Source organism: Siniperca chuatsi, linkage group LG7, assembly GCF_020085105.1.
Source record: "Siniperca chuatsi isolate FFG_IHB_CAS linkage group LG7, ASM2008510v1, whole genome shotgun sequence".
Taxonomy (NCBI): domain Eukaryota; kingdom Metazoa; phylum Chordata; class Actinopteri; order Centrarchiformes; family Sinipercidae; genus Siniperca; species Siniperca chuatsi.
Window position 1 is genome coordinate 25,087,787 of NC_058048.1, and position 144,179 is coordinate 25,231,965.

Consider the following 144,179-nt stretch of genomic DNA (forward strand, 5'->3'; position numbering starts at 1 on the left):
GATCTGGTTGGAAGGAATCTGTCCATCCCAGGCTGGATGGAGCTTAGTCATGACTGGTGTGGCTTCCTTTTTGTATGCTGAGCAGTCTGTAAGGATCCCTTTGCATTGATAATTCCAAATCCTATACAGATTTTGGGCCTGTATATCAAGAATCAGGCAGAAGTAAGAGGATCACAACATGGTACCGCTCTGCAGCCACAGCAGGAAACTCAGAGAGTGGAGCGTAACAGCTTTGTTTCCCCACTGAGACTTATGCAGCTTCACAAGCGATCCATAATCATCCAGTGTTGATGTGACGGTTTGAATGCAACGATTAAAGGACGGAGGACCAGCAGGGAAAGATGTCAACATATGCACACTGATATAGAGCCAAATTTAAATTAAGTGTATGCTGCTGTTTCTGATCACCCTCCAGGTTGCCTCAAATACATCCGTTGGAGGAGCTGGAGGGGCATGTGCTTGTAACGAGCGCCATCTGGCGGTTTCAGGTGGTCTTTGCAGAAAGATTCAGAATCTGATATTTCTTTACTAATCGGGTGGAGCCAGATACATCTGGGCAGTCTTCTCGCTGTACGTGTCCGTTCTCTTCATACATCCACGGCGTGGGCTGGCCTGACCTCCGTACGTCTCTGTGTTTATGCTTCCCAATAAGCCATCTGTCAGAAGTTTGAGGCTGATGAAAGCGTTGCGCGCGACTTTTGTCAGGAGTTACGCATTGCTGAAAGAGGCAGCAGCTTTTTGTGATTGGCGTCTTCTTAAAGAAGGTAAGACGTTTAAAGTTCAATAATTCAATGACTTTTTCTTTGAAATGAAAGTTGTTGTTTTTTTTTCTTTTTTGGGTGCGCCCCCCCAAGTTTGTTGGAGGGGGTGGGGGCAACAGAGTGGTTGCTTCTCAGCTAAGTGTATAAAGAAACAGTGCACATGGTCTGAAAGGAGGAAGGACTTATCCGGCTGATGCAATATAACCTGAGGGCATCTGGGAGCAGCTACTGTACTTTTCTCTTTATACCAGCAGACTTTAAAGCAGCCGAGTGCGGCGCAAAGATTGTCACTAATGATACAGTGTTTAGAAGTGAATTAAAAGTCATTTTGTGTGGATGTTTACAGCTGTGAGCACGAGGAGAAACATTGCCTTTTGTAGCGCCACATAATTCCAGTGCATTTCCACCACTGCTGTGAGTGAACTCATAACCCACGCTGTAATTAAATGTAATCATTTAATTCTCTTACATTTCCCATCACTGCTATTAAGTTTTCTGTGGCTTTTAAATTATGGAAAAATGATCAAAATGTTAATGTGGGTAGAAGACTTTGATTATGGTAAACGTCCCTCTTAAGCCCATGTACCATATAAGCCCACTTGCAACTTCTGAGTCAAAAAACAAACAAACAAACAAACTACATGTAGTTTGTTTGTTTGTTTGTTTGTTTTTCTTCCAGTGCAGCTGCTTGTTGCATACATCACACTTTTATTGTAAGCCAATCAGATTTGTCGATATTGAGTTATCGAAGCACATGTGCCTGCTGATCCCAGAAGAAGTTGAAAAAAACTTTTTGGAACTCAGCAGAGGCCTACGTTTAGCCTAGGAGAAAGTAGAAATTGCAGAAATGTTGATATCTTGTTTATTTTGCTTAAGTGACAGGCTGATGATACATGAGCCTCAAGATGTTGTGACTGATGTCTCCTCACAATGAACTGCATGGTTTAATGTTACTCCACAATAAACTGAATGGTTTTGAAATGTGTACAATGTTTTCAAATTACTAGCCTAAATGTGATTAACATTTGAAAATCAATTCAAGTTATTGTTTAGTTGTAAATCCTGAAATTGACTAAAGAGGAAGTATTTAAGAGTAATTTCCACTATAGTTTTGATTTAGTTCATAAATATTTTTTTTGGCTACATTCCAAAGAAGACCTGTTTGTAAGTTTAGCTTTTTCTGTTGACAACACAGCACAAAGGCTGGTCACGCCTATTTCCAATGCTATTTACAGGCAACAGGACAGGAGTGGCGACAAAATGAAATAGCTATTGAGAGCTAACACAGAACACAGATTTGAATATAACAAGTTTGTATTGCTAAGATTTATATATATATATATATATATATATATATATATATATATATATATATATATATATATATATATATCAGCTAGTGGTCAGATGCTTATCTCTATCTTATAGGCCTTAACTATTAACACACTCATATTCACATGTGTGAAGATAAAATCTGTGAAACATCAGTCAGACATGTTTTGGGGATGAACATTATGGTGTAGATGCTGTATTTGGTGTCACTGTGACATTAATGATTTTGCTTAAAGTCACAGAGTACAAACAGAATACAGAATAGGTACAGAATGTAAACACTGAGTCGGTGAGAAGCCTGCAAGGTCATGTCAGCTGAGCTCTAACGGAGACTGTTTGCGACACTGCACCTGGCTTTAAACTTAGGGTGTCAACATCTCACAATCTACATCATGGATGAAACTATTATTGGCTGTACTGTGTGTGTGTGTGTGTGTGTGTGTGTCATGTTCTTATATCCTGGTGGGGACTTTAACCTGAATGCACACGGGTAGAGACTGCTTTGTGAGGGTTAAGACTTGGCTTTAGGGTACAGGTCACGATTAGGTTATGGTAAGGGTTAAGGTTAGGCATTTAGTTGGGATGGTTAAGGTTAGGGTAAGGGGCTAAGGAAGGCATTATGTCAGTGACAGTTATAAGGACTGAAGTAGACCTTTTGTGCTAATATTTATTATGTGACCAATGGGCAGGACATAGGCTTCTCCTAGTCAGCCGCTGTAGTATCGATCAATTATGTAATATATACAGTTATGTATGTGATGATACACAGTTACAGTATCAGTCAAATCTTGAGACACAAAGGTACAAAACACATGTAATGTCTCAAAATGTGTTCATCATACACTCTTCTTCATATGTAATAGTTCAAAAACTCAAACATGTTCTCACAGAGTTTTACATTCAGGCTTTAAACTGCTAAGAAATTGAGATATTCAGGCCTCAGTGACATTTATCTGCCTGCGTCATGAAAATGATCCTTTCCATTTGAAGTCTGAGTGGATTTGGGTCATTCATTTCAATTTTTTCTGTTTTCTTCTACAAGGGCAAGAAACATTACATGTGTGGTCAAAACCCACTTTGTGGCCTCCGTCTGTAAAGGTACCAACATCTCAGCAAAACTGAAAAAATAATAGAAAAAGATGTTGTTCCTTTTTCTAATGTTCTGTTCTGTTCTTCGTAGCTTTAATGGTACAAGGTCAATGTGGCCCTAGAGGTGTCACTAAGGTCTAAATCCCTGGAAAGGAAAGTTTGTTTGGCTTGTGTAAGCTGTCTGTTTTATGATCGCCCTCACATGGCACTTTGTTTGCTCCATCCCGAGTTACACCACAAGGGCAGGTGGGCTTTTTGTAGTGCTGCTAATTATGCTTCACATGCCAAGTGGGAGCTCAGTGGTCCCTGAATTGGCTAACTGCTGTCGTCTTCTTTTTAAATTCATGCAGGGAAAAATGTCAAGTTGCATACTTGAATCATTAGATAATGCGGTTTTCCCAGACACAGGTGGTTCTGCAGGTGTCCGTCAGTTGTATGTAATAGCTGTAACATTTGCAGCATAATTTGAATTCAGCCTACACAGATATGCAGGTCCAGTATTAATGCTTGACTGAGTGAGTTTATATATTTTAAGGATGTTATCTTTAACATTAACATGGAAAGAATCAATGAAAATGTCTACAGAAACTTTTACAATACTACATGTCTAAAATACCAGGTCTATGCCAGCTCCACCGATATCTGAGCCCATTTGCTTGTGGTTTGAGGTTATAGTCATTTATTAGTCATATATTAAAGTTTTGTTTGATGACCTATTGTGACTAAACAATGTCACAGCTAACATAAAAGACATTTGAAGGAGCAAAAGTATTTCCCTCAGGCCAAATAATGAAAAGCATGTGACTTATTGCCATTCCAAATTCACCCACATGCCCCCTGTGTGTCACGAGCAGTTCGATGATTGGCTGAGAAGAGGGCAGGGACCTGTCCTGCCCACCCTCCTTTTTTAGCTCAGCCTCTGCATGTCACATCTCGTGCATGCTACAGTATGCCTCTGCGGTGAGGTCTGAACCACTGGCTGTTCTCGCCCTTTTTGCCTGAGCTGCGATTTAACAAATGTTCTCGCTTGCGCAACATTTAAGGATGTATTTTTTCATAATAATAATAATAATAATTATAATAATACTGATTAGATATTTCATTTGTGGGCGCCTTTCAAGGCACCCAAGGTCGCCTTACAATGCATAAAAAGAACCAGACTCACACAGATCAAAACAGCGAAGCATAGCAAAACACCAACATAGACAAGCGAAACAGGCGACATAAAGTGGGCAGACACGTGTAGGTGGGGGGATGATAATGTTTTTTCATTCCATACCCTCACATGTTCACATTTTTGACTGATTGTGAGAAGTACACATTTACAGATGCAGTTTTTCCTTTCTAGTTTTAGCTTTATGTACATTCAGCAGGGTTTTTTTGGCTTCTGCATGTTGGTCTAATCAAACTCTTGGCCCAATGAAATGTCTGGCTTTCTGTCCAGAATCATCTTTACCTAGATAGACAACACAAAACTGTTCAACTACAGTTTTTGGCTCATTTAGTCCATGCATCTTGTCTTCTTTCTGGAATAATCTTTTACACCTAACTTCCTGATATGTAGTGGAAATACCCCTCTGTGCGTCTGCATATTCACAAAGCACGTGATTGATATTGTCTTATTTGATTATAATTCCTAATACAGGCCAAATTTATAATCAGCCTATTTCAGTCTTTGTATTTATTTTATGTAAAATTACTATATTTCTGCTGTAAGAAGGTAAAAGAGTGCAATCAAGTCATATTTTTCTAGCTGTCTTGTATTCATGACTTAACTATAATGAGTAGAGCCTGTCGGAGTCAGTCGGTCTTGCATGTGGGGAATATGGCTGTCGTCACAGCTGCACTGAGCGTCTTGAGCTCGGAGGCCATGTGATGTCTCACTGTTCTATTTGTGAGCCGGACACCTGAATGGTTTGTACACTAAGAGGCGTCTGCGTCACGTGTCAAACCAGGGCTTTGTAAACGTCTCTCTCAGCTCTCTTCATCTGAAACTGACTGGAAATGAGTCTACAGCAACACTCTGGAGAAAGTGGTCGAGTGGATTTATAAACTGAAAGAAGAGTAACTGTGTATGCCAGTGAAAACAGAAGATCCTGTTTTGTATTGTGTTGTGAAAGTGAGTACTTGTCTGCATTGTTGGGCGAATCTATACCTGTCTCTGTTGTGCTGTTTTAGATAAGGCTTTGAAATTTGATCTTGGATTGCCAGGATTATGCCCTGCACATTACAAAATATAGTGTTATTGTTTGGCATCATTTGGTTTACCTTTGGTCTGTTTTGCCATTAAATAATCAAAAGTGAGATATAAAATGTGACAAGTCCATTACTACTGATATTGTATTATTTCACATTACAATATCTGAAGAAGAAATTGTTTGTGTGACTTCAATTGGCATAGTAGGCTCATCCTTATTGGGAATCAGCAGAAGGGGAGTGTTACGGCTGCCTGCACTCTAACCTGTAACAATATACCTTGAAATCAGATAATAGTAATTGAATAAGAGAACAGAGTATCTTTTGGAAGAAGTAATATCTCTGTAGCTTTTGCAGTTCTTTGAACATAATAGGTGCCCAAATAGTTAGTTCATCCTACATACTTAAAGTATGATCCACATATTGAAGGATCATGTACAATGCAGAATATAATGCGTACTATGGTATGTCCAACCAGAAGCTGTGACCTCTTCAGACTAAATGCAAATGCATTACTATTAATATTTAACTATATGCAATGTTAGTATGCAAATTCAGCACCATTAAGTATGAAACTGATGGTCCTTACTTGATCATAACTTTGAGCCTTGCTGTTTCCATAAAAACAGTCTGGTCAGAGCCGTTTTCAAAACAATATGAGAGTGGGCAGCACTTGGGATCCTCAAATTTAAATGTACAGGACAGTTTGTTAAACAAAAACGTGTAAATGTACAGCTTGAAGTACTAATATTGCATTCTAGTCATTGCTAATAGTATGTATAGAATGTATTCACTGCATGCTTTACATTACATTACATTAGCTTTTATGTCAGTGTAAATACGTGTTAAAAACATATTTGAACTTGTTTCTGAATCATATCATTCAGAAAATGTCTCCTTTTTTATTGGAATGACAAGGCACAAAGGATTATGGGACAATTTTGATTTGTGTACAGACCAATAGGTCCGTACTTTTTCTCAATTTTCTCCTGAGGTGAATGTGTTCTATTCATACCCACACTTTTAAAATGGTACATTTGCACATTTGGTATGAAGAACTCAAACTCATCTGTAAGGTCATTTCCTTTGTGTCCTGATGGAGGGTTTTAAAGCAGCTTGTTGTGTAATCTGTGACTTATTTTGATGTCTAAAGGCAGCCAGTATGAAATTCAACACCAGACTCTACCTCAATGAATTAAGATTTTGCATCATTGACATGAACAAAGTGAATGAAGTCACATTTTCGCTGCAAGGACCAGTAAGCTTGTTTATTACATTGGGTTGCCCATTATGATGCAAAATGCATCAATAGTACTGTTCTCATTTTCATTTTTGTCTTGCGACAACGTCCAAATGCTCACAGCAATGTCCTCCACCACTGAACAGAAAATGGAGTGTCTTTACTGTGAATGCCAATGGGCAGAAGCTTTTGTTGCCCCCCCCCAAAAAAGAACATGACAAAATATCACATTGGTATGTTAGCACTTTGTCATCATTAGTTTATTGGTATTAATCCACTAAGCTATTATTTCTTAGAATATCAAATCAAAGTTAGAAGCACAAGGAACAAAGAGTTACTTGATATGGGACTGGAACAGCACCATAGTTTATTGTTATTTTCCTTTGTCTGTTATATTGTATTGAAATACATAGTAACCTAAGCATCATTCCTGTCATGTTTTGTCAACAGGTAAATTATCATCTGTAGAGCTTTTGGTGCAGAGTGCCAGCCAGGATGATTCTGGCGAAATTAAAGGGCTTTGGGAAGCAGCTCCTGCGGGTGAAGGTTGTGGACTGTAACACAGAAGACTCCCGCTTGTCTCGATGCCTGAACACATTTGACCTGGTGGCCCTGGGCGTCGGCAGCACGCTGGGTGCTGGAGTCTACGTGCTTGCTGGCGCTGTAGCCCGGGACAGCTCTGGACCTGCCATCGTCCTCTCCTTCCTCATCGCCGCCCTCGCCTCAGTCCTCGCTGGTCTGTGCTACGCCGAGTTCGGAGCCCGTGTCCCCAAAACTGGCTCGGCTTACCTCTATAGCTATGTGACAGTTGGAGAACTGTGGGCTTTTATCACAGGCTGGAACCTCATCCTCTCTTATGTCATTGGTGAGACACTTTAAATAAGGAAGGAAATGAGTTGGTTGCTACACCAGATATTGTTCAGTTTACATGAATACTTTCCACAGGAACTTCAAGTGTGGCCAGAGCATGGAGCGCAACCTTTGATGAGCTGATTGGAAAGCACATTGAGGAATTCTGCAGACGATACATGAGCATGAACGCCCCGGGTTTCCTGGCAGAGTATCCAGACATATTTGCTGTCTTCATCATAATCATTCTAACAGGTGAGGAGCAGCTCGGATATATCTCTCTCATGTTTTATCTTGTTTGTTTTCCTTTTTTTTTGTACATCATTGTACATCATTGTATATCATTGGCTGATCTTTTCACTGCTTGCAGGACTGCTTGCATTTGGAGTAAAGGAGTCAGCCTTGGTAAATAAAATATTTACCTGCATCAATGTACTGGTGCTGATGTTTGTGGTCATCTCTGGCTTGGTCAAAGGAAACATTAAAAACTGGAACGTGAACCCTGAAGAAATCCTCAATGCCACCAGCAACTCTAGCCTTAAGTAGGTGAAATGAAGAGCTTATTCCCAAAATGTATAATGTGCCTAATGATACGCCAGTGTTGTGTTTTGAATAAGCAAATGTTTTCTTCCCTTTACTTCCAGTATGTCTGACATCTTACCATCAGAAAAAAGTCTTGGTAAAGGCGGCTTCATGCCTTTTGGATGGACTGGAGTCCTCTCTGGTGCCGCCACCTGTTTTTATGCCTTCGTAGGGTTTGACTGCATTGCCACTACAGGTGAGAGGGAATACATTCAATTGATAATCAACGCACATGACCCCTATCCTCTGACCTCTCCAGTTACGTTTCCTCCCCAGGAGAAGAAGTGAAGAATCCTCAGAGGGCCATTCCTACTGGAATTGTGGCCTCTCTCCTTATCTGTTTTGTGGCATACTTCAGTGTGTCCGCGGCCCTCACTGTGATGATGCCTTACTACTTGCTGGACAAGAACAGCCCGCTGCCAGTGGCCTTTATGTATGTGGGCTGGGAGGGCGCTACTTATGCAGTGGCTATTGGCTCTTTATGTGCCTTGTCGACCAGGTAAGAGGCTCTCCTACTGCCAGCATGCAAAGTTGTAAAAGCTTTTTCAGGAATGAATAATTCATTAACAGTACACTGAATATATAATTTTATTATATTCTCTTTTGTTTAATTCAGTACTTGAGGTGACCTAGTTGTAGTATTAATAATACGGCACTTGCTTATGTGCCAGATGACAGATTCTGGAGCTGATCTATTGAGAGTGAATTTTGTGATTATTTCTTTAAAGGCGATTGTTATGAATGCTGAAAAAACCCTGTGGACCTGCATTGTTTACATTCATGTTTACATGCTTGCAGTCTTCCCTGCCTTTTGTTGGTGCGTTACCGCCACCTGTAGATCAATGAAATGAAGTGTGAACCCATTGGCAGGAATACAAATCGTGTCACCTGCTTGTTGACTAGTGGTCAAAAACTCCACAGAGTATCTTTAATTCAGCTTCACATACTTTTTGAGACTAATTTTATTTAGATGCGGACATAGAATTATGTATTGTGGGTATTTTTTGCATGTGTGTGTTATTGTTTTATAGCAGATTAACAGAGAGAATATTTACTGAATATTATATAGCCTAAGCTAAGTTTTGATACTCGTCCTTAGATGGTCTTTTGGCCTTGAGTATGTGAACACCCCCGTACAATTTTTTATATACTTTTGGTCTGAGGCTGATGTCATGGATTGTGCCCCTTAGTTCCAGTTAAGGGAAATCTTAATGCTAAAGCAAACAATATATTATTAGACTGTAATGTGTCCCGTTATATTTTCTAACTGCGTGCATTCACTTGCACGGCATGCTTTTTTCTCTTTCTTCCGTACTAGTTTACTAGGCTCCATGTTCCCAATGCCCAGAGTGATTTGGGCCATGGCAGAAGACGGTCTGCTCTTCAAATGTTTGGCTAAAATCAGCCCACGAACCAAAACCCCTCTAACAGCTACAGTAACATCAGGTGTTGTGGCAGGTGAGCTCATGACCTAAACCTACTAACTGGTTGGGGTTCCTATCAGAACCCTACAAGACACTCTTGGTACACATGGCCTCACCACAAGCACTCAACCAAAAAACATAGATAGTCCTGCAAATTTAATATTTCATCTTTCTTCAAGCTGACACAGCAACATCCTGAGTAAAGGCAAACGAATCCTGCGTTGTTTATCAGGATGTCGGGCTGAGAATGGCTGCAAGTGAGGCCTTGTGTGAAACCAGAGCTCACTAACTTTTCTGAAAGTTAAAAATCTCTGCCTCCTCCTCCTCCTTCCTCCATCCTTGGCTTAGTCTCCTTGGCTCCATGTTTCCGCTTCCACGCATTATCTTTGCTATGGCTCGCGATGGTCTGCTCTTCTCGTTTCTGGCACGTGTCAGCGAGAGGAAGATGCCCACCATCTCCACCTTGGTGTCAGGGCTTATCTCTGGTAGGTTTGGAGGCCAAAGCTAACAGTGCCCTCTTGTGGAAGGAGGATGGTAGAAAAATCACCTACAATTGTAAATAAATGGAGCTGTACAGTAATAGTTTGAAAATTATTGATTTTAAAACTATGAATTATCTAAAAATAATCTGCATTATATTGTGGTGAATGTGCTTTTTGCATTTTTAAACCTTTTGGATTAGTTTGAAGAAGTCTATCATCTTGCTAATGTGTATTTTTCTCCTGTGTGTCCTGCAGCTGTGATGGCTTTCCTGTTTGACTTGAAGGATCTGGTTGACCTGATGTCCATTGGCACTTTGCTGGCCTATACTCTGGTGGCTGCCTGTGTGCTGGTCCTCAGGTACTCATCATCTCTCAGCTTATATATCCAGTCTAAGGTTGACAGGACACTAGAGGATTACCAGGCTGAATAACACCGTATTAGAACATCCTCTCACTGGGAAGGAAATCCCCAGTCAGACACTAGTCAGACCACTCAGTCCAAATGTGTGTGCAAGTATTTAAGACACTCACAGTTTCCATTTCTGTTTGATACTAGACGACTGATCTGAGCTGCCTCGATGATATCAAACACGCAGTCTTCAAATACAGGATCGTGGAGTCTTTGAGGATGAAAATAGCCATTGAGAGTTTATCAAAGATAAATATAATTTTAATGCTTCAGAGATAATAATTTGGAATCTTCTCCCTTCCTAAACCTACTGACTTCCAGCCTTACTTAAAGGTGTCAGCCCAAAATATAGGCCCTTTTTTGGATTTTATGCATTTCATGAATTTAATGCATGTTAGCCTGAATCATCCTAATCATTTGTAGCATATTCACTAGAGAGAAACATCTGTAAAACCCCTCATAGTGAATGTGACGTAGTGTGTTTTTAAACTTGGTTAGGATTTAAAACATCTTCTTGTGTGTCCTCAGCCTTAGTGAACAGCATTTTTGGGAGTCCCGCAGTTTCTACATCTGGTTTTAACTGTCTGCTTTGCCATCTGAAGGTACCAGCCTGAACAGCCCAGCGTGGCCTATGAGATGGCCAACACTCAGGATGAACCTGAGTCTTTTATCGAGGGGAACATTGACATTTTACCACAACCAGATGATCGCTTCACCATCAAGAATCTACTTTGCCCTTCAAACACGGAGCCGTCCCCTCTGTCCGGGTTTGCCGTCAGCATTTGCACCAGTGTAATTGGTGAGACACATACAAAGCCCAGAGAAAACTGGATGAAAGTGCCTGAATAATTCACCTGGTTACTTATTCAGCATATCATCTGATGACCTCTCTTTACTGTCTTATTTTTCCCTCCAGGTGTTTTGGTGTGTGTCTTCAGTGTTGTAGCTGTTCATGGAGGGCTGGCACCCTGGTCAATGTGTGTCCTCATTATTATCATGGTGGTCTGTCTGATTCTTACCTTCATTGTGTGGAGACAGCCGCAAAGCAAGGCCAAGCTTGCCTTCAAGGTAGAGTGTGTTCTTTCACTCAGGAGTTTTCTCACACTATTTCACAGTCACACGTACAATTTGCATGATGTGTAATTTTCTCTGCAAATCTCAATAACCCCTTCTGTACACTTGACGGTTTCATAAATAGCCCTTTAAAAGCAAACCGTTTTATTGTAGTTTAACTGCTGTAAAAGTGAACCGAGCAAACATCAACACGCAAACAGTGGAGAGGGGGGAGGATTTGCTCTTCAGAGTTTATTTGTCCTAACCTGCTAAACAACTACACATCTTTTAGCCCAACAACTACATTTTGTGTGTACTTAACATTATTGCTGACTATTTACTGTACAAAGTACAAGTTCCATTCGTTTTAGTTCATTATTAAAATCAACTTGCAGAGTCATGAAACTTCCTTGAATTTTGATATGCCATGATCATAGTGAACATTTCATCACTTTTATTTCATTGTATGGTAATGCAGTCAGACAACTGCATTAAAACATTTTCATGCTGTAATGAAATGAATGGAACCCTATGGATGCCTGAAAAATGCGAAATAACCCTAAATGTATGGCATGCTTCTGAATTTAGTTTGGTACAAATGTAAAGTGTATTGTTCAAGCCCATCCACTTCACCAAATAAACCAGGCTGATTTGTGGAGAAATGTGCTCTATATAAAACAATACAAACAAAGGAAACATAAAAAAAATAAGTTTTTAGGAGGTTAATGGACTAAAACATCCAAAACCACTGGCAATGTCATTTGAGTTCAATGAAACAAAATTCATAAATCAGAATCAGAAATACTTTATTGATCCCCGAGGGGAAACTCTTTACGAGTTACTCAAGTTTGGAAGAAAAAGGAAAGCTAGAAGTTGGAAAAAGTAAGACGACAAGACAGAGCTACGGCAACAGGCAGCATGCACGTTGGCGCATGCGCACTTGTATGTAAAGAATTGTTAATATATTGTATTTCCCCCATATTCACAGCACTATGACAGCATCATGATAATACAAACAGTTTATCTGGCATGTCAAAGATTATTTAAAAAACATCCTTGATCGCACTCTCAGAAAAGATAAATACACGCACTCACTCCTCACAGGTTCCCCTGCTGCCCTTTGTCCCGGTCAGTAGTTTGTTCATCAACGTCTATCTGATGATGCAGCTCGACAGAGGAACCTGGATACGCTTTGTCATCTGGATGGTCTTCGGTACTTTGGATTTTTGGCCAACAATGTCAAATATTATCTCTACTGTACTTCTGAAAAGGAATTAATGTCTTTGCCACAATGTTTCTACACCATTTGTAGGTTTCTTTATCTACTTCAGCTATGGTATTCGCAACAGTGCAGAGGCAGAGTTGACCAGGTCTGACACCTATACGCCAGCCTGCACAATAAAGGGAGAACCCATGGCCACAGACAAGGAAGCCTTCCTACACAACACACAAAACGCCCCCGGAGACGACGATGAAGATTCCTGAAGAAACAGGAGGTTCACTAATCCACTCTGCATATCATCACATTGACATGCTACATTCTCCAAAATAGCTGCAAATCCAGGAGACATAGAGACTTTTATGCACTTCTCCAAATCAGAGCATTAAGTTGTTTCCTAATTCCGGCCAAAAATGTCCAATTTGGCTGTTGGATAGAAGTTAAAAGGTTAATTAGATGTAAAGGCTGAGTAAAAACGTTTTAAAAAGATGAGATAAATCTCCATACATCTGAAAACCAAGAATTTATTTCAGAAAGCTTTTATATTTTCTAGCTAAAAAGTAATTTTTGTATGTTTTGCACTATGATCAGTTTCACTAAACACAACTAATTCTGTGGACAGCAACCAAAGGCAAAGCACAAGTAGTTTTAACAAAGTAAACTTTATTTTGGTTCCTTAATCCACAGTATATCAGAATGATGCAATAACATATCTGAACTTAATTTTTAAGAGTTCAGCATTTGTTACTGCTCTCCCAGCTTGAAAATGCTCAACATTTTCACAAGCTGACTATGTACAGAAAAGACATTGTGAATTACAGAAGCATTTTAAGAAATGTTTGTATTTTTTGGGTGAATTTGCATCCGTTTGTCAGATGTCCTGGTAAATGTTTGTTACTCGTCTTGCTGCATTAGGAGGCGCATGGGTGGGCTACAGTGTCTAAATGATATGGGAGATTGTTTTTTTTTTAAAATCCACATGCCTTTATTTCACACCTTTTAATTAATTGCATTAATTAAGAATCAGCAAATAATAATTCTCAAATCCAGCTGAGAATTTCACTGTAACTTCAAAAAGCACAACTCTGTGCCTGTTTTTTACATTACATAGTATAACTCAGAGAAAAGCAGCATGGTGCTCTGAATAATCTGGTACAGTTCTTTGTAATCAGTATATCTGTATGAGGGAGTTGATGTTACATGGTATGGTAATATTTGTATTCTAGTTAATTGATGGTTTCCTCACGGCGCACATTTACCAGAATCAAATACACCAGTGTTGTCTCCATCGGGGAACTGCACTATTTTAACTAGCCAAAAAAAACAATATTTTAGAGGATTCATTTTAAGTGCATATGTCCCAAATGAATGTTACACCTTTAGAGGTATGATATTGCTCTATCACCAGCTAGAATTGATATATATATATATATATATATATATATATATTAGTCTGTATATAATGCACACTGTGGATTTTGAAAAGCCTATATTTATAATCTATCAGAGAAATATCGCCTTAGTGGACCATTTTCTCTTTTTAGTTGACATCTGAATGGGATGAAGTACAATCCGTTGGTGATATTGAACACCAGACATTATTTAATCATGGAAATGAAAGCTGATTGTGAGTGTGTGCAGATTCCCAGGGCAGCTAATATCTATAATATAATGCGACATATCGAGGTATGTATGTTCACTAAAGACTGAAAATGCAACAAGGCGAAAAATCTCTTTATGGGAGTCCATTTTTCAATGAACTTTATGATGAAATATTTTCTTTTTTGCTATTTATGCTCCATTTAAAGAAACTATTGATGTAACCTGAAGCCAAATTCTGTTCTAGTACTATTATTACTTAAAAAACTACTTTACTTAACTAATACTTTGTAAATAAACTCAGTGTATGTAACTGCATTTTAAGACATCGAAGCAGCATTGTCAAATATGATGAGGCTGCAGAAAGTTACTGTTTTCCATCCACTAACTTGTTTTGTAAATACCGTGCATTAAAGCAACAAGCCTTTATTTAAACCGGGAGATGTTTGATACCATGGGACATTATCACATATAAGTTTTGTTCTTTATTACAAAATCACATGCATCATTACCTGTTTTATAGATGCCAATTTCCAAAATTTGACATCTGTTTTTTCTTGTAAATACAGTTTTGATTTTGCTTGAAAGTTACTGCCTATATTACAACTTTCACTTGTCTGTGACCCTATCATCCAACAGCTTTCATCTATAAAATATTTTGTAGTAAACAGTATTTACAAACAGTAAATAACACTAATACAAACTGTGCCAACAGTATTGTAGCTGTTAACAGTAAATAGATGTAATATATTTGTTTGAAAGATCCAAGTCATTCATTAGGTGAATAGGATCTCTCTTTTCTGTAGTTACATTAAAACTCATGTGAGGCTTCATCCATTCTAATATAACCACAAATAGTTTGAATGTTTGTCCTTGACACTGTCTGCTTTATGTAAACAGTTGCATACTGCACTTAAGTATTTCAAAACCTTATGAAGCTTGAAAAAAAGAGTTCGATTTTATAGCACTGCTAAGTTATAAACATGTTTACAGTGTTTCAGAACGGTGAAGGTCAGCTGTTGAGCATGTGTTGGTTTGTATAGTGTCTGCTATAAATAAATAATGCTGAAAGTTAAAGCCACAGACTTTGTCTTTGATTTTTGGAGAAATGAGGTGCACACATCCCACCAGCATGTTATATAAATGGTTTCCATGACGTAGCTAACTGTTTTGTGTGTATTCCTGTTTTTCCACTATTTTCAGTATGTGTTCAGAAGTGTTTTTATTTATAGATCATGAAAATCTGTTTTTTTATGACAAAACATTTTGGATTGGAAAAAAAAGTAGAGTGTATAAATGACATGATTTTTTTCCAGATACAACTACTAATACTACTACTTCCACTATTATTACTATTACTACTCCTACTACTAAATAATAATGGAATTATATTTATGTTTACATTTTTACCTTGTACAAAATACAATAACCTACACCTTTTGTATAATGATACAAACATAGCTCTTATCTATCTAGAAGAAAAGTTTGGATACACGGAACACCTGGATTAACTTTATTCATGTTTTTGTTTATTGTGTAGCCAGTCTGATGCTACTGCATGTTACTGTATGTAGCTCTAAATAATGAAGGGGAAATAAACTGATGATTTCACCTGCAGGGGGCGCCCTGAGCCCGTGTTGACATGGGCGTTGAGGCTCCTCTCCTCCCTGTTTTCCAGCGATGCTGCAGAGACTCTCCTCTTCATCACGGCTCGGGCTGGATGTGTCCCTCGTGTTTCTCTTCGCTGTCGAGCTCTTCTCCTGCGGATTACCTGACTGAACGGTAAGGGCTGCCATTTCACACCGGGGACGACGGGTGTTTTCTGTCTCTCTCCCTCTCGCTCTCAGATGAGAGGCAGTCATAATTGGATTTATTGACACTGCTGCATCTGCTGGAGAGACTGCGGATGATCCTGTTGTTGGTGGTGTTTGTGTTATCCTTGTTATTTTTCAGTCACTGGCTAATTGTTTCCAGGAGTGCAAATTCCAATGTAGCTGTTGCATACAGTCAAGCTGAAAACAACCTAACATCGCTGTATGTGGGCTCACCTCAGAGTGTGTGTTTGTGTGTGTGTGTGTGTAGTGAGGTCAGACCCTGGATTATGTGTTCTTTCACCTCTATCTCATGTTTGTGTTTCAATGTCTGTCCTTAAAGCAACAAAGCCTCCTCTTTTCTTCCTGTTTGGGGATCATGTGTGCACTTTATACTTAGAAACTGTAAAATGAGGAACAAGGCAGCATGAGCTGAATGAATGAGCATCAGTTATAGTGGAGTGACAGATTTCTGCTGGTGAGGTTTCAGTGACCACAGTCATCCAAAAGGCCTGATTTTTGTTACATTATGTAAGATGTGACAGTGAAGTAGGGAGGACCACTGAGGCCTCAATTATCTTATCGTGAAAGCTTGGTGATTATACAGGTTTAACATGATACATATACATAGGAAAGATTTGCCTTCGCATGTCACATTAAGGTTTTTCCGGCATGTATGTTGCTTCTGCACCTAGTGTGCCTTCACTTGCAGGACTTAAAGGCACACACGTTTGCTGCTGCTCCAATTTGCTTAAGTCACAACAACCGAAAATCTTCTGTGAGCTTTGGTTGGTTACACAAAGAAGTCAGGGCCACTGAAGCATTAAAATGGGAGGGAGACCGATGCCTCCATTTTCATCCATCCTCAATATTTTATGAGGATTCCAGTTTAAGCATCAAGTGAAGCTTGGTGGCCAAATGAAGGCCTTGATCTGTGCTCTGCTTCAGATATATGACTGCTAAAACTGAAGGAGCTTCTGTTTCACTGAGAAAACACTCATACACACTCACACAGTCACACAAGCACAAGGATGCACAGATTTTATAAGAGGCCCCGATGAAGGTCTTGCCATCATGCTGCATATCAGGAGGCAGGTGGCGGGGTGAGTTGCTGTACAATGGGGGGATGGGGAAACATGCTCATGGAAGCATGTTGTTGGGGCGAGCATAAATTTCCTCAATCTTCCTTGAGCAGTGATGGTGTCGCTGCAGGAGCATTATCAGCTGTTGCAGGATAAACATGACAGGAATCGGGGACGGTAAATTAAAAAGAAAAAAACAAAGGGATGGAAGTGACAGGGCCAGTGCAGGAATGAGCCTGGCACACTGACAGCTTGTGTGTACAGTAGAACAGTATGTGCCGTGTCGGTGGAAATGGCAAATGGGGTGGTAAAGGAAGTGAAGAATATCACTCCAGTAACTCTCACTGGTACTTGCACTGCACTTTTTCAGTCAGTAGGACAAGCAGTATCCTGCTCTTTCTTGCCTTGACTGTGACGCTCAGCTCTCCAGAGATCTGTGAAGAGAAAGAGGTTGAAATAAATTAAAAAGGTTAATTATCTCTGTAATGCTTTTATTTCATCCAGCATGGGAGACGGTGAAGCAGAACATTATCAAATCCGCAGTAAGAACAATGTGAAATTAACTCAGTAAAGTAGGGCAGGTTGAGGAAAAAAGATATTGGTGTAATTTATTTTAGCAAGCAAGGGGGCATTTTGGGCTTCTAAGAGATCTGGTGCCAGATATACGGACTATCTGTCCCCCAGTTGTTTATTGTATCCTTGATATTTTTGTCTTCCATACTCTTGAAAGTCCAGTTTTAAACTTCCAAACTAGTGAGCCATATCCATTGTCATATGATGTACAGTACTGTTGTGTCTGTACTCTGGTCTGCACTGCATTGATTTGGAGTTGGAAATCAATGTAAGGGATGGAGAAGCAATCATGGCTGCAGCAGAAGCAATCCCGTTACCAGATTGCAGCTTCTCTCTTGAAACAAAACTTAATTTATCCAATGTGTCATCCCGTGTCATGCTCATGCTACATGTAAGAATCTTTATCAGAGCTTCATCGGTTGTTTGGTTACCCAGAGGGAGTTTGTGGCTTTATGTGGTTGAACGGTGGTGCAGTAACCATACAGTGCTGTGAGATACCTGATAGGGAGGCGGGGGAGAGGCAGGTGTAAGGGAATCTGATTCATTGGTGTCTGTTCTGCAGTGCAGGTGCTGAGACAGCATTTAGTGTAGTGTGTTCGCCTGTACTTCAAACAGACGCTTCTGTCTTTGCACCCTCTTTGCATTTCTTGTGTAGAAAGTGTACTTTCATAAATATAAAAGTAAGAAAACATAGTATATATGTTTTGTAGCCAATAGTATTTCCTCTTCTTCTAAACATGCAGCAAACTCTATCATCAAACAACAGCACAGTTTTATTTTCATAAGAAGGGAAATGTGTAAGTGAATTAATTAGGACATCAACGGGGAGCGAAGAGATGAGGTGGCGCAGTATTCAGTCAGGTTTCATGCTAAGCAACTGATGAGTCTAACAGGGACAAACTGAGAATTCACCAGTTTAACCCTGCTTTCGCCCAAAGTCGGTAGGTACAAAAACTATCAAGGCCATTTTTTAACAGTTAGGTACAAAAACTATCAAGGCCATTTTTAACAGTTATGACTACTTGGAAATTTAAACTACTCTGAGTTACATAAGCCCTGCCCTCAGGAAGGAATCTGCCTGAAGTAAATAGCTAGTTTCACCTGAAACTGAATAAAATAGGCGTGACCAAGTGGGTTCAAAGAGGGTTCTTTTCTCTCTACTAAGAATAATGTGGAGGTTAATTTATGGTCCTTAGCTGAACTTGACAACCAGAGCTGAATGATGGCAAAGATGGCGAGGTGGGAACTTAATGTGCAGGTGCTTTTGTGAGAAAGAGTTGCTGCCTGAGATCAGAGGGTCTGTTTAAGCTCTCTACTGTACAAGAGTCCACTCGGGAAATAGGTCAATTGCAGACATTCTTTATTATGTGCTGAAGAGATGAAGGGGAACAGCAGAGATGGAGCACCACTGGTTTCTTTGAATTTATAGACCTAACCAGAGACCCTAAATAGCTCAGAACAGGTGAACAAACCTGCTGGCTGCTAATAATCACTGGGTTGCTATAGCAATTATTTAATACAGCTCTTATGATCAGTAAGCAGCCAGACTGCGGTACCATGTGCACAAAAACCTTAAATTCATTTGACACTCTTAAGCTTGATAAGTTCCCCTATAATAATCTCAGCGGAGCACGTCAGTCCCACATGGCACTGACATATTCTTTCCACCCTTAAGAGTTACACATCAGTATAGTTTTGTCTTTAACAAGTTCCTCATGACTTCTGGTGTGCAGAGATCACTTGATTTGGGGCTAGTACTTTATTCTGTTTGCAGAGGTTCCTGTCACATTAAACAGCCTTTTAAATTATTATATAAACATTATATCAAATGCAGATACAGGCAGTAAAATGAGATTACCACCATCTTTATCGGCTGTAGACTATATGTTCTGGGATCTGTAACATTTCAGGAGTATTTCAGGAGTGAATCTATTCTATTCTATCTATGAATGGAACAGTAAGCAATGACTGATGCAGTGGGAAAATGCTAGGGATTACAGAAAATTGAAGGTTAAACAAGCATAAAACTTCACAAAACAAGCTTCCCAACAAGGCATAAATTAACATCTTCAATGTCACATTGGTTCGCTCGCTAGTCACAGACACAGGTAGAGACAGTAGTATCCACATACAAATGACAATATTATCCACTTATATTTTCTAGCAAGAGTGAAATTTTGTTGGCTATAAAACAGACTTTTCTAGGAGAGTTAATTCAAATGCTCGTGCTCATCCATCTCTGCAAATATTTTTTGCCTAAAGAAATCAGTTCAGTGTTGCATTCCCTGGTTTATGTTCAACTTAATAACATGTAGTTAAAATCAATGCAGTTTAAATGGAAATGTTAGAATTGAAGTAGAATTTCCCTTTGACCTCAGAGGTTAACGGTCTCTTGTTTGCAGTCTTTTCTCCTCTCTGGTCCTCTTGATAAATGGTGTCGTTGTTAAAAGCCCACGTTTATGGTATTCTCTTGTTATGGTTGGACAGCTTTCTGTCAGTGAAGAAAATAATTTTGGCAAATAACAAACCACTAGTAAGGTTTGTCCTAGTTTTAGGTTTTGTTTGCTGTCATACATTCATGGATGACTTCTGAAACTGGATTAGACAGATTCACATTCTGTCACACAGATCTGAGAACATGTTACATTGTTCCCAGTGATCTGATATACTCCATAGAGTATATTGTTTTACTAGTTAAGTATAAAATTCAGTTACATTGCGTAAAATTCACTTTTCAGATTAGTAATAATGCATTGAGATTTAATTGCCTAATGGAATTTCCTTTTTTTAAATCAACTTAAGAAGCTTCTCTTTTGAAAAAGTATGGCACGAGAGAGAAGATAATGTTCTGTGCTTTTTGCAGGGGTGCTGCTAAAAATTCGAGGCCCCCTGAGAATAGTTCATTCAGGGCTCCGAAACAATAAATAAATCAAATCATTGCATGTTTCATGCCTGAAAAATAAATGACTTCATCAATTCATAGTGATATACTGAAGCAGGCTGAAATACTCAAGTGTTTACTTAATTTTGCTGGCTTTTATAAGAGCTAACAACTGTTAAATACTTTCTTGTAAAGTCATCTGTCATTTTGTTGATCTTTTTATTTGTTATCTTTTGTTTTTTATAGGATAATGACCCTAGATGTCATGAAGATCCATCTTCCAAATTAGACGTGATATTCAACATTCTGATTACTGGCATACTGGAACGAAATGTGAAAATCAATTCCAGGCTCCTGTTGTGCCACTAAGACTCTTTGTTGGGTAGACAGGATGATTGATTTTTAAAGTGCTTTTGAGGGCGCTGTAAACTCAGACTCTTTCCAAAATGTGTGAGCGAGGAGAGCACTTCGGTGAGGGGGAGCTAAGGAATAACAACCAGCAGGGTGGCATGCTGGCTGATGGTGATGCCAACGCCAATGAAATCCAGACAGAGGATGGTGGGAGGACAGGTGATACCGGCACTCTGTCGGGGCTGATGACTGAAACAGCAGAGCAGGACAAAGTCATCATCTGGGGTACGGACTCCCAGTGTGACGACCCTGAGCTGGCTGAGTTCGAGATGCTGGAGTGCCAGGAGCTGGAGGCCTACCTGGTTGGGGAGGGAGAGGACTTTGTTGGGCTTGCAGACCGGAAGGAGCTTCAAAAACGGCCTTCATCATGCAGCAAAGCCTCAGTAGAACAGGCAACAGATAATAAAAGCAGGGAAGAGAGAAAGTCTATTCTTCATGGTGCCATTGAGCAGGAATCCAGTGCCTCTCATGTTTCGGAGAGCAGAGAGGCGTCCAGGACTGAGTTAAGCTCAGAAACTGATGTCTTTGTGTCCTGTCTGTCCACCATTTCAAGCATGGACACTGCTATGGGCACTGCTGGCAGGACCCAGACGACAGACTCTTGGCACATTGCCTCTGGTCCTTACTCAACCATCTCAGAAGACCTGACTCTGGTTTCCCAGACTTGCAACACCATCACTGAGAGAGGCAAGGCCTCTCAAAGAGCTGATCGTCCCTCCCTCTCCTCTGGAAAAAGCACAATACACCGGAAAGATGTGGACATGAATTTGAATTCAACAGTTCACTTAGAGGATGTGGTATCACAGGCACAAGTAAGCAATGGAGTTGTTCCATGTAAGGATGTCATTGATGAGCACAGGAAGAACGATAACCTGAGACATAAAGCAGGGAATACCATTTCAGAGCGAGATTGTGATCAAGGGAGAAATACTGAGCACAAGGGAGTACCCACTGCAAAAAAATCACATGAAGAAAGCAACACTAAAATGGATAAAAGCACACAAGCTGATGAGGCCCCTGATGTGAACTACAGCTCACACAAAACAGGTACAAAGGGGACTCAGTCATCAATTGAATCCAAAGCCATAAAGAAACAAGGATCATGTGATAGCACATTGAAAAAACAAAACTCTTTTGACAAGAGTTTTAAAAAGCAGCCATCGTTTGAGAATACTTTAAAGAAGCAGCTCTCTTTTGATAACAGCTTAAAAAAGCAGGGCTCTTTCGAGAACCCGGTCACCTCCAGTTCTCTAAGTCTGGAGAGGAGGAAACCGTGGGGAAGCCCTAGTCGACCAGCAACTCCTACTTCCCCTAAAACAACTTCCTGTTCCCCCAAGAGACGACCGCCTGGTTCGCCAGCCAAGGTCCAGGGCATCAGGGCACTGAGCTTGGAGCGCAGCAACTCCCCTCAGAGAGGTCTAAGTCAAACAGTCAAACCACCAGGTAAGACTAGTTTGAGCAGTGGCATCCCCAAACCACTCATGCCTCAGCAGAAAGAGCCTGAACCCAGGAGGTCTTCTCCTCCCCAGAAGCCTAAAAATGTCAGACCAAAAATCATCACCTATGTTCGAAAGAATCCTCAAGCAAAACCACAAGTGGCCGATGCTCCACTCGAAGCCTCCGCACTCCAACTAAGACTATCTTCTTACTCCAGCCCGCCAGCTCATAAAGATCCAAAGGTTGGTCCTCAACCTAAATCCACACCGGTGCTATGTTCCTCCAACCTGCTGTTTGACAAATATCGACAGGAGATGCAGAAGGTGGGGTACTATCCTCCAGGAATGGCTGTGACTGGGGTGAAACCTCCAAGCACCACCATCCCTCAAAGACTGAGTGGGAAGTCGGACAGTTTTCATGAGGATATACCTGAGAAATATCTCCAAGAGGTGAGAAATGGACTTTTGATTTGATATACTCACATGACACAACTCCATGTCATTAGTGGTTGAGGCTTAAGAAGTGCAGTAACATGCTTGTGGCTCAAAATAGCAGCAATTGACAAAATATATGAGTAATGCAAAAGTTTTAACCGCTTAGTGCAAGGAGGAAAAATGTTCAATTTCACCTATGTGTTTCAAACGTTTCAAACACTAACATGGTTATATATTTATACATTTTGCAAATGTTTTGAGTGCATGTGCCGTTCCGCAGATTTAAAAAAAACAACAGGATCAATCACGGCCCCAAACAGCAGCAGAATGAAGAAAGTTGTTTTATGTTAAGTAAAGATGCGTTGCTGTTGCAACCTCACTTACTGACTTAGGATCACAAAATGGGTATGGCATTACATGAAATCCCAATGCTTAATGTAGTTACAAGTGAAATAATTTAGTTTACCATTGCACTCCATAACAAAACTATATTATATCATCTTATCGCCCATCAATTTATATATTTATTGTGATGACAGTGATTGACTATATTGGTAATGTCCCTCACCAGCATGTTTCCCAAGAAGGAGGCAGTGTCTACCGCTCACCCAGAGCTCTGAGGCCTCAGCTGGGGTTAGGGGCGGTCACCAGGCAGCCTGCAGCCAAGACAAGAGTTCAGCAGCCAGGTCATAGGTCAGCCCCGGCCCCAAGCCATGCTGCTCAGTCAGCCGGAGTGTCCACCCAAGGCTACCAGGACCCTGCAGGTGAGATGGTGATCTGCTGGCATAATTTGTTCAAAGTGAAATTTTACTGAAATTTTAGTCAAAGTAAAAATGTACACGTGGTGTCAGGACATGCTGTTGAATTCATAAGAAGAGGAAAATATGTTTTCGAATAAGAGATCATAAGAGCATATTTGTTATGCACTTTGACCTGCATACTTATGTGCTTACGTTGTAAACCATTTAGACCATTGTGGGAAAATAATTTTATAAGAGCCTTCTCATCTGCATACTGTGCACATTCCATCCCCTTGTCGTCGAGCTGCAGAGAAGGTATCTTCTTCGGCTTGCTGAATGATTTACCAAATGATTACCTAATTTTTTCCTGTCATGCTTATGGATGAGGCTTGGCTTTTGGCACCTAAACTCTTTGAAGTGCAAAGCATTTCATAGCAATGTAATTCACGCATCCTACCAACTTGCACTGTATATTCTACCTGCTCACATTATAAGTCATAATGTAGTCAGCTTCCACATATGGTGCACTCTTATTTATGGGCAATTTCATCAATGAATGAAGGTTGTCATATGTTTTCATCTATGTGTGTCATCATTTCAGCTGCATGAGATTAGTAAAAGTGACATGAATCCTCTTCTTTTACTCTTCAGAGCAGACATGACGTTTTTTCCTGCAGAGTTATTATTATTAGTAGGAGTTATTATTAGTGTAATTAATAGTGTTATTATTAGTGTAATTAGTAGTGTATTTCCTACATATTCCCTCCCAATAAATCTTGTACCAGCATTTATATCAGAGTAAATCATAATTTTAGGTTTTTCTCATTACAATGAGCAGGAGTTGCTCACTCAGCCTGCAGCTATGAATAAAATCATGATCCTAAAGAATAAAACAGAATTGTTTTTGCATAAATTGCAATTCTTTCTTACTCTTACCTCTACATTCTTTATTTGTAATTTTGGCATGAGAATGTAACATTGTATCTGAAAGTGTGGCCCTTATCTCAATAGGTCTTGGAGAGCAAAAGAGATCAGGAGAAAGAGTTCCAGAAACCACCCCCAAGCTCAAACCAGGCCAGTCTGGTCTCCGTCCTCCGGGCTTCTCTGCCCTGCCAGCTGCCCGTCTGGCCTCCTTCGGCTTCGTCCGGAGCTCCAGTGTCTCATCTGTGTCCAGCAACCAGTCTAACGACAGCAGTCACAGTGATCCCTGCCGACCTTATCAGCGTGAGTCGCGCATTTCATATGAATTATGGGTTATGCAGTTTTTTACTAGTCCCAGACATCAGACAGACTGAGACTGCTCTGTCTGATTAAAATGATATTCCACATTTATGTTTTATTGCACCTACATCTCCTTATTAGTTCACCAGTAGTTGTGGCTGCCCCTGCTATCCTCAGTTACTATAGTAACCGCTACCCACTTTCTTTCATTTTTCATTCATTTATCACAAGTAGGTGCTGAAAGCTGCTGCACCACAGGGGTTTTGATGAAGAAATCTTTAAGTCACTCTCCTCCCTGTGCTGCCTCTCCTCAGCCTGCGTACTGCAGCGTTTTATCTGGATCAGATTGTGATGCTCAGTCCGATGCCACCTCTCATAGGCTTCCTGCAGCCTTCATTTAGACAAATCTATACTTGTACAATTCACTTGACAAACTGATTATCTCTGTGTGTAATAGAGGTATTAAGAAATGTGAACAAGCTGAGAAGTTGTCAGTTGAGACTTATTTTTTATTTATTACAGAGAAAGCATTTACTGTACATAAACAAAATACGTGTTTTGTTCCAACACTTTGAGTCTTTTGTTCATAGTGCTGACTCAAACCAACCACTAAAAAATGCTTAGACATACTGTAAAAAAATAAATCCTGTTTTTTCCTCCCGCCCTTTTACACTCACAAAGTAACTCAGTCAAACTGAATCAATCTTTAATTCTTTGAAATCAATTATCTAATGGTGTACACTTTACCATTTTGTATTTCTTTAAGATTGGTCTGTTTGAACTGACAAAAGTATCCCTGTGGCATCTGTACTGACTCTGTACTGCGCTCAAGTGTCACCACATTTGCTCCAGTCTTAGACAGCTGACTGCTGCCTTTCCCCGCTCACCATTTTTACTGCCTTATTCTGACCTGCAGGATTCAGATGCTTCCTTAAGCTGCTGGTGCAGGCAGGGTCCTCAGACTGGAAAAAAAGAAAACAGCTGTTGTCTTATGCTGGGTGCACCCCCCAGCCTCAACCGCAGTAACTGCTTCACATGTCAGCAGCAGTCTCTTCTCCCCTATTTATAATCACTGAAATGAAAAAGGGGTGCGGGTGGCTGCAGTGTGTGTCGAAAAGAGAGAGTCAGGGTGTGGTATGACAGGATAATCTGTGAAGCAGTTTTTTCCCCAACATCTCTGACCAGCCTCTTTCTTGCCTGTGGATCTCCTCCTCAAACTTTCACTACAATCAAGCTAGATAATGGTCTTTCTTTCCGCTTCATTGTCCCTCCTAAAAGGCTCAAATGTACACATTACTGGGTTATTTTGTACCATTTTTAACACTGATTCTTCAGAAAACAACCACAGCTCAAAATGATAATCTGCAGTCATGTAAGTGTGGCCTACTCTGTCTTTTATTACCATTGTTGTTCGCTAGCTTCTCTGTGGAGCTGTTGTTAAATGTGTAAGCCAATTGCAAATTTGCTGTGTTCCTTTCAGCAAAAGAAAAAAAAACTGTAATTCTGTTTGTGCTGTAGTGAATAGATGGGTGTCTACCAGATAGTAAAATGCTTGGGACTAGCTTAGACAGCATATATATGACTGGCAGCTTGCATGGTAGTGTTTCCCTTCAGGCTGTTGGCTCAGACAGCGCGGCTCTATCAGTATGCCACCGTCTGCCTCAAATGCAGCCACACTCACCGAGGATGCACTCCAGTAAAACGTTGTGACTGGGAGTGAGTACATCCTCTCAGAGTAGAGGATTCCTTAATGATCATCAGGAAGCTGGTGACATATCGAATTCATCTGTCCAGTTAGCTCAGTGTTATGAGTACACAGTATGCCCATGTGTTTGTTGTACTGCGTGCTACTTGGATAGCAAGATACAAGAGTTACGTTCTGTGTGTTTGGAGCTACAGTGTGTTTGTCAGTTGTACTCAGAGTGGCTATATGTTTAAATGACCCTGAAGGCCTTTTGAAAGACTATTTATTAGTGTTAAAACAATTATAATCCGGTAGTTGATTTACAGAAAATTCATCATTTAAATTGTTTATCAAGCTAATATGCTCAAATTTGAGAGATTTGCTGCTTTTCCCTGTTTTCTAAGGGAATATCTTTGGATTTTAGACTGTTGGTCAGACAAAACAAGCAATTTGAATGTTGCCTTGATCCCTATTCTCTGACATTTTATAGACATGGTATAGCTACTCGAACTTTATGCTTTGCGTACCAGTTCCAAGCAGTTGAAGCAGCACAAATCTCAGTAGCATGTTATGAATATTAAGCCTCTTTTCCTGTGGATCAATCCCATCCCTGCCATGTCCTGCAGGACCACCAGACACAATTTTCTTCATAGCTTATATGACCCTCTGGTGACCGAAAGCGCCATTTTTTTTACAATTTTTTTTTAGGGCATCTTCTGAAGAGGAGATCTGATTAAAAACTATGAGGTGTAACAGTGCAGACAAATTTCAGTTACACTGTACAGTATTCTGCCTTTTCACAAAGCTTAAAAACTTGCTGCATGTTTTTCTTTCCTGTCCAGTTAAACACTTATTTGTTGCCTAAAATTGATCTTGAGGGATTTCCCTAAATGTACACCATAACAGAGTTCACATTGGTGTTCTACTGCAGTCTTATCTTACGCCGCATGTTTATTTCTGTCTCTTCCAATTGGATAATAAAAAAAAGAAAAAATGACAAATAACCCATGTTATTCCTACAATATCTGTCTGAATTTGTGTATTTCCATTATTTGCATCTCACAGGCCAGACAGCGTAATTGAGAAAAGCCAATACTAATTTAGATAAAGAGGAATTATTGATAGATATGAGAATTGTACATTCACTAGCTATAAAGCAAAATGCTTGTATTTAATATTTTTAACCTGTCCGTTCTCACTTCTTGTGAATTAGTCACCAGCAGATCAGATGATCAGAGGATGCTTACAGCAGGGGATGGATTTATACTGTACATGCAGTCTAGAAACAAGCATTTAGCAGTGTGAGTCGGCCTCCAGCCGTCTCCTTCAGCCAATCCGCTTCTTGGCTCAGCCTCCATTTCAGTAAGACGCCTTTGGGGAAAAAAAGCATCTGCTGACTCTCCCAGGTGAATTCAGACTCTGTTGCAGTGAGGAGAGTTACTGTGAGCCCACTGGAGGTTTCACGCAGGCCCTGGGCATTTTGACGTCAAAAGTGATTTCATGTTCTCTTTCTAATCTGAATTTGTTATGCTATCTACTGTAATGTTGTATATTTTACTACAACATCTTGTTGTTTCAGCTGTGATTTCAGGCTCCTTGAGCCACCCTCTGACTTTTTCATTCTCGGATGAGAATAACGATATTTTAATTCAAGGGCACAAACCTGTCCAGCATGTGTCAGCACTGTTATTGATTGAGGAATATTTCATGATAAGTAATTCGAGCAATCTTCACTTGCACTGAAAAAGTAAAACATAAATGCTGAATTATCTATATAGTTCTGGAATCCAGAGGCAGTTACGAGTTTATCCTGGGGATATTTTATAAAGCAAAACAACAGTGACAACATATAACAACGGTGAGGATCTTCCTGCTTGTATGGAGGGATGTTTGTTCTTGGTGGTGTTTTTCTATTGGACTACTCCTTGCTACAGCCTGTTGTCTAGAAATCAAAGCCTTTCATATCCACAGAAAGCTAGAGGCGTAATAACAGCTGTTATGAATAATTAAGATGTTTGTAGCATTCTGCTTTTTTGCAAGTGAATTTTTGCTGGGAGTGAATTTCTGCAGTTTAGAAAAACTACTCTCCAAGGAAAGATAGTGAACTGCTGGCAACAAATACAACATGGTAAATCTCACTGAGAGGTGATTCATAGCACTGTCACTGGCATGGGTACTCTGGACAAAATATATTTTTTTTTAATGTAAAAGGTGCGTTTTTACACTGCACTGATGGCACTGTAAATGTACAAAAAATGGTAATACATTGACTAATTAAGCTATAATGCCCCCTCCCACAGGGTTTCATTTCCCCCTCACTTTTACCTAACCAAATTAGAGCTTTGATCATAAAGCTCTAGATCAAACAAGACCCATTGTGAAAAATGCAATAGCATAATATAACATCCAAGTTGCATACTGTTTTTTGTGGTGAATTGTCAGGTATTGTTTAGAAAGATCAAGTGTCTTTGGAGTTTGTGCAGCCCAGTATTGCCCAATACGTCTCAGTACACAGTAATGCACTGAGCTGTAGGCTGGTGCTGAACATTTCTCCCCCCTTATTCTCACACAACAAATTCCAGTGTTGTGTCCATTCATCCGTCCATAGTCATTCCTGTTCAGGGTCACAGTGGCTTGGAGTGTGTCCCACTATGCATTGGGCAAAATGTTGGGAGACACTCTAGACAGGTCACAAGTCCATCACAGGACTAACACATACAGTTAACAGACACTTAGATCTACACCTACAAAAAAACTTACGGTTTCTTTATTACATAGCCTGTACTGTATTTCTTTGGACTGGGTGAGGAAACCCCCATGAACATGCAGTGAACATTCAAACTTTGCACAGACAGGTCCAAGTTAGGTTCAAACCCAGGACCTTATTACTGTGAGGTAACTGTACTAACCACAGAACCACTGTGTTTGTAAGAAAAAAAAAAAGCCTTGATGTGCAACATTTCATATTACTTTAGTTTGATTGTAAAAGTATGTAGATACTGTAGGCCATGCTTAAAAATGTCTGTTTGTGTAACATCTATTAAAATCAGTATCAAAACTTGTACACTGTATGTCAGCCTTACACCGGCTGGCTATACTATATCAGGTTCAGATGGTGAGAAAATTAGCGTGGAATTATTTAAACTCGTTCATACAAATAGTAACCGTTGAAAATTTTGACACAATCACTGACTATGTTTTTCTGTTCTCTGACATCCTTCCTGCTCTGCAGATCCCGGCAGTGGCAGCGATGACACACTTCTCCACAAAGCCACAGCGCCCCCCAGTGAAGCCTCCCATGCTCAGAGCTGGACTCAGCCTCCCAACGCCCCCAGCCTCCAGCGCCGCAGTCTGCCACCACAGCGCTCCTCCCCGCTTGGTATGTCCCCCGCAACATTCAGTCAGTGGAAACAAGCGTCGGGTACTCAATTTTTCTGTGCATGTGTATGTGGTGTTGGAGCTATCTGCAGAGATAACATTCTTGTCCCAGTTCAAGCACATGACCCTTGAGATTGAATGTGTGAGTGTGTGCTAGCAGGGGTGTTAGAGGGAGGTGGCAGCTCAGCATTGGAATGTACATGGAAATTGCTGTCAGCACTGAAACAGCTCATGACAACTGATAAACTGTAGCCCTCAATTTGACATGTTGGTATTCATTCTTTAGTAAGTGGAAACGCCCAGCCCTGTAATGACATCACCGTTTTACCTTCAGCATGTAATTCACAGAAATGACTGTTTTCAGTGTGTTATTTTTCTGTTAAGGTTACTGAAGTTGTCAGTGAGATGCATAATGGAGCTGGTGTACTGCATGTAACTGGACCTGCATTCTGTATGAGGCTTTCTAGAAATTTAATTGTACTACTTGTTCCAAAATTAAACTGACCATAACACTGTTGGCCAGACAGAAATGGGGGAATTTATGGTTTTTAGTGCCTAACCTGCTTCAGGCAATTCATATACATATGAGACACTCAGGCTTGTATGAATTTTCTGTGTCTTGTGGCTTGTAATGACATCTCACCTTTCTCCCCTGGGTGTAAAATGCAAATTGTATTAAAAAACATGGAAAATAGGCCCCTTAAAACCTGTATGTAATTTCATCTAAATATACAATTGTGAGATTCTGGCCACAAGACAAACATAAATACTTTTGGTCCCATTGCAAAAAGTACTGAGATTCCAACTTTTCAACTACAAGGTCTTTGTCAGGGCATTTTCCCATTTTTATTTGTGTTTGAGATGCAAAATTATGACCACCAATGTTACACTCAGTTGCCTCTTTGAGGTACCTTCTGACAGAATCAATAGCACGTTTGTCCCTTGTCCCTTCTCTAAGTTAATAATAATAATAAGTTAATTTATTTATGTAGTCCTTCAGCACAAGACATTCTCAAATGACTTTACAGACAAAAATAGGAACCATCTACCGAATAAATTGTATTTAAAATAAAGGCTCTAAAACTGAGCTAGATGAATGTGAAGCTGAGCTGGGAACTATTTTATGTTCTTCTTTCAGTAGATACAGAGTCTTTTATCATCTTTTATTGATGTAAAGAAAGTTCTGCACAAAGCATCTTTACAGTGATGAAGATTCTATAGTACTACGATTGAGTGTGCCCTTAACGTCCACTGTTTATTTCACTTTCCCTGTGGGGGATCTGATTTAAGATTTGAAGAAAAAGGAATACAGAATGCAAAATAATTCACCTGTCCTGCTGTAATGCATCTTAACTGTTGCTTAGCATTGCATCACAGCAGTGATACAGTACCATGTATATACTCCCTCTCTGCTGTAGGTGTCTTTGTTGTTAGTTGGTGCACCTTGTGGTCCGTGTTGGCATCTTTGCAGTGAATGTAGAGTATCAACACCATCCAGTGGTCACAGAGTGTATTTCTGTGTGAGCCAGGAGCAGCCTCAGCTTCCTGCAACAGAACCTGTGTGAACAAGTGGAGCAGCAGCTCCAGCTAGTGGTCACTATACCACACTGTACCTCACTTAAATGTTTTCTCAACCTTTTTGATCGTGAACTTTTCAACCAAAGATTGATTTTTCCTTCTCAGATTGTTTCATTGGAATAATTTTTGAAGGTTTGAAGAATTTCCCAAGAATATTAGTAAAAGAAAAGTAAAGAAAGTAAAAATGAATGATAAGAAAAAAGTCTAAACAATACATTACATCATCCATTACAAGCAAATGTCCTCCATTCAAAATTATACTTAAATAAAAGTAGAGAAGTATAATCAGCAAAATGTACCTAAATTATCAAAAGTAAAAGTACTCATTATACAGAAAAGTCAGTGTTATTTTATGTATTACTGGATTATTATTACTGATGCATTAATGTGTAAGCAGCATTTTAATGCCGTAGCAGTTTAAGGTGAACCTCATTTTATCTACTTTGCATACATATAATAGTTTAATCCATAGAAATAGATCATAATTTATAAACCCATATGTTTTGTATGTTAAATCTCAGTCTGCCAAGTAACTTGTTACCTTAACTGTCAAATATATTAAAGTGAAAGTCCTCTAAAAGGCAGTAGACAACAACAAAAATGCTTCTGAAATACATTACCTACCCTAGCTCTAAGTGAGGTACAAGTACTTGAAATGTCACTGTCCTCCACTGATTATGTACTAACATGTAATGTATTTATGAAAACAATATATATGGGATGTTACACTCAGTTGTCTCTTTGAGGTACCTTCTAACAGAATCAATAGCAGATTTGTCCCTTGTCCCTTCTCTGCAGATATTTTTCTACATAATACGTTAATTTACTTATGTAGTCCTTCAGCACAAGAAATTCTCAAATGACTTTAAAGACAAAAATAGGAACCATCCACCAAACAAGTTTCCCTGTATTTAGCAAGAGACAGCTACATAGATTTTGAGAGTATCCAACCTAAAAAAAATCTCACCCCCTCCCTTCAGGCCTCCCTCCAAAGCCATTCCCCCCATTACCCTACCCTAATACATTACCTACCCTAGCTTTAAGTGAGGTACAAGTACTTCAAATGTTACTCTCCACCACTGATTATGTACTAACATGTAATGTATTTATGAAAACAATATATATGGGAGAAGACCAAAAGTGTATTTCTTGTGTTTCAAATGTGTGCATTATAAAACTTATTAACATTTTTCTTCACTACACAGCCTCTAGGAGAGAGATGCAGAAGGACATAGAGGCTGCAATGCCACCAAAGTCCTCTCCTAAAAGATTTGCAGTGGTTTCACCAAAGCCACAGTCCCCTGGTGAGTCTTACATATCACCTTGCAGCCTGTGTGTGTGTGCATGTAAACACATACTGTATGCACACACAGTATATATCTGATATTGTTTGTTTGGTTTGTTCCAAACACAGTGATACAAAGGGAGAAAGCAGCAGTCAATAGTGCAAAACCTTCAGCTTCTACTGTATCTTTAAAATTCACAGTCTCTCTCTCTCTCTCTCTCTCTCTCTCTCTCTCTCCACATATTATTACAAGACCCATGGCAGCCTGCTGTTGTCACAGCAACAGGCTACTGTAGCTGTAATGCTAGGATGGCTCCTTTGGTAGCAATCCTGCTGGGTCAGATTTCCACAACAAGTCAGCATTTTGTCCTTTTCTCAGAGACCAGACAGACAGAATAACAGCTGGGTAGAGTTCCAGTACAGGTGATAAAAGCTTCGATACTGCACACATAAGGGTTTAGAGGTGAGAGAGGAAGTTGCTGCTGATTGGTCTGAGCAGAGAGAAGACTTGAGTAACAGTAAGTTGGAAAGATCATTTGTCCAAGCGGGAGGATATAAACCACTGAGGTTCCGACCAATCAGCAGTTAATTAGTTTGTGTGTAAGCTGAGAGAGTAAACCAATTGCTAATATTATCTGCAGTGTAACTCAGCTTTTTGGTATTGCTATTAGGGGTGCAGCTAATGACTAATTGTTATAATTGATTAAGCTGTCAGTTATTTTTCTATTAATTATTTAATATTCATCAAAAAAAATAATGAAGAGGAGTAAAATAGTTTTAAAATAATATGTTTCCGGAACCCCAAGAACATTTTCAAATCGTTGTTAATCTAAAATATACAAAGATTGAATTTACAGTAATTAGGCCTGTCACGATAACTACTTTTGTTGGATGATAATATTGTCCCAGAAAAACTGCAATAAACAATATTATTGTCATTTAAGACCATTTTATGCCACTGATATAATGATAATATAATAGCATAATAATGCAAGTACACCCTTTCAAAGAGCAATGAACTTTTAAGCTGCCTGAGTCCCGCCCATGGCGAAACTCAGACACAGAGACACAGACAGCGAGGGGACAGAAGCAGCGCGACCAGAAATGACAGCAAAACGTGTGTCAGACTCAGCATAGGTTTTTTTCGTTACATTCGGCTTAGGTGCTATGAAAAAAATGCATAGGTGTTTTGCCCTAGTCTGATAATGTAGGGAAAACCCTGCTGTTTATTCTGGCATCTTTTTGGTTAAAATGTCGGTGACATTCTTATTCAAATAAACTCGCATTTAAACACAACGGGCAATTTCACACAATATATGGACATGTCGATAAAGTAATTATCGTGACAGGCCTAGCAGTGATATAAAACAGAGAAACACATCAAATCCTCAGACTTGAGAAGCTGAAAGCAGCTAATAATCAGCTTTTTCCTTGATAATTGACATAATTGATTTTCTGTTGATCGATCATCAATGTTGTTGTCACAATAGTCTTCCTGTTGGTAATGTTTGGGTTCTCTACTTATTTACACGTTGTAAAGTCTTCACAATCTTTGGCTGGTGCAAATATGTCAGTGATTACAGAGGAAATGGTTAATTACTGCTTATACATATGATCTCTGTCAAATTTTTCACTTAAAAAATTCCAAGTGAGCCGACTGGGGAGTGAAAATATGTCTGTTAATGTTGTTCATCCTTCTGCTTTCTGTTTCTATAGTTCGTGGGCGGACAACAGCAGTTCATGGTGCTGTTCGGACTGAAAGGGCTCAGGAGTTGGACCGGGCACTGATCCAGCAGCTGCGGGAACGCTGTGAGCAGCAGGCCCTGCAGCTGCAGAGCCTTCAGGCACAGTTAAAGAAGGCCTCCCTGTGCCTGGACGTTTTCAGCATCACTACCCAGCACTTCTGTCACAAGGTAGGCTACAGCAGAGCTCTGGGACGTCAACAGGGTTGACAAGCATCTTGTCTCCACTTTGAGAGTGGAGGAAAAGTTGGATGTTCAGCAGGTATGATTTTTGAAAACAGCCCTTGCTTGCAGCTGCATTGTAACAGTAACATAACTTGAATTGAAGTGAATTTAACAGTCAGCATGATGGGTGGATTGCCCATCTCAAGCAAGTTTCAAATCTCAGTTGGTTTTCATGCCACACTGAAATGAACAGAAAGAGTGGTTCACTAAAGTTGGCAAATAAATATCAAAACATAACAGAATGCTTTGAAAAGTAATTTTTCTGCTAATACATGCAATACTAGCAGTCACCAACTGTCATGCAAATAGAATCCTGTAATGGAAATTGCATCTTTTCCCTAAATCAAAAGCTTGCATCGTGGTTAATCTTGCTATTCGTTCATTTAGCAGCCATCTTCCAGGCTAATAAACACAGGCCTGCTTTTCAAAACTACAAAGCGGTAGCTGTTGCGGGCTTCAGAATGCAACTACAAAGTGCGATGAGTCTGCTAGCACAAATGACACCTGCAGCATCTAGCTTTTGTTGTCAGCATTACTTTGTTCACAAAGCCAGTCACTGGCTTTAAAACCAGATTGCTGTTGCTTTTTGAATATGTTGGGAATAACCATCAAGCAGCAGGTTTTGTCAGTAAAAATGTTTGTGTAAATACTGAAGATTTCCAAAGGTTTTTCCAGTAGTTTAAACAAAAGGAAATGGTATGTGGTACATTATGGCTTTTTATATATTATACAGTACTGTATATACTGGGTGCACGGTGGCAGAGCGGCTAATGCTCCTGCCTCCCAATAAGGAGATCGTGGGTTCGATTCCCGGACCAGACCAACATCACACAATCTCTCTGGGTGGAGTCTGCATGTCCTCCCCGTGTTACCGTGGGTTCTCTCCGGGTTCTCCGGCTTCCTCCCACCGTCCAAAGACATGCATGTGTAGGTTAATTGATAACTCTAAATTGCCCGTATTGAATGAATGTGAGAGTGAATGGTTGTCTGTCCTTGTCTGTGTCTGTGTTAGCCCTGCGACGAGTTGGCCACTGTCCAGGGTGTACCCTGCCTAAGGCCCAAAGTCACTGGGATAGGCTCCAGTCACCCGCGACCCCTAATGGGACCAAGCGGTAGAAAATGGATGGATGTATATACTGTATGTGCATACATTTGATAGGGCTGTTTGGCATTTCATGTTAGGTCTGTCCCACGACTGCTGGATGGTTGACTCAATGGGATCTAAACACATTTAATATTTATTTCATATAGCTGGGTTGATGCATCTCATGAGTATTTTCCTGTTGTGCAAGATAATTACTTCCAGTGGTGTCAAAATCACCATCACACAGCTTCTGATGGTACAGTCAACTTGCACACTGTGAGTGTGTGTTCTGCTTCTTAAACCTGGATTAAGCGCTTGTTTCTTGCCCTATCCTGATCCTCTGCCTGCATTTCATCCATTTCCCAGCCCCACCCACGGGTTCTGATCTACAGTGGGAGATGATTAATGAGATTAGAGCTGCCTGCCTGGGCCGCGCTGTGCTTTTAGTGAGACTGATTGTCAGACACTGGCAGAATACTCACTAAGGTCTGACAGGGGAAAGACTTTGAAATATGCGTAACTGAGATATATCTGCAAACTTTGGAGGGAATAGGACTCCCTTTTAAAAATGTTCCTTAAATTTGGTTTTCAATCTCTAATTTTGACAAAATGGCAGTGTAAGTGATTTTCAGATGTAGACTACAGGTGGACTTGATAGCCAGACTCAGATACTTGTTCACTTAGTTCCTGTCCATTTTGTAATTTTCTGATATTGGTCAAGATATTGTATTTCTGCTTTGATATGCTCTGATAGCTAGGCTCAGATCTTCCGTCCATTAAGTCCTCCCTCTACCTTGTAATCTAACACCACTGCTCTGTTCATTACTGCTCATACATGTTTCCATTCTGGATTTTAACATGTGTACAAGGGATGACAACATATGCTGATGAGGTTTAATGTATGTATGAGACAGATTGAAGAAATAGAGAACATGAACGTCATCAGATTTAAAGTGCTTTATACTGTATATTAATTGAGCTATTTTGTGCAGTTAGATTTTTTACATCCAAAGCTGCAATTTGGACACCATTGCTTCAGTCAGAGCTATCAAGAATAAATAATTTTTTTTATTAAGCATGTGTGCGTTCTGTATGTACTGAAATGCCTGCATGTAGCTATTTTCCCTGAGCAGATAATTGGCCACTTATTGATCATCTCCCTCCCCCATCTTCTTCTGCTCCACTCTTTTTGTTTTTTTCTCAAAGATGCACAAGACTGCATGTGTGTGTGTTGCTCCCTGCCATGTGTGTGAATGTGATACGGGGCGTGTTTGGGGGGGGGGGTTTAAGGGGAGGGCAGGCAGAGGGCTGGGGCTGGCAGTCTTTGTTCCAGCAGGGGTAAATGCCGGTCGCAAAGCAGGAAACGAGGTGAGGCTTGCCTCTTCCCATCTCTCCTCCCCTCTCCTTCCTTCGCCTGGTTCCCTCCCCCTCTGTCTCTCTTTCTGCATCTTTCTGCCGCTCGCATCTGTCACTGCTGCCTCCCCAGTCGGCTCAGGGATGCTGCTGTCTGCTAGCCTAGTATGGGCCATTGCTGCTGTAGGCTCCATTTCTTCCCTCTGCGCTGCCTGGACCAAACGGTAAAGTCAGTATCTTCTGCAGGCAGCAGGCTTGTTTCAGCACCGAGGATACCTTTATATATGTGGTTGTGCGCATGTGTGTGTTTAGTGGGGGGTGGGGGCTAGCTGGTGGAGAGAGTGTAAAGCTGTGCATGATTATGCTGAGTCAAAGCAGGCTTGTCTGTCGCACTGTCCTTCTTTCTTTTCTCTTAGAGTTTGCAGGGACATTACATAACCTGCTATGGCTGCTGTGCTATATTCTTACACTTGTCTTTCTGTTTTACTGTGTACATTTTGTCCTTACTGTATGTATGCTGTAATTCTGAGTGATTACATACCATTTACTGTATAGGAGAACTTTAACTTAGGATGCATTATTCTCTTGTTTACCTGAATTTCTCATCTACAAGAAATCTTATGTTTGGTTTTCCTTATAAAATGCAAGTTGTAGTTACAGCTTCATGTGTGTTTATTGGAGTCTGAATCTCTTCTAAACAAAAAAGAAGCTGCACATTTGAAGATTTTTATTGTCCCACTGAAACTGGACTGATTACATGGGTGCAGACTTTGGAGAAGTTAATTAACTCATTATGGTATCTCCTCAAGAATGAGCACCCTTACTATAAAAAGCCATGTTTATTCCTTTCCAGAAGGTAAAATGTACGGGGCTGAATTGATTAGTCGATTGACAGAAAGAGAAAGACATCCATTTTGGATAATCCATTAATTTTTTGTGATGTATCACGGAAAAATGCCAAACATTAGCTGGTTCCAGCTTCTCAAATTTGAGGATTTGGTTCTTTTCTCTGTTTTATATCATTGTCAGTAGAATATATTTAAGTTGTGAACTGTTGGGCAGACAAATCAAACCCTGGACTCTGGTTAATTGTGATGAGCAGACCTAACAATTGATCAAAGAATCACAAAAGTAATCAACAGTGTCGATAATGAAAACAATCATTAGTTGCAGCCTTAAAAATGGATTATGTTGCCTTTGTGAGGGCTGAATATCAGATGGGAAAATTAGAATGCATGTCACATAAAAGACATGCATTCTAATTTGGAGATCTAAGTAGGAGGACGTTTGAGCAGGATGGGGGAAATGATGGGTAGGAGCAGAGGTGGAGCTGAAGAGGAAGAAATGGAAAAAAAGCTGCTGACCATCCTTCAACCCTCATGAGGTCACAGCAGTCTCCCCCTGATGACTGTTCCAAGTAAAACCTCTTAGAGGGTGACATCATTACTGCCGAGACACACACTAAACTACCTCATACATATTTCACCTACTGCTCTCTGTCTCTGTCTTTCTTTGTTTCTCGTAAGCACTGCTTTGTGATCTCTGATTAATCTCCAAGCAACAGTGTGCATAGCTGTCTTACCGCATGTTGAGAGTTGTGATCAATAGTCATTTAACTATCTCGTGTGTCTTCCTCTGTGAGTAAGATGTGCTCTGAGGGTGTCACATCATGAAGAGTCCCCAGTGGATATCAGAGAGGGCCTGTGCAAATGCTGTATATGATGACTTTTTCATAGTAAAATATTTCACAAACGTTGTAGCATTTACTGTAGCTTAATGTAAGATAGCTTAGCTATTATGATCAATGGTGATTGATGTGAAATTGTAGTGCTGCAGAGAAATTAATGTGTATTTTTGTCTATAATGAACAGAGATTATACAAACTGTTATACAAAATGTTGTTACCATTTGTCGTGGAAACTGAAGATCAGTCTCTCTCTAGGTTAGGTGAGATAAGGTCACAAGTACCAGCCAACACAATATCCTCCGGTCTTAAGACCCTTTATTGCAATACCAGAAGTTACATATGTGGATCTCAGTCACAAAGACAGAGAGACCCCGAGCAGAATATCACACAAAAATGTGTACTTATAGCCATGCCTGTAACAGTTATGCCTCTCTACCCTGTTTAGTGCTGATAAACACCACTGGACATGGTGTCACACCACTTACACTGACATTTATCTTTTACACTTCCCCTCAAAACTGGCATTTAGCCAGGACTTCCCAATTCCCCGTTATTCATGTATTTTGGGTTGCTTGTCCTTAAGACAACTTCCACCTGCCCATTAGTCAAAGATCATGCATTGTTCATCAGCACACAGCTTAGAGGGAACACACATGTCATCAAGTACTTTTCTGCTGATCACGCAGTATGCACACAGTTTCTGTTGTTCTACATTTAGTCCGGTGTTTTGTGCCAAGTTATCCCACAGATAAAATTGTCACGTTAATCAATGAATCATGGCCTCAGCCAATCTGAGACATGAGAAGTTGTATTATACAGTCAACAGAGAGTGCTGGTGTTTGGTTTGGTAAAGATACAAAATGGTTTGTGGTTATTGCTAATTACACCATGTGATTGGCCATGTCCCAACTGAGCTGTTATAAGGCATACAAGGTATACGCACACTCAGAATCTAAGGCTTTATTGCATATCATCAAACCAGGTGTGGTGGAACAACATTTTTGATAAAACAAACATGTAGAATGGATGTCTTTTTGGTCTATAATCCTCTAATGCACATGTACCTGCTAACATTTTGGGTTAAAAATATCTCCAACCCTCTCTCTTCTTCTCTGGTTCGCCATAGAAATTAATCTTTAAACTGCAGCACAATGGCTCAGTGTCCAGCAGTGTCACCTAAAAGTTCCTGGGTTTGAACTCAGAAAGGTGTTTCCCTCATTGATATAAATGTGGTGGACAAACTATTACAAACATCTGTCAGTATAATGAAATACAGTTCAACAGTACCACAGACTACAGTCTTAAAAATGTCTATAAAGTTGAATCAGCACCTCTCTCAATATCAAAAATGCTATCGTAGACTACGACTGAAACCTTTTCTACGATAGAACACTCCTGGACGAATGAGGGACTACACCGTCTTATCAAAAATGCTGTTGTTAATATTGTGATATTAATTTCAATCCTATCACCCAGTCCTGTGTCAGTTGTACTCAGCAGCTTAAATTAATGCCAAAACTGTCACATTGATTTCATTAAAAGGCTTACAGTGGTACTGTTGGGGTTTCAAATCCATTTGTACAGTTCAGAGGTGTTCACTGCTGCATGTGTTTGCATTTCAGACTGAGAGTGCCATTGTGAAGGAGAGGGAACTGTCCCTGGAGCTCGCCAGAATCAGGGATGAAGTGGGTAAGTGGGATACACTGAGAAATATGGCACCACAGGGAGGAGAGAAAGCAGTAAGTCACTCGCTGCTCACTGCTTATCATGTATTATACAGTACACTTCTACAAGGGACAGGAGGAACAAGGGACCTCTGGGAATCCACTTTGTAGGTGAAAGTCTGGATTTAGTCAGATCAAACACCATATACCAGACACTATAAAAATACTACCCTGCTGTCATTGTTTCATAGCAAACTCTGACTGCTTTAGGATTTATAATTTATTAGTTTTTTCAACAGAAAACATACATAAAACATATGAAGTTGCACAATTTACAATTCAACACTATTTATGAATATCTCACTTTTGCTATTTAACAAAACAAATATTACCATCCAGACATTACTACAACAACAACAACAACAACAACACAAATAAAATAATAAAGTATAAAATTTACTTTGGAATGTCTTCTTGAAACAAAGTTGCTTCTATTGTAGTTAGTACATGACCTAATCTAGTGAAACAAACTAGAGCTCTACGCTGTGTTCCAGCTTTCAGTGTTGCACACTGGGAGCAACTGCAGCAGGAGAAGGAGGAACTGGAGCGTCGTTTTGAGGCTGAGCTGCAGGGATTGCGGGCTCAGCAGCAGAGGGAGCTGGGAGTGCTGGAGGAGCGGTTGAAGGTTCAGCACATAGCCGAGGCCGAGAGCCTGCAGGCCCAACAACGAGCTGAGCTGGAGGAGCTACGGGTCAAACAGCAAGAGCAGGTGTGTGTGTGTGTGTGTGTGTGTTTAAATGAATACTTGATATATCCGTTTTTTCCACGTCTGATATGAGAAGTGAAGATATGATGTCACTGAAAGGGTCGGGTCACCTAAATTACAAAAAACATATTTTCTCATTTACCTATTCCAGGTTTTTATGATCTGGCTCTGAGAAACAATTTCTGGGTTACTTGTAATCCACAGACCTCATTATGAACTGTTTTCATTGGAAGTTCTTTCTACTGAAGAAATAGTTTCCATGAAAACTGTTAGCAGTATTCTACATAGTCCATTATTACATTAGTATCAAGTTATTTTAGTTAGTAATTGTTTACTGTCTAAATCTTGGCCCCAGATTGAGGAGATGAGTGAGAACCAGGAGGCTTCATTGATGGAGATGGAGACGGCTCACAATGACACGCTGGCCACTCTGCAGGAGGAGCATGCCAGGACTGTGAAGAGTAAGCACACCATTTAAAACCTGTTGCTCTCCTCACCTGTACTGACTCACTCTGCTGCAGGTCAAGAGAGCTGATCATATGTTAATTCTTGTGTCAGATCTGAAGATGGCCCATGAACAGCAGACAAAGTCTCTGGAAGAAGAGTTTGAAAAGATCAGATTGTCACTGCAGGTAAATAGTTCTCTTTTGAAATATATATATTTTACAGATACACATAGTATGATACATTTTGTCGTTAGTGACAGTAATTAACGATTTAATATCTGTCTGGTCACCAGGATCAGGTGGACACGCTGACGTTTCAGAATCGTAGCCTCAGAGACCGAGCCAAGCGCTTTGAAGAAGCTCTGCGCAGGAGCACAGATGAGCAGATAGTGGTAACTGCTGCATGATACTTGACTGCTTTGGGGACAGTAGCTGCATTAAACTGTATTAAAAAGCATTGTTTATTGGTTTTAAAGACTGATTGTGGTTTTCACTAATGTTATCTGCTGTTGCCAGGATGCTTTGGCACCATATAAACATATTGATGAGGACCTGAAGAGTCTGAAAGAAGTTCTTGAGATGAAGAATCAACAAATTCATCAACAGGAACAGAAGATCTCAGAACTGGAGAAAATAGTAGGCTTCAAATTTCTGCTTTCGTTTAGCAACAAAAGGAACACTGGTGCTTATTTTAAGCTGTTTTGTGTGTGAAGTTATCAAAAATATTAAACCCACACATTGAATTTGTACTTTCAAATTCAAGTTATTTATTCTTTCAAAAACACCTAACATCCAGGGTAAGCTAGAAAAAGCATCAAATGACAAAAAAGGACCTATGCACCCCCAGTATTTTATAGGAGAAATGTCAACCCAACCCCCTTGTAAACCCATATTATTTAACATTTTGCCTGTTTTACTTGTAAAATATTATCATTTGAAGAATTTAATGTTGTGCACCCTTTCTCCTGTGTTTTTGAGCAGGCTGAAAAGAATGTGTACCTGGAGGAGAGACTGCAAGTGTTACAGCAGCAGAACGAGGACCTGAAGGAAAGAATAGACAAAAACCTTGCTGTGTCCAGGTCAGACAAGTTTAAATGCATACTAGTGCAGATTTATATTATAACCTTGTCCAAACCAGTAGAAATGAATTTAGGTGGGTTTATAAGGCACATTAATAACATTAACAAAGAAATATTGAATATTATATATGAATATAATTGATATTGAAATCTTTAATTCTTCAGCCAAAATCATTCATCTCTCTCTCTCTCTCTCTCTCTGTGTGTATATATATATATATATATATATATATATATAGTGTAGTATAGTATAACCCCAAGATCAAGCATCATGGGTTAAACTGTCTGTGCCCATAGAGAGAAATTACAGCAAAGGGCAAAGAAAATCTTGGGGCATATCCAACTGTTTTTTTCCAAGCAGAATCACTGGCGATTAACACTACAATCTTGCAGCCGGAAACTTCTGACTTCTGCCTTTGAAAGGAATGCAGCAATAGTGCATGGTATTTATGTTTTGACTTTTTTCTGTCCCTCTTCCTTCTCAGGCAACTCTCTGAGGAGAATGCCAACCTGCAAGTGAACGTGGAGAAGGAAAGCAACGAGAAGAAGCGGCTGAGTCGCACTAACGAGGAACTGCTGTGGCGTCTTCAGACAGGCGAGCTGAGCCCTCGCATGTCCCCAAGCTCCTCCCCCATCCATAGACCCTTGTCTGGACCAGGCTCCCCTGCCCGCCCACACTCCTACCATCAATGACGCTCTCAATGGAAGCTCTCAATGGAAGCTCTCAATGGAAGCCCCAAGCTCCTCCCCCATCCATAGACCCTTGTCTGGACCAGGCTCCCCTACCCGCCCACACTCCTACCATCAATGACGCTCTCAATGGAAGCTCTTATATCAAACACTTTCTTTTATCTGGCATCGGAAGCCCTAATTTTTTAAAACTCTTTGTTGAATGTTCCTCAATTATAAAGGTAGGATTTTACACTATGTAGATGGAGAGACACAGATACAACTGTTTCTTGGGAAATGCTGCTCACCCATGTGATGCATTTCCAAAGTCCAACCCCAGGAATTTTAATCTCTGACCTAAAGAATTGTATTAATGATCACGCCTCTTATCATTCAGAAGGGAATTCTCTGCCCTTTTTTTCTATTTCACCTCAGCGCTCCACAAAACAGATGTGCTGTGATACTGCAGCAGATGAAAGACTTGGTCATTGTAGACTTCAGAGAGCAGGATCAGTCACAGTGCCTCATTTCCATGTTTTCGCCTCCATCTACATCACCACCTTCTCATCCAGCGCTCAGGATGATGGATGTACATGAGACATAGCAAACATCAAAAGTGCAACAACGAACACAAGAAGCGCCTTTGCCGTCATTCTCTCCTACCAGCAACGTCTATCAAGGCACAGGCAATACTTTGAGTAAAATCACAAACCTACTTACGGTAAGTTACCCTCAAAGTGTGGATTCTTCTCTGGGGCATGCTAACCTTTTCATGCGGAAATATTTCATATATCAGGAGTGTACGAATGACTACGTAGCCATCTGACCTCAACATCCATCCTATTTTCTCCTTAAACAACTAGATATCAGCGTTGACCTGAAATGTATGATTACAACAACAAAACAATTCATAAATCCACTGAACTGCCAACACAATGTAACTATATTATTGATTATAATTTGTAACAACTGTACATGTATTGCTCTCTTTAAAGCATGTTCTGTCTTCCAGTTATAATGGATTTTATTTTAGGATTATCTACAGTGTGACAATATGGAGCAGAAGGATGAAGGGGCAACACAAGGTACCTCTTATTTCTAATAAAACAGAGCAGGATTTATTCAAATGAAACCAAGAAATAAATCATTGTATTACACATTTCAGAATAATCTCACATTTCTTATGTGAGATGGTGCCCCTCACCTTCAGTCAGGTTAAGAAAATCTAAGAATTTCCTACAAAACAAAAGTGCAGGATCACCAAAGAGGAAATCATGAATAACAGCAGTTCATCTTGTACTGTAGCTGTCATGTCTGGAGTTAGGTGCTGCAGAATCAGACAGAAACGGTGCAGACATTGCAGTTCTTGTCAAAATGTATTGACCTGAACACGTAATTCCAACATCTGTTCATTATGTTGCATTCGTACAGTTTAACTTACATTATCTTTCTCTTTCTTTAAGTTTACCTTATCATCGCTCTTGCAGCTGCTGCTGTTTTCTCCATTGCTGATTGTTTTCTGTGTGATTTGAAATTCACCACAAGAAACCTCATGAGCAAATGTGATGGGAAAAAACTATTATGGCTTCCAGACATTCATTCTATCCATTTGTACCTCCTGTTGAGTCTTGGGAAAATTTCTGTCCAAAATTTGTTTAAGAATCCAAATTTATCAAAATATGTAAGAAAATCCTAAAAATCTGCAAGCTGTTACCTCATTTCTCATTGTAGAGAATAATCTCAGGTCTTGGGGAGAATTATGAGTCATCAAAGGGAAGCAACTGCCATAACTTTTTTGTATTGTCCTTTTTTTATACTTTTGCTCATGTTTACATAGCCACTCAGCTGTTTTGCAAGATATCCTTTGTATACAATTATTTGGATGTATAGAATATGTTTTACTATATTTAAGAGCATAGTGCAGTCAGCAAATATATATAAATAGATTGAAAAAATATTGCTTTATTATGATAATATGATATAATAATCAGCTCCCCCAGACACATACAATGTGATAATCTGCTCAAACAGGGATTTGGTTGTAGGTGAGTTGCATTTACTGCTAGGACAACAAGTTCTGAAAGGAAGTGGAAATGATATTTCTCTCCATCAGGTACTCTGATTGCACTGATTGCCTCTGTGTCCTGTGGACATGACCTTGTACTCATTTACTGAGTGTTTGTTCAACACCAGAATAAGTGGTTTTGTTTACAGTTTACATCCAATGTCAGAGAAGGTTGGTGTATCACGTGGATGTCGGTACTTCTGTTGATTGTTTACAGGACTTCTGTTGTAAAGATCGTTTTCAGTATTTCAGAAATTCATGTTCTGGATAAGTTTATATGAAAGCATGTTTTTATAAGGTTGTTGTGTGCATTATTTTTATTTTACATTTATTGTGCATTTCATTTATTTATTTATTTGTCCTCCTCCAGAACTGCAACTGTAGCTTAGCTGGTTAAAATATTGTGGTCAGTGATGAGACACTAATGTCTATTCTGTAAATGTTGCACTTTGTATTTAAGTATTAAATCACAATAAGAAAATAAGTGTACAAAAGTGAGATCTGGTGTGGATGTATCTTTAAATACATAATCGTAGTGCAGTTCAGGTGCAAATACACTGGGCCTCTTGGACCATACAGTATCTAAGAGATACCACTGAAGCTTACAACAGTAACAATAATATTATACCAATAATAACAGTGCAAATCTGATTTAGCTCTTGTAGTAATTGCTTGCTATGAGATTCATCACTTCCTCTGCATATAATTCTGCAACATATCTATGGGCAGAGGGAAGATGATGGTGGAGTTCTTCTCTGCTGCGATGGTGTTGAGGGTCTGCAGGTATCGCAGCTGGAGAGCAGAGGGTGACTCAGCAATTACCAGAGAGGCTTCTTTTAGAGCCCTGGAGGCCTTCATCTCTCCCTCTGCAGAAATGATCTGAAACACAGACAGACAATCATTATTTCTACAAATGGTCCCTCTCAGCATCCCTTGTTTTTCACGGCTAGTGTATCAAAAGGAAATTAAATCAAATCTTTCATCGCCCTCTTCACCTTCGCTCTGGCCTCCCGACTGGCTTCTGCCTCTGCTGCCATGGCTCTCTGCAGCTGCTGAGGCAACTTCACATCTTTAATCTCCACACGCTCCACCTTAATACCCCACGGATCAGTGGCTTCATCCAGAGCTTCCTGCAAGGTAATATTGAAGAACAAATACAAAAAATATTGTTAGCTCCACTAATCAGTTATGTTTTAATAAACAATCAATCAAATGACTATGAAACTTATCGCCCAGCTCTTTAACTGTATGGAGATTTTTAGCCTTTATTAACTCATTATTTTGGTTTTGTAGTAAATTTGTTCTCTGGTTCAATTTCACCGCTCTTATCATTGCCGTTTTAGCAGAAGAAGACTAGTTTTCAGCAAACAAGCTCTGATACACCCATGTTACACTCATGTTAAACCCATACCCAAGTTAAAGACAGCTGGTTAAAAAGGAGCAATTAAATTATTTTTCTGTTTGTTTAGACCAAAATAAAACAGAGGTAAAAGGAGAGTGAATATTGGACTTGTATTCATCAGTTGGTTAGAAACATGATGATAATAATGCTCCATGTTTGCTGGATGTGTAAAGAGGAAAACATGTTAGCCATAACAACCTTAAAAAAAAACTATATGTCAGTGTCAGCTTGTTTTTGGAGTTCTTCTGCTCCCTAGTTGCCAAAGAAACATCTAATGCAGCTTTAAAGTAACAGATAACTCCAAAGTTAAAGCTCATTGGCCTATCTACTCAGGTTTTCAGGACCTTGAATTTGTCTACGGGTAATGAGAAAGATATTGGATTTTTAAACACCTATAGTCCAACTGTACAGCTACAAAGCTGCTTGAGCTGTTTGGAGAACATTGATGGGATACAAATGTTATTCCCCTGTAGGTTGTAGGTTTTAGAAAAAGGCACATTGACTTCATTGCTTGGATGAAGGCTGAAATGATAGTAGTTGGCCTAAAAATGATGTGTTTTGTTGCCCCAACAAAGTCAGAAAGAATTTTAACTAATGTAGGGGTCACCAGAATATTAATGAGCATTGTGCAGTCAGCAAATATATAAAAATAGATGAATATTAATTGAAATATGAAAAATATTGAATATTAATGTATTTAGATTTATGTTCAACCATTCCTTTAACATCTTTTTATAGTTACTAAATTTAACATTCCCACTTCTCTACTGCCCTCCAGCTCCTCATAAACCTTGTTACCACACAGTTCCTCCCCACCTGCATACTGAGTGATATGCTCTCTCTGTCAGATAGCAGTTCTGCCAAGTTTTTGGTACCAAGTACATTCCTCAGGGTGGTTTGAGCCAGCAGCCGTGTAGACAAGTGTGCGTTGGACACATTGGCCACAGATGAGATGGGGCAGTGTATGCGGAAGTACACCACACCATCCACAGACACTGTCACTGAGTCTTTGGTTAGGATCTGCAAGGTAAAAAGCTGCAGTTATGATGCTGCCACTATTTTGATCACCCAGGAAGATGACAGACAGTTTTTTATTAGTGACAGAGACAAGCTGTGATACAGGACAGACACAAATTATATTCCCACATTTGATGTAAACAGAACAAATACTAAAAAACATACCTCTTGTGGAGGGATATCAAAGGACACAGTTCTCAGATCGACTTTAACAAAATTATCAGTGCAGGGCAGAACAAAGAAAAGTCCTGGAAAGAAATAAAGACTTTGCTTTTATTTTTTGTATCCATCATAGTCAACACAGTGCTTTGGCAATCTATTTAGACCGTAATATACTGTAGAAGTTCTTGTTGACTATAACAGGATGAAATAAGACAAGTGTCAGTCATTGACAGAGCATCAAACTGGACAATCCAACTGGCTTGTAACAATTTTCAAAAAGAAGTCCTATCCAACCCCACTGTGGAACAGAACTGAATCTTAAGATTGTTGATGAAACCTAATGGATCATAGTTTGGAACCAACTTTATAAGCAGACTTTTTCAACCAGGAAACCAGTTTCTGGATCCCCCCATAATGTACAGTCATGTATGTAACACATTAAGGGACAAACCTGGCCCTTTAGGTTTTCTGTCTGTGATCCGGCCGAGTCTAAAAATGACAGCTCGCTCATACTCCTTCACTATCTGGATGTTAGAAACACAGCCAGCCATACAGAGAACATAAGAAAGACTTCAAACAAATCAGTGTAAAGGGAACAAAATATCTCATAACATGATGCCACAGTAGTGAACTAAATGCAAACGCATCACTGTAAGGGTTAGACCCATAAATAAGTTTGCTAACGTAGTTGGCATAGTAATAGGTATCAGCTACTCAGTGTCTTCCACTTCTAAAGTGATGGTGGTTTGCACTGAGGCTTCTCTGTGCTGGACCATCGGCCGTCCTGGGACCTGTCTCTTTCCGGGCTGTCGGTGCCTCATACAGTCGATCTGGATCTTTATCCCCTAGGAGATTCAGCCTCTCCCCTTCTCTCCCTCTCTCCCTAGTTTGCATGTTATCATGGCTTTCTCTCCCTGTGTGTGTTTGTTTGTTTCTCCTCTCTGTGTGAATGCTGTTGTCCTCTTCTGTGTTTGTGTGGCCTGTGCTCTTTCCAGGCCTCTATTGTGGCGAGGAAGTGGTGTGGCTCAGATCCTGCTCAGATCCTACTCAGATCCCACCTGAAGCTGCTCAATTGTCCTCCTGGATCCATCCTCTTCACTTATGTTTTACAATCTACATTTTGTCATCATAATTGTATATTGTGATGTATGACTTTCTGTTGTTTTGGGGGAGTTTTTCCTCGAGGCAAATTGTGATTTGTGATATTGGGCTATATAAATAAAATTGACTTGACTTGGTTTCTGCCAGACATCTGCTCATTTTATTTATTCATTTGATTGGCCAATAATGCGTTTTAAAAAAGTTTAAAAAGTATAGTCCCTGAACAGATGCTGTGGGTCACCCTACCTTAAACCACCCTACCACTATATTATATTATATTAGCCACTATATATCACCCCCTTAGTGAATAAAAGAATTACATTTCTGTATCCTAAAGGTGTTTCACTCAACAAGCTTATAAACTTTTTGAAAGTCAGACTGATGGAATTACTTAAAGGCTTTAATGGCCTGCCAAAAAATCATGAGGGAAACTGTTGAAACTTGGTTGGTATTTAAAAAACGATCAAATTCCAGAACAAAAAATATAGGCCTAATAAGTCCAATACAAATACACTGGGATCTGTATCGCTTTTCAGAAGCAAATACTGGTCTGATCCTAATCAGTATTGTACATCAGCAAGAGTATACTTCACCTTAACACACATAAATATTGTGAGCGGGAAGGTTGCTGCTATAAAGAGGAGGGATACGAGGACCAACAGCCAACCGAAACATCCCAGTCTCCCTGAGCTTTTATCTGTAGAGAGAGTGAAAAACACTTTACAAGCTTGTACTGGAGTACAGAGAAGTACAGTATTTTGCATATTTTTCATGGCACCTTTGTTCCACACTTGTGAGCATTTAAATCCAGACCAAAGATTGTTGAAGTCATTTTGTTCACTGATTTAAACGGTAATATGATCCAGTGGGACAGCACCTTTTATTAAAGGTGACACAAAACATTCACACATTCAGGCAATGAGAGTGAATCCACACATCTCATTTGTCACTAAAGATGTAATTAATCTCTTAGGGAAGTCACGTAACTAATCCATCAGTCACATGCTCTCTGTACAACAGTCCAAAACCCAAAGATACTGTTGCTTTTGAAGGAAGAAGCTGGGACATTTTGAATTTGAACATTTTCAGTATCCAAATTTTAGAGAAAAGAAAGAATACCAACAATAGACTTAGTAAAACTTTATTAATACTGTCAGTGGGTTAAGCATGGTGTTCTGCATCATATCAAATACAGGTAATAATACTATGTTTATGACTTTTTTAATCCATGCATACATATTTTACTTGCATGTTGTGTATATTTGTATGGATTATGTATGTGAGTTATGTAGATACTGTATAGATGCAGGCATACACATTTATGATCATTATTACTGTCTTTATATTCCATTTTGTAATTAATCTGTGTACGTTCCATCCATATTTTGTTATGGGCAAGGCCGTACATACAATCTACTGAGAAAAGAGACATGTGGAATGGTTATATATTATGAATTAAGTTTCAATCCAAATAAATTTTACAACAATTGGTAAAAGAAAACAAAAAAATCCCAATTGGGGGTCTGAATCAGGTTTGATTTGCTGGTTAGCTATCCTGGGAACCAGACGAATCTGCCTTGCTTGCCTTGTTTCATTTGGCTCTGGCAGATAAGACTGGAGGTTTGCCTTCAGGGATTTCTGGCAGAAAGGCTTTTTGGCAGAAAGGCTTTTTGAAAGGCAGTAGTTTTGGTGCCAAAACCTAACCAAGTATTAAGGCTTTCTGGCCAAAGGCCCTGAGGGCAAACTTCTCCCATGTGCACCCCCTCCCATTCAGACAGATTTCCACCCATCCTGGATCTGGTTGGGCCAATCACAATCGTTCATCTAATATGGGGCAGGTATGACTGACCATAGACTGTATGTGACTGACAGAGGAGCGTTAGCGGTCCAGATTTGAAGTCATATGTCACATGTTTTGCTGCTCTGATTGGCTGCAGGTCCAGTCCAGCGCAATGCACCAGGCTCATGAAACTCAGGCAGTGCTGATCAAATATGAATCACGATTCTGTTACTGCATTGCCTATTTCCCACCTCAAATGTTTTCAGAAACACATTTTAGTGTAGGGGAGAGCAGGGTGAGTTGAGACAGTTTTTACTTGAGGCGTCTTTTAAGTGAGGGCATGACAGTAATGTCTCCAACTAAAATATATACATATAGAACGTTTAAAGAAAATATGACTTTCCAAAAAAAAGTGGTCTTTTGGCTCAACTTGCCCCAGGTGAGGGGTAAATTGAGCCTAGGGAGAGGATAAGTTGATTAGAAACAAGGGGTGGCTCAACTTCCCCACAGGCTCAAATCACCCCTACTGTTGAGCTGTAATTTGAGAAGGTTTGTGACCAGGCCACCATTTTTTCCTGCTTGCAAATGGACCAAGTGCCAAGCAGCCATTGTCCCAACTTGCAGGTGTTGCTCAGCGCTATGTCACACGTTAGCTTGCTCTGAATGGTTGTAGGGCTATCCAATTACGTCCAGAGCATAGACTGTATAAAAGAAGGTCCAGAGGCAGTTTGGTCTGCGCCATTTGTTAACGCCGGAGACGGTTTCAAAAAAAGAGACGGAAATCAAAAATGAACTGAGAGATTCCAGGTATTTGCGAATACTACAGTTTTATAAGGCTCCAAACAGTCTCTGTAAAGGAGAGTGTGGAGCTCTGGAAACTAATGTTGTTCTGATGAAAAAAATGTCAATCTGCTTAAGACATACATATACATATAAAATGTTTATTTATTTATGCTCAGTATTTTTTAAAATGTTTTTTTCAATTGATTAATTTCTTGTTTAGACCCTTTTGATGTGTATTTTGTTTTCTCCTTCTTCCCTTCTCTTTCCCTACCTGCTTACACCATGTATTGTAGTGCTGTATTATCGTTGCCTAACATTCTTAAGATATACATAAATAATAAACATTGTAAGCAAAAAACAAAATGCTTTATAGACAATTGAACATACAGTAGGTAGTGTTGCGTCAAAATATTCCATAATCTCTGTGATTACAAAGAGGGGAAATTTTCTGATTAACATGGGCACTCCTAGAGTTCCCAGGTCCCTTAAAAACAGCACACATGGGGCCTTCAAACTATATCTATTATCCCTGGCATGTTCACCCTGAGTAATTCAGACTTTTCCCAATAATTCTGTGTCCCTGGTGAGCTAGTTGTTAATATATATATATATATATTTCACATCTAATGTTAAAATGAAAGACTCACTTTTTAAAAGATCATAAAAAGTATTTACCTTCGACATTCTCCACGGTGTTAATCTGAAGTTTACCTTGTGTAACCATTTCTGCCGTGCTGGACGTTGTTGAGATCATTAGTGAGTAGGCCTATGTTATCGGCGTGATGGAGCGAACGAAGCAGCCCAGCACTTGTTTTCCTGTCTGCTCTCCCTGTGGGGTGTGGCCTGTCCCCTTCCCTCATCACCTGCTGCTATTCATGAGCCTGAGAGACAGACACATAGTAACCTAACTGTAACAACAGACTATGAAGCAGATGAAGTGCAACATCAACTTTCTGTGTATTAAAGCATCAACACACTTTATTTTTAGCCCAGACTAAACTACCCCTCAAAGCAGAAAGACTGTGTTATTTATCTCAAATTACAGAAAATACAATTTAAACACATTTACTCATGACTGTACTTAAGTACAATTTTAAAGTACTTGTACTTTACTTGAACATTTCCATTTCATGCTACTTTATAATTCTGCTACTCCATTACATTTAAGAGGGAAATATTGGACTTTTTTCTCCACTACATTTGTCTGATGGCTTTAGGGTCTTTGCAGATTAAGATTTTACTTACACAATGTAAGACCGGCACCTATGTGGCAGAGTGCCAGTTACCGTTGTGTGTGCCAGCTATGTTGACTCATTTTGTGTGACAATGTACATGTTTAGTCTCAGGTTTTATCCATATAATAACATATTAACTTGACTGACAGCCTGATGCTACATACTATACTATTAAAAGGCCGAAACTCATACTTGGTGTGCTGTGCAACTCTTGGGCTCACCTAGTGGGTGCCAACAGGTAACATGAACTATAGAGCCCAACCAGCCTCTATGTGGCTCCTGTATTGGAAAGCTTAAAGTTCAGCTCTTGTGCTTTCATTATACTTGTACATTCACGTCCAGGTGTCTGACACCTGTTGAGTGCAGGTTATTAATAAAAAATACGTGGCATCCAAGTTGTGAAACTTGAGAGCTGTTGCAGGCACAAGATGTGATCATGTCTCACGTCTCTCCTCCCTTATGTTATAATGGAAGTTTACGCACATTTAAAATGTGCAATAACTGTGAAGGAGTTTTCAGTGTTGTTGCTGAACAAGATTTTTGTTATGTGGAATCCAAAATGTATTAAATGTATCCAAAATAGGAGAGAGGGAAATACACAAAGAATGTGTGAGGCAGAGAGGAAGAGAGTAGGGAGGTGGAGGAATGTACAAGTAAAGAGTTTCCCCTCGGGGATCAATAAAGTATTTCTGATTCTGAAGTAAACACCATTTACCACCAATTTACCAAATATACTATTTTATATTTATTGAAACTTGTTGTGTAACTGAGAGTACAGTATGTAAAACAGCCTGACTACATAGTAAAAACCAAGTAATTTCTTTGATGTGAAGTAGTACAGTATAGTGTGTGTGAGTCATAGGAACCAACATGTAGGCTGCTTATTACCATCATTTTTGAGTGAGGTCCCTTTACTGGACATGATACTTGGCCACATGACAGCCAGCTCACGACAGTAAATGATGAGTGCATGCGAATCCAGGTTCAGTTGTTCATAACACTACACACAATAGGCTCACTTTGCCCTTTTACAAATGTAATTTCATTGAAGCTGATGAGTTTAAAATGCAACTATGATACTTTTGTTAGTTTCAGGATTATTTTTAAATGGAGAGAAAAAATTTAAGTTTTAAAAGCAGAAAAAAATCTATATGTGTGCGTTTTGGTTTTTTTGGGTCAAATCTGCTTACTTAGTTGCAATTCTTTCTAAATAATTTCCAAAAAAAGACAAAAGATTCACTTCCTACTTTTTTTAATTAAGTCTTACTGTGACAATACTTGCAAAAGAGAAAATCCATTACAGACCACAACCTCTTTCAAGATGATTTTCAACATTTTATATTGTATTTGAAGTGGAAAATGATGAGTAATCAGTCTGGTTAACACAATTCTTACATGTCATTGTTGGTGTAGCTGAGCAGAAAGAGCTGAACTGCTTAAACTGCCTAGAGGGCAGGTTCAGATGCCTATTTGTTCTGTACTGAAACATATTCACAGGTTTAGTATTACACAAAGACTTACAGTTATAAAGATTAAGTGTGGCCAGCACTATACAGACAGTGTTTATGTTGTTTACAAAATATTCAAACGTAGCCATTTAATCAGACACAATAAAAGTCAGTCACTTCATTCTGAAATACAAGAGGACAGGGCACTGTTTCAGCAGCATTCAACGCTTCAACTGTAAAGATCCTCCACATCAGCCACCAACTGTATCCATCATAAACTTGCGACTGAACTCATAAGCCAGGAAGAGGGCTCCGTTGGCAGGGAAGGTGCGTATCATGGTAGGAGTCAGGCCAGAGTACAGAGCAGTGAACCCTGTGGGACAAGAGAGAGTCACACAGCTACACAGGCCATTCCCCACAGATGAGTCAGGTCCCCAGCTTGAGCCAATTAGTAACAGCAGTGGTGCATTTAGAGTCTTAAAACTTCAGCTCCCCTATTAAGTTTACATTGTACAAGTTCACATCAAAATTCTGACATTTGTTTATTGTGTCCCCTCAAGCTGAATCAGTGTGATTGGTAAGGGTAGCTAAATTTGCGTCATGTCAACAAACATTTACAGTGTCAAGCTTTGGCTTCATAAAAACTATCCTTTCATTTATCACCAGGCCAATTAATTTACTTCTGAAGAAATTCTACAAGTATTAGACCTGTTCCATACACTCTGAAGCCAAGATATTCTGTCTATCTCCCCATCATGCCAACAGATGGTGCAGATGGTGAGGCATGTGGCCGTGTCTCAGTACATTAGGCATGCAGACAGATATGAGATGTATTGTTATATTCAACTAAATGTGCCAAACAGGTCAGGCTGTAGTTTTTCACATACTAAAGTGTCTACAGTTTAAAGAGAACAGTGTAGAATAAAAATATCCCTTTAGAGGCTGCTCTGTTGAGATGTTTTCACTGGTTACACATCAACTGACAATTTAGAGACTGTTTAACTGAGAATTAATTTGCTTTCAGTGATTCCACTTCAGCGGGCACTTTGATGATTTCAATCAAACTGAAGTATCAAAACTGATACTTCAACTTCCCTGAGGACAGGGCTCCAGACTAACTTTTTACATTGGTGGCACTTAAAATGGTGAAATAGGAAATAACTTAATAGAAATAGAGTAATGCATTAAGTTATTTCCTATTTCACCATTTTAATTCTACTTAATTATCCACCTTATTTTAGTGTTTACTCACAAGCTACTTTAATCTGCTCACTTGCTTTTCCCCTCAGTTCTTTTTCTTTTCTCTATGCACACACACACACACACACACACACACACACACACACACACACCTACACCTCTGGTCTTCAGGTGCACTAGTGCAACTAATGACAATGTTTAGTCGCACTTGACAGATTTTTCGTCACGTGTGGCTGAAAATATTCTAAATATAGCGAACACTTGAACTGATATTGATTTTTTTTAGGTGGGCCTTCTTTTAGGGGGCTAAAATACGTTCTGCTGCTGACACTGTCCACAGCAATGCATTGCTTAGCTTCCATGCCGGTACAACTCTCTGCTTCTCCAAACTGGGGGCATGTCTACTCTAGATAATACACTGACTATAGAAAAGTATGTTATACAACCCCACTTCTAAAAACTTGAACTATCCCTTTAAATTTTCTTCAGTAATATTCCTACTATTCTTTATTTTATTGTTTTGCATGTTATATGTTACATGTGCGACACATACAAATCTCTATCTCAAGAATGCTTTGCTGCTGTTATGATGGACACCCTTTATACTGCACATACTACATACATTAATATGCACTGGTCTTTTCATTATTGTCAAGTTTAATAAGTCTGATATATATATATATATATATATATATATATATATATATATATATATATATATATATATATATATATATATATATCAGACATGGTGGCTGTAACATCACGATGTCTCACAAAGACTATATTTAACAGTATATGTTTTTTTGCAGATGTATAAGAGAAGGTTAGACAACATAAACATCTTCAAACACAGGAACCTTAGAAACAACTGTAAAACCTGATATATATATTTTGACTGCTTTGCTCCTATGAACCTTCTTCAACTAACTTCGACGATTAATTAATCTAAGCCATCAACCTGTCTCTTAGACCCCATTTCAACAAGACGTTTTACCCTTAGTTAGCACTTCTTTACTGGATATGATTAATCTGTCTTTATTAACAGACTATGTACCACAATCTTTTAAAGTAGCTCTAAACCTCTTCTTAAAAAGCCCACTCTTGATCCAGGGGTTTCAGCCAACTATAGACCTATATCTAACCTTCCCTTTCTCTCTAAGATCCTTGAGAAAGCAGTCGCCAATCAGTTGTGTGACTTTCTAAATAACAATAGTTTATTTGAGGATTTTCAGTCAGGATTTAGAGTGCATCATAGCACAGAGACAGCACTGGTGAAAATTACTTATCTTAGATAGATAGATAGATAGATAGATAGATAGATAGATAGATAGATAGATTACTTATGGACTTATCTCTGTACTTGTCTTCTTAGATCTTAGTACTGCATTCGACACCATTGATCATCACATCCTATTACAGAGACTGGAACATTCAATTGGCATTAAAGGAACCGCACTAAGCTGGTTTAAATCCTATCTATCAGATCGATCTCAGTTTGTACATGGTGAGTTCTCTGTGCACGCCAAAGTTAGACATGGAGTTCTGTGCTTGGACCGATTCTATTCACCTTATATATGCTTCCTTTAGGCAATATTATTAGGAAACACTCCATAAACTTTCACTGTTATGCGGATGATACCCAATTATATCTATCGATCAAGCCAGATGAAACTAACCAGTTAAACTTCAAGCAAGCCTTAAGGACATAAAAACCTGGATGACCTGCAATTTTCTGATGTTAAATTCAGACAAAACTGAAGTTATTGTACTTGGCCCCAAACACCTCCGAGACACATTATCTAAAGACATAGTTGCTCTAGATGGCATTGCCCTGGCCTCTAGCACCACCATAAGGAACCTCTGTGTTATCTTTGATCAGGGTTTATCCTTTAACTCCCACATGAAACAAACTTCAAGGACTGCCTTCTTTCACCTACGCAACATTGCAAAAATCAGGCACATCCTGTGTCAAAATGATGCCAAAAAACTAGTCCATGCATTTGTTACTTTTAGGTTGAACTATTGCAATTCCTTATTATCAGGCTGCCCGAATAAGTCCCTTAGGACTCTCCAGTTGATCCAGAATGCTGCGGCCCGTGTACTGACAACAGGCATTCCCCAACAAACATTGTTGGGGAATCCTTCACTTTTGAATTAACTCCTATTTTGAAATGTGTCTCTGCTGAGGTTATTTCTGATTTCTGAATGTCTAAACTGGTTATGAACAGAGTGGGAGAGACAAGTCTTGACAGCACTGTTCTCTGCTGAACCAAGGTTGTTTACAAAAAGTCAAATTATACAGATGCCTTCTGTCAAACTATGATTATATGGTCATGTGATGTAAACCAGTCAGTTGTGCTCCCCTGTTGGTACAAATATGGACTGGATGTAGAAACTATAGAGACATTTCAGAAGACAACAACAAGGGGCAAAATTGACTTTCAATTCAATAATGTACATTCAAATCTTACCCTCAGTGCGTATGACACCCAAGAAGGTCTTCAGGAAGCCTTTTTGCTTCCCAGTTTGAGAGTATACCTGGATCCTGGTTTTCACACAGTCTATGGGATAGACCACCAACCAAAGACAAGCTCCCCCAAATCCACCGCTGAACATGAGCGGAAGAATACCTGCAAAGACCAAAATTATTTTATGGGAGCAGATCACAGAAACATGTGCACATCATAAACTGAAATAAATGCCTCATTAAATATAAATGGAAAATAATGTAACCATACCTATACCGTCCTTGTCCGTGCCCATGTACTGCGCAAATGTAGACCGACACAGTTCATAGGCCCCAAAAAAGCAGAAGTAACCTGGTATCTCTCTCACAATGGTGGATGACAGTCCTTGGTAGAAACCCAGGGGACCGTTTGTCTTCATCACTTCCTTCACTACTGTCCACACTGTACTGAAGTCGCATGACAAAACACAGTCAAAAGTGTATCAACTGAAACTAAAGATGTTCTGATCTTTTCAATGTCTCTTTTTGGTCACACTAACCTTTTCTGTCCACCTGTGATCTTGCCAGCAGCTTCCATTTCTAGCATGGCCTGCAGGCGACATTTCACCAGCTCGGTGGGGCATATCGCCATGGCAGAGAAGATGGAGGCCAAAGACCCTGAGGATGCTTTCTGAAGATCACTGATGAGCAATGAAAAGGAGTACAATCAAATAAATTAGTAATAAAGGATTTTAGTGTGCATACAGGAAGACCACTCAGGACATTTACATTTTTAGACAAAAACATGAATTCTTTCCTATCGTAACCACAAATGACCAGCATGTCTTTGAAAATGAAGTGCACTAAATGGAAAAGCATCCTATAAATGTACCCAACATGATTTTCTGGGAGTATAGTTACATTTCCTGGTCCAGGTGTGATGAAATAGTTTCTATCTCAAAGAGCTCAAAAACAAAAAGTGTTCAAGGTACAGGGTAGATTTATTTATCATTTTACAATACAAAGTTGTATAATGAGATTAAGTTGTAGTTCCCTTTATGCTACTCATAAAAAAAAATAGTTATATACAAAAATTATATACAGTAGATGTACACAAAGTCACTTTCTCATTAAATGTCAAGGGACTGGCTCTTGGCTAGACACCTGCAATTTCTCTGAATAAAGTGTTCCTAAGATTGAGAGTAATTCTGATCTAATATTTTTACATCCAATTACAAGAAACATGCCCTTCCTCGTCACATTTTATTATTTTTATTATCACTTTATTATCTTCGTGCTGCTCACTGCTCAGTTTTACATGGAAAAGTTGAATCACATCAATTTCAAATATTTAATTGGTTATATTGGTTTACAGTATGGTTATAAAGGTTTATAGTATTGATAAGTTTTGTTTGCTTAAACAAGTTATCATTTTTAAAATACAGTTTTTGTTCACTTTACAGCTTTACAGTATATCTATCTAATTTATGCTGTCAGATTCTACTGATGATTCTGGCTTTCAAATTAGAGATGAAAAATTTATTGTATTTATTTATTTTACTCAAATGCCTATATCTATATTTGATATAGACAAAGCATGTGTTTGCAGCTTGCTGTATGACTGATATTCCTCTTGACAGACAAAGTGGCTGAGAAGCTACTTCAGTCACTAGTCACTAGTCTGAACAATAAATTGAGGACAACACTTGAGGACGTAATCAGGTGTTGATCAAAACCTGACTGAGACTGTGAGCTCCAAGAAGGAAAACGAACTATGACAAGAAGGCGTCTTCATGAAGCCTTCTTCTCTCTAAAATCTCTCTTAACAGTGAACTCTTACTGTCCAGGTAATATGTTCTTAGAGGTTGTTGGGGCTTTACACAGCCTCAGAAGAAGACTGCAGACACCACTTATGGCTGATAATTCTCCTAAAAAACACACTATACCAGTCCAAGATAATGCAATAAAGGACACTGATCTTTGTAGTGAAGATGGAAATACAACATTTATTGAGTTTAAAGGTTAATTGTTGACATTGGAAATAGCTCTCATAAACAGCAGGCCTCTATCAAGGAAACGATAGGTGATTGTGAGGTTAGTGCATTAATAATGTAGCACTTTATGTAGTGTATAACGTATTATTTTTGGTATATCACTCGGGCTGAAACGACTCAGCAGAAAGTATCCAGTCTATGCATCCTGTCTACAGAGCGGACCCGACACAAGGTATATGAAGGCTGGTAAAGAATGTAGGCTACGTTAATTATGGCTATATGTAATGGCTTGTTACGTAAATCAATATGGTGGCTAGTTATGATGTCTCTAAGTTAGCTAAGTTTTGTTTTTAAGAAAATAAACACAGAAAATAAAATGCTGCAGTCAATTTGTGAAAGCCTGAGGTTCATTCATGTAATTTATTATTATGATAGTCACAGTTCCTGTCGACTCATTTTTGCCTCCTACAAATGCCACAAAGAAGACAGTAAAGGCTTACATTATGCCGGAGTGGTAGTTAGGCTCAAACTTGTAGTTCTAAAAGGTAAGTATATATTCCTTTTTTAAAGCAAAGGCTGTTTGTCTTTGCATTTCAGAACATGTTTTCTTTAAAACCCAGAATGTAATATGGCACTTAAATGCACTAAATGGGTTTAGTTTTGACAGATAATATTATTGTATGCAATTTAAGCAATAAAAATGTAGATTTCAGCTTTAGGAGAAACTTGAAAGTTGTGTAAGCCATTCATCTCTCAATTATTATTCAATGAATTATTTAGTCCTCAAACGGGCCCCCAAAGACATTCAGTGATATAAAATTCGTGACTACACTCAATTATAATGTAGCATTACACAATAGTGCATGGTGAAATTCTTTACTGGACAGGGTGTGGATAGAGGAAGCAGCAGTTGTTGGAGGACATAGAAGGAAATGTGGAGGAGGAGTTACACTGATGGTCTGCAAACTAGGCTAAAGAACTTTATTTTATTTATTCATTTTATTTTGTTTTTAACTTTATTTATTCCTATTAATATTTGTTACGTCATACAATACTGATATGTCAAAATGTTGATCATCACCACAGCCAATTATGGAGCTTATTATAGATACACAAATAAATACACAGAAATGTCAGTGTCAAACCTGAGCTCGGCCCCTTTATCCACGTTGCACACAAAGCGGACCACATCCTGGCAACGACCATAACTCAAGAAGAGCACAGTGTTCTCACTGATGTTGGCTATAAGGGCTGGGGTCGAGCCTTTGTAGAGACCACGTAGTCCCTCCTGCCTGAAGGTCGACGTGAAGCAGTGGATGAAGCCGCGGTACATGGTGGGGAATGTCTGCATCTTCACTTTTGTGGTGTCAAACGGCTGACCGCTCAGCACACAAGCTGTACCACCTGAGGAAAGATATGTCAAGATTTCAAGATATGTCTTGTGCCCAAAGCAGAGTCCAGGGAACGGTCTGAACACATTTTTTTGACAAGCTTGCTACACATTTGTGCACAGACCCACGGTGGGTGAGTTTAGCCTTCAGAAATGCAGCCAGACAATATTTTTGTTGTTGGATATGACTTTGTAGATACACAACTGTACACTACACAGAATAATGTTGCTGACCTGATGACTTCTCCCTGACCAGAGACAAATATTCTCTTATCCATAAATAGAGGGGTCCTCCTTAAACAGTTGAGCAGGAAAGAATCTCACTGATGTGTGTTTCAGTGGTTATCTTAAGCATGCTCTGATCTAAATGATGTTTCAGTACTACTATAATAATAATTATAACTGAAAAAATATCTATCAGAGATGAAACACAGAAGGCTATTTTTCAGGAATATTAATGTATAGAACTTGTTACTGCAGTAGATAGAGAGGCAACACAGTGGAAACCCAGGAACAAAAAAGTTATTATGCACATGCATTGTGTTCCTCCAAGCTCCTCTTCTGTGGAATCACATCCCAGTTTGGGTTCGGGAGGCAGACACCACCTCCACATTTAAGAGTAGGCTTAAGACTTTCCTCTTTGATAAAGCTTATAATTAGGGCTGGCTTGGGTGAGCTGAACTGAAGTGAATTGTTCACTTGGATAATAGCTCATAGTCATGAATAATTTGGCTTTTTAATAGGCTTGATTTGACTTCATTGATGATCCATGGTGTAGCTAGCTAGCTAGCTAGATAGATAGATAGATAGATAGGCTGAGTCACACAGCTAACTCACCTGCTGCTCCAGCTGCAGAGTCGATGATTGCCTGGACTACGGGATGTGGAGCCATGATGATTCAAAGGATGCTGTGAACCTGAAAATAGCAAAAAATGAAGCTAATTAACAAAGCATCATCTCTTCACACACAAAGGCAAACACAAACCGAAAGTAAACATCTGCTAAGATCTAAAACTATAATAAAGAACAATAAAGTCACGATATTGAAAACCACAGACACAAGGCAGGAATATACAATATTTCTGTGAAGCAGATCCGGACACAGTTCATCCTCACCTGTAGTCTCCTCAGTCTGCTGCTCCAAATGGACACACGACATGCGCCCTCTTGTCAAATAGACGGACTCGCCTTCACCTTAACACGTAACAAGTTTCGATATGAGCATCTACACGGAATGAAACTAAGATTTTCAGGAAATGATGACAATCCTCAAATTCAACCATGCCCGGGTTTTGCCTTCAGGACTTCCTGTAAAAAGGCTTTCTGGCTTTCTTTTCTCTCAGCCTAACCAAGCAGTTAGACTTTTTTCTTTCAGAAAGCCCTGGGAGCAAACTTCTCCCAGTGTTGCCGGCGTGGGAGATTAATGTCTCGCAGTTTTTCGTTAGCAAAGTCTAATGAAATCCAGTTTAATGTATCGCTGTACTTCCGTTAGTAAAGTCTAATGAAATCTATCGGCGGATTGCATAAGTCGTTCCTGCCGTACGTCGAAGTGCGCATCTTACGCACACCAAGCGCACAAGGAGGGTTGTATCAATCTAACCAGATGATGCCACAATAATACAGGAAACGATCCATTTTAGATACAAAATTAAAGCATAATTAGGGATGTAATTCGATATAATCTGTGGACTTCCTGCTTTTAATATTACTGCTGTTACATATCATCTGGTGACTGTTGACACTGCTGAGAAAAGTATTATTATTATTATTATTTAGTCTTCGCTCTCTATCTATATTTGCTTTTAAGTAGTATCCATTTAAAACGCATTTGGCAATGTAATTCATTTTTGAAACTAATACATTCTGTAAAGGTTTGATTTTTAACAGACTGTCTTGACGCTGTTGTCTGGTTGGAACAAAAGAAGCCAACTGCATATCTTAACATTGCATTTGATAGCTGACAATGTACAGCACACAGCTGAAAAGTAAATGGAACAAAGAAGCACACTGGTGATTAAAAAAAAAAAAAAATCAACCGTTACTGTGGTGTTAAGCTTTGTAACGCTGACTAAATAGAGAGCTGAAGGCGAGAAACAGAAGATGCTGGCCGTGGCTGGTTGCAATGTCTGACAATGACCACAAGATGTCGATAAAGTCCACAGTTTGCGGTTGACAACGCTTCTGGTCAGCTCTACTCATACAGCTGGCGACTGAAACAGCTCTGTCTTCAACACTGAGGAGCTTCTCTTTCCTCGTTTCCTTTAATCCAAATATTTTTAATCTATTCTTCAAACTGTCTTTGTGTTTTTATTTTCACAATTATTATACCGAGTTAGTATTATCAGTATTTGAAGATGTAGCCCTGTTTATCTCTGTAGTACCCCTACTTTTGAGAAAATGTATGTAAATTTGATGTTTGTTATTCGGTTTTGTAAACACCTTGTAGACTGTACTATATTTATTTTATTTTATAGATTATTGGCTTAAGTAATAGCAGCAGTTGTAGTATTTATTTGTGTGTACAATTAATTTAGAAACTGTTACTCATAAGGAGTAGTATTGGGTTGCCGTCTCAGTTTTAATGTAAGTTGCACATGATAAAATATCACTTGTTATCTTCTCCCATAAATATCAGATGGCAGATGAATTATCCAAAAACATATTTAAGCCCACACAATTGATGGGTTGTGCTGCGAAAGGACAAGATGTTTTCACATCAATGTAGTTTTATCAAGCGACGGGACGACAAAAATACAGTGTTTTTGTAACACAGACATCAATTTTAGAGACTTAAGAGAAAATGAATGGATATAACTAATCTCTGGACAGAACGTGTAAAATAATAGGCCACATTTACTTTTGAAATCAAGCACAGCGAACTGATACATTATTTTCAGAGACAGAGAAACATAGTTGACAGAGAAAAGCTACATTTTAGGTCCTCAGATAAGTGGGCTAGCCTGTGTAAGAGACGAAAGAATGAAAACAAGGACCAACTCTGGCGATGCCATTCATTGGCGCTCTTCTGGTGTCAATCAAATGTGGGCGGTGTCAGCTGACAAACGATAGTTCCAGTAAGTCCTCACATGTTGAACAACAGAGAGTCAAGAGGCTACACGGGGCGCAGACGGAACATCACTACGACTGGATAACAAAAACAAACTAGCGGGTTAACACACTGTGGACACTTAGACAACTATTTTTTTTTTTACATGAAAGGCCTTTTTAGAAACATACTTTTTATTATTGTTAACACAGATTTTTACCGGCTTGGGATGTGACTTTCAGTGCAGACTTTGCGCGCAGGCGGAGCACTGTTTTCCCGGACAGATTTATCTTGTGTTCGCTCACATTTCAAAGTTGCTACTTTTGAGAGGCGACAGGTTGGTCACTTTTACATGACATTGTAACACTTGTCTCCGTCACCTCTCGACCATGGCCGAAGCGGCCCAGCAGCCACACCTGGTGGAAATCGACCCGGATTTTGAGCCCCTCTCGCGTCCCCGGTCGTGCACTTGGCCCTTGCCCCGGCCGGAGTTCATCAACCCCGGCGACTCCAACACGTCCTCGCCGGTGCCGTCTGTGAAGCAGGAACCAGTCGGCAACGCCGAGTTCATCAACAACCTTAGCCTGCTGGAGGAGACCGAGGACTTCACGGAGCAGAAGCCTGTCATCCTGTGCACTGATTTCCAGTGTCAGGAGAACTGCGTCCACCAGCCACCTCCACAGCAGCAGCAGCAGCAACATCAGCAGCATCATCAGCACCCAAACCCGCAACTCCCGCATCATCATCACCAGCAACAGCAGCAGCAGCAGCAGCAGCAGGTGCCTCTGCTCTCCTCCCCGGTCGGCTCGTCGTCCACGGCGGCTTCAGCTGCCGCCGCTGCCCAGAGGAAGAGCAGCTCCTCCCGGCGCAACGCATGGGGGAATATGTCATATGCAGACCTCATAACCAAAGCTATCGAAAGTTCTCCTGAGAACCGACTAACTCTGTCTCAGATTTATGACTGGATGGTGAAGAGTGTGCCTTATTTCAAGGACAAAGGAGACAGCAATAGCTCTGCAGGCTGGAAGGTACGTTTGTTTGTTTTGTTTTTTTTGTTCTTTTTTGGTACTTTTGTCCAGGACTTGTGTGTAAATGTTTGAGTGTGTGTGGTGGGAGTTCACAGCATAAATGGCTCATGGCTGCTGCCCGAAAAAGCAGTTGCATGTGCCAGTTCTTGTAACGTTACAAAGTTTTCCAGTTGGGCGTTTTGCTGTGTCTGTGATACTTAACAGTGGGTTCACAGGGACTTCATTGTGCTTTATCCTATGTTTTTATCTCCTGTGGTATCACTGTAATATCCCTCCAGGGATTTCTGGCTTTTCTGTGGTGTTTGCTAGTCAGTTTATTGTGACTATATAATGCTCTTTGGTCATGGTTATTTATTTATTTTATCTCCATCATCTATGGTTATCACTGTTACATCTCCTACAGGGACTTCTGCTAATATTTGCATGGGATCCTTACTTGTTTCCACTAATGTTTCTACAATGACAAAAGAGCATGCATGAAGACTTAAGTAACTGTTGTTTATCATGTGCTCCAATTCATGGTCTTGTGTAATCACATCTCCCTTCATTGTCATCCATCCAATTCATGGCACTTAAGTAAACTGACCAATTGGTTCCATTACCTGGCTTAGACAGTCATCTGACTTCTCCATGCAGTATGTGATTTATATGAGTCTGCTGACTCAACAGGGTTTTTTTTCTCTTTGCCTTATTGCGTCCCTCGTGTGCTATTCAAAAATGTTGAGTTCTGGCTTGGTATGTTTGAGACAGCTCTCCTCTCTCTGCTGTTATTTTAAAATGTATTATAGATTTAAAGGCTAAATCACACTTTTACATATTAGTGGGTGGTTTGAATGAAGCTGTGTTTCGTCTATGTCGTACGGAGATACCAGAAGCATTCATGTGTCCTGGAAACTGTCCAAAACATTACACAAGAGGGGACTTAAATTTTCTGATGTGGTGTGACGGGTCCTCCCACTGAACACTATTGAAGGGCGTAAACCTCCCTTTGGAGACGCATAGTTTCAGTGGTGTCTGACAATAAATTGATGACAGTCTATTCTCCCAGTGGGAAGTCATATTGAGCCTGTAGTCACACAGTGAGAGATTTATTATGGCTTCCCTCTGCTGTCTGGGTTGCCGATGAAATTTAAAGCAGTTGTGGAGAGTTTTTTTGTCTTGCCCTGTCAGAACAGGCTCCCATGTTTGAGTCATGTGCTGAGAGATGACACACTCATGTCAGTCACAAATGCCAACAAGAATTTCTTTTTTTAGGTCGTACTGAATCACATAGACGGATAGAAAAATAATAATTCAGTCACTTTCTTTCATATTTTGCCATATTACTGTTTTTGCTTTTTTAACCATTTTTCAAAAGTTGCCTGAGCACAAATGCAGTTTTCAGCAACGCCCTGCTCCATATTCATCCATTTTATGAAGTGTTTACAAAAAGCACAAAACTGATGTTGAGCCATCAGTCAACTTGTGTGAGAGTGGAAAAACCCCTTCAGTGTACTGAAATACACACAGTAAACAAAGCAGGCACTGGGCAGACATGTTGCTAGGGTCGTGATATTGTCCAAGTAGGTTTGGTCCTTTAAGGAAAAGCAACGTTTCCCATCATTTATTCATTATATGCACTGGTACTTTAAAAGGTTCAGCATCTATCCTACTCTGATATTATGATTTGTATGTAAAATGTACTTTTCTAATCACTCCATTAACCAGAGTGTGTCCCTGTTATGGACATCAAGGGATGGATCAGTGTGGGGAATTTAGAACTGAATACATCTACGAGGACCCAAGGATAATATTCAGTAAGTTTGTGGAAGCTAATGGGGAAACCGAATAAAGACTCTATAGGCAGCGTGTGGTAAGGTGACACCTCAAAACATCACGTAGAGTCTGAGGTTGCGGTGCATCAACATAGAAAAAAAACAGGATTGCTGTTGACTTTAAAAGATAGGACCATCTTTTGCATCATTATTTTTGTTTTACCTTAAAATAATGTAATAAGCATTTTTGATGAGAAAGTAGACTTCCCACTTGGCCACAGGCGTGTCAGCAGTAGTACCAGCACCTCGGTGACCATGAAACACAGCTGTGGTCAACACTTTCTCAGTGATACTCACTGGTTACAGTGTAATTAGGAAGTTATTATATAGCAGAGTGCAGTTCAGACAAGTGACTGTGAGTCAGCTGTCTCCAGCATCATTAGTAGATCATTTACATTTTGTAAAGCATGCAACTGAGTCACAGTGACAAAGACTGGGAACAGGTCTTTGTGTTTTCATTAACGTACCTAAATAAACAGCGAAGTTTCTTGGCATTGTTCAGTCCATTTAACAGTTATTGTGTGATTGGCGGCTTGGAGAGGGGCCCTCAGCCACCACCTGGGCTTGCTGCTTATCCTGCCATGGTGGGGGTGTAGACTGAGTAATACTGTGGGAAAGCAAAGTGCCATTCACTGCTGTGAGGGGAGTTATTCTTAGAGCTCCCCTTGGTTCCACACAGGGGGGCTATCGCACATTGTCAGAGCGAGCATACTTATGAGCCGGGGCGTGGGCCAGAGAGGAGCTGAGGAAAGATGACATTGTAGTCGATTAGTCGATTGTTTCCATTTGAAATTTGTCAAAATATGCATTTTCAGTGATTAATTGACTGCCTTGTTATATTCTCTCTCGACTAGAGGCAACATGACTGATTGAAAACATGAAAATATGTAAATTGTGTGGCAGACCACTTCCAAAGACACAAGCTTTGCAAAATGACTCTAGACATTCAAACAAAAGCACTCAGAACAAATTTTCAATTTTAAGTCCGGGAACCTTCAGGAGCGCACAATCAGAATGATAACTATACACGTTCTGTGGTTTGTGCGGATTCATTGTTTTGGTTAAGTGTTAAGTCACATATACAGACTGAAGTTTGTGACTTTTGGTCTTAAGACGGTGATCACGATAACAGAAGCCACAACACAAACACAAATGCTTTGTTTCCACCATTGACTGCTAAACACCCGAAAACATTGGTTGTAAATTCACTTTAGGTTTAGTCTTTTTGAAGTTAACCAGGGATCATTTGTCCATGTGAACGATGTCCCTGAGCAGACGGGGCTCACCTGAAGTAAACGGGCTGATGCACATTAATCTATGATTAAGGCTATCTGCTCTGTAATTGTATGAGGCAGAGCTTGTTGCTGCTGATCTTCCACAGTCGGTCGTGTCTGAGTCATGACAGCCTCCACACTTCTCAGGCCGTCTGCGACAGTGTGAATTTTGAGGACAGTTGTGCCAGGTGGGACCAGCTTGGAGAAGCTCTCCGAGTGGACTGGACACTGGCCCTGGCACAGGACACCATCCAACAGGAAGAAGAACAGATGGCACAAATTATGTATCACCAATCCTCTCTGCAGAGCTGGTTATACAGTATATTTCTAATTTGTCCTGTTCCCTAGCAGCTTTTTTTCACACCATAAAATGTATTAATGTATGTATTTCAAGCCTGTAGCAGCGTTTCAGGCTGCAGCACACACACAAATTGCACACATGCATTAATACAGCACAATATATACAGTACACACATCCTTGCATTCCTGCCAAAAATCTGTTCTTTCCTGTATTTCTCTACTATAATTACGTCACCACAGGATAAATATTTGGTTTCAGCCGGTGGAGCTGGATGGTTCAGGTACTCTTTGATGTCAGTATCGAGATCAATTTGGTCGTAGGTTTTCTCTGTACACGATGCTCTCTTGACCTGAAATTTCTCAGCCTACGCTGGTAAACACTCCCACGGATCTCAAAACAAACTGTGCCGGAGCAGACAAACACGCAGGTCTGAGCAGATTGTACAGCAAGTGACACTAGGGTCATTACCATGTAAATGCACCCATTGACTCCAATCCCTCTTAGTCTTACAGTAAACACTGTAGGTATCACCGAGAGGCGAGGCTCAGATAGGTTGTGTAGCAGGTCGGGATACGAGTGTGTGTGGAATCTGGAGTACAGGACATGCATCTCTAATTTGACTTTATAACCAAGTCACATATCCCAGGGGCCTGACTGGTGATTGAGATTGAGAATGCAAGTTGTGTTGTTTTAATTGAGTTACACTGACAATATAAAGAGTCCATCTGAACATGTGAAGCATCTCATAACCTTCAAGCTTCACTTTGCTTTTTGCTGTGACCACCAGGAAAAGTTATTGTACGCGCATGTCGATGCAGGAGTTTTGAGGCTGATACTGGTATTGATATTTGTAAAAAAAAAAAAAATCTAAATAATGTAAAAAAAATCTGGTAGTGATATATCTGACTTTAGTAATTTATTCAACATAAACACATCACAAAAATAAACATAGGATAGGGATCCATTAGATTTTTTTTTTTTTTAAATTGTGACCAAGATATATACTAAGTGGGACATTTTACACTGTAAAAAATAGGGCCGCACAATTAATCGAAATATTATCAAAATCACAATATGGCAGATGTGTGACAGAACATCATTATAATGAAATACTGCAGTGCTGCAGAGATGCCCTAGCCTAGCAATCTCGTTCTCTAGATGTAAGAAACATGTTTGTTTGGTACAGATCCCAACAAATGTCACATCATCATGATTTTATTAGTTTTTTAAGTGAAAATGAAAATTGTGATGCAAAAATGATCATTCCCACTGATCGTGAATCATATCGCAATCGTAGTATCCGTCTAAATAATCGCAATATGATTTATTTTTTTTACCATACCACCATTTTACCATCGTGCAGCTCTAGCCCTAGCACTTGTCAGTGCTCTCTGGTGGACAAACTTTATAATGGTGACACTGTTTCTAAATTACCTCAAACCTAGTTTTCTGTATTGCAATTTCTTGTTATTATCGGCCAACATAAACATGATAACTGATATATCTACAATAAGTTAATATCGGCTGATATATCGGTCCGGCTGATTTATCGGTCTAGCTACTTCGACTGCTTATTTGCATTGAGTTTAGCTGGTTACTTATATTACAAGATAGGTTACCAGAGACTGCATTTTAAACTCGCCATTGACAAATAAATGCAATAGAACAATACTAAAGAAAACAATAGAACATGTATCTTACAGAGCTATTACTATGTGCAACAATCTTTCAGCTAAGATTACTCAGTCTTGAACTATAGCAAGATTTAAAATATTATTGATAAAATGAGGCAATAAGGATGGAATCTTGTATTATGGTATAGGTAGTTTTATATCACAACATCATAATGTAGAAAACTTAACTCAAAAGTACATTTTTATAGATAGAATAACCAAGTGGTAATGGCTGTGTTTGGCTATTCCAGTGAGTTAAATAGCTGACAAACTTTATCAAATTGGGGCAAAAAACTACTGTAAAATCATTACTCACCAAAAAGCAGTCTGGCTCATTGATTTGCAACATTGTCAGAGATGGTTTAAAACAAACAATGATCAGTGATCAATGATCAGAGTGTCACATTGGTATCAACCATAGACTGTATAAAAGAAGTGGACATAGCCAGCGTGACATCATCCATTGGTTTGTAGACTACCGTTTTGAAGCCTGGAGGCCGGCATTTTTGCTGTCGCCATCTTGGTTTTTTGAAGCCAGAAGTGAGCATATTTGGATGAGAGGGTGGAGCTGTACACAGCGCCATGGATATGCATTGCTACGCCTGTATCCTGATTGATAGCGACTTGTCAGTCACAAGGTAGCCACGCCCTAAAGCATACCCTGCTTTATAGTCTATTTTACTTTAAATGGGAGCATAATTTACAAAATGAACATCTTGCTGTATTGAAGAAGACTTGAAACTAGCGAGACCATAAACTCATTGTTTACTGAGGTAATAAATCAGTTAATTAATAATAATTTTATTTGAGATGGTTTAACTTTCCTGACAGAATAATCTTGAGTGCAGACGCAGAGGTTTATGTAATTGCTTTGTGTTATTTAAAATGTATTTCCCATGGACCCTGGGAATACGGATTAAAGAAATACTGAAGCTAAGAATTAAGTTCTAATCCTGAGTAAGCACAAAGCTGGTTGTACTTTTGTTTTTTTGTTTTTGTGTGTGTAGTTTTGAAGTTACTTTATCACCAATCACAAACTGCTTGTTTCTCTGGGTCTGACTGCATTAGTAGGACAGGGAGCTGGATAGAACAGCAGTCCTCCTGTTTCTACTGGTTTAACACACACACACACACACACACACACACACACACACACACAGACACACACCTCTCACCCCCCTGAGGGAGTCGAGGAGTCCAACCTTGGCATTACCCCAAGACATGAGGGGCAGCTGTGTTTCTCAGGCAAAGAGCTGAAGGAGCTCTCCTCACCCTCCTCCCCATTTCCTGCCTGCGCCCCCTGCCTCTCCATTCCTGGTTTTCTGCCCCTGCACAAAGCAGGGCACACTTAGTGTTTTGAAGGGTTAACGGACCCCCATCAGTCAAACCCCAAGGAGCTAACCGCTTACTGTCTTCAGAGAAAAATTAAGAGATAAAGAGAAAGAAAGAGAGAGAGCAGCAGAGACCCAGAATGCTCTAAGTTCAGACTGGGTGACACTTGTTAGGAGTTGCATAACAAGACATTTACTGGAATCAGGGAGCCGCAGGCCAAAGTCTGGTGCCACTGGTTAGTCAGCGGAACTGTGAGGCACTGTGTTAGAGATATGTGGGACGTTAGTCTCCTGTGTGTGTGTGTGTGTGTGTGTGTGTGTGTGCGCGCGCATATAACCTGGGCCTCATAATTAAAGCCCTGCTGCTGGCAGATGCACAGACACGATGGCAGACAGACAGACAGGCCGACACAAGGAACATTCCAGCACAGGCTTTTATATCTTTTTTTATTGTGGCGTGATATTCTGACTTTCCTTTTCTCCCCAGCTGATTTTAATCCAGTATCTTCTTACAACCTTTTTTTCCTCCTTTGCTTTTCATATCACTTAGTGCTTTGATGTGCTGAATCACCATAGCTGGCACACCACGGGTGTTAAAAAGCAGCTTTAAGTATTGATGAACACCACCTGTTAGTCTTTGATCTGCTCCGTGTAAGATGTCCTGGTAGATACTCGGACTGCAATAATGATTATTTTCATTATCAATTAACATATTGATTTTTAATCACTAATTGATGAATTGTTGAGCCTACATTATGTCCAAAATCGAAGATGACAACTTTAAAGTTCAAAACCCAAAGACTATTTCATTTCTAATGATACAAAATGAAGAAATTAGCAATTTCTCACATTTGAGAATAAGCAGCAAATGCTTGTCTATTTTTTTTTTTTTTTTGATGAATGACTTAAATGATCTGACTTTTCTAACAGCTTAATCGACTAGTTATTTCAGCACAAGTACATCCACTTGTTTAGGCGTTTTTGGCTCAGCGTGGTAAAAAAATGTGATGTAGATGAGTGAAAAATATTGTAATTTTCAAAGTGATGCCCATCATCATTTTGCCCATCCACACTGATTTGATTGAGTAACAGTGAGAAACTAGTAGCCCCACAGATTATTTCACAAGCTCATGTTTTCCTTCTGTCCTACTTCACATTTGTTTACCTCTCAGTCCCGGCATTAGTACTCTCTGTCTCTCATTCCCAATACCAAGAAACATTTTAGGATATTAATCACTCAAACCTCAACAGACTGAAATAAAAATGAGGCAGGAAAGCAGGTCAGTGTGGTGCAGCAGGGATATCGAATGGTGTTTATGCCTGTGTGTGGTACACGTGTGTTTATTTATGGATCCAGCCATTCCGTAGCTATGAAGTCACATCACTTCTGCCTCAAACTAGAATTGACAATTGATTGCATGTGCTGGTGCTGTCTGGGTTATTGTTTCACAGTAAACGTTTAATGGCATGTCCAGAATGTCATGGGAGGAAGCCAACGGGCAACGTCAGAAGCTGTGAGACATGTCTGCCTTCAAAAGTTCAGATTCTGTCGGGTCATTGCTCTGCTTGCCAGACTGTATTGCAGACGCAATGATTTTCTTCACCCAAGTGTCCCCAAAACATGCAGAACCCATGTAACATACAAATAAGTTTTACTTTAAAGGGGTAATAATTAAGATTTCTGTTGCTCCATACAACAAAACAACCACACTGTATCTGTTGATATGCTTTTTGATGGTCTGCCAAACATTACTCAGTCATGGTTTTTCCTGCACCAATAACTGTCTGGCTGCACCAATCTGAGCCACCAATGAGAAATTTTTAGACAGCTAAGAAAAACATCTTTCAAATCCTTTCTTAGCGCATTTTATGATTGTTAGAAATGTTGTGTAATGAGTTTCCTTTCAAAATTCTCTAAAGAAAGAATATTTCACATCAAACACGTTTTTCTAGTTAGATTACTTATTTTCTATGTATCCACATGATTATACGCTATTATTTGTATGTTTTTAACATTGCTTTTTGCTTTAAAAAAAAGATTTGTTAGATTCAGAGCTCAATGAAGGTAGGCAGGTAATTTACCAAATTGGAACCAAATCTAATATGCAACCGACTATTAGATATCAGCACTATTTCTCTAAAATGGATAAAAATGAAGTTAAACATATCTAATTTGAGCATAATCTATTAAAACTGTATGTTTACTGAGCTGAGGAATAATAGCTTACTATATTATAAGTGATATTTTCCACCTCACTTAGTGACAAAGCTGGTGCTACAGCTGGTAACGTCACACTAACAGAACCTTTATCTCACTGGGAAGGACCCAGGAAAATCCCCGTAAAGTGCCCCCTTTCATTTTGTGAATTCAAACAAATCATTTTCAAATGTGTACATGGGTGTTTCCACCCACCTCAGACACTGGCATCACACAACCTTGCAGCACTCCTGCCAGTGTTTTGTTTTGTCAGTTCTTTTTCTGGCCATAAACCAGAGGACAGATCATTGAGTGAGTGTAGTGTCCAGATATCAGCCGAGAGTAGAGCCTCATTCAACAGGACAGAGGAAACGGAGGTACCCACGCAGGTTGCTTTACTCTGGAGTCGAAAAAAATAGTTGACATCCAGCACCGTGGTCAGGTAAACAGTCATTTAGGATGAGTCAGATTGTTTTGTTTTTCTCAATGCAGGTTTGGTAGTAGCAGGCAGAGAGCACGTGATCATCTGTTTTGGCAGTGGGTTTGCCCAGGCATGGCAGTTTGTTTCACAGAATATGTTGATGCTCTGTCTGCCATCACAACTTCTCATGAAAATATAGAAAAATCTCACAAACAGGAAGACCTGAGCATTGTTTTACGGCATGAGAAGAGGGACTGTTTTTGAATAGTTTGAAAATGAGAAGTGAAAGCCCTCAACACTTCTTCACACATGAAAAATGTGGTGTCCGGTCAATTTCACATAGCTTATGTGTGTATGTGAACTGGCTGCAAGTGCACAGGGAGTGAGTAGAGCAACACTTTTACAGGACTACTCACTGCTGAGGGCCCCAAACCACAGGCATTACCCAGACCCGCATTGTTGTGCAATTCCCACCCTAAAGCGATTATGCACGGTGCCTGTCAGACTGGCCCGGCATTATCACACAATCACACATGCAATCAGGCATGTGTCATTGTGTTCACATACATGAACGCTTACTGGATGTCTGCAGCTGGCTGGCATGGGTGGAAACGGAAATATGTACTTTTATCAGAAGTGCTGTTATGACGTGTGTCTGACAGCGGGTTCCCTGCTTCTGTTTTCATGGGAACTTTTTTTTCGAGGTCAAAGTGCATAACAGTGTAACTGAACCGCCCTCAGGAGTGTTCAATTTAGGTTTGCATGTGTGTTGCAACATTGCAGCACCATTGTCTGTGTTGTATAGTGAGGCTCTTGGCTGACGTAGTGTTTATAAAAGAAATGCCTCACGGGGAGAGGAGAGGTTACCAGCAGTTAGGTTTCACTTGACATTAGCTTCTACTAGCACATTCTGCATGGACTGAAACTGATGACATGAGCAAAATAGATTTGTTAGAAATTTCCAAAGCAAGTGTGGGATGTTATTATTTTATCAACATCACTGATAGATGAGACAGAAAAACATTTAGTTTTTTCTGAGAGTATTTATGTATGTCTGGGGGTACTCCTAGATATAAACATTGATGTAATTTTTTTGAGGGTAGATGTACTGTACAGTTCGAGGGGTGGCCTCTTTGGTTTCCAGTGTGGCTCTTCATTCAGAGTTCCTGTTTTGGATTCTAGGAAATGCATCAGGGCCAGTCAGGCAGATTAGACGTGTAACAACATGTGGACTCATTTTTCTCTCAATGAATCATTCATGTCCTGGTTGAAGTAATTGACAAGAGAGATACCAAAGAAAAAAGGAATCTTGATCTGTTGACGACTCTGGTTTTGTGTTAAGAATCCAGAATGATTATTTTCATTGTTTAAAGATACTGTCATTTGGAATTTTATTCAGATTAATCTTTACATGTAATAATTATTTCACTGACTTTTACCAAAAGGTGAGAAATATTAGAAACGTTGGAATGCGGCCATATGAGTAAAATGAAAACTTAAATAGCTTAAATACCGTTGAGTTTATATCATCTGTCTTCTGCACTAAGCATTTCTCTCTATCTCTCTTGAGGACAGAAAAGAAAAAAATCTGAATTCTTGAAACACTATGAGCTCAGGAAAAGTGATTAATTTAATGTTGCACATAGTGGATGTAAAAACAAGTGGTCCTTTGCCATTACTGTTATTAATATTATCTGTCTAGTATATTAGTTATGATATTTTTTCTGAATATTTCTATGTCAGCACATGTAGTTGGCTGCAGTTATTGCAAGAATTATCTCTTTTGAATGATCTGCTCCTCTCCCTTTAAGAGATGCAAATTTCAGCCCATGACTGACAGGAAGTGGGTGCTTTGAAAGTAGTACAAGGTATGCAGTACCAAGATCGTGATGTCATCAGGAGAGGAAGCAACACTCAGTGTGTTTCCTTCATTTTTTTCATTCTTCCTCTTAGCTGCACTCAGAGCTGGGAAATAAATCAGTGTTTTTGCTTATCGTTCCTCTAAATGATCTTTCTCATATCATATCTCAATTCTCATATTGATATATTGCAGTTCATACATAATGAGCTAAATGATACTGTATGGACTTCAGTTAAATAGAGCTAAAGTAAATGCTGGAGTGAGGCTTTGGTTTGTTCATGTGCAGCTCCTGTTTTGACCTGTACTGGTGCCAGCTTGATAATGGCACCTCTGACTGGGATGCCAAGTCCAGGTCTTGGTGCCCTGGTTTAATGTCACGCTTGCTGTCTACTGTCCCTGACAAAAATGTGAGCCTTCACCACAACCGATAAAGTTTTTTAATATTCACTGGAGGAGAGTCTGAATGTTGGGCAGCATTTCTGTAGTCATATTGATCTACTAATTCCAGAGGAAATTAAAACACTAACGACACCTTTTTTCATCTTATTTTTCCATGACTACTGTGATCAGTTAAGGATTTTTTTCAGCCAGCAAAATGAACACATAGTAGCACAAAGCAGCTGTCTTCATGATACTTTTATTTAGCATAGCAACACACTTACAATATATTGAATGTGTGTCATCTAATGGCACTGGTGTAATAGCAACAAGGCCAAATAACAAGGACGCTGGTGATAATAAAAAAAAAACTCCAACTGTACACCAGTGTTAAACAGAGCAATATTTTTATGTTAAACAAACTGTGTTTTGCATTTCAAAACACATGAAGATATCTTTTTAAGATAACCATGAAAGGTGGAGCAAAGTCGCAATCTAGTCTAGTTTCTGTTAAAACACTTGTTCACTTGAAAAGTTCCCCAGCACTCCTTCTGTGAGATTCATATATATTTATTTATTTTAAGATGTCTCACTGTTATTTCATTTTCATAATGAGCGCATGAAAAAACAACTTTGTGATAAAAGAACCATAATGGCTCAACTACGTCTCATAAGGTTTCTTTTGTGTTTTTTTCTCTGAAAACAGTTTTTTGTGGCAGTGCATGAGTCATGCTAATTTTACAACTGGCAAACAGTTAAGTGCATTACAGCCCAATGTACAGACACACAGACAGCTTCACTGACATTGCACATGTCTAAAGAGAATTAAAAGCATCAGGAATAGCTGCAAAAAAATAAACCAAATTATTTTACACCATGATTAAACAACAGTCCTTCAACCAAAGACAGTTGTGGCCATTACTTGCTCAGTCTCGAACAATGCAAGCAGATTACCTCCACAAAGGAAAGAAAGCTAAGAAGAAGTCTGTTTTTAAGTATAAATTTAGTATAAATCTCTCATTTGGTAGCATTATTGACAATATGTGCCCTCTTTTTCAAGTGCTAACCTGCAAGTGATGTCCTTGCTTAATTTTGGTGACATTTTTGGTGCTCAACAGGAATCGCTGTGGTGTTTTAGAGCTGCACTTTTTAGAAATCAGTCCATATTCAAACAGTGTGGATGGTCGTTTTTCTCTATTTTACTATTTTTACTCATTACGAACATTGTTGGTATACAGCCTTTTTCATGAAGCCAGTTTAGAAGCGCACCAGCTTATGACGGTGCTTTACAGTGTAATAAAACAACACCGAAAAGAAGTGTACCAATGAGAAATCCTCTAAACTGTGTGACTGAATGGAGATTTATTGTTGGAATCAACATCCAGCCATAAAAACAGCTCAGGGATATCCCCGTGTTTGCCAGGCTGAACTGGGGCAACAAGCGTATAAATATAACCCCCCAAACACTCCCCCACCCTCTCTTCCTCCCGTGGTGGGTCAGGCCTATGGACGCAGGCCACCACACAGGCACCCAGCAGTGGTCCACACACTGCATCTTTATCCAGGCAGAGCAGGCAGCAGCCCAGCCCAGCCGCTCTGCTGATCAGAGGTGAAAAATATCCCCGCTCCACAGACACAGCTCTGTGCATTTACAGACTCACATTGTGTTGCAGATAGCAACACATGCACATATTTTAGCATGGTAAGCTTAGCTAGCACAACCCGGTCCCTGTCTGTACACATGAGCCGCATGCTGCTTAAGTCTGAGTCAGGAAATCAGTGAGCACAAGAGAGAGCTCAGCATGTGAACCCCCAAGCTCTGATTGCTGTTAACGTGCTACTGGGACATTATTTTAAAAGTATGTGTAGCAGCTATCATAAACAACATATGAATAGTCAGAAAAAAAATACAAAAAGGAACATTCTTACAAAGTTATAATCTCACCAATGCAACCAATGTTTATGGGCCTTCCAGGACAGGGGACATAAGGGCAGTATGGTTAAATCAATATAACACTATACATTCACTAAATATTCTTATAGCATTGAATAAAAAATTTCTGAAGAGAAGTACATGTGCTTGCTTTCACTCAAATTTTTTTAACATTTGCTGATGAACGCAGTTGATGTGTCAGTTGAGGGTTAAAACAAAACCTTCGATAACTAATTTTATAGGTTTTTAATTACAGTTTGCATTGCAACAGAAATCTGTAAAATGAAAACACGATATGATCATTACATCATTCATTACAATGGAATGGCATTGAAAGTCAATAAATGATAATACTGAATTGTCACCCAGCTGTAGGTAAGACAGTAAGCAATAAAGTCCGCATCTCTTATTTATTGAACAGCACTGCCTTAGAGCAGCTGGGTGCAAATTTAAATTGACAACTTGGCCATTGTTATGAAGTAAAAAGACATTTGATTTCTGTTTTGGTTATTGTGTTTTTTAGCTTGAAACTTATCAAGAACAGCTTAAGAAGAGAAGCAATCAGCAAACATGAATTGGGATCTATAATGAGTGCAAATCATAAGTGGGGAACTGTTTCTAAGATGCACAGTAAGAGCTTTATCCGCCATTGTAATCCTGCTGGAAAAGCCTACCTGGACAAGGCCCCCCCTCTTTCCTTTTTCCTCTTGTTTTGCCCAGTCAGACTACCGAGCTTTGATTAGGAAGTAGTGGCTCTTGAACTCACTGTTTTCTTCAGCTAGTCCCTTGCATTGCACCAACCAGGGCCTCATTCTGCAGTGCTTTGCATAGAAACCAGAGGCATCAGTGGGATCAGTATCAGGACTGGCCAGCTCTTCCTGTGCGGATACAATGCAGCAGGAAGTTCGCTAATAGCCCCTCCATTCCGCCACCCGTCTCACACTATCATATGCCGATGAAAGATCCTGGAGTGTCAGTGGCTTTGCTGCTTCTCACCGTATGCACAAAACCACTTACAGACTATTTATCATTTGTCTGCAGCGTCTGTGAGACCGATCAATCTTAAGCTTAACCAATCATCATCTGCTCAGGCTTCCAAGTTCAGCTGTGTGTGTGTGTTTTGGGGGAGGGCGGTTCGTTGCACTCAGACTCCTTGCAGAGGATTGTGAAAAGGAGATCCTGCCAAGAGGCCGTCAGTAAATACATTTGCAGACAGATTTGCTTCTGCATGACTTGCGTTTTCTGCCTTTCCATCTGCGCTTTTCGATGGTCATATAACTCAGCATCTGACAATGACCATTTTGAAGGGGTACTTTCCTGGAAGTCATAGACTGCTACTTTCGCTTGAACTAAACTCTAAAGTGAATTTAAGGAGTGCCACACTGAGCAGTCTGTGTCCGGGCCTCCTCTCTCCCCCCTTTTTGCCAAATTGAATTATTGAAAGTTGACGTCAGCGGGTGAGAAAGGGACCCTTTTTGCTGCAACACAAGTGTGCGATCAGCTACGTGCATGATCTCCCAGAGGAGCAAGTGAAAAGGACAAGGAAGGAATAGAAGACTAGGAAGGGGACGGGATGGAGGGAGAGGGAAGAGATTATCTATTTCTGGTTTGAATCATATCCTAGGGTCAGTTTCCATTTTTAATCTGAGACTTTTTTTAAAACAGAAATTGTGGCAAAAACAGATTTCTTTTTATATCACTGCTAACAGTGACACATTTATGCTTTCCCGACCAGTCGAACCTGCGGTGCTGCACTGTGTTGCTTGCTGCTACGCAACATTAATGACAACAATCATTTCCTTTTCTCTGGACTGTTTTAATGAAACCGAGGGTATAAATAAAAAAACGCCCGAGGCTTTACATTTCCTGTGCTCTGCTTTTTATATTCACTGCCTTTTATGATCATTGCTGTATTGACTTTAGTAAATAGGTCAGTGATTATCACTGGTCAGTTCAATATTGGTGCTGATGATAACCTATCAAACTGCAAACACATGAAGTCTATTCAGATTGCTTTATGAATGTGGTAATGTGACAGTGTATTGCTTTATTTTTTGCATGTGTGTGTGTGTGTGTGTGTGTGAGAGAGAGAGAGAGATTCCTTGTGTGTAGCTGAGCATGTGTGAAGATCAATACGCCCAGACTAACAGTTTCCTTTAATTTCCAATAAAACACAACACTAAAATGATCACCCTGTAGATAAATACTGTAAAGCTACCAGTTTAAATTATTTCCCCAATGACTAAATATCCCATGACCCAGCAAATTAAGGCATAATTTAGGTGCAGACACTTGCAATTCAAGTCACTTGATCTTGTCTTTACTGACTGCAAATAAGAGTACAGATCTGACCAGGCATTTGATGTTAGCTTTTGTTACTAGATGGTTTACTTTTGGTCAACTCATAGTATCTTTAGCCAAGAAGAACTGACTCTATAAAAATAACTATTGCCTCTTCCCTCTTGCTCACGTCTGCGCTGCTCTTCACCAGGTGTCATCACTTTGATCAGCCAGTTTACCACAATGCGCCACCTTTAGCGAACTTGCTGTCATAATTGAATGGAATCAGTTGTAATCGGCCTCTCGATCACAGAATACTAAGTACATCTGACACGAAGGGGAAAAACCTACCGTGAGTGTATCTTTTGATAACTTTGGGATCCCAGTGAGTGGTAGTTCCCCCTCACTTGTCGCCCCGCCGTCTCACCTGGAGCTGCGTGCTCAGCCCCATGCTATTGTTAAGCGGGCAGACCTGCTGAGCTGGTGTTAGGTTAATAACAGGTTTACATGTTTTCTGTCTTAACCACACTGCTCTAACTCAGTCAGACTCAGCACAATGCTCCAGACATGACCAAGCTACAGCTTTAGAGCTACTTACTTTGGCGGTTAAAAATGGTGCGCTACACACTCTATAGGTTGTCCTCTTCACAGCCGCAGACATTACACAGAAAATAGCTAGTTACAGTGCAAGAACACACCCACTGTTAAGACTGAAACATGGGTAACAAAAGGTGAAAAAGGCTGTTCAGGACAGCACCGTTTCTCTAATGAGTTCAGTGGAAATAGTGCAGGGAAACCACATTTTTTCACTTTCATCGGTTCCATATCTCTGTTAGATACGTGTGAAACTTCTCAGAGAACTGCTGGTGTGTGAGTTCGTACCTGCTGCACACTTTCAGTCAGTAAGGAGGGAGCATTGCTGCAGACACCTATAGCTGTATGGGCTTTGCAGCTGAGGTTTCACTTGTGGCTTCACTAGATTCAAAGCAGCCCTGCAAGTAGGTGGTGTTGCGCTCTTCTGGGGATTTTTTCATTAGACAAGTTGACATTTGAGCAGCTCTGAGAGCGTCAGCTCCTCGGTCAGTGTGCCAGCATCTGTCTGGCACACTGTCTCCATTTTTCTGCAGGTACTTTGCTACTGTCTGCAAGTGAAAGTAGGAGAGGAGAGGATAGGAGAGGAAAAGGAGAGAAGGAAGGAAAACAGAGGAGAGGAGATGAGGAGAGAAGGAAGGAGAGGATAAGGAAGGAAACAAGATGAGGAGAGGAGAAGGATGGATACAAGGTGAGGAGAGGAGATAAGAGTAGAAGGAAGGAAACAAGATGAGGAGAGGAGAAGGATGGATACAAGGTGAGGAGAGGAGATAAGAGTAGAAGGAAGGAAACAGGATGAGGAGAGGAGAAGGAAGGAAAACAGGAGAGGAGATGAGGTGAGTAGGACGGAAACAAGGAGAGGAGAGGAGAGGAGAAAGGAGGTGAGAGGAGCAGAGAATAGAAGAGAGGAGATGAAAGGAGCAGGAAAGAGGTGAGAGGAGACAAGACAAGGCGAGAAGGAGAGGAGATTAACAGAGAGGAGAGAAGGAAGGGGAGAAAGAAGGAGAGGGTGATGTACCGAACACTGTGGCCTTTCACTGGTGCTGCCAGTGAGGGAGTTTAAACCAGCACAGTGTGTTCTTTACTGATCCATGCCCACTCTGTCACACACAACCCCTCTTTCTCTAATTCTTAAATAGCCTACACGCAAAACACATTCTCCTGCGCTCTCTCTCTCTCTCTCACACACACACACACACACACACACACACACACACACACACACGACCCAGATGCCCATACTGCAGCCACTTCTTGAGTCATGACGTATCCAGTCATGTAATTCAGTTTCAGCAGTCACACGACAAACTGAACATTACTTTCATTTAATAAATATAGTGTGACATCAGGGATTCGGGCCTGTTTCTAAACATAAACTCTCTGGCAGTGGGGGGGTATGAAGAGGGGGCGAAAGCTAAATTTGCGGTGTCCACTTGGCTCACGGCGCTGCGGCTTCACATTCCATGCCTTTTTCTCTGCCTCACGACCGCCGTGTTTCCTGTGAGGCAGGAAGTCAGCTCTGTTTCCTGTCACAGACCTCTTTCATGTGGTCACTTCCTCGTGTTTTGCCAGCGTCGCTCTGTTCTGTTGACTCAGAGAACAGAGGTGGTGCTCCTTGCGGTGGGCTCAGGCAGAACAGCAAAAAGTCTTTTTATTATCTCTGGCTACATGAACTAGCCTTCAGAGATACAGTAATGTCAGGTCACTGCATTTATTATGATTACATTCCTCAGTGCAAAAAAAAAAAGGTTTTCACATTAACTATGTATTAATTGCAAACATTTAATGTGTTGATATTATTTGAGTGCAGGCTGTCATTACACAATCTTTTGTTTCTTTTCCAAAACTGTCTCCATCATTTTGTTGCATTTTTTTGTGGGAAGAAACAACGGAAGTTGGAATGGTGTTATTATCATATTTTTATACAACACAAGATAGGACCGTCCTCAAGCGATGGTAATCGGAGATCAGTTCTGTGAAATCGTGGGTTTTGTAACCTTGCTGAGGAATGTTGATTGTGATGGCTGCCTGGCTGGGAATCCTGCCTTTGCTGTTTCCTAAGAGATACTAACACGTTGGCTCTGATTACGATTGAACTTTGCACACAGTGATTAGCTGGAATGTTAAGATTCCTGTGCACTGCGGCCAGAGATAAATCAGAGTGTCACATACAGTCGCGGAATCCAAAAGAAACAGACTCTTAATTTGTAAAAAATCTAATATACTGTATGAAAAAGAAAGAAGTACATCAACAAATGTAGCAAGGAATGTGTCATACTTTTCGTTCATATATGCATGTATGTGTGTGTTTGTGTCTCTTCATGTGCATGTGTTCATCCCACATTGCGTGTGTTTTCAAACCACGATATCACTAGCTGCAGTGGAGTGAGCAACAAAATCAAAACCATACTGCGCCACTGGTTGTCATACTAGCATTCCACTAAAAACATGAGCTGGCACTCACACACATACACACACACACACACACACACACACAGTGTGAGACGAGGCTTTTCCATTGGCCCCACCAGACACCCTGAGCCACACTCCCCACATGGCACTCCGAGTTCTGCCGAGTTCTGGTATTTCCCATCAGAGCAGTTTTTATGACCCCTCACTTGTACTGCCTCTCTTGCATCAAGACTGTTAAATTGGTTTTAAAATGTTCTCCATCATCACAACACCCAGCATATTAATTGTGACATAAGCCAAAATAGAAACCAGAGCCTCCGCAGTGGAGACTTTAGCTGTGAGTTTCTCCTTCCTGTCATCAGGATGATGAGCTTTAACGGGACATCCCGGCGTCTGCACTCACATTGCAGTCATTCCTTGATGCAGCACAGCTGAAATTACAAGCACTCTTAGTGGTCATGGGAAAGAGAGGCTCATGACCAGATTTTACTCCTCGCTTTTTGTCATAGCTACCGATGTGCAGGAGGAGGAGAGGAGAAAAGCATTTGCTAGGCTAATCAGGGAAGGGCTGTCACGTCCCTCAGATCATGCAAACTAGCCCAAGACTACTGGCTGAAGCAGTCAGGTCATTTGATTCGGAATTTCATTCATTTGTAAAGGGCCGGTGTTCGGGCGGGCCCTTTATGCCCAATTCTGTTAATGGATTAAATGGGAACTTCACCAATTTTACACAAGGAGGACAGTTTACATATCATGAGGAGTCCAACACAGACTGTGAAAACAGTTGTATAATGTCTTCTGTGGCTCTGGAGGGAGCTCTCCAAAGTTTAAGAAAAGAACCCTGATGATGTCATAGTGATGTCATCAGGGTTATCTCAGCTTGTGCTCGAGACTTAAAAGTTTTAACACAAAGCCTTCGTCCCAAACTGAGATCGCTGTTGCCCAAAAGATGTTGGCATTTAACAGTCAGGGAGGTTCTAATGAAATATTTTTTCTCTATGTACAGTATATCATTGTATCTCTATGTATATCATTGTAAATTGAAAATCGTTGTGTTTTGGACAAAACAAGCAATTTGAATCACTTTGGCTATGGAAAAGTATGTTGAGCATTTTTCATTGTTTTCTGACATTTTGTAGACTAACCAAATCATTGATTAGGCCTACTTAGTCGAGAAGTTAATCAACAATGAAAATAATTGTGGCGTAGAGTGGGACAAGATGTCAGAGTCAAGAATGAGAAGAGGTGGTAGAGATGAGGAGAAGCAAAGGTGAAGGCAGAGCAAAGGCCAGATGTGAAGCAGTGACTCACAGCAGGAACAGGCTTTATGACGTTAGCCACTATGCACGCTAAGCTCTGCATGTGTGTGTGCACCGGGAGTTCCAGCCTTTCTTCCATAACAACAAGCTTTACGCATGCACAGTAGTGTCTGGCCAAGGCTCATTACTTCATGTTATGGCCTGGACACAAAACGATACAGAGTGTTAATTATTCTCTGAGGGTAAATGGTCACTTAAACAACAGTTTGGACTGATTTAGAGTTTGAAAATCATAACACGCTGAAAAACAAATTAAGTCTGAAATGAGTAACACAAGTGTCCCAGTACAGTAATTCCAGTAAAGTAGGACAGAAATAGTGTCTCACTTTCTGTGGTTTGCTTAGCAGACGTTTGCCTAATATTCTTGCCCTTGTTTGCTGTGTTTTAATAATGCTTCACTTGCTTCCTGCACAAAAATGAGTTTTTCCACTGGGGGTGTCACTAAGCAACGTTAGAGTGCAGTATTAATGTGTCTGTAAGGGGGAATGATTAGTCTGTTTCCTCCCTTTGATTCTGTGCTGGTTTAGACAAGACACGTAGTCAGGTGGAATGTGAGTGTTTTTATAATGGTGTTTTACAATGGGCCCCTCTGTTTTTGTGAAGGAAATAAAGGCCCACATGTACAGTATGTTTGGAGATAAGAGTGTCTGCAGTTTAATCCCTGCTCTCTTCAGGATGTATTACTCATGGAGTAAACTTATTGACACCTATTGTGTGTGTGTTTGTGCACATGTGTTTCTTTGAATTGCAAATGGCATTAGGTTGTTGAGTGACCTTAAAATCTCCCCTTTCTTCCCTGTGAGTCAGCTGTCAAGCCGAGTGTGTTTTTAAAAGAGAACCACCTGTACGGATGGATTTGCACTCGTATGCCAAAGCAGTTCTGAAGTGTTTTGGGAAAAGGGCAAACGCAAATCTCTCTGTTTGTCTGCTCCTCACCAAGCTTTTCACTTTCCCTCTCTCTCCCTCTCCTCCAGAACTCCATTAGACACAACCTGTCGCTGCACAGCCGCTTTGTTCGCGTCCAGAATGAGGGGACGGGGAAGAGCTCTTGGTGGATGCTAAACCCGGAGGGCGGGAAGAGCGGCAAGTCCCCGCGACGCAGGGCAGTCTCCATGGACAACAACAGCAAGTTCACCAAGAGCAGAGGAAGAGCAGCTAAGAAAAAGGTAAATAAATAAAGAATGCTTTGAATGCTAATGCTTTTGTGCTCGGATATAGCTGATATTTACTTTTTTAACCATGCCAGGAATTTCTTTTATCTCAACTATCTCTGCACTGTCTGTCTATTTTTCAAATAAGATTTTACGAAAAGGTGAATGGGTGGCCCAATGTTGTTTTTTGAACCAAAGAAACACATTTGCGATGTTTTAGTATGTTTCATAAATTATCACTCACTTTGTGTTCTAAAAGAGCTGGTTGATATATCAACATCCATCCATCCATCCATCCATTTTCTACCGCTTGGTCCCCGTTAGGGGGTCGCGGGTGACTGGAGCCTATCCCAGTGACTTCGGGCCTTAGGCAGGGCACACCCTGGCCAACTCGTCACAGGGCGAACACAGACACAGACAAGGACAGACAACCATTCACTCACACATTCATTCAATACGGGCAATTTAGAGTTATCAATTAACCTACACATGCATGTCTTTGGACGGTGGGAGGAAGCCGGAGAACCCGGAGAGAACCCACGGTAACACGGGGAGGACATGCAGACTCCACCCAGAGAGATTGTGTGATGTTGGTCCGGTCCGGGAATCGAACCCACGAACCCACGATCTCCTTATTGGGAGGCAGGAGCTGTAGCCGCTCTGCCACCGTGCAATATATCAACATAATGTATCATAATAAAGACCAGACATCATTTGGGATTTTGGTAATATTCTTAGCCTAAATTTGTCTCTTCTTGGTCGTACTGGCTACATTACAGTTAACAAATACAATTATCTGGAATCATTAGCCTAATAGAGGTGAAGGACATTAACTGAGAATGATTCTCTGTGTTTGGTTATCATATCCACATTTCTAACTTATTTTCTTATTGTTGCTTTAAGTCATCATATCTGTGAACATCCTTTGAATAGCCATTCTCAAGATATTACACATATCATATTATTGATACAGTATTTAGCAAGAATACTTATTTTCTATGATATTATTTTAATTGTATTTGATTTTTTTAGTACCATCCAGCCCTTTGTTTTTATTGCCAATGGTTTCCGCCCAAAACATATGTTGCACTGACTCTGTCTCTGGCACATACAGTATGTCTACTGGTACACTGAGAGTCTCCTTGTCTCCCCACAGCTGTCCCTGCAGGGCGGCCCTGATGGAGGTGCAGACAGCCCAGGCTCCTACTCCAAGTGGCCTGGCAGCCCAAACTCCCACAGCAACGATGACTTTGATGCATGGAACAGCTTCAGGCCTCGGACCAGCTCCAACGCCAGCACTCTGAGCGGCCGCCTCTCACCCTTCATGCCTGAGGACGACCTCGGAGAGGCAGACGTGCATATGGGCTACCCAGGAGCCCCAGGGGCCAAGATGACAGCCACGCTGCCCAGTCTCACAGAGATGACGGGCTCTCTGGGACACAGTTCTGAGAATGTCATGGAGAACCTTCTGGACAACCTGAACTTACTCTCGCCCAACAACTCTCAGGTTGGAGGAGGGGCAACGACCCCTGGCTCCTCCCAGTCCTCCCCCTCTCCTATGATGCAGCCAAGCCCTGGGTACCCCGCTTACAGCTCCCCCAGCATGGCCTCGCAGCCTCAGCAGGAGTACCGCAAGTGTGTGTACGGCCAAGCGGGAATGAACACCCTGTCGTCCATGCCGCTGCAGACACTGCCAGAGAGTAAGCCCAGCTTCGGCCCCGGTATGGGCCAGTACAGCTGCCCTGCGGGGCTTCTGAAGGAGCTGCTGACGTCAGATACAGACCAGCACGGAGAGCTTATGCCGTCAGTGGACACTGTGGTGTCTCAGTCCAGTGGAGGCTGCATGCTGCCGCCATACAGCAGCAGCCAGCATGCAGCCAAACTCATGGGAGGAGGGAACGGTCACCCGCATGGTCTCTCTCACACTCACCCCCACAATGTGCACAGCCAGGCCCCGGCCACGTCACCCGCTATGAACGGCCGCTTGCTCATGTCCCTGAGCCACAGCGGGGGCACCGCGCGTTTGCCTACAGCCAAAAGCCCTATGCAGATGCATTACGGCCTCTCCAGCCACCTCAGCGGGGGAGGGATGCCTGGTGGCTTCTGCCCTCTCAACACCAATGGATACGGCCGGCCGGGCTTGCCACAGCCCTCGCACCCAGAGAAGCTGCCCAGCGACCTGGACGACATGTCCATCGAGAAGTTTGAGTTTGACATGGAGACAGTCCTACATGACACTCTGATGGACGGGGACTCCCTGGACTTCAACTTTGAGCCAATGGTGACCCAACAAGGTTTCCCCCATGGAGTGAAGACCACCACACACAGCTGGGTGTCAGGGTAGAAACTGTAGTGCAGAAAAGGTTCTGTTCAACTGATTTGTTGTTGTTGCTGTTTGGTAAAAGACACAATCAGAACTCATTTGAGACAAAAAGTGTATCTTAGGATGTTTAATTCTCATCCCAACTTCACCTGCAGTTTCTGTACCATCAACATTTCTGTTTCAAAAATACTTTTCGGATCACTTCAGCAGACTGAGACTGGTAGCGAAATGCTCAGGATGCGTCTCCATTAGAGCCCCTGAACTGGTGAAGATGAAATCAGAATTATTTTTGAAATATCAAACATTCTGTACAAACTAAGTGCCAAACATTATGCCTTAAAGTAAGAGCCAAACTGAAACACACACCTTTTTGGTTTACTCACCAAGGTTACAGATATTATACAGTGGTTGTGTCTGCGATTTTTGCAAGTGACAGCTACATCTCATCATCATCATCATCATCATCATCATCAGCAGCAGCAGCAGCAGCAGCAGCAGCAGCAGCAGCACAATCTGTAGAAGTGCACAAACTCATACCATGCTGTTTACTGTGTTTCCACAATCAAACGTTTTGTATGTACAGTGTAGTGATAACTGATTACCACTACGAAAGAATTATGAAGGTAATCTGGCTCATGGGTTTGTGGACTGACATGATGTAAAGTGAGAGACTTCTCAAGGGATCCTTGGATTATGTTACACAATAACTCACTTTGTTATTGCCTGAATGTACATAATGTCATCATACAGTTGTAAAATCAGGTCTCGTAGTGTATTTTCTAAGACTGTAAATAGTGTTTACAGAGTGGAAGCAAAAATCAAGGCAGCAGAAATGAGCTCACAGAGAAAACTGGATCGGATTCTTTTAAACACATGTCGATTTGACAGATGCTGTGCTTAAGGATTCTTCTTAATCAGGCTGTAAAACGGTAATACACTTTCTGATTTCTTGTACATACATTAAGAATGTATATTAAAATGATGTAGTATGATGTTTACTAGATTTAGTATATATTTGAGACCTAAATTATTTGTGTTTACTATAGATTTATGCTGGTGCATAACCTGCACTCAGACATCAGAATTGTTCTGAGTCGTTCGTCACTCTTAACCTTAATACCACAGGGGCCTATTTATTGTGCCTAACAAAGTAGATATCGACTGCAGGCTTGAAGGGTTTTATATTGTAAATGTCTATGGTCCAGAAGATACTCAAATCCAGCAGTCTTGAAGAAAAGTACAGTGAATTCTTTATTTTCAGTTCCCTGCTTTCACTTTTCTTTAGAAGTCGAGAAGAAACGAGTGACAGTAGATTGTTAGGGTTTCCTGAACGCTTCACAGCGCTATGAATGTTGAGAGGTCAAGGCAGGTTGGTGGATAAAAGATATTCTCAGTGCTACTGTCGTTTTCACACCAAGGCTAGGTCCAAGACCTGCCAGAGATTGTCATTAAAGACACTGTGAGTACCCAGCCTGTCCCCTGTTAAGTTTCAGAACTTTTTTTATTTTCTTCCTTGTCTCAAAGGGTTAATGTGACTGATTTAAATTAGTACAGTATAATTCCTTTTTGTCTAAAAGAGCCCTCTGATGCTGTCAATAGGATCAGCTTTTACTGCTTTTAATGAGACTCCACTTACACTCTGCCCCTCCTACCTCTACCTATCTCTATGTCTTTTTAAACATTTGATATAATGGTAACACATGACTTGATAGCTCCAATAATCTTTTTAATAACAAGTCTATTTTAATTATTTTTTAAAGTTGCCCCTGAAAAGCGCCACTAAGTGTTAAGTATCTTATCTAGCTTGTATATTTGCATTTTCTGACTTGCTTTCCCCACTTATTGCTGTACTAACAATGAGCTTGTCAGCCTGTATATATATTATGCAGAGTCACAAATAGTGTACAAGATTGTGACTACCTTTGTGAAGATGGTATCTGCAAACATGAATGCTTCTCACGAAGTCGACTGGTTCGGTGGCTGAAAGACCAAGTGGCTCAGAGATAACAAACTAAAACTGAAAACTGCCTATTCGACATTAATGTTTATTGCATGATTTATCCAGAAACCACATGTATCAGTGGGTGTCTGATCATGTGTTGTCAAGGGCTCTGAGTATGTAGGTTTTTATTCAAGTCGTACTACTAATGAGTTCACTTCCAACTAGAGGGGAAAGCTCTTTAATTAGTTTTTGGTGTTTGGTTGAAATGAAAACTTGCGTACTCGAGACCAGTAATGGCACATGATCTGACACCCCTGACTTAGATTTTAAGAAAGCCAGGGAGCAGGGCAGGTTTAAGAAAAGTAAAATAAAATTCTTAACATTTCAAAAAGCCCTGCAGAGAAACCGCTAAAGAAGCTGCTGTTTGGCTTTGGTGCCAGGTGTTGCCTTTTCTTACCCAAACATGCCATAGTGTACTATAGCCAAATTTGCCTTTGAAGTCAAAGTGATATATTTAGCATTTTTATTATGTGATATGTTCAGAATTATATATATTTGTGCCGGTCACTCAAGTCAGGATAAACTGTAATGAATCCATGTAGTCAGTGTCACAGGGTTCACTCTAAAAGTAAAAGAGCTGTACTAAGTAAATTATATCTCTACATTTTTAAATGATTGAATCTATGCATTGTATTCCTTAATTTTATGTTGCTATTGTTATATTTTCTTTTTCTTTGAACTTATGACAGAGATATTTTATTGTAACATAGCGCTGTGAGATATTATGTTGGTGTTGATGTCAAAACTCTATGTTCCAGATAGTTATATGGGGGAAAAAAAAATGAAGTTTATTTAGAAAATAGACGATGCAGTGATTAATATGCTAAGCTTTTGTTAACTGACAATGTTGTATTTCTTGTATTTAGCTACAGTTTTTAGAAAATAGCATCAAAAAGGAAATTACAGAAAAAAAATTTAAAGATATATTTCATTTTTAAAATGAAAAACACAATATATAGTCTGTCAGAGAAGTCCTGCTCAAAATGCAGATACTGGACCAATTTTTATAATTTTATGAGTAGAACGATATTGCACTTTTACTTACATTTTATAACAAAGTGCCCCTCGTAACTAGAGGAAGAGTTCCCATTACATATTTTAAGATAAAAATCTGTTACATTTAACTTATACACGGGAAGAAATTGGACTTGTGCTGTGGGATTTGAAATCAATAAGAATATGTAACTCGTTCAATATTAATGTATTAAGACCTGAATAAATGTACTTCTGTGTTAAAGATGCGTCAGATTTGTCATTCAACAATAAGAATAAGATATTGCATGCAGAGTTGGTATCATCACCTTGGAGTTTTGATCTGGTACAAACATGCCACAGAACTGCAAATCTTTCACCATGGGCTGAAGAAGACTGGGGGATGAGGTTGAAAGTTCAGAAACCTAGTAAGTTGACCATTGAGCTTTACATTATTTTGTTACATAGAAGTAATCTAGTTGGTTTTCTCAAACATCAGTTAGTGTGACCAATGTTGTTTTTCAGAACAGTTAAGAAAAGTAAGCTAGGTGGGAAACCTGAATGGCAAAAACAAGTGACTGAAATACATCTATGCAAAAATATTGATTACATTTTCCAATACATGTATGCATAATCATGACAAAGTAACTGGAGGGATAATTTGGCTAGTTTAAACTCAGATAATCAACTAAGCTAACAAGTTTTGGCTACTACCCTTTTTTAAGCTATAGTTACTAGCAAGAGCTCTGGGCTTTATAATATTAGCCACTACTAATGATTCCTGCCTCCAGAGCAGTCAGTCACTGATTATTCTATACTCCAATCTGGTATTATATTTTTTCTAATATATTCTTTAGCACTGAGTATTGTATCCTAATGCAGTTTAAGTATTAGGATAGGAGGTATTAGGCTTTGCAAGAGATGATTGTCTGAGGTTGTCTAGCCTGAGGTCACATTTTCATCCCAACTAATAAACCAACTGACATTTCCAGGACAAAGTGACTCATGTTGTGTAACAAGACCAGCAGTACTTGACAAGACATCTAGTAAAGTTGCAGAGGGCTCTTAGCAAAGTGTAGCAGGATTTGACATAATGCAGCACTGGCTATGTTTGTAACAAGTCAGGAGCTAGATGGCAAAAGCTGATATAAATTGTCAGCTATCAACCCATCATCTGAAAATCAAAGTATATGCAGAGTAAAATAAGCATATTCCCTGCTTTTGTCTTCCATTCAGTGTCCACACTTAAAAACTTGAAAGTACATGTTGCCAGAGGAGGATAAAAGATCCCAGAACAGGAGATTTAAGCCATGTGCAGAGGCTTGTTTTGTAAAAGACTGAAAATTCTCAACTGTATTCTCAATGCTGCAGTCCCTGTTCTGGCGTCTCATTTCTTCCCTATAATGATTCCTTCTGGCTTTTCCTTACAGCCACATTCCACACCATGCACCCCCTACCACTGAACCCAGTCACCCCAGACAGCAAACTGCACTGCCTCTCTGGCCCCAGTGTCTTTGACTTTGAGTTGTGAGTAAAAGATAACCTTTAACTAGACAAGCCACTGGGGACTAGTCTCATTAAAAGCCCTGGCTAAGAAGTCTTCTTAAGAAGTTGCAGTTTAGACTCGTTCTAGTGCTCAACTTCTCACTTTACCATCTTTTCTCCTCATGTTCATTCCGACAGGGCTGCATTTTACATTGAAAATTTCTGTGACATGAGTATCAGCATTTAGGTTCTGTAACTGAAATGAATCTCATCCCAGAAACTTGATAAACCTACATAATCCATATGCGTAACAGTCAGTTTAGCCAGTAGCATGTTGAGGAGAGCTTGGTAGGTTCAACTTCCAGTTCAAGAAGTGGCATACTGTATGTTTCACCTCCCCCTGTGTCCAGGAAAAAATGTAGTGTTTGCATTTCAGTGCACAGCAATGTGGGCCAAGGTTTTGGTGTCAGAGCAAAGTGGAAGGGAGGGAGAGAGGGGGGCAGAGAGGACGCTTGTGAGCACATAGCTGAGGAATGTGGGTGTGGACTCCTGCCAAAGGCATATGCGATCCTTATGTTCCCCTGGGTGCGAGTAGGCAAAATGCGGTTAGACGGCTGGGGCCATGTCAGGACACAGATGCAGTGTGAGGACATAGTAATATTCCATAGAGTTCACACTCTTTGCTGCATTTGTGTTTTCACATTTCCCCCATTTCCAACTAGTATTTGATTGTGCCCGTATTTTGAATTGAAGGCAATGAGTTAAAGAAAATAAAAAGTGCAGCATTTTGATATGAGGGAGAGATTAAACCTCCTCAAAGAACTCCATAAATCTGAATTCTTGTCATTCCTTTAGCGGGACAGTTGAGTCAATATTTGCAAACACAAGACTCAATACTGGAATACTGTGGCCAATAGTCAAATCTGCCACTTCCTGGTACTTGCCCATTAAGTGTGCTTGTTTGAACTTCCACACTCTAATAACATTTCTGAAAATAAGAAAAGCATTTATGAATTTGTTAAAGTGAATCATATACAACTAAAGCACAAGTGTTTTGAGGGAAATGACAGAATTAAATAAAAGTGATGTATAGTATTTACTGATAAAAAAAACTGAGGGAAAACACACAACTATTCTAGTGAGATACATCTGTGGAGAGACAAGTGTGTTATAGTCATGCAAATCCTTTAATCATTAAAAGTGAAAAGTGTTACGGGCTAAATACTGTACAGTGGGTCAGTACACTCCTGGGCTGTAAAAAAGTGAAAATATATAATTTGACTGGATCAAAAAGCTCATCCAAACAGAACCATGACAACTCTGAGTTGAGACCAGGAGGCAGAGTTGCAATCCTTCACGCTTCTCTGCGCTTCCAGAGCAGTTACCCACCCAAAACTCCTCAGTGACGGTGTCTGCCCCCCGACCACTTAAATTAATAAAACCAAAAGTTAACAGAAGAGGAGTTATACATAAAAGCCTAAACAAAAACGCTGAAATAGCACAACAAAATAGGAGAATTAAATGTGGACTCTTAAACATCAGATCTCTGTCATCTAAAGCTGTACTAGTGAATGATTTAATATCAGTATCATATTGACTTATTTTGTCTTACTGAAACCTGGCTGGGTCATGAAGAACATGTTAGCCTAAATGAATCCACTCCGCCCAGTCATATTAATACTCACGTTCCTTGAGGCACCGGCTGAGGAGATGGAGTTGCAGCCATCTTCGGCTCAAGCCTATTAATCAACCTTAAACCTAAACTAAATTATAACTCATTCGAAAGCCTTGTTCTTAGTCTTTCACACCCAACCTGGAAAACAGCCAATTCTATTTGTTATAGTGTACCGCGCTCCTGGTCCTTATTCTGAATTTTTATCTGAATTCACAGTTTTCATCAAGTTTAGTCCTTAAAACAGATAAAGTAATTATTATAGGTGATAATAGAATATTCGTGTGGACATTGATAATGATACCCTTAGTACTGCGTTTATCTCATTATTAGATTCAGTTGGCTTTTGTCAGAGTGTACATGAAGTTACTCATTGTTTTGACCACACCCTTGACTTTGTTCTGGTATATGGCATTGAAATTGAACATTTAATAGTCTTTCCACAGAATCCTTCTTTATCGGACTTAATAACTTTTGAACTGCTATTACTGGACTACACGCCATTGGGCAAAAACTATTACTCTAGATTTCTATCTGATATTGCTGTGGCTAGATTCAAGGAAGCAATCCCATCTGCATTTAATTCAATGTTACAGTATGTCTCAGTATAACAGAGGACTCCTATGCAAATCGCAGCCCCTCCCAAATTGACCATCTTGTTGATAGTGCTGCAGGATGACTGCGAACAACACCCGATTCTATCACTCCTCTAAAAAAGAAGACAATAAGACAAAGAAGGTTAGCTCCATGGTATAACCCCCAAACCCGCAAATTAAAGCAAACATCACGAACTCTTGAAAGGAAATGGCATTCCAACAACCTTGAAGAATCTCGTTTAGTCTGGTAAAATAGACTCAAAACATACAGGAAGGCCCTCCGTAATGCCAGAGCAGCTTACTACTCATCATTAATAGAGGAAAATATAAACAACCCCAGGTTCTTTTCAGCACTGTAGCCAGGCTGACAGAGAGTCATAGCTCTATTGAGCCATGTATTCCTATAGCCCTCAGTAGTAACGGCTTCATGAGTTTCTTCATAATAAAATTTTAACTATTAGAGAAAAAATTCAAAGTCCTGCCTTCAACCGGTACCTTAGAAACAACTGTAAAACCTGATATATATTTTGACTGCTTTGCTCCTATCAAACTTCTTCAACTAACTTTGACGATTAATTCATCTAAGCCATCAACCTGTCTCTTAGACCCTATTCCAACTAGGCTGCTTAAAGACGTTTTACCCGTAGTTAGCACCTCTTGATATGGATATGATCAATCTGTGTTTATTAACAGACTATGTACCACAATCTTTTAAAGTAGCTGTAATTAAACCACTTCTTAAAAAGCCCACTCTTGATCCAGGGGTTTTAGCCAACTATAAACCTATATCTAACCTTCCCTTTCTCTCTAAGATCCTTGAGAAAGCAGTCGCCAATCAGTTGTGTGACTTTCTAAATAACAATAGTTTATTTAAGGATTTTCAGTCAGGATTTAGAGTGCATCATAGCACAGAGACAGCACTGGTGAAAATTACAAATGACCTTTTAATTGCATCAGACAATGGACTTGTCTCTGTACTTGTCTTGTTAGATCTTAGTGCTGCGTTCAACACCATTGACCATCACATCCTATTACAGAGACTGGAACATTCAATTGGCATTAAAGGAGCCGCACTAAGCTGGTTTAAATCCTCTCTATCAGACCGATCTCAGTTTGTACATGTTAACGGTGAGTCCTCCGTGCATGCCAAAGTTAGTCACGGAGTTCCACAAGGTTCTGTACTTGGACCAATTATATTCACCTTATATACGCTTCCTCTAGGCAATATTATTAGGAAACACTCCATAAACTTTCACTGTTATGCGGATGATACCCAATTATATCTATTGATCAAGCCAGATGAAACTAACCAGTTAATTAAACTTCAAGCATGCCTTAAGGACACAAAAACATGGATGACCTGCAATTTTCTGACGTTAAGCTCAGACAAAACTGAAGTTATTGTACTTGGCCTCAAACACCTCTGAGACACATTATCTAAAGTTATAGTTATTCTAGATGGCATTTCCCCTGGCCTCCAGCAGCATCGTATGTAACCTTGGCGTTATCTTTGATCAGGATTTATCCTTTAACTCCCACATAAAACAAACTTCAAGTACTGCCTTTTTTCACCTATGTAACATTGCAAAAATCAGGCACATCCAGTCTCAAAATGATGCGAAAGATTTGTGCATGCATTTGTTACTTCTAGGTTGGACTATTGCAATTCCTTATTATCAAGCTGCCTGAATAAGTCCCTTAGGACTCTCCAGTTGATCCAGAATGCTGCGGCCCATGTACTGACAAGAACTAGGAAAAGAGATCATTTTTCTCCAATATTAGCTTCTCTGCACTGGCTCCCTGTAAAATCCAGAATATAATTTAAAATCCTTCTCCTCACCTACAAAGCTCTTAATGGTCAGGCACCATCGTATCTTAAAGATCTCATAATACTTTATTACCCAATTAGAACACTGCGCTCCCAGGATGCAGGGTTACTTGTGGTTCCTAGAGTCTCCAAAAGTAGAATGGGAGCCAGAGCCTTCAGTTATCAAGCTCCTCTCCTGTGGAATCACATCCCAATGTGGGTTCGGGAGGCAGACACCATCTCCACATTTAAGAGTAGGCTTAAGACTTTCTTCTTTGATAAAGCTTATAGTTAGGGCTGGCTTGGGTGAGCCCTGAACCATCCCTTAGTTATGCTGCTATAGATCTAGACTGCCGGGAGACTTCCCACGATGCACCTGTTTCCTCTCTCCTTCTCTCCCTCTCCATCTGTATGCATTTTTATCCCATTTTTGCGTGTTACTAACTCGACATCTTCTCTCTCCCATAGTTTTGTGCTTTCTCATTTCTCTTCTCTCTACTTCTGTCGCTTTCAGCAGGTATTTCTGCCTCCAGAGCTGCAGAGACTGGCTCTGTGGTTGTGGGCCATCTGCCGCCCCCGTGTTCCTGCTCAACAACTGCTACTACAGTTATTGTTGTTGTTATTGGCTCTGTTACTAATACTGACATTATTTTTCCAATAGCTGTCATTCCTATTATTATAAATTTATTAATATTAACACTACAATTACATTTCTACTATTTTAATTTAATTATAGGTGGTGTTTGCATTGTGCCCCCCCCCACAAAACCTGTCACTCTCTAAACCTCTACCTCTCTCTATCCGTCTCTCTCTGTCTCAAAACCTAACAAGGCAGTGGCGGATGGTCGCCCACCATTGAGTCTGGTTCTGTCCAAGGTTTCTGCCTCTTAAAGGAAGTTTTTTCTTGCCACTGTTGCCAAATGCTTGCTCATGGTGGGATTTGTTAGGTCTCTGTAAATAATATTTTAAAGAGTATGGTCTAGACCTGCTCTATAGAAAAAGTGCAATGAGAAAACTTCTGTTATGAATTGGCGCTATATAAATAATATTGAATTTAACTGAAACAATCACATTCTGAACCAAATCCAATGATGTCCTAGTAAAATAACACTGCCAGATTAGTTTGTGATTTAGATGTAAGACCTGCATAGCTTTATTGTACAAAATATCTTTGAATTTTCAATCTGAATACTATTGGACTCTGACTGTGCAATTGGGAAAATAACATTCTTAAGGAAGATTATATTACAAAACATATTTCAAGGGACTCAACTAAACCAATTGTAAATAGTATATATAAATAGGAAAACACTAAATAACATTTTGAGACTTATTGTATCTACTCTACTTATCTTTTCCAGCTCTCATGCAAGCCTGAACATGAACATGTGTGTGGGTGTTGGAGGTGTGTCTCCAGGGCTCTGTGGGTGACACAGATAAGTCTCAGAGAGACTTTGGACCCAAAAGACACCAAGCAATGGGGCCTGTAACTAGTGAAGTGCCGATGTGGATGCCAGAACCCACGGGAGGTCACCAGCATCTACTGAGCCTTCCTGCTGCACACTGGGAATTGACCCAGCAGAATTTAACATATTATTTTTATTTGTTAGTCAGTTCATCTGATACGTTTTTTAAAAGTTGTTTACCTGCTTGTTATACCTATATTCATAGTCTTGTTTGATGACAAATGATTTTTTACCCGAAGGCACTAAGAACAGAAAATTCATAACTGCAACATAGCATTACAAATCTAAGAATAATCAGTTTTGACATCTCGTTCATTAAGTTTTTTTGTTGAATCCAAGACTTAATGTCTTATAACATCAGATGAAGTGATATGCGTAGCTTAGCGCTAAAGTATCTTTTTAAAATAAAAAAGATATAATCGGGATATGTTTGTGGACAGTTCCATGCTTCGTTTTTACCCAAAGTAAAAGCCCAGGAGCCCAAAATGTCTGTTCAGTCAACCCAAATGCTCTCTGGTTGCAAGTGCTCCTTTGGTAAGCCCACCTACCCTTCTGGTTGACCCAAGAGCCCTTTTAGTTACCCCTCTCTCTAGTGACCTTTTGGTTGCTCCAAATGCTCCATTGGTTTAACCCAAGTGCTTCTGTGGTTGGCTCAAGTGCCAATCTAATGTGCCTAATGTGCTGCCCCTGTGCACCATTGAGGTACCACTTTTTTCCCTCCCTGGCCCATAAAAAGCCTGTGCATTCCACTGATCAGATGATCAGTTGTGCTCCATTGCTCTACATCACATCATCCTTTACCAAAGCAACTCCACTTTTGGGCCAACAAACGTCACTATGAAACAACACACTTCATGAGTGGGAAGAGAGACAAAGAGAGAAAGACATAGAGAGACAGAGAGTAAAAGAGAAACAGATGTAGCTCAACTGTTGTGTAAGTTGAGAGGAGACAGCTGAGCCTGGGGGTGTGATTTGTGTCCTGACTTGACCTCTCCAGTAGGCAATGATAAGACACCCAATAGGCATGTCACACACATACTGATCTGATTCTCTCTCTCTGTCATTCTCTTTTTATCTTTACTGTTTCTGACTGTGCTGCTGACCATCACTGTTCCTCCCTTTGTAATTTATGGATCACTGGAACCAATTAGTCCCATTTGACTTTACTTTCCAGGTTAGTTACATTCCATATCAGTCTTTGCTCCTTGCAACCTTTGTACTGTCACAATTTCTTGCTCAAGGAGCCCCCATTAACCACCTCGGACATTACTTTAGTATCTATCATCGCAGCACTAGATATACATATCCCTGAGAGCTCCATTCATGTCATGTGATGTAAGCAATCTTGGGAAATGGAGGTAGACAAAGCAGAGTCTGTGAGTAAGTGTTTTGTTGAAGACCAAATTGTGTCAGTGCCGCTGGTCCCTGACATCTCAAGTGGGGTTGGAAGTTTTCTGCCATACTGTCAAGCCCACTGGTGCTAGGAGGAGAGGACTAAAGTGAAAATTCATCAAGCATTCAAAGTAGATTAAAGGTTAACATCTGATGATTAATGGATTGAACTTGATAGCCTGGTAATACCTGATGACTATCTCTGCAACGCACAGGAACAATAAGAGCCCTTTTTCCAAACTATACCACAGGCGATGGTTACTACAGTCTGCCTTTGTGTTGCTCAAAGCTGTTACTACACGCAATGGGAGTCTATTTATGGCTGTTCACTCCGCCTGGCAATGGCTCGCTCACAGCCATATTCCATGATTTATATGAAAAATGCCCCTCTCCACCCAGCTTCGGTTTGTGGTTAGCTGTGACTGGCACGCGACTCATGGTATTTCCTCCAGAACGATAGTAAGAGAGTCACACACCAGCACTCTCAAGAATAAACAAGGCCATCTTGAAAGGCACACAGGATGTAAACACTGAAGTTTCTATGGTAAAATTGCAAGAGGACAAAGAGGGAAAGAAGGAGAGAAAAGAGGGAAAGAAGTAAAGACATGGACAAAGAAAAACATCAAAAGAAAGAGTTAGGTGAGGCAGATTTATTTGTGTAGTATCTTTCAAACAGAATTAAGCACTTTGCATAAAGCATAAAATGTATAAAAACAGTCAAAAAGACAATCAAAGGAAGGAAAAATAAAGCACAGTAGGATACAAGAAATAAAAGTTTAACAGGCAGAAAGAAAAAGCGAGACTTTACAAAGCACTTTAGGGAAAGATGAAGGCATTAGTTTGCACATTACAGTATTTGTTACATTGATCTTACAGTAACCACAGTGCTGTAAATAACTGAACATTTCCTGTTTAACATTTGTACATTATTCCACTGACTCACTGAGGCAGGTATCTCTCACCACAAATGGAAAGAGTCCCAATCCTTGATTTTCACCTTTTAAATATGCTTTCTTTCAAAATCACCTTTTCTTTTCCCAAGAAATACAGTATATGGTCTGTCTTATATTCTTATGTAATGTTCAATTTCAATTTAATATATCAATCCAGCAATGATTTCATAGTCTCTCTTATCAGATTGCAGCTGTACACTTCCACAGAGACTAACATTTTATAAACAACAGGATGCTGTGACTGTACTTCGCTGGGTTGTGGCTCATGGTACAGTACATTTTCTGGAACAATAGTGCTCATTTGCATGTTTAAGTCTCAACTTAATACCCATGGGCCCACAAAGATTGCCTACTCTCTCTTGTGGATGGAGCTGCTCAGCTGCCCCAGGATGTTTTCATGACTGACAACTAAGAGTTGTGGTTCTCTGGTTTTCCATTGAGAGAGCTGTTTATCCTAACAAATGCTGAATCAGCCACTTTAGCCCCTGAGAATTAGACTTTTTTGAGTTTGTTGTTATCAAATTGGCATTTTTATTTAGTTAAAGAACATGCATGTTAGTATTCATTACTGGTTGGCCTTACCCTGCCATAAGTCATGAGTTTTAAAGTATTACTCATCAATGGCAGGGAATGGGTAGGTAGGAAAGGTATCCTGCTGCAGCAGTGGGTCATTCAATGATGAAATTATTCATAAGTGTATTAGATTCTGTGTCCCCTCTACTCATGTGTGTCATAAGGTGTTTCACGCTTGTTTACGTTTTATCCAGGAACATATCGGTTACCTGAGCCCCGGCCTAATAATCTGCATCCAAGTATCAGCAGGACATTTGAAAACAACACCATCAACAACACTCAATGCGGCTGACAAACACTGATCGCTGATCCTAACAAAGCAGCATGTGTGTTTGGAAGTCTGGCACTGAGTTGCAGGTGGAGGCAGTTCGTCTCTGTGTTCCAACCGCTGCATTCGTCCCATCTCTGTTGCGGTCAAAGATTTGTCTTCTGATAACAGAGTCAACAACAACATCATTGTCTGGTTTTTGGTTTGAGGATTTCAGTTCGGTCTCTGGGCTGTCCCTCACATTTACATTTATTCTACAGTGTCAAAGTGAATTTACATATCAGGAATCTAGCTTGTTTTATCAATACAAGCTGGGTTTCAAGCAGTCAAAAGAAAGCGTCACAGCTAGAGCATTCTGGGTGTCTGCTTTTTAGCTAATTCCTTCATCTGCACAAAGCTGAGAAGCAGACATAATAGCAGTAAAAAGTCAGCCAGGGATTCACCCAGTAGAGAACAAAGCAAAGGAAATGGCAACCAAAACCCTCTTTTTTCAAATTTATAGCATAGGTTCTTTTTTCATCTTTTGAGCAACCAAACGTTTTTTGTTTTGTCTGAGCTTTGTTGTGGTAAACGCTCTTGCATTTGAGTTCAAGAATTATTTAAGCTTAAATGCTCAGGCTGGAACTTCCCCTCACTTCTTTCATCCTGAAATTTATTGTCTAAACTTTTATTTTTGAAGGTTTTATATGTATAAAAAGGCTATAAAATTTGAAATGTTAAATTTGTAAAACTTAATTATGTTTTGTTACAGACATAAACACTGAAACACTGTTCTCAGTTAGGTCAAAAATGTTCAAAGACAAAATGTTCCACTTCCAAAATATATGAATATATGCAGTTTAGAGTAATAAATAGTCATTAAACCTGTTTGATTTGATTATTTGTTGGCCTATTTTCTGATTCTATAATTGCCCTCATCAAGACATTACTACTAAAATATCAATTTGTTGTTTAATATGCTTTACTTTTCTTAAAATTACATTTGTTAAATGTCATACCCTTTTGATGTTGTAATTTACAGGGACTGCCACCTACTCTGCACTGTTGCTATGGTAATATCACATTGTTCTGTGCTTTTAAAGTAACTCTTTTGATTTGACCAAAAATAGCATCAACCTATGACTTAATCAAAATGGGCAATTTCCTTGTCTTGACTAATAAAGGTTCCAAAAGGAAGTAATCTGAACCATAACTGTTTATTATCTATGAGCAAAAAATACATCTTTCAGTGGCTGAGAATAATACCTAGGAGAGAAAAAAAACTAAAAATCTGGGGCCACTCTTTGAAACCATTAACTGTGAGAAATACAAATATAATAATAATAAAAATAATAAAATTGAGATTAAAAAGCCAAAGAGCCACATTGGAAATGGTCCAATCTCTTTTTGTTTTCAGTCTAGACTTGACCCAGAGACCCCTGCCCAAGAATCACACAGTGCAGCTCATGGGGTATTAAATGATCCAAGATTGGATAAAGTCTTGAGTCTTTCTTTGTACAACGTATACGTTGTGGTATCGAGTGGTAGTCTCCTTTAGATAAGGGACAAAAAATCCTGTTAATACTCTCCAAGTCCCTTTACTATTGCTTTTAATAATGTTATGGAGTTAGCACTCTGTGGCTGGCCAAATGTGTGCATTCTGAGCTACTCAGTTATTGACTTAGAGAGTTCAGGGAGGAGCTCATGTCAATAAACTGCCCTGTCCCATGCTGGCTGCACCATATGGAGAGGTCTGGTTGTAATTCGTGGGACAGGCCAGGGCATAGTGCCAGGGAATTAGAGAGGCGGGCGGCAGGAGACATTTTAATTTGTGCTGCCATGTGCAAAGGCATGCACCTCCAGCCTGGGTCGGTTCCTGTGATTAGGCCGACCAGCGTGTTCTTAGAAGAGGGGAGGAGCAGAAAACATGGGGAAATAAAACAAGACTCAGGAAATGCTATTGATTATCTAACATAAACTGTCTTAATATAATGATGTGACGTGCGCAACATCCTGACAAAAATATCATCAGAAATGTATCATCAGAAGTACATTTCACCTCTAACAGTTCAGTTTAAATAGGCAACTGTTTGCTAACATATTCACCGTAACAACTTTACATAACATAAAAGGTAATAATGAACAGTATGTTTGTTGTACAGCTTGTTATGGAGTTCTACTGGCCCTTTGTAGACAATAACGTACTGTTTTTTTTTTTTGCAACTCTAAAGTGACAATCTAATTCTTATTTTGTTGTGAAGAAATTTGTTTTTCTTGACATTGATGACACTTTTGTTAACAAGTAGTTATTACTTTGGGGTTTTGCACCTTTGCACACCATGTGGTGTTGGCCCAGGTCTAACATGTAGAAAAAGAGATACTCAGTGCAACAATATTTAGTCTGCCACTTGTTGCTGCTTCTGGAAACAATAAAATCCACTCTGCATCCTGCAGGAAACCATTTATCCTGGTACAAAGGGATCCCATAAACTGTGTTTAGAATATTGTCATTATTATTGAACGTTAGGCTATTAATTAGCAGTGGAGAGCAAATAACAGACATTTATATAAAATGCTTCACAGAGTAGAAGAGAATTCATGAATTTCAATCAGTTTATAGAGTAGGATATAATGTGTAGCACTGGCCAAGGTAACATGATGGACATAAGTCTGTTTTAATGTTTTTATTTCAGTATTTTTGTAATTTCCTTTTAAATCAGAGGCAGGTACAGTACAATTATCATGTAAGAGTGTCACGTGTCAAGCTCCGTTTCTCTGATTATCTCATCATGAAGAGTCAACTAGTGTAATTCTGAGGATACATTTGGTCCAGTGGGATATGCTGCTGCCTCTGCTGGCTCTGGCAGGGAGGGAGCGCCTTCACATCTCCACGGTGACAGATTCCCATGAAAAGGAGCCGAGCAGCAGACTCAACAGCCACTGAAGATGAAGAGCTTTGTTCTAAAATGAGACATTCAGGATTTTAAAGGGACCCCCTCCCCCCACCAAAAATGTAATAGAATCATGAAACTGTTGTAAAAATGTTCGCTAATTTGCTTTCACTTAAAAAAACAAAACAAATCCCTCTCTAAATATGACCCCCAAAAAGAGAAATCTTGCCTCAAAATACCTGTTTATATAAAATATGCATTGATTTTGACAGTGACATCGACAGTGATGTTTGAAAGCCTTTATTTTGCTCTGAGCTGTGATTTAAGTTCAGTAATCCTGTGTGGCAACCGAGAGCTGATTGAATTCACTGGAGGCCTGTCAGGTGTAAAGCTGTAAGCATTCCTCTGTTTCCTAGACAATGGGATTATGGGATATAGACAGTGAGATATGTCCAAACCCGAGGCAGTCTGGGTATAGGGAATGACCTCGCTCTCATTAGTGAGCTGGGGGAGAGGATGGCAATTACCACTCTGAGTCCCACAGGAAGACTGTGGCAACTCTAAAGGGACTTGTTAGGTGTGTGATACACTGTGCGTGTGCGTAAAGGTGCCACCTTTTCCTCATGTGAGAGACTTCTGCATGGACATACCTCTTTCCTGGTAAAGAGCACTGCTAACTGTAAAATAACTCAGGAAAATTTAGCATCTTACAGAACCTGAATTTCTCATAGTTGCGAGTGAGCTCTTAGTTATAATTCACCAAGTCACATGAGGACTGATTAAACCATCAACAGTGACATCTGTATGAGGGATTAAAAGGAGAGACCAATAATATATAATGAATTACTTACTTACTTATCAATTTATTTGTTTAAAACAATGGATAAACTGGTATAAACCCAGAGACTGGTTCACATGTGTTTTATTAAATTTAAATTATTTACATTTAATTCTAGGATTTCAAGACTTCAAGACTGAGCCAATTGTCCAACTGTCCTTGTCATTTGTGCTATGGATACCCATGTATTTGTTTCCTATCAAGAAATAACCTGATTGGGTTTGCAGACAGCTGAAGCACAAGCCAATTAATCATAGCAAAATAATCTGTGCTTTTACTTTAAGTCAAATCCCTTCAGTCTCCAAACACAGTAATGTAGAATGGTGATGGTGATGTCATGATGAAACTGGATTGAAGCCACATCATACAACTTGTAGTTTAACGGATGGTGCTCACACACGTGGCAAGGACCTCACATGACCTCATACATACATTTCAAGGGAACATTTCATAAAACACTATGGAGACCTCACAGTACTCTTTATATACTGTTTCCACCCAAAGTGCTTTCAGGTTGAGTGGTATAGCATTTATTGCATGCTTGTGGCAAGCGATGTACAAACAGAACATTTTAACCCTTTGTGGTGACACAAACAGCCTGAGTGCTGCTTTTTTCTGCTATTTTCTACCCAAGCTTGTTGGATCCCTTTACATTTTTTTTTACAACTTGGGTTTTATTTTCATATTTTTGGTCATCATTCACATCAGTTATAACATTATTTTATTCACTGGCTTAATGGCTGAAATAGGGGGGAAGTTGCAGTTAACCAATAGTTTTACAATGCATGAGGCAACAACACTGCAATCAAAGAGGTATGAAACAAGTTCATCCAGATTGTCCTTTGTTAATGCCCATTAGATTTTGCAACTACTCTATGGTTTAACATTAACCTACTGTACTTATCATAGCTGTGTGTGCATGATATTTTACAGTGCAATAGATGAAAATAAAATTTCACTTTTGGTTTCACTTTCAAACAAATGGCAAAGATAACTGTTATAAAACCATGTGTGGCTGTCTGACCACTCCCGTTGCCCTATTACACTCTGCAGTAAAGCTGTATCAGTGATGTCACCACATTCTCAGAAATTGGTGTGAAAAATGTTACTGTAGTGTGTAATTTTCTAAGAATGATGGCCAGATCTATAGAACCAGGTTGTTCAAAAAAGGATTTTCCTTGTATGGTTTCAACACACAACACACAGTAAGCAGGAACAACCGACACAAGAAAGCTACATCGTACATAATGGAGAGAGAAAAGCCTTCTAAAAGATTGTTTATCTTAAGCGACATTCACATAAGCAGTTTCTGTTCAATTTACTGTCAGAAATCCTACGTCTTTTACAAGAAGCAAGGGAAACATTTATTAATTTAAGATAATTTCTTAACGACAATTCAACACTCATTAATCTCAAATTCTAAATTACAATATGAGACATAGAAACATATTAGTGACATATAAGAAACATATTAGTGACATATATGAAGCGAACAAAACTGCCTCTTTGAAACGTATACACTATATTAGTCACTATGAGACCCACTCATACAGTAGTGTTAGTGTTACTCAGGATGAAAACCGTGTGCCTGTGTGTGTATGAGTGCTGGGGGAGAGCCGATTCACTGTTGCTAATGACTGCCTTCCCATGAGCTTAATCAAAGATTTGTACATTTAATTGCTGTCAAGTCAGCGCTCACCACCTGCCACGTCTTGCCACACATGTGCTCACCCCCTCTCTGGGAGCATTTCCAGCTCCATCTATCATCCCTGGCTGAAGGCTGAGACAACACAGCCTGCTGGGCAACCTGCATTCAGTTGTCCAGCCGGGCCCGGCCAGGCCTGCACAGCATGGACCCAGAGAGCCTGTTCAGTGTGTCGGGAGGTCTGTCAGCACCTGGGCCTTCCAGTGCCTCACATTATTAAAAACAGACTAGCCTAAATCTGACACTGAAAAAAGCCAGTGAGATGTATGTTTTTGTTTTCTTCTCTCACAGAGGCATTCACACAGCCGTGTGCAACCTGGCCGTGACATGAGATATATATCAAAGCAGAGGAGTTCTGTGAAACACCACCAACCGTGCGCCTCTGTAGGCCTCACCCTTGCTCCCACGCTAACCGCTATCACCGTGTGTGAGAATTGGTGGTCTGCTTTGTCCCTCGGCACAGCCCAGGATGGAATGTGGGCCTGATCTGTTATCAGTCTCTGCTTGTTTTCCCAGCTGATGCCCACAGGCCCGGTGTAATGCAGCCACACTCTTGCTTGAGCTGTGTGAGGATCTGTCAGGACTGTTCGCTAATGCTTCTCACCTTTGGCTTTGTGAGGCTACTACAGTATGCATGACAGACATTATTAGTCCCCAAAGGCCTGAGCCTCCCTGAGCCGCAGTACAACACAGTAATGTACTGTAGCATCAAGTCGCTACTGAAATACTGGGAAGACTTACGCTGTGCACTCTGCCAGACAGGATCCAGTATGTGGGGGCTGTTTCATGGACTGTTCGTCATAAGTGGTGATTCCATGAGCACTTCATAGTCGGATGTGGCATCGTACATCTCTTTATCCTATGCCTGTAACTCCAATTTTGGTGATGTTTTCATGTTTCAACCTCACTTTATGAAACAATACCACTTTATAAAAAACAGATTTTATAGGTAGTAACTGATGGCTGTTTATAAATCCTTATAAAATGATATATGTCTATAATAAACCATTAAAGGTCCAGTATGTAACATTTAGGAGGAGCTATGGAATATAATATTTCTAAGTATGTTTTCATTAGTGTATAATCACCTGAAAATAGTCCCCTTCCACAGAGGCTGCCATGTTGCACCGCCATGTTGCACCGCCGTGTTTCTACAGTAGCCCAGAAAGGACAGACCAATCACTGGCTCTAGATTGAACCTTTAGCGTTATACACAAGTTTCGCGGATTTTCAGGTTTTGGAGAATCCCTTTCGCTGAAGTGACTATAGACATTACTTGCTTTATCTTTTTAGCTAGGACATTAATTCATCAGCAAGACCTTTCACGACAGTTCATTTATTCAGCTGTCAAGTCAGCAGTTATAAATGTTAGTAAGTCAATAATTAAAGGACATAGTTATCCTTATTAATGTCTTATTATGGATATATAGAGCCTTTAGTAAAGCCATGTGTGACAAGTTATAAACACTATATAAATTGTGGCTGATTAAAATGTTTTATTTTGGAAAACACCAGTATGTTTTAAACCACATGGAGGCAGTCTAAGCATTTTTCCCAATAAAAAGTTTTTTTTTTGATGATTTTCAAAGAACAAATTATCTAAACTGATATTAATCTTCACTTTACATCTGGGAGTTACCCTTTCCTTTTCCAGTTACTCAAATTGTTAAATAAACATTTACAGTATTTGTATGACAAAAATCAAACAGGAAACTTAAAAGTAGTAGAATTTTTCTCTGGAAACAGATGTCAGACCGGTTTCACACATAACCAACCTTTCCCACAAGATCACATACAGTACAGTATGGTAGTGGCTCAGGTGTTACAGTTAATCCAATGTTATACTCATCCTTGAAAGTTTGCTAATTATCCTGTACACAGCTCCAGGCTAGACAGACGAAAACAGGCCTGACCTGTACGGTGGGAGTCAGTTTGACTGTAAGCTGGCAAGTCTGGACAAGGCCTTGTGCAGCTTGGCATCTCCTGGGGCCAGAGCACTGCATGCAAGGTGTCATCCAGACCTGCTCCCCTGGGTGCCTGAGCCAGGGAGCAGGTGGAAGACTACAGCTGCCTGTTTGACTCACTGAGCTCATCAGTGGCTCAGTCTTTTCACTGTCTAGAGGAAAGAGGAAGACTTGCCTCCATAGCAGACCTTCCAACAGGTTCTTATTTACTTCACATTCTTTCAACCAGGAGAGTGCTTTGATGGAGATTTGATGCTAAATAGAATTTATTATGGCTGACAAAAGAAAGTGAAGATTGTTTAGTAATAATGGCCACCTTTAAACTCACTTTGACGAGTTTCTTGCTCTTGAGGTTCTCAATTTCAAATCTGAGCTTGGCAAAAAAGAACCATTCAATGTTTTGCAATACTCAAATAGAGTTAACTATAAGAGAAAGTGAAAATCAATCACCTTAACCGATTTTAACATATCAATCAAATCCTCCACTGACTATACATGTACCTGCAACTGTTAAATTGAGTGAATGTAGATGTTTCAGGTTATTTAACCCATACTCTTGAATTTGATTATTGATTGCTGGTTTGACTTCCATTTTTATCCATATATTCTTTCTGCTTTTTATTCAATAGCAGCTTTGTGTGTTGTTTTTATCTTGTTTGTACTTGAAGATATAGTTCAACATTTTGGGAGATACGGGTATTCGCTGTCTTGTTGAGCATTAGATGAGAAGATTGATACCACTCTAAGCGTTGACAACGGTGTCAATCTTCTCATCTAACTCAACAAGAAAGCAAACAAGTGTATTTTCCAAAATGGCTAACCATTCCTTTAAGATTGCAAAATGTAATATCTACTTTAACTAAGAGCAAACAACTCTCATTGGACCAGCCTGTATAGCTGGTTGTTGGTTAAATGAAAGAATGGATCAATCAATAAAATACACCACTTTTACTTTTAAAGATTATTTTCTCAAGTATCTAAACAAAGATTACATCACATGAAAAGATGTGTATGTATGTAAGTATGGCACAGCAGCACAGACTCCTGTGTTGAAGACACTTTCATTGATACTGTATGAAAAATACTGTTTTACTGTGTGAAAAATATTGTGCTGTTGAGTTGCACCCTGCTGTGCTGAACCCAGTCTCACAGTCAAGAGGAAAATCTCAACTCTGTATACTCGTCATGACTGAAGTTGGTGGTGAAATCAGAAGCCCTAACTGGGATCCACCTGCTCAGCTTCTTTCATAGAACAGTTGAATTATTAAAGTACACTGATGCAACAAATGCAAACACATTTGGTGATTTGTATGACTGAAATACATACCTATTGTTCATTCTTATTGCATAACGCAGCATGTTCCCGCCATGATTCATGTGACTCAGTGATTCTTCATCTTTGGGCTGTAATCTGGAGAAAACCGAACCAGACAACCCGGTTTGAGGATTGCACCAGCAGAGAGGAGGCTTCGACCATATGGCCGCTCTTCAGGGAATAAAAAAATAGATAGAGTTCACGATCCCTCTCATATCGTGACAGCAGATGCAATCCAAGTGGTCTGTTTTGCTGACTCACATGTTTGGGCCACCCACGTATGAGAGCGCCAAGCGAAAATCACACACTGTTTCCATGACAACCATAATTTATACCTTCCAAACAACTTTTTCTTTCATCTCACACATAAAAATTTAATTAGAAACTCACTTCTGGACTCACAATGTCACAAATACTGCATTTCTGCAAAGTTTGAGCAAAATAAGTATAACAGAGACCATGTTCCTTTCTTGGGGAGGAATAGACTTTGCATAACAGGTAAACTAAATTCCAATGACAATAAGACCTTTGAAAACAGATCTACTTGATACTTTGGCATGTTGCCTTTACGGACGTTTGAACCCAGGCAGAAAGGCACAAATCCACATAAATCACACTGCAAGACAAGTGGAAAAGTGTTTTGTGAAAGCATGATCCTCCATTCTTGAATTTTATCTAACTTCCTACTGTGATTTCCTATTTCAGGTCAAACACAGCTTCCCACTTCTTGATCAATCTGTAACATTTCATATGCCGGAGCCAAGTTATCACAAAGTCAGGACCTTTCGGCGTATGAATGGGAGGAAATGGCTGGAGAGTTTACCCACCGTGCCAGTCATTTGATGATAATGCCCTTTCTTTGCTTCTGTGTTAAATACCAAAGCTTGTTTTCTCTGCATGGATTTGACTTGCTTCCATGATTTGAAACTGACCGTTTAAAAAGCATTCTGTGGAAAGTTTTCAGATCTCTCCTGTTCCCCCTCCTCAGAAAACAGGGCCTGATCTGGCCCTGGCCCCGGCCCCCAGCTTGTTGGGACAGCTGCTCAGATGATCTGGGCTCTCCGCAGGTTCCATGATTCATTTTCTGAGTCAACACCACGAACTTGAGCTTCAACCTCAATGCAGTCGTGATTCACGTGCAGATTTGTAAATTTGAATGATTACTCAATTTGGTGTGTAGGCTACAGCGTAAATACTTGTGTGTATGTGTATCTCACATACAGGCTGTGAAAGAAAGGGTAAGAAACAATACACTGACAGTATAAAATGCAGAAAAATATAAAAAAGTTTTCTCTCTTTTCTTCTCTTTTCCCCACTGCCCCACAAGGCATATTTTGCTTGTTTGTTGTCATGAGATTTGAGTTTTACAAATTATTTTGAGATAATAAGGAATTTTCTGCAGTGTTTGGTGGATAATTATGTGATGAGAGAAAAGCGGCTGAATCAGTTCTACAGTATATGAGTGACAGTCATGCATGTGAGTTCTATTACCTAGAAACTGGTAATTTGTGAAGTCTGTTTTTTGTTTTTCACTACTGCTGACATATTAGAGAAAAAAAGTGCTGCTGTTGTATTTTTGCTCTTCGCATCTCTGAGGGAAAAAGTTTGCCTTTTTCCTTGGATTTTTGTTGTGGATTTAGATCATGGATTGACCCATTATTCATTTTATTTCTGTTGCTTGGTCAGTATGCATTTAGATGTTTCTCTAACTTTTCTGTGCTAGGTTTTTGACATGTGTCTTTCCTTTGGCTCACTTGTGTCTTGGCTTGATTCTATTCACTTTAAGTGAAATGTAAATTAGCCGCTGAGTGCTTCTTTATGAATCCAGGATATCTCACTAGTACAGTTTGCTATTTTCTCCATTTGTATGTGTAAATGAACTACACAGCAGTGTATATAAACGACAGCTCCTTCAACAGGCTGATAAACCACTAAAAGAATGTCACAACACAAATGAAAACATTTCGAAATGTTTAAAAGTCTCATATTTTGTATAAGGTGTAATAATTCAAGCAACTATCCTGTTTTTTACTAGCTATTTTGTGCTTATTGCTATTTAAAGGGCTTCCCAACTTTCATAATACTCACAATGTGATTATGCTCTACTTATGCTCCAGTTTTTTCTCCAAACTCTAGGGAGTCCTCTGATGCAGGGACTATTAGGATCATCAAGACTTTTGGGAAAATACTCTGTGGACAAAAATTTTACTTTTCGGAAGGTGTGTGTCCCATTACATCTGGCATAAAAGTAACACCGCATTTCAGAAAAAGAACATCATACCATCAGTAAAATATGGTGGTGGTAGTGTGATGGTCTGGGGCTGTTTTGCTGCTTCAGGACCTGGAAGACTTGCTGTGATAAATGGAACCATGAATTCTGCTGTCTACCAAAAACTCCTGAAGGAGAATGTCTGGCCATCTGTTCGTGATCTCAAGCTGAAGCGAACTTGGGTTCTGCAGCAGGACAATGATCCAAAACACTCCAGCAAGTCCACCTCTGAATGGCTGAAGAAGAACAAAATGAAGACTTTGGAGTGGCCTAGTCAAAGTCCTGACCTGAATCCTATTGAGATGCTGTGGCATGACCTTAAAAAGGCAGTTCATGCTCGAAAACCCTCCAATGTGGCTGAATTACAACAATTCTGCAAAGATGAGGGGGCCAAAATTCCTCCACAGCGCTGTAAAAGACTCATTGCAAGTTATCGCAAATGCTTGATTGCAGTTGTTGCTGCTAAGGGTGGCCCAACCAGTTATTAGGTTTAGGGGGCAATCACTTTTTCACATAGGGCCATGTAGGTTTGGATTTTGTTTTACCCTAATAATAACAACCTTCATTTAAAAACTGCATTTTGTGTTTACTTGTGTTATCTCTGACTAATATTTACATTTGTTTGATGAGCTGAAACATTTAAGTGTGACAAACATGCAAAAAAATAAGAAATCAGGAAGGGGGCAAACACTTTTTCACACCACTGTACGTTTTAGAGCTTTTAGCAGAGTCACATAGTGAACTTCTTCATCCAGACTTCTCATTCCCATCACAATGCTGAACAACATGGCTAGTTTATCCAGTTTTCAGGACTCATCTGATACTTGATTAACAGTGAGCACTTTTGCAAAACTTGTACTTACACTGGAGGTACATTCTTACATATTTCTACTGTATTTTTGACATAACACATTTTTTAGTCATTACTCAGCCAATATCTACAAAGAATGTACGTATTGACTTGGAATAATGCACTCTGTAGTGTGAGAAAGCACACTCCTTTTTTTTCTCTGAGACAGGGCATTACCAGAAAAGCTCCAAGTCACACCCATATGATGAGGGAATGGGTTTCAGTGTGGCTGATCTGGATCACTCTGGTTCTGCTCCTCACCCTGGACTGAATTAGCAGCCCGTCTTTCAGCCGGTACCTCCCTTACCAGTCTGGCATGGAGAGCGCGTGGGCTGGGATGGATTAATGATGTCAGGCCAGCAGTTTTGTCACAGCCACTCCCAGTCTGCGTACAAAGCCACTAATCACCAATCTACCTTCTGCAGACTGCTCCGAGTTCCCTACTCATGCTAAATATTATTGTTGTGAGTTGTAGGTCTAGTGACTCATACTTTCCATTGACATCTTACTCATTCAGCTGCTACAATGGGAAGGAGTGGCTTTCTGCTGACACAGTGGTACACACATTCCCACACACCTCTCCAAACAACCTTTTTCAACTGTAGTTTATGCTCCACAAAGTTCAGTTGTGCCTTACTTAAAAGCAGCATAAGGCTTTTTGAAAACTCCAGTTGCCAGTGACTAATGAATTGTAACAGCACCGTTCTGTCCTTGTGGCTTACGGTGGCCTCTAGCTAATTAGACAATCCATTTGAAAGTGAAGAAGAAACACAATATAAAAATGCAGTCACTGGAGTGATAATCCTGCTTTGTCAGGTTTGTCAACATTCATTGCTGTAATGTTTTGTGATTTTTGTCGCTCATGGCAATCTGTCAGTTGAAAGTTGAAAATGGGAGTAGCTGGGGATGGAAGGTTGAGCTTTGTTTTTCAAAACCGAGAGGTAACCAACCTGAAAGGACTAGCGCTGACAAAGACCGACGGATGCATCCCCTCGTGCCTTCTGTAAAAAGTTGCACTTGGGTGCCCCGGAAACTCACCTGGTAGAGCGTGCACACCATGTACAAGGCTGTTACGGCAGCCGCTGGGGTTCGAATCGGTTCGAATCCAGCCTGCGGGCCCTCTGCTGCTTGTCATCCCCTCTCTCTCTCCCACATTTCCTGTCTCTTTTCAGCTGTTCCTATCAAATAAAGACAAAAACAGCCTAAAAAATAATCTTTGTACGTGAACACACAGCAAACGCTACAGCCAACTGCCAACATGCATGTAGGCCTATGTTCGGTATCTGCATGAGAGGAATTAACTAGTCAGTAGTCTGTATGTATCCTCCAAAAAACATTGCATAGAGATGAACAAAACAAAACAAACTAGCAAACCACAGTGAATATGATTAAACAGTCTTGTCATGTGCTCAGAATACAAATTGTGAATTCCATCTGATAAAAAGATGCATATGGCAACACAAAGTTTTGCTCTGCAATGGCGTTGTCAGCCTGGTCTTGTGCTGGTGGAAAAAGTAAAGGTGAAGGCGCAACATGGAGAAACGTCACTAAATGCTGACACCATTGTCAAATCAAAATGCTCAATCTGCCAAATGGCTGCTGATGAGGACTGACTAAAGCCAAACACACTGATCACACAGCAAAAGCTAGTCGGCCACACATGGCCTAACGTTGCCCAATGGTTTGGTGTGTCAGGGCCCTAAAGCTTGTGAAAAACCCAGAAATCTCAGAACAGTGAGGTAAGTGTTGAGTCATAAAGTACTGAACAACAACCAAATCAAATCTTAACAGACACAGTATAATCTGCTCATTTTGTGTTATGGGACAGTAAAAATTACACATATTCCACCTTTAAGCTGCTGCTATTTTGCTTGTTCTGCTGTCAAGGGAAACTTCTACTTAATGCCCCTGTGTGTCTGTGCTGCTGTGATTCTCTGTCACTGGCTAAGCTTTCTTGGTGTGAGTGTGTGTGTGTGTGTTTGAGTGCACACTATGGGGAGTCAGCATACAGGCCCACTTCACGTGGTTCGGAAGGTGAAGGGCTATTAGGGGAAAGGTGAGTATGGGACTGCTGCTCTGGGTTACTCAGTAACTGGGGCTTTCTCCTTCCCCTCTCAGGCCTCTAGTGCTGTTCCTGCGCAACCACCCCCACACCTCCCACCACACACACACACACACACACACACACACACACATTGCAGCTATCACTGTGTTCTCTCCTCTTTCCTTGCGTTCTTTCTCTGAAAGTAGAAATAATGTCGGCCAGGTGGGTGCTACACATCGGTGGGGGTTGAGGTGAGTTTCCCCCCTTCACTGTCAGTGCTTTGAGTATCAAGACAAAGCGCTATTTAAATGTAATCAATTATTATTATCATTAATGAAGCAATATTCTAGTTCTCATATTCATGTGTCAAAGTGTCATTAACGATGCAACAGATACCCCAATAATTTCACCCCAGTAAGTCATTATCAAATAAATAAATTAGTGACTCATCAAATATCTGCAAATTCTCAAGCAAAAAAAATCGGATAATAATAGATTTCACACTTCCACCATGTTTACAAAGTGTAGCAAGGCAAAAAGTAAAAAAAAAACTTTTGACTGAAGAACCATCAGAGACAAGGTCAGGGCAAGCTGCGACATCTGACAGAAAACAAATGGATGTATGGGAAATGTGGAATATGCGATTCTGGAGAAATCCAATACCATGACAAATACCATGATGTAGAGTGAACAATGACACAGCAATAATGTAACTAATGTTAGCTAGGTTGTGGGTTAGCAAACTGTCCCTACAGTTTCTGCTGCGAAGCTTACAGCCAGAAAGGACGAGCACAGCAGATCTTGGCAAACTAGAAAGTAAGCTGAATGTCCGTGGGCAAGTCATTTAACGTTACCTGACACACAAATCATGGCTGGACTAGTGTTGTGTGGCTCTGTAAGAGCCCCTTTGTTTATTTCCCATTTACAGAGCCAGGGCTGTGTACAAACACCGGAGTTTTTTTTCAGCACACACACAGAACGGACAGCTAGCTGACTGTGAGGAGATATTCACTGAATTTGACAAAAAGACGTGTAGAATCGCATACCCTGCCTTTAACCTGTTGAAACAGAGGCTAATATTTACTTAACCTTTACCTTTATTTGTAGGATTATGGTATAGCAAGTACATGAATCAGAAATACCATATATTTTTATTTTCAGGACAGTTTAGGCTATTTAGACATGCCATAATTTGGTGGTGAATGCTACTTGTTCTAGGGTGCTCTTAAAAAAAGAGGTATTGTGAAGCAATTTGCATTCAGAGGGTTGAAGGGGTTAATTCTGATACTTAAATTAAGAAATAATAAATCATTGATCTAATGTGTTTACAATAAATATACAAAGGTAGTGTAATTGATCTGAGGATGAGATAGGGATGCTCATCTTTAAACTAACACTCCAGTGACGGAGCACAGAACCAGTGCCAGATGTTGCCACCTTTGACTAGATCACAACCTCCTACTGTTGCATCACCTTCCAGGCACTCTGTCGTCAAAACACAGCCGTGTGTAATGCAGCTATAGCCTGTGCTCACAGCCATGTTTGTTTACTCTCTCGGAGCAGGGACACACGAAAGTGGGGTGACCGGGTCTGTGGCCGTGACCCCGGCGACAAGAACAACCTCTGTCCATATAATCACTGCCTTTCTTCCTCTCCTGCACACACACAGCTTGGCCCTGTTCTTTTGCCTCAGGATGGGAGTCACAGGACTGTGCTTTGAAGAAGCGCACAGCACGGCCGCATTTGGACCAATGAGAGCGAAGACAGTGCTCTCTGTGTGAGTAATGATTGACAGCATGTTGGATTACTCACAGAGGCATTAGTCATGGTGAATTTGTTACATGTTCTTGTTCTCTATTCTGTTAGTGTGAATAGGTCTGTCTGTCAGGTTCATGGATTTGGTCATGTGCTGGTGGGAAACCTGGTGATCTTTAAAAAGTTTGGCAAATAAAGTATAAAATAGTTAAAAACTGTTTAATGGTAAACAGTCTACAAGTGAAGTAAATACACATCTCTGACTACCACTATAAATAAATCTTTATCATATTTAAAAATCTCTCTTTTGTGGTGCACACAAAATACATCACAAACAGTACAAATCTGGTCATTAGTGAAACTATTTGGAAATCACTGAACATGCTTGAGTTTTGGCCCAGGACTGTACAAAATGTTCATACCGGCAAAAGCCAACATGTTTATGCTGGGAGGAAAAGCTTACACAATGAAGTATCACAGCCACACGCAATACTGTACAAGCATTCTGGGGCACCATCAGGGGGTCCAACCTTCTCCAACAGTGTGAGGGCAAGGCAGCTCCATCATTGGCTAATCTTTGGCTGGAGAGAGCCAGTCATGTCTGCACTGCTCTCTCATCCCACAACTAACCAAACACTGTGCTGTTAGCGTCTCTGATATGCTTTGTTTATCAGGCCACCTGGACATGCATCTGGTCAGGCAGGGAGTATGCCTGTCAATAGCAGTGCCAGATGGACGTGCATTAATAACTGTGTCTTATGTGTCAAAATCACGAGCTGCAAATGTTGACTTTTGAGACAGTTTTGAAGAGTCTGAAGGTCTATGTTGTGTTGTGTGCACTGAATTAAATGCTGATTAGGGTGGTGGGAACAGCGGAGATTCAGAAAAAAAAAAAAAAGTAATTACTGTGCACTTGTGTTTCAGGCCAGTACTTCACAGTGTCCCCCTTGCTGTGCTAATAGACAAATTACATAATAGCCTCCAAAGAGAGAGAGAGGTTTGACAGAAGGTAACCTTTCCAAAAAATAAAAGCAATGTGGCGAAATAATCAGTAATAGTAGTAAGTAGCATTGATATGAGGCAGGAGATATTTGAGCTTCATAATAAGATGGATGACCATGCTCTGTGCTTGAACCAGCTAGTGCACAATAGATGGAGAGAATGTTACAAAACTAATGTCTTTATTCTAATGGGCTTAATAAGGTATGTTAGGGGTGCGTCCAACCAAGAATTTGGCTGAGATGATGAAATTCAAAAACAAAGCATTCTCCAAGAATTGACTAAGACCATGTTACACATAATGACTGATAAATGAGATTTCCAGGGATTAACACATCTCTTCTTGCAGAAAGTTTGCATTCAATGTTTAACAAGGGGGCAGGGCATGATGCAACTGTCCATGATCTGTAAGTATAGCACAGTTTGTGAAATTAAGAACCTAAACAAAACAGATAACACATTAACATTGTACAACTTACAATGTTCGTACTTTGTAGTTATTTTACTGGCACAAAGTCCATTATTTCGTCATTGATTTCTTAATGACTTCCTATCAGACATGATGTTATCAGTGTGGGAAGATTAAAGCCGGTTAAGTCGAAGAAGGCATTTTCCCCGAACCACGGTGTCACTGGTAAAGAAACATAGCTGCAGTGAAGGTTTTTTTCTTAGCTCAGCGTGTTCCAAGTTCCCCTGAGGCTGCAGTTTATCATTTTAGTCCTTCTGTGGTAACCAATTTGGACTTGGTTTGTATTGACCTATTTGCTCTTTTAAAAAACTGTAATATTTCAGTTTTAATATTCTGTCCTTGCTACTCCTAAGAGTCAGGTTATGCTAGTAAGTACTGTGTATTTAATCTTCAGAAAGAAATGCTGACTGAGCAATAGACACAAGATCAGTTTTATTTGTACAATGATTGATAAGTTGTTTTGAAGAATGTTTCAGATGCATGACTTAGAAGAGCTAAAAAAAAAGTAGCTCTTCCTGCATTTATCCTGAAATTGTCCTATATTAGGTGTCACAAAACTGTGTCTTAAATGAACATTAGAACAGCATCCCTATGTTGTGACACAAAACCCTCATTCCTCTTTTTCAACTAGTTACCAAATCCTGCTTTGAGGAGCTGATTATTCATTCCCAAGCGAGGAAGCAACACATGACATTTCTAAGCACGAATGTGGAGAAAGAGCAACATTAGAAAGCGTGCAGTAAGACGTGTGATTTCCAAAGTGGCTGTGCATTTGTTTGAGTCATTTTCCTTTCAAAGTTTCTGCTCAGGCAACAGGTAAGTAAGTTGTTAGCTGTGGATCGCCATTAATCACTGGAGCGAGGGGTGGGCCTCAATATTGTCTGTATTATCCTTTAACCCAGATTCCTGCTGGATTCACGCTTCAGCAGGCAAAAGCTTGGTGACCGCTGTCATATGGAGCGGATGATGGGATGAATGTTTGCCACCCTGCTCACCACTGCCTGCCTCTAAGTGGTGACTCCATCACCTCTCACATCTGCTAACTCATTAATACAGCCACCGAAAGGAAACTGTGTAGGCCCACATGTATTCACACACAACTGTTGTGAAGCTGAGCAAGTGAGGGCTTGCACTGTGTATGTTGTTACACATGAACAATATGTTGTTATTCAATAATCCAGCTTCTCAAACATCATGGCACTTTCTGCAAGAGTGCTGAGTAAAAACACTCAAGAATCGAGCTTGTATCCGACCGGAGCCAAGCAGAATTGGAAGAGAGAGCTAGTCTATTTAAAGGACTTAAGAGTGCTGTCCAGATGCTGAACTTTGTGGTATTCCATTTATTCCCAGTACTCAATGTCCTGGCCAATGATATCTTAGTTACATCCGGTGAGCTGGGGAAATCCTGGGAGTCAGTGCTGGTAGTGCTGCCAAGATCAGGCCTGCTGCCATGAACCTTGATGTCAGATAGCAGAAATGAAATGCTGCCTCTCAGGCCAGAGACCAGACCAGATCAATATTCACTTATCTTCACTGTTTCAGTGGTGCTTTATTGGGGATTACATGGGCTGGGTGGTGTCAGATTTTCACTGATATGATATTATACGCCATCGTGTCACAACTGTCCAATGCTGTGGAGTTTACTTTCATGAGAGATGAAAAATACCACACCATTGGGATAACCTTAACTGTACGTGCATTTAGAGATAAGTTTAAAACTTTAAAGAAAACTGAGCAAATTAATCATTTTGATGTGCAATTCTTCTGAGGTTTCACTTCTAATGATTTTTGGATTCTGCAGTTCTTATTTTATGAAAACTGAAGATTGCCCTTGTGAAACCAAAGCCTTATTAAGTCTTTTATGCATACCTTTAATTTAAAGGAGTATGACAGTAGACAAAGCTATATCACTTTATTTAGAATTTGTAGTAAATTAGTAAATCCAGTAGCTGTCATAGCTGTGGAAAAGGCTCTGGGTGTGCTGGTTGACAAGCCGGTGTCCCGAGTCGGTCACTGGGAAAGGACTTTATCCAAGTAAATCTTGCCTGTTGTGTGCGTAGATGACATGAAGTAAGTGTTAACTGTGATAGAATGTGTTATGTGGTTATGTTGATGTTAAGGAGATAGTGCGTGTTAAGTTAGTTCCTAATGCTAATGTCAGCTTTGGCTAGAAAGCCTTAAGTTTTAATTTAATTAAGCTACATGGAAAATGCTGGATGAGAGATTTATTCTGTTTGTGTGAAAAATCACCCACTGCTAACTACTGAGAGTAAGTTGCTTATCCTTTATGTTTATTCTTTTAATACTAATTTGAGCATGTATGCATGTAGGCAGACAGATTGAAAGACTGTAAACAATTGTGCCTATGTACCTGATGCCTAAACACGTCAGTAAAGTTTTATGAATCCAAGTCCAGTCTTCGTGTCCTGACCCAATGAAACCTATCTGAGCCAGCTAAATCCTTCATTACAATAGTCTTGTTTTCACATTTTAGTCAGCAAGGTAGACCATTTTTTGAAAAGCCAAACAAAATGGTAAGACAGATTTTTCATTTTATTCTTACAGCTCAAAAACAGTAAAAATAAAATAAAATGACCACAATGTTTTTGCTGAAGCTTCCTGAGGTTCCTCTTGGCATTGTGGCTGAATTTTTCCTGACCACTTTTAAGTGTGGAAAAATAAGATAAGTCTCTTAAATTCAGCGTATCCTTTTGTTTTATATAGTGTTCAATATTTTCAATAAAAAGACATTGTTTTGTACAATTATGGAACCCAAACAGAGTACATGGTGTGAGAACAGACAGAAAGAAGGAGACATATGTGCTTTACAGAGAGAAAAACAAGCCGACTGCCTGCAGCAGTGAAAGTAAATGGATCATATACGTATAATGTTCTTTCCTCCTGGAACACGAGTGTGTCTATCTCTGAGGTCAGCGATCCACATCCCACATTTCCCATAAAGAACCCCACCTTAGCAACTACTTTTATATACATTTGTGTTATTATACTGTACAAATTATACAGCTCTTTAAATAACCTGCAGGCTGTCCTTCGCTGGGGCTCACCCTGTGTTCTCGAGATCAAAAAGGTGGGACAAAAGTGTCTCTCAGGACAGCAAGGTCTGAACCTGCTTAGGTGATCTGGGTACCAGGTTCTCTGGGTCTTTGTAGCCGTTAGCTGGACTGGTCAGCGCTGTGTAAACCTCCCCATAGGCTCTGCACACCAGCTCTGTTGACTGACGGAAAATCTGCTCCCTGCAGAAACAGATAAAACTCATTAGATTTTTATACTCACAAAACAAGTACCAGCAGTGAATGGGCCTTTTAAATTCTTCTTTTTCTTCTTAAATTTCTAGTCTAAATCAGACAAGCAGAGCTATGCTGTAATTGGTCACTGATAAAGAGCTAAAATAAGTCAGCCATGAGTAAGAATTTGTCCTAATTACTTTTTTGTTCAGTGACCATTGTGTGCCCCTGCTGTGGCAAAACAATGAGTGGCAGTATGTGGTGCACACTGCCATCTATGGATACATATTACAGCATTAATGCAAAAGCATCAGCCACTGGGACATACACTGCTTTAGCAAAGAAGACTCCTTAAATGAGAGAATTGTATTCCTGCTAATCATATTTACAGAACAGTTTCTGGATCCATCTCTATAGATGTTTCAAATCAAATTCAGTTATTCAGATTTTGTTGTTTTCTTTTAGAACTGCAACAATTAGGCGATCGAAAGAAAATTATTCTGCAACTATTTTGTTAATTGATTATTCGTTCTAGTCATGTTTCGATGGTTCCAAGTTCTCAAATGTGGGAATTTGCTGCTTTGCTTGGTCTTACATTATAGTAAATTGAATATTTTTGGCTTTTGGACTGTTGATCGGACTGGCACAGACGTCACTTGGTGACCAAACTATTAATCGATTAAAACAGAAGAAAATAATCATATTTTATTTTAGTTGCAGTGCTATTTGTTGTTTACTTTAAGGCAAGACTGATTTATAAGACACTTGGAGCATAAAAAAATCTAATTAGAAACAAGATCTCTTGTTCTGCTTCTTTTGATTTTGTTATTGAATTATTTTAGTTTTTCAGTGGGATTTAAAAAAGTTATAAAAAAAGTTATAAAAATAAAGGACATAAAGTGACTATTTCTTTCAGTGGAGTACGAATGGAGAAACAGGAACAGTCAGACTGAAGAGCCCAGTGAGAGGACTCAAAGACACAGTGGGAGCTCCTCTGTTGTATCCCACTCAGGCTCTTGAGATCCATATTTTTAATTGGCCCACAGAGAACACAACAACAGTGCTGTGTATAACACCTTACTAAACACCAAGTGCACAAAATGTGAAACGAAGGGAGTCTAATAGTACATTCCCATTATTTGTGCGCTCCAGGAGTGTTTTCAGAGTGCTGGCGGGTGTTTTTGTGTATTTAGGTGAGCAGAGAAGCAGACTTGAGAGATAGCGGGAGAGAGAGAGAGAGAGAGAGAGAGGAGGAATGATTTCAGGGAACGCGTGTGAGTGAGAAATGGACCAGAAGCTAATTAATGGCGTCCTGCCCATCAGTCCTCCCATGTCCATTAATAGAGAACATTAACCTGAGGTACAGAGTGCTCCTCAAGCCTGCTGCACTTCCCAGTAAACGTGACTCATAGAAAGAGCGCACCAATGTAGCAGCTGGATTGAGCTAAAAGCATGTGCATTTTCTGATCAGTAAGACAAATACAGGTTGTCCTGCAGACCGCTCTCTCAATGTGTTGGCGGCTTTAGCAATTTAGCATCCAAACTCGCCATGCATTTAGTCAAGTGTTTTGTTTGGAATGCTGTAATGATCGTATTACATCTGGGAAACTAATGAATGTTGAACATTATTAGGTCAACGCTCCTTCTATTTTTATCACTCTGAATATGCTCTTTACCCTGCTGAAACACCATGCAATGTTGTAAACATTTAGCTTGAAGCCTGAATATTGCATGAATGCTATTCTCTCCCTGAACAGAGAGAGCTACTAACAACAATAGGGACAGGAACTCACTTGATAGCTGCACTGAGTAGGAAGTTTAGCTGTGGCATCAATAGAGTGTCAGGCGACGACAAGTACCGATCAAACTGGACCTGTTGTTTGCGCGAGAGAGTTAACAACAGGTGATGAGTCAAAGAATCATAATAATTAAGTGTGAATTTATTAATTCCTTCAGGAAAATTTGCTTCATTAAAACACACAGTGTAACTCACCATTGCAGCTTTCACCGAAGAGCTGTCCATGCTGGGGAGGAGGGACAGAGGACCCTGAGGCAGAAAAGTGAACATCAGCTTAGAATCCAACTCAAGGTCACAGTGTTTGAACAGCATCTCAGAATCGAACAAAGGTCAGGTGGCTGAGGTCCTTCACTGACTGATGATTTACACAAGGGCTGGGCGCTATGGTCTGTTTCATAATAAAATATTATCTCAATAACTATAAATAGTGCATGCTTTATCGTACTGGCTTATTTTTTTAAATGGCTGATTGGTTGGTTAAACATCTGTTTGATGTCATCGGTTGTTGTAGCTCTTCTAGGTTTAATCATATGGTATTCAGATTCTCATATACTGAAAAATGCAAAGAGAGTAAATTTAAGTTGGTAAGACATTCATAATCTTGGTGATTTGATAACTTCGGTTTATCATTCAGTTTCAATTTATGTATTTAATTTATTGAAAAAAATCATTTCTTTTTGAATAAACTGAACTTGGACATGTGAATCTTGATTCGTAAACAAGAGAAATTCCCTCCCTAAATCTTGATGTTAACAAGACAAAAACTGTGCAAGGTAAACACATGACTGACTTTGTGAACACAACAGCAGGTACCTTCAAGGCAATTAGCTGACACTGATTATCCAGAATGGCAACATTAAGTCAAGCTTAAATGCCTAAATTGCCTACATTAAAAGCAGCAAATAGAAGGCAGTGCAAGGGTCAAAGCTACAGTGCAGTACCTTGAGTGATTTTATGGAGATATGGGCACATTAACATACTATGAGCCTACAAACTCATCTGCTAGTTACTAGCCAGTGACTAGTATTGTTTTAATCACTGTTTTCTTGTTTATGACTTGTTAATCTGATGTATCACAGAAAATTACAGGGAAACAATGTTAAACAGATGATAATCAGTGAAAGTAAACCTCAAAAGTCTAAAATAAACTTGGGGATTCTTGTCAGTCGTTGACATCTAGGATGCCGTTGTGTGTAGACAGCTAGACTTAATCTTTTCAAACTGAAGACTATTTAAAGAAAACCCAAGACAGGCCACCCGAGGAGAGAAGTAGTGTGCAGAAGAATGACAGTTCTTGATTGAGCTTTGAGTTGAGCTGCTGCAGCAGCAGCAGCAGGGTGTGGTGTGTCCTGACATGACCCAGAGCTTCAAGCCTCGCATGCTAAACCACAACTGCGGGTCTCAGTCAGCCCAGTGGCAAAGTGTGTTACAAAGAGGGAGGAAGGCACCAGGGCATCAGCTCTCTCATCTGCACAGGACACTTCTGGAGAAGCTAATATATTTTAATAGAACATAATATGATCTGCCTCCCTCTGTCCCTTTCACATCTGAAAATCGGATAGAAATGCTATTATGCCCTAATAAAGACATCGGTCATGTGGTAACCATAGCGATAGCTATTGTAAAGCCTGAAGAGGTAGTGTAAACAATACTGTTAGGGCCTGTATAATATAAAAGAGGACCATTAGGGAGTCTAACAGGAAATATGTGAGAAAAATCCACAGTTCTACAACTTCACGAGTGTGTGCATGTGAACATGTAGTTAAGTGCTCCACCTGTTCAGCACTGTGCTGCTGGACACAGCTGTAGATGTAACTCAGTCCAGCTCTGGTCAGCACGTAGGATGCCTGCTCGTTGATCAGAGTGTCAAGGTGAGCCTCGATCTAGAAAATGTGGAAGAGAGTAGCTTAAAATCCAGTCCAACTCTGCATTGTTAACCAGTGGTACTTGTGGTTAATGGAGAACCACTGTGCTATTGAGAATGAAACTTCCACAAGAGCTCTTGTGGTGCTCAATTACAAAAGATGTGCTAAAAATAGAGGGATAGATGGCGCATTTGAGCATGAACAACAATACATGACATGCACAGCCTTCTATGAGACAGCAAATTAAATATTTTTAATAAAAGATTTAGGCTCTATGGGTTTTAATGAAATAATAATAATTAGCTATTTTTAATGAGCAATACCCCTAAGCACAGACAATGTGATGAATGTAGGCAGAGCATTCATGTTGAATAACTAGTAATAATTTGTGTTTCATGATTCAGTTTGTCTTTTCCTAATATGGTCTGGTGTCTTATTATTAGATCCATGGCCTTGACTAATTGTAATGAAATGTAAATTGATACCAAACAATTGATTCACTATTAATTTGTGGATGACTATTTACAATTAGGGCAGACCTGGAACTCGAGCATCTCGAGCCTCTTGTCAGTGAACTCAAAGAGAGCCAGCGTGGTCTTCATGACATACAGCGAGTTGACCATGTAAGTAGCCATGTCAGCAGTGCCGAGGTTACTGGCTGACACAGTACACAACTGTAGAAGGGGATCCAAGATGCAAGAGAGCACCTGGGAGAGACAAAGTAAGACAGAGATGAGTGAAATATCAAACATAAAAAACAAATATTAAGACAATTATATACCATAAATTTAAGAGATACAGCAATTTCTTAAAATATTACAATTTTCACTTTTCTCCCATCCTGATCATATTGTATAAATATGAGTTCACCTGAGCAAAGTCAGCCTGGCGGGCATCCAGAGGAACCACTGACGAGTCGTGGGAGGCCAGCACCTCCCTGAGGAGGGAGAGGGTCTGAGTGAGGGAGGCTGTAGGTCCCAGGTCTGCAGGTGGTAGCTCCACCTGCCCAGCAGACAGAGCCAGAAGAAGACAAGGTATTAGTAGATGGAACAAAAGAGCAAAGTTATTCTGGCAGAGGTTAGTTGTGTGTGGGATATAGCCTATACCAAGACAAGTGGTCCTCAAAACATTATCAAAGCATTAAACATCCCTAATGAGCAGCATGATAGATCGAATATACAACTGCTTCTCTGCTACTGCTACTCTGAGCCTCAGCTTATTCAGAGTCAGTAGAGCTTTTTTTAATGACGAGAGTTTTGATTTCATTGGCCTCTGGATACACAACACAGATCTGAGCTCGGCCACCTTTGTCCACCTAATAGAGGAAATTATGAGAGGGCTGTGTTCCTGGCATTAGCTGGAATTGACACCAAAACCCTGAGGGCCTTCAATTTGATTAACACCGAGCTACAGGGATAATTCTTGTAACTGCTATTGATCAAGACACAGCCAGCATGTTATGTGGAAGAGCGCCTGCTCGTGCTGAGGTATATTTGGATCCCAATTTAACTAAATGGTAACAAGTCTGGTGTTTTTTGGCAGCTAGCATCTTTTCAATGCTGTGGCCAGCAGGCCAAAACTGTTTACAAGCATAAGTGCTTCAGAAATAGCCTTGTTGTCTTTGAGGGTTTAGACGCAGAGCTGAAATACACAATGTGTGTCCGCAGGGTGCAATACTGCACTTCTGCACTGTCATTTAAGCGATTCTATGAAAGAACATTGTGAACTATCTCTATTCTAAAAACAAGGCTTTATCTTCCGCTATCTCTTTCCTTGGGTGATGGTATTGTTTTCCTAGCAGTCACTTTCTCACAAGTGTACAAGAGAAAACAATATTGTGGATTATGCAAATAAAAATCATCCTACTCATACCTTGTCCATGAGTCTGCTTGCATGAAGGCTCAGGCTGTTGAAGAACATCTTTTTGCTGAGGATGTGCATTTCTTCAATAGTGATGAGCAAGGAGGCCACACTGGTCCCAATGATAGAGCTGGACAAAGAAAAAATAGGTGGATAAGTCAACTAGGACTGCATCCGGTGATTATTTACATTATCAATTATCTTTTTTTTTTTGATTAATCAGCTAATTGTTTAATCACAAAATGTCAGAATATAGCAAAAAATACTCATCACAAGCTCCAAGAGCCCAAAGTGATATCTTCAAATTACTTGTGTTGTCCAACCAGCAAACTAAAAAGGTATTCAATTTACAATGATATAAAACAGAGAAAAGCAGGAAATTTCCTAATTTGCAAAAACAGAACAAAAGTATGTTTTGCTCTACAAATGACTTAAATAATTAATTGATAATGAAAAATTTTGCCTTCTAATTTTTTGTTGAGCGATTAATCAACAAATCATATCAGCTCTTAAGTCATTGTCAAGTTATTATTACGCTACAAATTTGAGTGAGTTCAAATACCTGATGGTGTGGTGGTAGAACTTGAGCAGGTTGGACAGCTTGTAAAGCAGGACAGCACCTGGTTCAGCCACAATGACCTGTTCTATCCGAACCTGAGGGACAGATCCATAACACACAGAGTGAATGCATGAGTAGAACATGACAGAGCACAGTATGCATTCAACAGAGCTGGTCAGTGTTTCTTTAATAGCTTCTTCTAACTTGGTTGCTCACTTTCAGCGGCCTGCAGACTCCCTCGGTGATGTGTCCAACCACGTCCTGCATGTTCTCCTCCACATCTAAAGTAAGACACACACACACACACACACACACACACACACACACACACACACACACACACACACACACACACACACACACACACACACACACACACACACAAAGTCAGGGCTATTTGGGATTAAATACACTAACTGTTTTAAGGATATCATGAATATAAGCACAGTATTAATGAATACAGCATTGGGGAAAGAAATCCTCTTTTGGATCCAAAGTAAATGTGCAGTAACACACTGAGTATAACATAGGGTCACAAAATTCATAATTCATTCCTGTATTAGTTTTAGAATTAGTTTACACATTCACGTCTCCAACTTTTAGATTTATTTCTTGAGTTCACTGTGTTTAGGCAGGTAACATCAATGCCATCATTCAAACTCAGGTGGCTCAAGGCTCAAATTTTTTCCAAGTCAAATCTTACATGACTTGTTAGGAGGTGGTCATAATCAAAATTCACTAACCCAAAACGGTGCAAGGAGCTAAATGTTGACATTTGATAGCCTGGATGTAATAGCTTAGCATAACAAAATGGACCAAGGGCAAATCCCGGTCTCGACTGATCCCCCTAATGAGCTGTCTTCATTCTTAAATGCTATGAGAACCGAAGAAGTTAAATTAGGGAAACAAGAACAGGATTAGTCCATCAGGCTGAACTAAATGTACTGGAATTCGATTTGTTCACACTCTCTAACTGTTGCCAACATCTCTAACCTCATTGAACCTCTGGTTACCCAAACTCTGTCCAATAAACAAGCTACTTGTGAGTCTGTGTGACATTTGTTTACAAGGCCTGGTTCACTTGTAAAATACACAAAATTAAAAGATGCAACAAAGCAAATGTTTCCAATAAGGGTAAGATAAAAAAAAAAAAAAAAGAAGAAGCTGCAGTTGTGATCATTTGTATGTACCAGAAATTAGCATGTACAAAACATCATACCTTGCAGAGTGACTTGTTTCAGTAGAGCTTCTAGATATTCTTTCTCTGAGGCGGTGGCTTGGTGTAGCCAGGCCAGCATGTCCCCAACATACCTGAAAGAGTGACAAAACAGTCTGTTTTAAAGAGTACGTCACTGAGGGCCCAACCCGAGGGCTAATCTTTCCACGCCGTGACCACAGCTACATCGAGGCATGGGTCATCGTGTTTCACTCCCTTCACACACAAACACACACATGGCTTTTGGTGTTACATAACGGTGGAAAACAGCAAGGTTAAACTTGAATTATTGTGTGTAAGCCTGTGTGTGTGTTTGTGAGCGTGTGAGTGAGTGTGAGGACATTGGGAGGTGAGAAAGAACTTGATGTTCTCAGAACTGCTGATGCCTCCTATAAAGTGGAGGTGACTATGTATTCCACACATGGCTAGTATTCTGAGAAATTCTCCCATTTAGCTCCTGGGCATGAGGAAGAGGCATGAGGAAGAGGAAAGAGGATGTGGTACGACAGGAAACACAGACACACTCAGACACTCCTTGACAAAATAGACACTTAACATCTTCTTGAATTGGGTTTTAAAAGTTAAGAATCTCAGGAGTTTATATAATTAATATATATATATAAAATAGACAAACCCATTGATCCCATTTGAATGTCTCTGTGTAGTTTGAAGTTCTGCTCAATAGTGAGTTTAGTGTAGGGAAATTCTGAGAGCTTAATATGTTGTGATCATGAGAAATGTTTTCACAAATTCATGCAAAATCCTAATAATTGAAAAACAGTCTGGCACTGCTTTTTACAAAATATACTTGTATATATACAGTATTTGTATTCATCAGCTCTGGTTGTGGGCACATGGAAACAGGTTGAAAGTTTGATATAGTCTAGTTTATTTGTTAAAAGTGAAATTAGCGACTCGAATACAATACTCATCATAAAATACAATTTACAACTAATCTTTGGAGATGCATAAATGTAGATGTTCCTATTTTTAAGGTGATATCTTTGATTTTATAGACATCCTTTAATTGAGCTAAGCTACACTGAACTCATAATTCAGCATACCTTCAAACTCAATGCAGAGACATGAAAGAAGCATCCATGAGTTTCTCCGACTCTGGTTACATCAAAAAATACTGTAATTACATTTCCATCAGAACTGAAGTTTCCTTTTGCTTTTATTACAGTAAGAAATGGTAATGTTCAGCTCATAAATGGGATCAGAGAGGTACCTCATAGGGTCATGTGAATGCATCTCTATGGGGCGGGGAGTTCCTCCTGGCCCGCCTCGGGTGAGGGCGTCAATGAAGCCTCGCACCACCGCACACCTGCGTGCAGTCCCAAACTCATCAAGGGTGTACCTGACCACGCAGAAGAGAAAGAAGGCAACATTCAACACCCAAACGTCATGTGAAAAGACGGCGGTCACAGTGTTTTCGTGCAGACTGTGTCGGAGGTCAGTTGCTGACATACATCAACAATGTAGGCAGCTTTTCCAAAAGGAAAGACTTTGAGGTTGTTTTGATTACTTGGCTGTGGCAGGCTCTGTGACAGACTAAACAGAAGATAGTGCTGAATTAAGATTCCAGGAACACTGGTCTCCACTCTCTCAGCCTCAACATCCCCAGCCAGCGCATGACCTTGAACACTTTGTGGGCACTGAGACAGGTGCATTTCAGAGAACACAGACAGATAGAAGGAGGTTCGCCATGAAAATATCTTGGGATAATATGTGAAATGTTTCCTTTGTGTTGTTTTGTTTTTATGACTTTGGTCCTATGCAATTCTTTGTTCTATATGAGCACAAATTACTTTCCTGTACTAGAGGGTATAAATTATTTACATAGATATTGACATTCAATTCATTTGAAAATATTTTTCTTCATTTGTTTTTCCTGTTTCAGTCATTGCTTGTTTTAAAATAATGGGCATTAGTAGTACTTACTCATATGTACATCAGGCATTTCAAAGCATCTAAAGATTTTCAAGACCCAATGGTACATAATCGTTTTTTCTGAGCACTGTTTTATTAAACTATGAGTGAATATATTAAGATTAATTCAAAATATACATGTAAAGTAAGAGTGTGCGTGTGTTTCTATGTTACTTGTAAAGGACAGGTCTGTCTTGTAAGGCTTCCATGGCTTGAGTCAACACAGGGCTGATATCACAGGTCTCTTGGGTCAGTCCTCTGCATTCATCTTTGTAGAAAAAAGAAAATTGGGACAAAAAAATATTTATAAATAAATAACTACTAACTAAATAGTAGCAGTCTATCTAGTAACTGTGCTCCATTCAATGTTGCTAAATGTTTTAAACCATGGCAACCCTGTTGGCAGGAAGCAAATCAAAGCACCAAGAACATTTTTCAATCATATTTTCCCATGAGCTTGTACCAAGAAGACAGTTTACTTATACTTCAGACAATACAAAAATGAACAGGCAGTGGTCAGTCTTCCGGACTGTGGAGAAAATGGGTCAACACACTCCATTCTTGTCAGACTGTACCTAATGCAGGAAATATATGCCCTCCTCAAACAATGTGGAGTAACATTTTTTAAAATGTAGTTCTCCCTCATAAACAACAGATAAATGCATACAAAAAGAGACTCTTCACAAAATAAACTAACTTGTACTACATGCAGAGAAATTACAAAACAACATAACTTGCAGCTCTTTCATTTGATTATTACTAAACTTTCACCTGCCAAATTTCTGGATTTGGGTCTTTGAGCAAATCTAAACCACAGCAAAATAAGCATCTGTTGAGCAACTCATAATTTAGTAGATGCTCTATATTTTGTTATTGTATAATTACACAAATGAGGTTTCTGTGATCTAAATGGTTTATTTCCATTTATATTTCAATGACAAAACACATGGCTCAGCTGAGGAAAATTTTGGTTTCTTGCATTCTTTTGGCAAAACTCAGTCAGAGGTTATGAGTCAAATGTGTCCTATACATGCAATTACTCTCACTTGAAAGAGCACAGTTTTGTATTTAGTTCTATCCGATAAAAAAAAAAAAACTACAAAAAAGGCAACAACTAACAAATCATCCTACAGTAGCAACTTTTTGGAAACAAAAAACAGACTCAGATCACTGATTATGGAAGTACAATTTTCATTCATTTCTACAAAATTCACTTGCTTGATTGTCTATCTTTGACAACACAACACCCAAGTTCAAGTTCAATATGGAGGCCTTGTACAATGAGGGTCACAGTGAGTCAGTTATATTCCTCGTGCTGGTGGTATTAACTCTTGTGTACTGTACTTACTCTGAGCCCAGCGGTAGAGCTGCTCATATGATGTCTCTTGTAACACGGCCATCTGCTCCATGATCTCTAACCTGGAACAAGCACGCAAACCAAGACCACATATTACATACCCATAACCTGCAGCATAGTGTCAGATCCCTGACAGTGACATAAATACCAGACCTGGATGTTTTTTCCCCACTTGACTATTCCACCATTCAGGTTCAATATAAATGCACTGAATTTAACATCAAGAATAGAATCACTGTAAAAGACACTGTTATTTCAGTCTGTCAGAGGAAGTGGAGCACAGAGTAACACTATGGAGTGAGACGTGCACCTTACCCTGCAGTTTGCTGGTTGGTTCGCAAGAGGATTTTCACATCCTCATGGATGTGCTTCACTCGGCTGAGAGCTTTGAAAAAATCCTGGGAAATGGAATGACATAAATGAATATATTAGACGCAATATAGGTTGCAGATTTGCAGAAGTCAACGAACATTTTTGGCAAAACACTAAATTACAGCTTTGGTAAAAATGTTTTCTGGTGAGACCAAGGACAGCACTTGTAACTGAACATGCAATATTGATAAATATAACCTTGTCGAAGCTGACAGATGTGTGGTGTTATTTCACATGCTAAATTATTTATGTGCATATCATAATATAAAAAGTAAACTTTTTTTGATCAATTAGATTTCTTTTTAGCATGTATAGCAATTGATATACAGTATAAAGTGATGGGGATGATGGTAGGAAAAAGTAATCATTTCAACATTTTAGTAACTTAATGGACTATGGAATATCATGACCACATCTTACAACTTATTAGGTATTGTGGCAACATGTTGGCAGAGTGAGAAGATCGATCACCCGTCAACTAGCCTCTCAAGCAAAAAAACTGAAGGGAAAAGACAGCTACATATCAGCAAGACGCTAATCTGTACCTGATATTGCATCCTCCCATCCTGTGAGTGCAAAAGGGAGGATTTTTAAATTATTTAAGTCATTAGCATACAATATAATGGAGATTACCTCAGTAATGGGTGCATCCCGAGCCCCTCGCAGGGTGGCCATCTCATCATTAGATAGCTGAAACTTGGCAAGGAAAGCTTGAGCAACCTGAGCTCTTACCTCCAGGCGGTGACTGAGGGTAAAGAGATAAATGTTGTAATTTCCTTCACTTGCTATTACTGCACTTTAGTATCTGTATAAAGAATTATTATATCCTTATAATGTTTTGTCATATAGTTTCTGTTCAGTTCAGTTGGGCCTTTTCTTGTCGCCATGATTTGTTTTGTCTGTCTTCAAGGCCCTTGTGGATGGATTTTTAGCTCACAAAAGCTTTCAGATTGTTCAATCTATCTTTGATCATTGGGTTTTACCACTGTATTTCGTCATACAAATAAAAATATGTCAGTGTGGAAAACAAAGTTGCATGCTTTTATTTAACAAAAAAATGGTGCATGTTGTCAACAAGCTGTGATGTTCGAAGTCCTACAGCAGATGGCAGTCATACTCCTCACACACACACACACACACACACACCTTTGCTCACAGTGAACAACAAGGTAAGACAACAGGGTGGGACACAGAGTAAAGATATCATGTGCAGCAGTGAGAAAATAAATAACAGAGGAAGACAAGAGAAACAAAAAGAATACAGAGCCAGGTACTGGCCAGGTTTTGTCACTATCAATAACAGCAGAGCGATCACTATCAGTGTCACTATAAGTGTCTCAACACAATAGTGACCATGGCAACCGCCCCAGTCAAACAGGGAACTCTGTCACGGGATAGCAGAACAAGAGCGAGTCCTCCCTCTGTCCCCATCTTTCCAAACCACCTTGTCTATATTCTCTACCCCTGTAAATCACCAGGTTGTTCTGGTGGGGTAGAAGAACCCAACATTATCTGACCTTTGTCTCTCACATGGCTATTACCAGTGCTCAGCCAGCTGAAAGTAAAGGGTTGTAAATCTGTTACAGGACTATGATTCAGTATTTCTCTGTAAGGCTTGCCAAGCCTCACATGCAGGACCTCGAGGCGTCTTTGCCCTTTACGTGTTTCCTGTGTTAAGAGTTTTTGCATCACACAAAGATGACAGCTTGGCTAGACCACCGCCTTTAATTCAATGCACAGATAGGCTTGGGTGGTATGCTTTAAAAATGTACTTCATTACAGCAACCTGGCTACTTCATCAAAATCGTAAGTAGTGACAATAATAAAAATAATTATAGTTGCTGGGAAGCTGTGAGTCGGGTCCGGGCATTTTGAGTAGGAAGAGGAAGAAGAAGAAGTTGAGCTACTAGGAACAGGAAAATCGGAGGTGGATTCACACTAAGACTTATACAACCACAAGGTTGTGAGAACGGCTTAAAGGCAGATTTCAAACTACTGTCAAAAATTCAGTTATGAAGATAAAATTCTTAGAAATTGTGGACCTCATCTAGACAACACAGAAATGTCTGTTATTTATTTGAATTTATTTATTAATTAATTTAATTTATTTATTTGTAATTGATTTTTTGTGGAGGACGGTCTGAAGATGCAGTATGGCAAGTTTGGTGTCGATTGCGTAAAAAATGTGGGAGGAGATAGGTTTAATTAGTTTTACAGTTTTTGAGAAAAACAGAGTGATGGACTTCATAATTCCTGGCAGCTCAAAGCATGTGAACTATTCTGCTCAACTGGGCCTGCATTTTGGTGAAAGTTACAAAGTGGTAGCACATATGACTGATTTGTTATGAATTTTCAAAGTTTTAAACTGTGGCGGGTTGCTGTAATACCACCATCAGGACTATTGGCCCACATTTCCTGTTGAGGATGTTTGGCTCCGTTTGGTTGAGGACTGGACTATGTGCAGCAGAGCTGCCCGGACCCTAATAATAATGAATATTTAATTTTATAGAGACACAGTAGCCCTGGCTCTACTTTCATGCTTTCACTGTGAGATTGTCAAAAGCAATTTTTAAGTCTGTCACAAACATCTGTAATTAGAGTACATTATTTAGGTAATGTAACAGAAAACAGTTACTTTTTTTGTACTAAAGTCACCTGTCACTGCCCAACCCTGCACAGGTGTGTACAAAAACACACTGAACTTCAAGAGAGAGGTAAATTAATATAAAGAGGCACTCAAGCTACCTGATATCCCACCGCAATTACAGTGATATATAAAAAAAATAATATGCTATGCTAATGAGGTCATTAATTAAACTGAGTGATGCATAAATTAGAGAAACCATTTCCATATGAACATGCTTGTCTTCACACAACACGTGAGCAATATTAATATGAAATTTGTAAACTCTTAGAGAGCGATTGTCTCAAGAAGGGAGATTTTATCATTAATAAGCAAATTTATGCAGCAAGCCTTTACAAATATCTAATTGGGTCATCTGTTCTATAGTGCAAAACTGTGGCGCAAACATGGCATTTCTATCATTAAAAGGTGGTTGAGTCATTATTTTCACAAGAGTGAAAAAAACAGACAGAAACGCACACATGCACAACACTGAATCTGGGACAATACATACCATTTTTATGGGGCATAAAATTTATTGGCCACCTGATGGTCCTAATAGTCTTAATGGCTTCATAAGCCTTATCTTATCAGCCACATTTAACATGTCATAGCTTTGCATTTCATTCATGAAGCGTTTAAGCCACAGAAAGAACAGGCTGGTAGGTTGTGTTCACTGTTTATGAGAAGAGTTGACTTGAACGACCCACTGATGTTGTATGTATGACTTTATAAGAGAAACTCCAAAAGAGTCCAAAAGTTCTTTTTAATATCTTTTTATCAATTACTTGACACTGAAATACAGAAAACACAAAATGATAGCAATTTTTGAAAAGGGAAAATGTCTGGGGGTTTTTTGTCAGTCACCTTGCAACAGTGCTCTCAGGGTTAAACCACTTGACCAGCAATTATATAATTTACTCAACTTCCTATGTCGAAAATAAGACCTCATGAGTTTCATTTTAAAAGGGAGCAATTGTTCCCAATCCCTTATTTATTGAGGTTTCTGTCTATGGACATGTTGAACTTCACAGACATGGGAGCACCAGCAGAGAAATCCTCTCTCACATGTCAAACTTTGCAACAGATTCACCTCTAGAAGATAAGAAATGCCCCCAATTTCTCATGTCCAGGCCAATAGTGACAGATCTGTTCCTCCAGGATGTAAATCACAACAAAGAGACAGGCTGCACACGCCTGTGCAAGGTGAGGAGAGGGGGATTGTGGGAGCTGTAGCAGCAGAGCAAAGGAGAGCAAGGGAACCGTGGAGCAGCAGGATCGTTTTCTACAGCACTGTCAGGACATGAGACATTCTTCTCCAGACTGCAATTACCGAATACCAGAGAGGGGCAACATACTTGAGTGAATTGGCAACGGCCCACTGTAAAGGCAAGTATGTAGAGACGCTGGGCTAGTGGTTCAAAGGAAAGTTAACTCAATGATGTAAGCTTTTCTTGAAGAACGTCCAACAACTGCAAAGTTAAATTAGATCAATGTTACATAATGTTACATGGTGGGATGAAAACAAGTTAGTGTGTGTGTAAAGGTCTGTCTCTTTGTTTGTGGCTGTTTGTGTGCTCAGATTTCCCAACTAGGCCAATTGATTTTGTCTGTTCAAGCACAGAAAAATCGTTTAAACAATATAACACTGCATAATCTCATAAACAGCTTTGTCAGTTTATAAAAATTGAGAGCTTGATCAGTAAATAACATTTACCAAGCTCACTAGTTATTATACAGAGTGTAAAAATAGCAGACTTAAACATCTGACTTCTATGACAAATGATAAGGAAATCAACTGCTCTCTGTAACAAGCGAATGTCCAACCCTCTCAGAAGTTGTAAACCATGTGTGTCGATTATCCATTAAAATCTATTTGGGGCCATTAAAGAAGGCTTGCGTGGAAATTTGGCATTCACAAAGCTGTTAGTTAGTCACGTGCCAGTGATCACAGAGTGTAGTCGCAGACAGTCACATCAGAAAACACAAAGGCGTACTCACAGCCATACCCTCATTAACAGCCAGCTGAGCCTTAATAAGGCTCAAGTTTCATTTTACACAGGTTGTCATTTATACTCTGATGTCCCCGATAGTTGTCTCAAGGGTTTCGGAGCTCTTGATTTATTAATGACCTACACAGAAGTCATACTGAGAACATTTGCTCAATGAAACACAGGGCTCCTTGTCTGACAATTCATCATATGCAGTAGGAATTACTGTGGGAAATAAGTGGCTGCCACAAGCCAAATGCAGGTAAATCTTAGTTGTGGTTACTAAATGTATCTACATTGCTCTTTGGCATGCAGCCAAGTAGGCCTACTGTAGCTGCCTGAGCGGTTCATTAGCTGGACAACTAAACCAACAGTGCTCGTGCGGTGAAAGAAACATCCGTTTGTGAGACGTCTCAACTTGTTCAGCAGATAACATGTTACGCTAATGCAAAGATCACACAGTGCAGGACAGGTGGGTAGTATTACGTTTCATTATGGAACAACACACAACACCTATTTAATGCTCTTGCTGACAGTGTCTTTGAACAGTACCAGCACAAAACAAAAGAGCAGCTTGTCCGAAAGCCGGCGGACAAACATAGATCGTCTACTCTCATTGGCTAGCCTCTTCCACCTTTGCTTCTGCACATTGTAAGCAATGTGCTGTTCCTTTCTGTTTCATTAGAGCTGACAAATGACACAGTGCTACTGGCAGATAAGATAGCAAACAGTTGAGGACAGGCCTGCTCTGTAATACACATCAGGAGTATCTGCAGAGCTTTGAAAACAACTGCACTATCTCAGCAGAGCTGCCCTAGAAGCACAAAATGTGAGATTATACTGAAAATGTAGCACTGCTAAAGTAAGTGTCAACAGGAGAAACTTAAATAAAGAGAGTGGCTTGGGACTACAGAGGATTTTGTGACCTGAAATAGATCTGACCGAGAAGACTGGAGTGGTGTGGTGCAGTGGGCTGACTGGTGGGTGGCTGAAGGAGGACAGCTTGACTGACTTCCTCTGGCAGCTCTTCTGAGACAAAATTGCTAAAAACAAGGTCAAAGCCCAGTGTGCGGACACCATCCCATCTGGTTGTGGGGTCATTGTGGTTCTGTGAATGAAAATGTCATGCAGACAGACAGCGGGTACCAATGGGACCACTATGCAAAGAAAGAGAAAAAAGACAAGGCAGGACAGAAGGGCATTCACGTAAAACCTCTGACCACTTACCTTCAACAAGACCCCCTGCACAAAGCGATATGACTTGTATTAATTCATTGTCTGCACATATTCACTGGTGTCTTGCACTGCTCTCAGATTCTGAGCTCATCTCCTTCCTTTTTAATCTTGCTCCCTCCCCTCCTATGTCACGTTTTCGTCAAGGAGGTCCTGAAGCTGTGCCAGCGGAGCATGGAATTGTCATGGTACATCACAGCTGGAAGCAGTGTCTTTTGCCAGAAATCTACATTATCTTTGCCTGTGCCTCTGCCTTTATGTCAGCTCACAAGGTCACTGAGCACTAAGGTCACAGGCGCCACAAATGCTAATGAACCCCACCCCGCCCCGCAGTGAATAGGAGCGGTGTTATATTTTCACATCCCTGTCAACACTCTGCTGGCCAAATTCATAGATTAATGATACCTAAATTAATTTTATTGGCAGGCTTTCAACCAAAAAAATCCATCAGTATTCCAAGAGCAGCTGGGTGAGCACCCAAGATACACTGCCTGACTCCACTCATGACTCTTTGTCATGGTGAGCTGTATATATTGAATTTGCATATCTGATGGCTCTTAATATGTGCTGTCAGCAAATCTAAATGCACACGCTCAAATACAAGAACACGTTGATGGGCTGCTCTCTCAATAAAACAAATAAAGCTGCATTAATGATGATTGCTGCCCTCCTTATGCAAATAGACAACTGCAGGAGAAATATTCATCAATCTCATGAATCATTCATCCCTCCTCATCAAAAATAAAGATGTGCTTGCCAGCTCCTCTTGTCCTGCACCAAATCTCTCTAACTTCTGACACAGTAAAGAGAAGCTGCATTTCACAGACTTGAAATGTACTCTTTAACTTATTAGTGTTTTAACTTGGCAGGTCATATCTTTATTTACTTGTGTATATATATAGAGAGAAATTATCAGTATAATTTTTTTTAAAGTAATGGTTTGGTTCTAATTAAATGGGGGAATCCCCTTGAGCTGACAACTGTCAGAGGCAACTCCTGGAACTCAATAAAGATTTTACGAGAAAAAAAAAGTTTTAAAACGGCGGAAAAGCCAGAGCTAAGGCAAAGACTGGCACCTCACGTGCCGCGATTCTAATTTTTTAAAAACTGTAAAAAATGAACACAAGGAAGTGCTAGACCATTAAGCAAGGTTATACTTTCCAAACAACATCTGTGCAATAAAAGCTTATCACTTGCAAAGTGGACCATGTTGTTCCTGCCGTGTGATTGGACTGAAGTGCTATTTGTCTGTAAACTTGCCTGAATAGAAAAAGGGGTAATTTCTCTCTGGAAATGAGACACCAGAGAGAGTGAAATCATGGTGTCTCGCTTTGGACTGATGAAGATGCCTATCAGTGACGTATGTGATGGGTTTCCAAAATGACTTGTAGCCTCAGAACAGATAAGGGGAGAAATGGCTGTATGAGATTTCTTTGAACTTTCTGCAGAATATTTAGAATAAAGTTGCCATCCTATCTCCATGATCTCCCTGACATTCTGAAATGCTAGTTTAAAAGTTCAGGGCAGCAGCCTTGTCATATGGTATTCTATATTTTGGTGACAGTTTAGTTACAATCAGATTGAGAAACAACTTGTGATTGCAATGAATAAGGTTGAGTCTCGATTAATTCCTACATCAAAACTTGAGATGAGAGTGAATGAGTTCAAAACTTGCTCAATGTAATCCATTGTAACAGCCCTACAATAAACACCACCTTTATAAAAAGGTTCAGTGTTTGTTGGGACTACTACTGAAGTTTTTTGATGCTCAATAAATTCTACAGAACAATTTGAGGCTGTGCATTATAAAAATGTTGTGAACTTGACTGCATAATGGCAAAAGAAATACCTAATATTTTGTCCACCAGATTTATGGAGCAAAATATCAGAAAAACCTTACAATATAATGCAATCCGATACAAAAATACCAAACTGCTACAGTTACAGTCGAGGTGAATTAAAGGTGGGGTATGCGATTCTGGAGATATCCAATACCATGACAAATACCATGATATAGCGCGAACAATGACACAGCAAGTAATATAACTAACACTAGCCAGGTTGTGGGTTAGCAAACTGTCCCTACAGTTGCTGCTGTGAAGCTAACAGCCAGAGAGGACGAGAAGGTTTCCCAGAGCCAGCACAGCAGCTCCAGACAGCGATACTCACAACTCTCCTTTCTGCTACACTGTCTACCACAATTAAGCACTTAAAATTGTAAGTTTGGATTACATTACATTGTACAGAAGTTTCTACTTTTCTGGTCACTCTGTGTATCTGACTCATGTAGCCACAAGAGGCAAGAGTAAGCAATGTAAATCATTAACTGTAAGATATATTTATTTTAGAAATGTCTGAAGATTCTCAGTCAGCCAGTTGGTAGGAATTCTAGACACAAAGTCAAATGCAAATGGATTTGCTATGTATCTTATTTCAAATATACATGTGAAGTTACATGGTTAACTCTACATAGTAACACACACATACATCACCACACATCCAAACAATCACACATACAAAATGTTTACCCTTTTAGAGTCAACTCACTTTTCTCCCTGCAGCTTGTTGGTTTTTACTATGAGATCTTGAGTTTGCTCCTTTGCAGCCTGTTGAAGAAAAGTTTCTGTTTTTAAAAGATGGCTTGCAAACATTATGTTCTCAAAAATTTTATAAATCTCTGATATGAAGTGATTAACGTCATACATTTGATCCACACTGTACTAATACCAAGCTTACACAAAGATACTACCCTCTATTGATGTTATTAATAGTTTACCTTTAGTAAATCATTATTTTCTAATGACATGCAGAGATTATAAACCGTACCTTTAATCTACTGGTCATTTCTTCACAACATGTGCTCATGGCCTGGACATCCTCATGAACACTTTCAAGCTCCTGTGGAGATTGTGAAGTCACAGTTACAACAGCACTGGGGCACACATACAAACTCAATATTCAATATTTGAAGTACTGTACTGTTTGGTTAGTTTATTTGAACTACTGTTCAAATAAATATTGGCCCTGTTTGAATCACAGGCTTTCAGGTTCTCCACTACAGTCTTTTATGATTGCTGCTGCTAATAAATTCTCCAAAGACCTTACACACCCCCTTGAACTTAAAACTCTGCGTCACTCCATGAACTTTAAAATGCACTTACTAAATTGGGATCTGCTGTTCTACATCATTATCACAGAAAACTGAAAACATCTCTATTAATCTAGTAACAAAACACCAGTGCCAGTCTGTGTTGTTTTGTGAAATATAGTTAACAATTTAAAAGGTGAACCTACTCAACAGCCTTACCATGTGAATATTTCCAAACCCACCTCAGTTAAAAATAATCACTGTACAGATGCTTTGGCTGGTTAAATGGAGTTAGACATGAGTGTTGTTTACGGGTAATAAACTGTATTTTCTTGTAACTCTATGTTACCTCTTTTACTTCCTTAAATATTCTTGCAAAGTCCTCGTTGATCGCCAGGCTTCGTCTCTCTATGTCACCACGAAGATTTCTCCTGGTCCGCAAACTGTTGTCAGTGAAGAACACAGAGAGCGCCTTCAGAGCCTCCAGCATCTCCTGAAAACACAAAAAGGACATTATAATGTTAGTCAGTCTAGGTGTTGTGACAAATGTATAATTGAGAATCTGTTCCCTTTGCACACAAACGATCGTAGCCAAAACTGCGTGGAATAATCAGTGGCAGGGGGTGCCATCGTTAACTTGAGCTAAACCCCTGGTATCTTGGCATGGGAAACTGATTCTAATGGGGATACAAACTAGGACCCAACACCCAAGTTTATAACGTTACATACCACACTGAATGACTGAAGCAACATGCTAACTGTTAAATGAATAAACTTTTTTTGGCGTTGTTACTGTGCTTTTCCATAGCCAAAGATGAGCAATATCGTTTCCTCCAAACAATTACCTCTGGGAGGGTGACAATATCACCTAAGCGCAGAATTGTGTCCATTTGTGACGCGACTAGCTTGCCGATTTAGCTACAGTTAGCTAGCTAGCAAGAAGCTAAACTCTTACAATTTACCTTGTCATTGTCAAGCCTCGTCTCCAGTATTTTGTTAAGCTTCCTTGACAGCGGGTTATTGGGTTGAGAAGGCGCATTTGGGTTCTGTATTACAGTTGGAATTTCTACTTTAGTATCAGCCATTGTACACAAACACCTCCACGTCAACTTTCGGAAAGATGTTTTGGTCCGTCTGAAATTAACGTCCGGTCGGCGTATAGATCCCTGGAGGAGATTGACACAACGTTCCGCTACGCAGTTTATTTATTTTTGTTGAAATAAGTTCTTGTTTGTTAAAGGGAAGATGATGTTGATGATGATGATAGTAATGGTAATGATATCACACAAATATAATATTTCCTCATATTTAGGCTCCTCACTCCTTCAAGCAACGGTGTAATTATATTATTCCAAGAACCGAATAACACATGAGTTTCCAAATCATATGCTTTAAGGTAGACAAGAGAGACACGAGATCATAGTTTAAAGATATCTCCAAATTATAGCATGTCCAGGAGAGGCTGACTAGCTCTCGTATCTTCACACACACATAGAAAAATATTTAAGTGAGAGCGACAGAGCAGCGAGCAATGCTGCATTCATGTACTGCTGGAAATATTCCTCCCAGAAATTAATCCAGCAATACATTATTTATATCTTGAAAATTAAATAATTACTACATGAAAAAACAACACTTTATTACTTACTATCACTCACCATTCTTACCAGTAGGATTGGTGAATGCATTTCTTTTCACCGTCCAAATTTTGAATAGTTTCTGTTTCTGCACAATAATTGGAATAACCAAACAGCTTTTATGGATCCTTTGGTTCTATATAATTAACGTAGTAGGAATACTCAGAGGGGTGGGATGACCTTGTGGTTAGTGAGGTGATTTCCCAGCTTCACAGTCCTGGGTTTAGTAACCTGTAAATTTCCTGTCTAAGGATCCCTGACAATCAGCAACCTGGCTGACTGCGCACCTTTAAAAGGAAGCAAAATGAGAAACTG

General features: G+C 39.9%; 6 protein-coding genes across 13 annotated transcripts; 3 read left to right on the top strand and 3 right to left on the bottom strand.

Moving 5' to 3' along the window:
• The first annotated feature begins 413 nt into the window (after window positions 1–413).
• On the top strand, window positions 414–15,312 carry LOC122879126 (high affinity cationic amino acid transporter 1-like). 2 transcript variants are annotated; one of them, XM_044202862.1, is made up of 12 exons: window positions 414–764; window positions 7,069–7,483; window positions 7,564–7,722; window positions 7,838–8,009; window positions 8,112–8,245; window positions 8,326–8,548; window positions 9,368–9,507; window positions 10,211–10,313; window positions 10,967–11,163; window positions 11,281–11,432; window positions 12,522–12,630; window positions 12,730–15,312. In XM_044202862.1, the coding sequence occupies exons 2-12, from the start codon at window positions 7,114–7,116 to the stop codon at window positions 12,900–12,902; spliced, it is 1,932 nt and encodes a 643-aa protein (XP_044058797.1). In that variant the 5' UTR covers window positions 414–764; window positions 7,069–7,113; the 3' UTR covers window positions 12,903–15,312. The 2 variants fall into 2 exon arrangements, with proteins under 2 accessions (XP_044058797.1, XP_044058798.1); XM_044202863.1 differs by lacking the exon at window positions 414–764 and adding an exon at window positions 5,180–5,301.
• Window positions 15,313–15,826: 514 nt separating this feature from the next.
• Window positions 15,827–46,028, top strand: mtus2b (microtubule associated tumor suppressor candidate 2b). Of its 5 annotated transcripts, none has more exons than XM_044201454.1 (15): window positions 15,827–16,017; window positions 20,829–22,879; window positions 23,436–23,628; window positions 24,616–24,828; window positions 29,742–29,888; window positions 32,671–32,769; window positions 34,467–34,663; window positions 40,464–40,530; window positions 41,060–41,274; window positions 41,627–41,732; window positions 41,830–41,903; window positions 42,011–42,109; window positions 42,234–42,353; window positions 42,696–42,796; window positions 43,282–46,028. In XM_044201454.1, exons 2-15 carry the CDS (start codon window positions 21,029–21,031, stop codon window positions 43,487–43,489), a joined length of 3,690 nt encoding a protein of 1,229 aa, XP_044057389.1. In that variant the 5' UTR covers window positions 15,827–16,017; window positions 20,829–21,028; the 3' UTR covers window positions 43,490–46,028. The 5 variants fall into 5 exon arrangements, with proteins under 5 accessions (XP_044057389.1, XP_044057390.1, XP_044057391.1 ...); XM_044201455.1 differs by having other exon boundaries at window positions 15,828–16,017; window positions 42,699–42,796; XM_044201456.1 differs by lacking the exons at window positions 15,827–16,017; window positions 20,829–22,879; window positions 23,436–23,628; window positions 24,616–24,828 and adding an exon at window positions 26,029–26,197.
• A 2-nt stretch (window positions 46,029–46,030) lies between these two features.
• stoml3a (stomatin (EPB72)-like 3a) lies at window positions 46,031–52,908 on the bottom strand. 2 transcript variants are annotated; one of them, XM_044201463.1, is made up of 7 exons: window positions 52,487–52,908; window positions 49,806–49,909; window positions 48,563–48,635; window positions 48,115–48,197; window positions 47,749–47,952; window positions 46,526–46,660; window positions 46,031–46,409 (listed from the first exon to the last, which is right to left on the bottom strand). In XM_044201463.1, the coding sequence occupies exons 1-7, from the start codon at window positions 52,527–52,529 to the stop codon at window positions 46,218–46,220; spliced, it is 834 nt and encodes a 277-aa protein (XP_044057398.1). In that variant the 5' UTR covers window positions 52,530–52,908; the 3' UTR covers window positions 46,031–46,217. The 2 variants fall into 2 exon arrangements, with proteins under 2 accessions (XP_044057398.1, XP_044057397.1); XM_044201462.1 differs by having other exon boundaries at window positions 52,451–52,633.
• Window positions 52,909–54,245: 1,337 nt separating this feature from the next.
• slc25a15a (solute carrier family 25 member 15a) lies at window positions 54,246–63,046 on the bottom strand. Its single transcript, XM_044201460.1, has 7 exons — window positions 62,608–63,046; window positions 62,329–62,407; window positions 61,247–61,505; window positions 58,668–58,808; window positions 58,400–58,575; window positions 58,133–58,291; window positions 54,246–54,831 (listed from the first exon to the last, which is right to left on the bottom strand). The coding sequence occupies exons 2-7, from the start codon at window positions 62,381–62,383 to the stop codon at window positions 54,710–54,712; spliced, it is 912 nt and encodes a 303-aa protein (XP_044057395.1). The 5' UTR covers window positions 62,384–62,407; window positions 62,608–63,046; the 3' UTR covers window positions 54,246–54,709.
• A 1,289-nt stretch (window positions 63,047–64,335) lies between these two features.
• Window positions 64,336–92,063, top strand: foxo1a (forkhead box O1 a). Its single transcript, XM_044201459.1, has 3 exons — window positions 64,336–65,565; window positions 86,325–86,516; window positions 87,658–92,063. Exons 1-3 carry the CDS (start codon window positions 64,927–64,929, stop codon window positions 88,843–88,845), a joined length of 2,019 nt encoding a protein of 672 aa, XP_044057394.1. The 5' UTR covers window positions 64,336–64,926; the 3' UTR covers window positions 88,846–92,063.
• Window positions 92,064–121,623: 29,560 nt separating this feature from the next.
• Window positions 121,624–143,693, bottom strand: cog6 (component of oligomeric golgi complex 6). 2 transcript variants are annotated; one of them, XM_044202852.1, is made up of 19 exons: window positions 143,190–143,690; window positions 142,577–142,720; window positions 141,966–142,037; window positions 141,687–141,745; window positions 133,926–134,037; window positions 133,236–133,318; window positions 132,912–132,982; window positions 131,738–131,831; window positions 130,863–130,991; window positions 129,635–129,726; window positions 128,632–128,696; window positions 128,419–128,510; window positions 127,869–127,986; window positions 126,867–126,998; window positions 126,536–126,703; window positions 125,907–126,014; window positions 124,327–124,380; window positions 124,127–124,206; window positions 121,624–122,342 (listed from the first exon to the last, which is right to left on the bottom strand). In XM_044202852.1, the coding sequence occupies exons 1-19, from the start codon at window positions 143,310–143,312 to the stop codon at window positions 122,195–122,197; spliced, it is 1,944 nt and encodes a 647-aa protein (XP_044058787.1). In that variant the 5' UTR covers window positions 143,313–143,690; the 3' UTR covers window positions 121,624–122,194. The 2 variants fall into 2 exon arrangements, with proteins under 2 accessions (XP_044058787.1, XP_044058788.1); XM_044202853.1 differs by lacking the exon at window positions 124,127–124,206 and having other exon boundaries at window positions 143,190–143,693.
• Between the last annotated feature and the right edge of the window lie 486 nt (window positions 143,694–144,179).

Excerpts from the sequence above, each read along its gene's own strand:
- slc25a15a (XM_044201460.1), bottom strand. The coding sequence starts at position 62,383 with ATGGCTCCACATCCCGTAGTCCAGGCAATCATCGACTCTGCAGCTGGA. Across the intron at positions 61,506-62,328 it reads CTCTGCAGCTGGAGCAGCAG|GTGGTACAGCTTGTGTGCTG; the intron begins GTGAGTTAGCTG and ends ATCTTTCCTCAG. Across the intron at positions 58,576-58,667 it reads ATCACAGGTGGACAGAAAAG|TACAGTGTGGACAGTAGTGA; the intron begins GTTAGTGTGACC and ends ATGCGACTTCAG.
- LOC122879126 (XM_044202862.1), top strand. The coding sequence starts at position 7,114 with ATGATTCTGGCGAAATTAAAGGGCTTTGGGAAGCAGCTCCTGCGGGTG. Across the intron at positions 8,010-8,111 it reads ACCAGCAACTCTAGCCTTAA|TATGTCTGACATCTTACCAT; the intron begins GTAGGTGAAATG and ends CTTTACTTCCAG. Across the intron at positions 11,433-12,521 it reads AGGCCAAGCTTGCCTTCAAG|GTTCCCCTGCTGCCCTTTGT; the intron begins GTAGAGTGTGTT and ends CACTCCTCACAG.
- mtus2b (XM_044201454.1), top strand. The coding sequence starts at position 21,029 with ATGTGTGAGCGAGGAGAGCACTTCGGTGAGGGGGAGCTAAGGAATAAC. Across the intron at positions 42,110-42,233 it reads GCACAGATGAGCAGATAGTG|GATGCTTTGGCACCATATAA; the intron begins GTAACTGCTGCA and ends TGCTGTTGCCAG. Across the intron at positions 42,354-42,695 it reads TCTCAGAACTGGAGAAAATA|CAGGCTGAAAAGAATGTGTA; the intron begins GTAGGCTTCAAA and ends TGTGTTTTTGAG.
- foxo1a (XM_044201459.1), top strand. The coding sequence starts at position 64,927 with ATGGCCGAAGCGGCCCAGCAGCCACACCTGGTGGAAATCGACCCGGAT. Across the intron at positions 65,566-86,324 it reads ATAGCTCTGCAGGCTGGAAG|AACTCCATTAGACACAACCT; the intron begins GTACGTTTGTTT and ends CCTCTCCTCCAG. Across the intron at positions 86,517-87,657 it reads GAAGAGCAGCTAAGAAAAAG|CTGTCCCTGCAGGGCGGCCC; the intron begins GTAAATAAATAA and ends GTCTCCCCACAG.
- stoml3a (XM_044201462.1), bottom strand. The coding sequence starts at position 52,529 with ATGATCTCAACAACGTCCAGCACGGCAGAAATGGTTACACAAGGTAAA. Across the intron at positions 48,198-48,562 it reads CAGAAAACCTAAAGGGCCAG|GACTTTTCTTTGTTCTGCCC; the intron begins GTTTGTCCCTTA and ends ATTTCTTTCCAG. Across the intron at positions 46,410-46,525 it reads GTCGGGAGGCCAGAGCGAAG|ATCATTTCTGCAGAGGGAGA; the intron begins GTGAAGAGGGCG and ends TCTGTGTTTCAG.
- cog6 (XM_044202852.1), bottom strand. The coding sequence starts at position 143,312 with ATGGCTGATACTAAAGTAGAAATTCCAACTGTAATACAGAACCCAAAT. Across the intron at positions 134,038-141,686 it reads AACAAGCTGCAGGGAGAAAA|TCACCGCCTGGAGGTAAGAG; the intron begins GTGAGTTGACTC and ends CTTTACCCTCAG. Across the intron at positions 124,207-124,326 it reads CTTCGGTGAAAGCTGCAATG|GTCCAGTTTGATCGGTACTT; the intron begins GTGAGTTACACT and ends CGCAAACAACAG.